The sequence below is a fragment of the Arvicola amphibius genome, chromosome 14, assembly GCF_903992535.2.
Source record: "Arvicola amphibius chromosome 14, mArvAmp1.2, whole genome shotgun sequence".
In the NCBI taxonomy this organism is placed as follows: Eukaryota; Metazoa; Chordata; class Mammalia; order Rodentia; family Cricetidae; genus Arvicola; species Arvicola amphibius.
The window spans coordinates 14151345-14295523 of record NC_052060.1 but is presented as its reverse complement, the minus strand read 5'-3'; the positions used below and the strand labels follow the sequence as shown (position 1 = coordinate 14295523).

General features: G+C 37.0%; 2 protein-coding genes and 1 non-coding gene across 6 annotated transcripts in view; all 3 read left to right on the top strand.

Moving 5' to 3' along the window:
* LOC119801380 (bile acid receptor-like) overlaps positions 1–19377 on the top strand; it is a 24573-nt gene extending 5196 nt beyond the window's left edge. Inside the window, exons 2-11 of one of the 4 annotated variants that reach the window (XM_038311948.2) lie at positions 1432–1558; positions 5626–5988; positions 7883–8023; positions 11409–11551; positions 11642–11746; positions 11882–11981; positions 12861–12974; positions 15098–15220; positions 15916–16029; positions 18617–19377. In XM_038311948.2, the coding sequence (XP_038167876.1) occupies positions 1495–1558; positions 5626–5988; positions 7883–8023; positions 11409–11551; positions 11642–11746; positions 11882–11981; positions 12861–12974; positions 15098–15220; positions 15916–16029; positions 18617–18864 (1515 nt within the window). In that variant the 5' untranslated portion in view covers positions 1432–1494 and the 3' untranslated portion in view covers positions 18865–19377. Of the gene's footprint in view, positions 1–1431; positions 1559–5625; positions 5989–7882; positions 8024–11408; positions 11747–11881; positions 11982–12860; positions 12975–15097; positions 16030–18616 lie in introns of all 4 variants that reach the window. The other 3 variants (XR_005283176.1, XM_038311947.2, XR_005283175.1) reach the window with 3 other exon arrangements.
* LOC119801537 lies at positions 8089–8248 on the top strand. Its single transcript, XR_005283224.1, has one exon. It is a non-coding gene; the product is annotated as a U1 spliceosomal RNA (small nuclear RNA).
* A 7980-nt stretch (positions 19378–27357) lies between the features above and the next one.
* Sycp1 (synaptonemal complex protein 1) lies at positions 27358–117858 on the top strand. Its single transcript, XM_038311747.1, has 32 exons — positions 27358–27465; positions 29154–29238; positions 29387–29430; positions 29747–29803; positions 31152–31316; positions 33167–33234; positions 34869–34942; positions 35718–35776; positions 43279–43348; positions 43914–43987; positions 47400–47508; positions 56684–56778; positions 57195–57379; positions 59005–59072; positions 63469–63530; positions 70834–70938; positions 72350–72453; positions 74435–74552; positions 75812–75882; positions 80680–80761; positions 82387–82449; positions 84599–84661; positions 84793–84855; positions 95437–95553; positions 95993–96103; positions 98179–98271; positions 99002–99076; positions 104358–104414; positions 109142–109321; positions 115137–115280; positions 117539–117625; positions 117721–117858. Exons 1-32 carry the CDS (start codon positions 27358–27360, stop codon positions 117856–117858), a joined length of 2994 nt encoding a protein of 997 aa, XP_038167675.1.
* The last annotated feature ends 26321 nt before the right edge of the window (positions 117859–144179 follow it).

The window sequence follows — 144179 nt, the reverse complement described above, 5'->3', positions numbered from 1 at the left end:
GCTCCGTAGACCAGGCTGACCTTGAACTCAGAGAAACACCTGCCTCTGCCTCCTGAGTGCTGGGATTATAGGCACGTGCCACTGCTACCCAACAGAATAATTTTTTTAAAAAAGATTTATTTATTTACTTTGAGACAAGGTCTTATTATGTTACCTTGGCTGGCCTGTAACTCTTTACTTGACTGTGCTGGCTTCAAAGTCAGAGCGATCCCTCTGCCCCCTGGCTCCTGAGTGTTAGGTTTAAAGACGTGTGCCACTATACCTGCCCAAACCACAACAAAAATCTCTCTCCTCTCTCTGTCTCTGTGTGTGCCTGCGTGTGGGCATGTGTGTCTGTGTGCATGTGTCTGTCTGTCTCTGTCTCTCTGTGTGTGTGTGTGTGTGTGTGTGTGTGTGCGTGTGTGCATGTGTGTGTGCGTGCACCTGTGGAGGCCAGGAAAAGATGCTGGAATGCATGGCGCTGGTGTTGCAGGTAGTTTTGAGACGGAAACCAAACTCTGCTCTATGAGAAAGCAGCAAGTGCTCTTAGCTGCTTAGCCGTCTCTTCAGTCTCCTAGAACAGTAGTTTTGGGGAATGAGTTTGTGTTAAAAGCTGTGTTTCACATGCACTAATCTGCTCCTTCCAATACCTTTTCTGGAAGAGTGTTGGTACTATAACTGATGAAGCCAAGGTTCAGTGAGGTATAATACATCGTCCATAAATAAGCGCTGGAACAGTGTTTGAGTTGTAACTTCAAATTTGGTATGCTTCGAATGATTATTGCCAAGTTTATTAAGTCATTTAAAGGCTAAGCAACAAGAAATTCGCAAAATTAAATAATTTGGTGTTTGAAAATATGTCTATGTGTATGTCTGAAGGCCAGAAGAGGGCACCAGAACTCATTACAGATGGTTGTGAGCCACCATGTGGTTGCCGGGAATTGAACTCAGGACCTTTGGAAGAGCAGGCAATGCTCTTAACCACTGAGCCATCTCTCCAGCCCCCTGTTTTTCTTTTCTAAAACATTGTGTGTGTGTGAGCCCATTCACGCACATGACGTATGTGGGGAATGCATGTGTCATTGAGCTCAGGTAGAGGGCTGAAGACAACTTTATGCAGTTGGTGCCCCTTTCTCACCTTTACATGAGTTCTAGGAATTGAACTTGCCACTTCTGTGGCAAGCTTCTCTACCCCCTGAGCAATCTAACCTGTTTAAAATTTTTATTTACAAAAGAAAATATTGCAACTTTTGGTTGTTTTCTTGGGACAGTCTTGATATATTGCTCAGGCTGGTCTTGAACTTATAATGTAGTCCTGGTTGTTAACGATGAAGATTGTCCTGCCTCAGTCTCTAGAGTGTTGAAATTACAGGCGTGCGCTACCACATCTGGCTTTATATTGTAATTTAATAAAAATCATAAGTAATCTGTTGCAATTCTCTCCCACCTCAGGTTTTATTCTGAAAGTGTCTAACGTTGCTGAAGTCAACAAAGCAGTAGAAACTGGATCAGAGAATGGCAAATACCTATGTCACTGCGTCTGATGGGTACTGTCTTGCTGAACCCGCACAGCATTTCGGTATGTAGTAAGAAACTGTAGTAGATCTGTTAAAACGTGTGTGTGTGTGTGTGTGTGTGTGTGACTGGAGAGATGGCTCAGCAGTTAAGCTAAGCTAAGCACTCAGACCAGACTCTGATTCCCAGCTCCCATAAGCTGTCTCGCAACCGTCTGTCCCAGTTCCAGAGGGTTCAGTCCCCTTCTCTGGCCTCCTCAGGCACCAGGCACACCAGAAGTGCACAGACATACATTAATGCAAAATTCTCTCACGCAAAATAAATAAATCTAAAAAATGTAGACGATTAAAAAAATTAACTTGGAGGAATTGGAGTTAGTTTTAAGGACAAATAGAGGTGAGCTTTTATGTAAAACTGAACCTGAACTAAAGGCTCAATAGCCTTTCCAGTCCTTGAAAAAATTGTAAAGATTCAGTTACTTATTCTCTAATTTACGTGTATGTCTCTGTGTGACTGAGTGGGTCTTCTGTGTACCGTGAGCACAAATGCCTGGGGAGGTGAGAAGAGGGTGTCAGGTCCCCTGCTCCTGGAATTACAGGCAGTTGTGAGCCACTAAGTGGATATTGGGAACTTAACCCCGGATTCTCTGCAAGAGCAGCAAGGGCTCTTAGTTACTGGGTCATCTCCCCAACACCCAAATATACCTGAAATTTTAATCTTAATGCAAGTCTTGGAAAACAAAAGGCAAGAGGCAGAGGCAGAGGCAGAGGCAGAGGCAGAGGCAGGAAGATCTCTGTGAGTTTGAGGCAAGCATGGGCTACAGAGCAAGTACCAGGATAGGCTCCAAAGCTACAAAGAGAAACTCTGTCTCAAAAAAAAAAAAAAAAAAAAACCAACCACCCAGTTTAACATAGTAAAATTACATATAACCAAACAGGTATCAAACAAGATTTATAGTTACAATAGCTATATTTACTTTATCTTTTATCATATTTAAGGAAAACTATAACTATAAATTCTTCAACTCCATCAAAGACTCCAGAAAGATATATAATATTACCTAAGTAAACAGGAAGTACATTGTGAACAACTTCCCAAACTCTAGAAATTACAGAGACATCTCACTGCATGGACAGTCACTTACAGTTCTTTTGTATCGTTGGGACAACCATCTTCAGCCTACAGACCCATAGTATCTAGCAGACTTTTCCATAATGCAGGAAATTTCAAGGCAATTCCACCTATTTTGGCAATTTGTCAGTCACTTTCTTCTGTGTGCTGTAGAATGTCAGGCAGACTCTTTCATGTAGCAGGAACCTTGAAGGACTTTCTCAGCTTCCTTAAACAAGTTCAGCAGTCATTTTTCTGTGGATCCTGCATGTCCAGTTCATCAAGCAGTCCAGGCAAGAGCAGTCTCCTGCCCAAATGGCTAACAAATTCCACAAGGAGCCTCTTCGATGCCCATCTTTCTCTTGAAGTAGATTGGTGCTGCCAGGAGCAGATGTGTCTCATTGTCATGAAAAGTTCTTTTTTTTTGTATTTTTTTTTTGAGACAGGGTTTCTTTGTAGCTTTGGAGCCTGTCCTGGAACTAGCTCTTGTAGACCATGCTGGCTTACTCACAGAGATCCGCCTGCCTCTGCCTCCCAAGTGCTGGGATTAAAGGCATGCGCCACCACTGCCCAGCTCTGAAAAGTCCTAACCTCTTAAACATTTTAAATGCCATATTCTGAAGGCCTCTGAATGATTTGAAAAATACCTATCTAACTGAAATATGTCTCTATATATCTAGAAAACCTAACTAACATGACTACAAGCTTGACTTATAGATGACTCTCTAACCTATATTTCTTAATTATACATTGCATTTTTAAAGAGTCGCACAAACATGATACCTTAATCAAGACCAAAAATATATATATACAGTATAACAAAATTGACCTTAAATTTGTATCAATAAACCAAGATCCATACCAATGCAAAGTATTCATCTCTATATCATATTTCCCCCTTAAATGTAAACAAACATTTATAGACAATATTTTGGAATATGGGTACAGTTCTTCTCCAAACTGCTTCCTGTGTTTATTTGGCAAAGTAATTTTTTGAGGGCTGTTCACAGAGACCTTTCAGGGTGCCTTAATCCATCAAACCACATTAGTCTAGAAGAAATCCATAGGTCCTCATCTTCTGTGGAAACAAAAGAAGAACCTCTTTTCCAAAGCAACATATCCTTAGACCCAAATTCTCAAGTCAAGATACCTTTATAATATCCATGCTGGTTTAGCTTAGCAGCCCATACAATAAAATATATATTTCTCTGTACTTAGCTCCTTCTTAGGCAAAAAATTCAATGAAAACACAATAATATGCATAATCCAGACTCTGTGCATATTTCATCTTCATGTGGCTTGTTTTTACTCTATTTTTATTTTTTATTATCTTTACTCCTTTAATATATGACTGTACTCCATCTTTTTCATTTTTAATAAACCATTTACTTCTTTTTATAACTCTCTTTATTCTTTATCTTCTCTCTCCTAAGCCTACATGCATTTTTTAAACACACTGTGTCTCATTTAGAGGTCTTTTTCATCTGAATTTGTCTTTATTGTGTATCTGTATTTATTTTTTGACCATAAGTGCTTCTTAAAATACTAAGCCCTTCTAATGAACTTAATCGGCACCATTGTTAGGGGAAATATGGCAGTGCCTGCTTGCCCTGCTCAGTTAAGCCTTTCAGAGCTGTTGGCTGCCATTGAGAACCATGCTCACAGTCCCATTTTTATGCACACAGCCAATCTATGTTGCCATTAAGCAAGGTATAGCATTCTGCTCACAAAAACCATTTAAATGCTCCATAGCTGGACCTTGTCAGAGTTTGTGCTGGCAGCACAGCCCAGAAAGCCAGCATTTCAAAATGGCAACTTTTTTCCTGCTACTACTGAATCAGGAAGACCTCTCTTAAAAGAGCCATGCCTCTGCTTGTTTCTAGTAAACAGGGCCCACCCAAGAAAATGCTGCTACCAAACCAAGCTTAACTCTGTTCTTTTATGTCTAGGATTTTAAGCTTTCTCAGGTTTTATATGGATTTAGTCTACCATGTTGGTGCGCCAGTTTATTTCAAGGAAGGCTGCTTGTTCTTTCCCAGCTGTGTGATTATTTCAAGGAAATAATCACACAGAAACTATATTATTGAAATCACTGCTTGGCCCATTAGCTCTAGCTTCTTTTTTACTAACTCTTACATATTAATTTAGCCCATTTCCATTAATCTGTGTATCACCATGTGTCAGTGGCTTAACAGGTAAAGTTCTGTCTGACTCCAGTGGGGCTACATGGCTTCTCCCTATCTCTGCCTTCTTCCTCCCAGCATTCAGTTTAGTCCATGTCCCCTTCCACCTCCCAACCCCTTGTCTAGCTCTGTTCTATCCTATCATGGGCTCAAGACAGTTTTTTTTTATTAACCAATAGTATACATAGAGAATGGAATCCCATATCAGGAAGTGGGTCCAAACTTGACATTACCAAATTATACCAAGAGGCACCTCTCTGTATGACTTAGATAGGCAGGTGTTTGCAAAGTACCAAGATCATTTCTAGATAAGGAGCTCAGGCAATGGCCTAGTTAACACAGGACTTATGGGGCATGGCTGTGGTCAGCCTGCCTCTGGGCCTGTGTGTGGGATTCTGAATGTATTTTTACTGTGCCAGTAGCCTTCTCTGCTTAGGGTTTTGCTTCCTAGAAGACTTGTTTCCAAGAGGGACAGATTTCCCACTTATGTGTTGAGGCAGTAACCATAACAAAGGAAATGCAAAAGGTAGGGGAAAAATCAATTAAAAATCTGGGTATATTCCCTTTTCCCTAAGGAGAGAGACTAGATTAGTGTATCCACCACTAGCAACTAATGCCCTTTCTTCTGGCTCCTGATCCACCTCTGTACTCTTCTGGGGTGATAGCATCTATTTGGTATTCTAGTTCCATATACTGTGCTCCTATTATGTTAGACAGGAAGCCCTAAGGTGCAGTGTTGAACTAACATTCTGTTGAACAAAAAACATTTTGAAGTTTGAAAACAATTATGAATATTTGATATTTATTTATTTATTCTTTTTTGTGTCAATAAAACTAGATATTTTGCCAGAACAAATCCATTACCAGCTGTGTGACACCGATTTCCAAGACCCACCCTATTGTCCGTATTCTACTGCTCAGTTCCCTCCAGCTCTACAGTCCCCATCTTTACAAAGCCATTTCAACACATATGGCTTGGATCCACACTTCGGTGGTGGCGGCTGGAGTGGACTTGATGCTCACGAATTGAGTCAGTCCACGTATATGGTTGTTCACAATGAGGAGGATGGATTCCCTGGCATACAAAGGTCCAGACCAACTTGCTCTTTCCCCTGGAAGGGGCAAGATGAGCTCTGCGTGGTCTGCGGTGACAAGGCCTCTGGATATCACTACAACGCACTTACTTGTGAAGGCTGCAAAGGTAAGGGCTAAGTCACAGCAAAACAGACAGCGCTGCACACTCCTGATGTGCACACACAAGCAGAACACCCACACACGTAGAAAACACTTTAGAAAACTTGAGCAATCATGGCTTCTCAGCCTTTGGGCTAAGATCAAGTGTAAGCCATGAGAAACAAAACCAGGGAGAAGCAGTTTTAAAGGGACCAGTCTGTATCAAAGGCAGGAGAATAAAATGTTAAGTTTAGGGTTATTTTCTCTCTTTCCTTCCTTTTCTTCCTTCTGTCCTTCCTTTATTCCTTCTTTTTTTTTTAATCAGGGTCTCAGTGTGTAGCCCTAGTTGACCTAGAACTCACTATGTAGACCAGGTTGGCCTTGAACCCTAAGAAATCTGCTTGCTTCTGCCTTCTAAGTGCTGGAATTAAAGGTGCTGGCATGTACCACCATGCCAGATACTAGGGTTAATTTCTTTCCTTCCCCTCTTCCTCCTCCTCTTCTTCTTCCTCTTCTTCTGTTTCTTCTCCTTTTTTGAGACCAGGTCTTTCTATGCAGTTCTGGCTGCCCTGGAACTCATTGTAAAGACCAGGCTCTCCTTGAACTCGCAGAAATCCACCTGCCTCTGTCTCCCAAGTGCTGATATTTAAGGACCTTCCCTACCAGATCTGCCTCTTCATTTTTGATGAGGAGTTTCACATTTCAGTATCAAACTCAATACATACAAGCGAAGGTTTTCCTTTTTCCTGGAAGAATTTAGTGCTGGAACAAAACATGACCTTTTATTAAGATCAGAAAGTTAATCATGACATCTTTTTATGTGGTTGAAATAATTTACACTCTTGGAGAAAATCTGATTCTAAGTCAAAAGATTTTTTTTCCTTTGTAAAGAAAGAGAAGCAATTGAAAGTCTGGACACAAAAGGCAGTGTTTGTGAGGAGTGAGAGTCTTCAATTCTAATGGTTATAAACCCTTCCTTAACCAATAAATGTAGGGATGGGAATGCAGGCAGGTGCCTGGGCACTTAGCACCTCATTTTGGATTTGATCCTAGCACCCTCAAAAACTAATCAATCCAAACAACAGAAAACAGTTAGGGCAATGTAACATAAACAAACATGTATGTTCAGGGTAAAATTTTACCTCTAAGTATTCTCAACATTTGCAAAGACTTGCCAAATGGAGACTACAGGAAATTTGAATTCAGCATCTCACTGTTGAAACTGAGCTGAACAACGAGGCACAGTTTTGAAAACCGAAGCTGAGCTTTTATTTTGTTGAATTGAAATCATGAAACAACTCTCTCAAGTGTCTACCGAAATGAATATGCAGCAGAACTTTAGAAGGGGCATTGACTAAGCTGGCAACCTCGCTGGAGCGAGCAGAGAATGGCAGGGATTCCCCTATAGAATTAGGAGAGCTGCTGGAGAGGGAAGAGAAGGGCTTTCTCCTCAGAAGGGGAAGTGCTCCACAAGGGGGCGGGACAGTCTGGAGGGGCACTCCTGCCTTTGTGGGCAGAAATCAAAATGTGGGGTCTTAGGAAAGAGAGGCTTTTCTGACATTTTTGTTTTAGATGATCACATATTCTATCAAAGGAACATTGAGCGATGCTTTGTGGGATCTTGATATTCTGTAAAATGTTTAAAAAATTCTTGCAGGTAATTTACCTATAGTAGAATAGAGTCATCTTAATGTGATAATCTCCAGATGTTATAGCGTAAGGGACAACCTCATGGAGGACTGAGTACACCGTTTGGAAAGAATTAGGTAACTTTCCAGATAAATGTATATTTAAGAAATACATATTTTATTTTATTGAAATAATCTAGTTAACTTGATTACTTTATTATGAAGGTAAAATGTTATTAAAATGAGCAGTAGCTAAAAATATCAATATTAAACTTTGAAAACTTTTGTCCTTAGGTTTTTTCCGCCGTAGCATCACCAAAAATGCAGTCTACAGTTGCAAGAATGGCGGCCACTGTGAAATGGATATGTACATGCGTAGAAAATGCCAAGAGTGCAGACTGAAGAAGTGCAAGGCAGTGGGGATGTTGGCAGAATGTAAGTGCCGTTGTGTTTGTGGCTTGGTTTTGTTTTTCTGAGGGGAATTCAGCTTTTTTCCGACTTTAATTACCTGGCAAGGAAGTCATGCTAATGCAGGTGGGTTCCCGGGGCAAGGCTCACCCATTGTACCGGGATGTGCTGACCCCTATGATTTCCACAAATGTGGGAAGCTCAGCTGCATAATTTGTATTAGTGTGTGGGGGGGGGCTGCTTTCATACTCCCCTTTGTACAATAACATTGAATTTAAAAATAATAAAATAACCAGGTGGTGATGGCTCATGCTTTTAATTCCAGCACTCGGGAGGCAGAGCCAGGTGGATCTCTGTGAGTTTGAGGCCAGCCTGGTCTACAGAGGGAATTCTAGGATAGCCAGGGCTGTTACACAGAGAAACCCCATCTTGAAAAACCAAAAAATAAAAATAAAATAAAAAATTCCAACCTTATTGAGAACAAAGCATTCTTTAAGAGTTATTTTGAATATTGTCATGTTTGTTTACAAATGGACACATGCACACCACACACATATGCACATTGTTTGCTCAGTATGGATGGCATTTTAAATTTAAGTAGTGATTTCCATAAACTTTGCTCTGTACTATTTTGCTCTAGTTTTGGAATCAGTCAAAGATTCATCTTCATTAGAAGTTCTTTTGGGGCTGGAGAGTTAGCTCAGCAGTTAACGGCACTTAGTGCTCTTGCCCAGTTCCTAGTCTACATGGCAATTATTCACAGCCCCAGTTACAGAGGATCCAGTACCCTCTTCTAACCTCTGCAGGAACCATGTGTGCAAGCAACACACACACACACACACACATAAAATAAAATAAAATACATAATAAGTTTAATGATCTTGTATTTTTATGTTACTTAACCTAAAGTTATATACCAAGTAGAAAAAGTGCAAAATTTAAAGGTAGTAGTTCTCAAAAGCTTTCCTGATATCCAGGTATCCACAGCCCACTAGCAGTTAACACATGGCTATAGGGACTTGTCTCCAAATACCCTTAGAGATTAGCACGTTAACATATGAGGTTTGGGAGACACAATTCTGTCCGAAGAAACCCTGGAAAAAATTGTCTTTTATTTATTAACTTATTTTATAGACAGGATCTCATTATGTAGCTGGCCTGGAACTTGAGAAATCTGCCAGGCTGGCCTCAAACTCATCGAGATCCCCCTGCCTCTGCCCTCCAAGTGCTGGGATTAATAACGTCTGCCACCGTACCTGGACCAAAAGTTGCCTTTTAACCTGTGTCAGAAAATGCTTGTGAAAGGAACGCAGAGTCTTCTGAGGGACTCTCTAAGCAAAATGAAGCACCCTTTGCTGTAACTTTAAGGAATTACTGTAAGCAGAGGCTGTACTTTATTTCCTGGCCACCCAGACCCAAATAATCACACGGAAACTATATTACTTACAACATTATTTGGCTGATGGCTCAGGCACATTTCTAGCTAGTTCTTACATCTTAAATTATCCCACTTCTTATTTTATATTTTACCATGAGGCTCGTGGCTTGTTACCTCTTTCTTCTTGGGTGGCTACATGACATTTTTCTCCTTCGGCAGCAAACGGTGTCTCTTTGTGATGGTGTAAATCACAAACAATCCCACACCAGTTTGGAATTATGATTAATAGAATGGTTATTTATTTAAAGGGGAAAAAACTTACAGATCACCGTTCCAGACAACAGCCCTCTGCGCAATCAGGAAGGGAGCCTAGTCGTCAGAAGCTCGTCAGAAGCGGAGCCGGAAGCCAGAGAGCGAGCAGAGGGAAGTGGCCGCATTTTTAAAAAGAGAGACCACGCCCCAATGGGCTGGTATCTCAGCGGCTATTGGCTGAAGGAGCAGAAGGAGCTCCCACAACATCTTTGATTCCACCTACTCTCTCTATATATATTTCTGTTCAGATTTCCCACCTGGCTTTATTCTGCCCTGCCATAGACCAAAAAAAGCTTCTTTATTAATCAATGGTAATAAAACATATTCATAGCATATAGAGGGGATTACCACATTGAATTGTGGCAAGATGAAACAAAGAATTGATGAGCACAATTATTGTGACTGGTGAACATAAGCCTTATTCACATTTTCTTGTCATCCGTATCCCGCCGCCATTGCTGTAGCTCTTCATACCACGTTTACCCAGTTGTCCTAATATCGTCATGTGTCTAGTGCATTGAGCATCACTTCCTCCTCCTTCTCCTTCTTTTCTCCTTTCTTCCCCCTCATCCTTCTTCTCTTCCTTCTCCTCCTTTTCCCTTCCTTCTCCTTTTACTCTTCTTCCTCTTTAGTTTTCCTTCTTGCGGCCTTGAAGGTTGAGCTCACGTTTCCCATATATTTTAGCTACACCCATAGACTCCTTTTCTACTTAAAAAAAAAATTGAAGACAGGTTCTGCCCAGGTTTCCAAGGCTGGATTCAGTGTGTGATCACCTTGCTATAGTCTCTTGAGTAGTTGGGTTACCGGTATATAACTACCATATCCAATACTTGATAGGTTTAAAATGATTACCTATTTTTGGGTATTCTTGTTCTCTGACAAATAATAATATAGAAGGATTTTAATGTGTTTGTTTTGTGGTATATTTCAGTTCCTCATTTATTTTTATTTAATAGGTGTGTTTTAAATATTTATGAATATGACAGGTATATTGACACTTGCATAATTTTGAGTAGTGACTTATGGTAGCTGTTGCTGGTCCAGTAAAGGCACCAATGGACAATTAAACATTCTATAAAAGCAATAATTGTCAGGCTGGGGAAACAGCTCAGCAATTAAAAACATGCACTGATCTTGCAGAAGATCTGAGTTCAGGTCCTAGCACCCATATTGTGAGTCTCACAACCAAGAATAATTCCAGCTCAAGGGGATGTGACACCTCTCGCATTTGTGGGCACCTGCAGTCATGGGTGCATAACCACACCCAAACTCATTAAAAGTAAATCTTTAAAAATAAACAAACAAAAACAGTCCCCAAATAAATATTATTCATGCTTGAAAAATAACTAAATGCTTTGTCTGGCATGTAGGAAAAATTGACTTAGCTTATTTCGAAAATCCTAAGAGAGTCTTTTTTAGTAAAGTCAGAAAGTAAGAGCTAATTTTTCATTTCCAAATTATGTTTAGATTTTTACACAAAATATTTACATATTAATTGCACCTTGGAAATGAGTTTTTCTGTAAAATAACTTTTTGTCTGGTATGGCCATATTTCAAGGAAACAAGATAGCCTGACGGGAAAGTAATACCGGACAGCTAGTTAAAGCACACACGCACAAGAGACGCCTATGCTTGTTTATTCCTTTAAGACCATTTTCATCAAATCCTACAGTGTTATTTTTTGAGACAAGAACGCTTTGTGTGAATTTTGTAACATCACAGGTTTGCTCACAGAGATCCAGTGTAAGTCAAAGAGACTACGCAAGAACTTCAAGCAGCAGAGTGCCCTTTACTCGGATGTCCAAGGGGAAGACGACGGAGCAGACAGCAAGCTTGTATCATCCACCACCAGATCTGGAAAAGGGGCAAGATTTTGCTTCCATACCATCTGCTGTTTCTTGATTGACAATGGGTGTGCTAGGCACACCTTACAGGTGCCCTCTGTTTCCTTACAGGTTCAGGAAAGCATGACACTAACTCAAGATGAACATCATCTTATGAATACCATAGTGACTGCTCACCAACAATTCACGGTCCCTCTAGGGGAAACAAGTATGCTTGTATGTGTCCACCACTGGAAAAAAATAACTTGTAATGACTGTTATTAAGAAATGATAGCAAAAATGGTTAAAACATCAGTAATTATCTGAAAGAAAATACCATTTATCAATTTGATTTCTTTTTTTATGGATTAGCTGCAGGAGTATTCCAACCCTGAACTAAGTTTTCTGCGACTCTCCGAGGCAGCAGTCCTACACATACATATGCTGGTGAATTTTACCAAGGGACTCCCAGGTAAAACTCTGTTTCATTATTTTTTAAAGATTTATTTATTTATTTATTTATTTATTTATTTATTTATTGTGTTATGCACGTTTTGCCTGCAACTATGCATTCATACCATGTACACACCATATCATGGAGGTCAGAAGAGAATGTGGGATCCCATGGAACTGGAGTTACTGACGGTTGTGAGTCATCATGTGGGTGCTGGAAACCAAACCCAGGTCCTCTGCAAGAATAACAAACACTTAACAACCACTGAGCCATCTCTCCAGCCCCCAGTTCTCTGTTTTAAAGGGAAAGGGGTAGCACAGCAAAACAAAACCTCCAGTGTGAGACACAGCTCAGTGGCAGGGCACTCGTCTAATGTGTGGGAGGCCCTGGCTTCAGTAGAAAACTTTATTTTTCCAGTAATGCTACTTCTAACTTTAAAAAAAAGCTTATTTTATCTACTTCAATTAATCAGGTGGGTGTTAATATAAATATTTACAAAATTTATTATAATGATGTAGTTTTTTTTTCAGATGAATCAGGAAACAAAGAAATTCCCTGCAGTACTAGAACAAGTCACAGTTGACTAAAACCTAATTATATATAACTCAGTTTCTTTATATTTGTAGGTACAGTAGCTCATTATAAAATTACATTCTTCAAGGCTAAAGCAGCTATATTTGATCTGTTATTTCTGGAAGAGAAGTGTCCCCTAGTTCTGATAAAAGTCTAAAATATTACCACATAGAATCAACAATTTTATTCAGATTTGAATTTATGTATTGTGATTATTCCCAAGAAGCATTTAGGGATGATAGGTAAAGAAATATTTTTTAAACATTGAATTCATGAATATTATCTTTTGATTTTCTTGTTTCTTCACGCTTTGTATTTTTTAAGGATTTGAAAATTTAACCAGTGAGGATCAGAGCGCATTACAGAAGGAATCAAAGACTGAAGTGATGTTCCTTCACGCAGCCCAGCTTTACAGTGGGAAAGAATCAACCTCTGAAAGTAAAAAGAAAAAAAAAGATTTTCGTTTAACTTTCACATAGTCATGTTAAACTTAGCAACAAATTATGTGATATTAAGTATTTACATACACAAACACATTTTTAAGCACTGGTTTTTGGAAATAGACTCTCATGTACCTCAGGCATCCTAGAACTCACTATATAGCCAAGGAGCATCTTGAACTCCTGATGCTTCTGCTCCCGCCTGCCAGCTGATGAGACGACGTATGCATATCTCCATGCCTGGTGTATGTGGTGCTGGGGATGGGGCCCAGGGCCTTGTGCATGTTAAGCAAGAACTCTACTCATTGAGTGACATCACCAGCCTCTTTATTTTTTCATTTTATTTTACCAATTAGTGTAGAAACAAACGCCTCATGATAGCTGTTTATAGTTTTCTAATATATTAATCTAGTTAGCATTTTTTCTCTCACCAAAGTCATTCTTTTTAAAGTTGATTTTTTAAAATTCTTGTTAGACTTTTTGTAAACAAAGACTGTTCTTTCATTCCCAAGCACCCAGACCTAAATATTCACACAGAAAATATATTAATTACAACATTGTTCGGCCAATGGCTCAGTCGTATTTCTAGCTAGCTCTTATATCTTAACCCATTTCTATTGATCTATGCATTGCCACAAGCTGTGGCTTACCGACAAGGTTCTGGCATCCTTCTCCGTCACCAGCTGCATGGCATCTCCTTGACACCATCTTCTTTCCCCCTCTATTTCTGCTTGGATTTTCAGTCTTGCTGTATTCTGCTCTGTTATAGGCCAAAGTAGCTTCATTATTAGCCATTGGTAATATTCATACCATACAGAGGGGAATCCCACATTAGAATTTCTTACATGTATACAAATTTTTTTCAATCACACTCACCCCACTTCCTCTCCCTCCAACTCCCCAGGACTCCCCACACTTCTTTCTCCTAATTTCATGTCCTTCCCTACCCTTCTTAAAAATAACCCAGTGACTCTAATTGGTGCTACTCATATGTACATGGGTGTGGGCTTATCCGCTGGAGGTTGTCAACTTTGAGGGACCAAGCCTCTAAAGAAAGAAACTGTATTCTCCCCCCACAGCAGCTGTCAACAGCCAACAGCTCCTTGGCTTGGGTGGGTGGGGGCTTCTGTGCTCTTAAGCCAGGCTCTTCTAATGGGGAGGACTTTTACAGGTTTTTAAACATTAAGGCAATAATGATTCTAAGACACAGTGGAGCTCTGGGTGAAGGCTGTATGCTTGCTTTGAAACTCACAACTATAGGCTACTTATCTGTAGAGCACCTCTGTGGTGGAGTAAAGTAGGCTAGTGTTGAACCTACTATCCAGTACCCACTTCCACAAAAATCAGATTTCTTTTATTTATGATTTTTTGAAACTGGGTTCTCTGTGGCTTTGGAGCCTGTCCTGGAACTAGCTCTTGTAGTCCAGGCTGGCCTCGAACTCACAGCGATCTGCCTGCCCTTGCCTCCCAAGTCCTGGGATTAAAGGTGTGTGCCATCACTGCCCAGCAGAAATACGTTTTTTTTTTAAATCAATCAACCTTTTGAATAGAGCAGGAAACCCATCATTGTTCTAGTGTGTGCATGCAATAATTCAAAAGTTCTATGTTGGTTGAGGATAAGGGAAGAAGCAAAATGACAAAAACAACAAAAACAACAAAACGTTTTGCCAGCAATGTCAGCTGCCTTCACTAGCTGCACTTGCTACAGGGCTAACCTTTTTAAATTTACTTGTTTATTGGTTGTTCTTCCTGTATACACTAAACCATAAGGTTGCTAATGGGAGACTCCTGATATCCTCGTCGGTGATTGTTTGAATAGTGTTTGCTTTAGAGTCACTGCAGCCTCTGATGCACTAAAGAAATGCTTGGAGGGTGTGGGTGTTTAAGAAAGACATTCTTTATAGTATCATGGAAAACTCATTTTGGAGGGTCTTCTGTACACTCTACAAAATATGAGCTATTAATCTGGTTTTACGTTCCAGTAACAAAAATGCTAAAGATATTACCTTAGGGGATTGTTTTTCACACGATAGTTATGTTGGATTCTGAAAAGATAGTGAATTTACTCTCTATATAATGATTAGGGGAAAAATTAGAGTTTGTATTTTTCTCTTTTGCTAGGTACTATGAGACCATCAAAGCCCTCAGCTCGTACACGGAAAGCACATAATCAGGGCAGTGATGAAAATGTTTATTCTTTGGAAAACCTTTTCAAGGAAGGCCGTCCTTCTGCTACCCTAACTGGTAACATCGTGCAATGCAAAGTATCATACTGGGTGGCCTTGCTTTCTTTTCTCCCTTCTTTTAATTTTATTACAAGGAGAGTGTCATGGGCTCTTCTCACAGTTCCTGGTTTGTCTGCCAAGAGTGTTTCAGTGGTGAAACCCTTTGTAGACACAGCGACTACATTTATTAATGTTAGACAGGTCACCAGTGAGCCTTCTGTTTGTAACCATCTTTTTTTGGCTACAACACTGCAATTCTTTCCATCCATAGGTGGGACGCTTCTGAATTATTCTTTCAGGTGCTTTTCAAAGTTTCCTAGGATGCTGATGTCATATACAGCCAGCATCACAGTATCAACCACTTTTATGGGTAGAAGAGTAAGCCTTACTGTGGATAATACAGAAGCTCCCAGAGAGGGGCTTCTGCAGGCTAAAGGCTCTCAGTCCCACAGCCTCCTATTTGGTCCACATGGTGACCCCCTGCCATTGTTCTGGTTTTTCTCAACTGCCCACCTAATGAGCCCACTACTGAGGTTCAGGCATGGCCTTCAAGAGCACAGCAAAGGGAATTGTTCTTGCTGGCAGTCACAGAGGCAGCCATCCTGAGTCCCGCCCTTACTTCATTTTTCTTAGATTTGAGAGAAAGAAAGATAATCACAATGTGTTTGCATCTGTTACATTCTGATGAAAATACACTTCTATTGATCTTTTTAGGTATTACTAAAGAATTCATTGCCTCACTGTCCTACTTCTACAGAAGAATGAGAGAACTTAATGTAACAGATACTGAATATGCTCTGCTTACAGCAACAACAGTGCTCTTCTCAGGTAAAAACTGCCAGCTTTAAGGCACTGGGTGACATCTGCGCGGGATCACGAAGTTGCTGGTTATGAGTCTGCTCACTGAAGTCGAATGCACTGATCATTCCATCAGAGTGTGTTCCATGAGACTCCTTTAAGCTCTCTGTGGTGTTGTAGTTTCCTGCATCTCAAAATGGCTTTCCTGCCCTTATGCCCTCTTGGATACACTCTCCCATGCTCCTGAGAGACAAAGTTTCTTTAGGGAGTTAGCTGTAATCTAATCTCCATTTTACTCCTCTTACTCTTGAACCCTCCACAGTCAGATTTCACTCCATCCCGTCCAGTTCACCACAACCTGTCAATAGCTTCAGGTTCTTGGCATTGCTGATCCTACGGGTCAGTTCTCCTGGGTCTTCATCTTACTCAACCCATTAGTTATGTTTGGTAGAGAAGCTCATAAGCACTTAAAAGAAAGCAATAGGACTTCCTGTTTCCTGTGAGCTTTCAGGTGGCGTTTTGTAGCCATGATGAAGAGCTCTGGTGTGTTGGGAGGACTCCTCATGCTTTTTGTGTCAATTCATCATCGTCTCTAAATGATGTAGTCTGCTTTACACACTGGCTCCAGGTTAAAGTGAGGCAGTCGCTCAACATGGGTACCACACTGTTTCAGGCCATGGAAGTCTTCCCAGGGTACCCCTGCCCCGTCTTGATTGATCAGGCAGGACAGATTTGTGATCTTTTTTTTATTCTGACTTTCTGTGGCATCAGGGTTCAAGAAGGCTCACTAGGTACGCTCATTGAAAGGGCAATCGTGTAGGCTCCAATGCAGCCAGATTTCATTATCCACTTTCCAGTATTGGATAGCAGTGTTTACAGTTACCTGAGCTTGAATATTTGGAAAACCAGCTAAGAGTGTTACCTAGGAAAAGTTCACCCTGGCTTGACCATAAAAGTCTTCTTTCTTTCAGTTCAGTTTAGGAATTCAGCTACAAATTCTGCATGGAGCAGTAGCTTAGAGCTCATGTGACTATTGAACAGGTATTTTAAATTTAAAATGCCGAAAGCTGAACTTCAGAGAATTTTCAACCTCATCCTTTTATATTTCCCCTCAACTTGTACTAAACCATATCTCCATCTTCCAAATTGCAGGTGCGAATTAAAAAAATCCTTAACATCTTTTCTTTCTCCTATCCTAATAACACATATGCATCAAATCTGTTGGCTCAATTCTAAAGTATATCTCTAGCACTTAATCCTATCTTTCCTTCCTTCCTTTCCTCCTTCCTTCCTTCTTTCTGTCTGTCTTTCTTTTATTTATTTATTTTTTGTGTAGTCCTGGCTGTTCTGGAACTCACTCTGTAGACCAGGCTGGCTTCGAACTCAGAGATCCAACTGCCCCTGAATCCTGAATGCTGGGATTAAAGGTGTGCACCACCACTGCCTGGCTTACTTCTTACTGTTTCTAGCCTAAGCAGTGTACTTGAATCCACTTATCTAACTGAATTTTCTGATTCTATGCTCTTTGACTTTCTCTCCATTAGTACTGAGAGGGACTCTCTGAAAATGTAAGTCAGATCATGTCATTCATTCCTCTGTTTGTACCCGTTGGTGGTTTCCTATTTTGTACAAATTGAAGCTAAAAGTCTTTCTATTATTCTCTATTGTTCTTTTTCCTTTTTCATCCTCTACCTGGCCACATTGCTTTTGACATAGAGATTCACTGAGCATGGCAAGCGCTTGTGCAGAGGCCACTGTTATTGATTCATCTTTTGCCTCTTTTTGCTCAGAGTCCTATCTGTTGCTGTTTACTTCTCTCTATAGCACATTCTCATTTTATTTTTGCTTTGTAACATTTTTTATTCGTATATTTTTGTTGATGTGTATGTCTTCCTTGTCTGCATGTGCTCCCCATGTGCACAGTGCCTGTGAGTCCAGGCGAGGGCGTCAGATCTCCTAGAACTGGAGTTACAGATGGTCGTGAATCACCATGTAGGTGTGGGAATTGAACCCCAGTATTGGGGAAGAGTGGCTAGTGTTCTTAACTGCTGAGTGCTCTCTCCAGCCCTCTATTTTTGCTTCTTAAGATGTATTTGTCTCTCCTCCCCCACCCACTGCATATTAAGAATATAGGTACAATAAAGGGAGCCTGTAGGGTTCATTGCTGCATAGTTAGTGACCCCATGGATGAGGCTGCTGAAGCCTTCAGAATTTCCCGGTTGGCTCATATCTCAGGGTAGGAAGCCACAACGTCTTACCCTTTGCTTCCTGTTGGCTGTAGAGACATTACTTGCTATTTTAAAGATCCAGGCAAGCCTCTCACGGCTGTTCTCTTCCCACCATTACTCACTGATTCTCTCCTTCCCCTGGGACTGTGTGGAAATTAATGCTCTATGTTTTGGGGAGCTGATCTGAAAAGTGTGATAAAAGTAGAGCATAGTGCAATGGAATATAGTGAGATTAAATAAAATGAGGAACAAAGACAATTATCAAGTCTAATGTGAATTAGGGATCTTTAAGTAATTGTGACTTGTATTATTTAATAGCTGCATCATCTTAAATGAACTCATTATTTCTACCACTTTAAGTCAACATTTAAGATAAACATGTTTTTCAGATCGTCCATGTCTTAAAAATAAGCAGCACGTAGAAAATTTACAAGAACCGGTCCTCCAGCTTTTGTTTAAATATTCAAAACTGTACCATCGGGAAGAGCCCCAGCATTTTGCCCGCCTCATAGGGCGGCTTACTGAACTGAGAACTCTGAGTCACAGGCACTCAGAAGTCCTCAGTGCCTGGGAAGCAAAGGACCCCAGACTGCTTGTGTTACTCTCTGAGAAATGGAATTTGCATTCAATTTACTGAAATGGAGAACCTTGAGGTTTGTCTTAAAATTTCAAAATCAAAAGTAGATGACTGACTGGAAAACCGTAAGCCACTGTGCTACCATCCTTCACTATAAAATGGAGGTCCTACGGGCTCATCAGGTTTTGTGGAATTTCGGACTCTCAGTAAAGGAACACTCTAGATTCTTCTCGATGGAGCCATGTGATGGCACATTCCCTGTACTTGGGAGATGGAGGCAAGATCCTGAGTTTAAGGCCATCCTGGGTTGGATAGTAAGACCTCATCTCAGAAGAAGAAAGAGAAGAACTGATGGCCATTATTTCTTCATGAGTCCTTTACCTAAAGAAACTAGTTGTTTTCATCTAGCTGAAAATATCCAATGTATACATGTGAACAGAGGTTAGTTGTATAGTTGTATAAGGCAGTGTGTCTGCCTCACTGATTAAGGACACGCTGATAGAATAAGAAGCTGATGCTTAAACCTCTTCTTGTGATGGCATTTCATGGATGATTAAAGAGGAAAAGATCTTTTCAAATTGTGTCTTTGTATTTTTGAAGAAGCATATGCTAATTATACAAAATAGTGAGTTCTGTTGTGAAAATTTCATATATATATGAGTATGTATATATTCATATATATGTATATGAATATTTCAGTTGTATTTGCCACCACTGTGTACTCACCACACAGTGCTGATGCCCTTCTTGTCCCCCCATTGTCCCCTTCTACTTCCATGTCTTAAAACAATAGATTCATACATGCAAGAAAACATCTGACTCTAGTCTGAGTCTGGTTCATTTCCCTGCACATGAAGATGTCCATCTGTTTTTCTGCAAATGACATAGTTTTATTCCTCTTAAGGACTGAATTGTGCATGTATATCTGTGTATATCACATTTTATTTATCCACCCATTTGCTCATGGCACCTAGTTTGATTCCATATCTTGGCTGAAATGGATTTGCTGCAAGCTGCCGAGGTCCCAAAAGCAGCCAGTCCCAAGTGGGGATGGCGCACGACCACTCGGCAGAAAGGTGGCTGGTCCCCAGCAAGCCATGTGGGTAGGTGGTGGGTGGGAGACAGACAGATAGGCACACCATACAGAGTGGAGTTGGACATTTATTTAGTGGTTATGGAAGGGAAGGGAGAAGGGCAGAAAGGGGGAGAAGCAGGGCGAGGGAGACAAGGGGGAAAAGGGGAGACGTGGGGAGAGGCAGAAGCTGCTTCTTCCCCAGAGAGGGACAGGAAGAGAGGCTAAGTCTGCAAGCAGGAAGGGAATGGGCATGGCTTATCTCTTACAGAGACAGAACATTACATTGGCTACTGTGAATAGTGCTGTAATAAACATAACTATGTAGGTGTTACAATTTTATGTGGCTCTTGATTTAGGTGTTTTCCCAGAAATGGTATAGATTATATAGTAGGTCTACTTTTAGATTTGAAGGAAATGAAATAGTGATTTCCACAGTGACTACTTCTCAAGGGTGTATAAAGATTCCTTTTCCTTCAAAATTCTTACCAACAGTTAATTTTCCTTTTCTTTTTTTAATTAAAAAAAAGTGTGTGTGTGTGTGTGTGTGTGTACCAAACACATTTGTGGACATCAGAGGGCAGCTCTGCAGAATGTGTTCTCTCCTTTCACTTTTATGTGTGTTCCATGATTGTCAGGCTTAGACACAAGAAGGAGCCTTTATCTGCAGAACCGTCTCACCCCACCCCTATCCTGCCTTACCCTGTGTGGCTTGGTGTGGTGGCTGAAAAATGCAGGCCCATTTCCACCTTGTCTGCTGGTCAGAGAGTTTGGAGACTGACAAGTGTAGTTGCACATCCCAACTCAGGATGTGATTGCCAGATTCTTTTGAAATTAAGATAGCTCATTCTGGTAAGTCCTTGCCATTCTGACAGGTGGTCAGGATATGCAAATGTACTTTTGCTCCTTCTTTTGTAACTATGAGGTCACCTGGGGAGGGGCAGTCTTCAGAATATCTGACCTAGAGCACCTTTGCAACCTAGGAAACAGAATGCTAATGATTTGGTGTCTCAGAGTGACTAAACGATTGACTGTGTGAGTTATCCTTTGTATCATGTTAATTAAATCTTTTGATACCCATCCCTACTTCCCCCCTCCCCTCCCCCCCCCCCCCCCCGTTTATGTTGGGTATAAAAGCTGTGGAAAAATAAACATGGGTGAATTTCAGGATTTCAGTCACTGGAATGCCCTCCCGATACTTTCTATGGTTTCTGTTCTGTTATTTTTTATGTGTCTTCATATTCCTTATTCATATTTCTTCAATGTCTGCACCCCGACCCTGGCAAGAGGTGATTCTGTCGAGACCGGTCCTCCCCAGCTTGGTTCTGGGAGCCTGACCGGGGTGACGAGCGAATGAGAGAAACAACACAAAGGCAGAAAAACTGGGATTGCTCGTTGTCTCAGTTACTTTTCTATTTTTGTGAAGAGACACTATGACCAAGGCAATTAATGAAAGAAAACATTTAATTGGGGGCTTGCTTAAAGTTTCAAAGAATGAGTCCATGATGATCATGGCCAGAACCATGGCACCAGGCAGGTAGGCGTGGCACTAGAGAAGTAGCTGAGAGGTTACATCTTGAAAGACCCCCAGAGTTGGGAGACTCTCATTCAAGTCTCGGGATAACACGACCCCCCAGGAACTCACGAGAGACCATTCTTGCTGTAATCACATGGGGTTTATGGACAGGAACCAGCGCGCTGGAGCCCAAGACTCATATCCCATGCGGGGGTAGAGGAGTTTGACCCCGAGTAGCTGGGAGAAGGGGTATTTAAGGGAAGAAACCACAACCCAAAGGGGGTAGGGAGGGCGTCATTGGAAGATTCTGGAAATACCAGTGATAATCACAAGGGGGTAACTCCCTGTTTCTCAAGATTGTTCTCAAGATTATAATCTAACTTTGTGGTCAGGCAGTTCCTGGAACAAAGTCACGGAATTGGCTAACCTAGATTTTTGGCTCTACTTTTCCTGCTAGGGGGTCTGGATTTATCCTGGTCTTTCAATCAAATCTGTAAGTTGGGGCAGGGGACATAAGAGGGGGGCTGACTGGGCCTGGTATAGGCTTTGGAAATCTCAAAGCCCATCCTCAGTGACACACAGCTAATCTTCAAACAGTCCCCTAAGTAGGGGTCAAGGAGTTAAATATAGGAGAGAGTTGGGTCCATGCTCATTCAAACCACCACAAGTAGGCCTCTGATGGAGGGTACCAACTAGACAACAACCTAGAAGCGTAGCATATTTATTGTGCATCACATATAGAGTCGGGTTAGCTGGTCTTGGTTGAAGGTCTTCGTAGCCAGGAAGTCTAAAGTTGTAGTCATTCTGAGGAGGAATAGTTCTGCAGGTGACAGTTTTTGCACACATGGTCAATATCTATGTATGGACCAGAGGAAGGCTTTGCTATTATCATGAGTCTGAGGCACTGGTCCTTGGCATGGCTGTACTCCTGTCAATAATCCACATTCCACTCAGTACTTCCTCTGACTTATACTTCTAAATTTATTCCAAAGATAATATCAGCTAAAGATAAAGAAACCCATTTTAATACTCTGTAATGTTGTAAAACTCCGAGATGGTCCTGTACTACCTGCTATATGGTACTACGCCTGTAGCGCCCGTGCCACTACAGGTCAGTACATGAGCTGGGAACTGGGCTGAGAGACTTAAAAACAGACAAACATAGAGATAGAGATGTGGGTCACTCTTGATACAAGAGTGCCAAGTTTACTGTGCTCAGAAGAAGCTTATGTAGGGCTCTGGCCACACCCCAGCTCTCGGAATCTTTTAGCAGCAGCCTGCCAGCCTGCTCAGAGTAGAGGAAAACAAATTGTTTTGCTCAGAGCAGCTACAAGCATAGGAAAAACAAGCTGCTCACAGGGAATTCAGGGTCCGGGGGTCCACAGCCCCCAATAGCTCCCAACATAATGTCACATATACAAATACCCTGAGAATACTCAGTACAGCTTGACTTCATTAGCTAAATTTTTTTTTAATCAGAGGTGTGCACCACCACACCCTTTTTTTTCATTTATTTATTTATTCTGTATACAATATTCTGTCTGTGTGTATGACTGCAGGCCAGAAGAGGGCACCAGACCCCATTACAGATGGTTGTGAGCCACCATGTGGTTGCTGGGAATTGAACTCAGGACCTTTGGAAGAGCAGGCAAAGCTCTTAACCTCTGAGCCATCTCTCCAGCCCATTAGCTAAATTTTTAAATGAAGGTCTGAAAAAATGCTAATGAGTTCTTTGATGAAACTACCAGGCTTGGTGAATTTGCCAAAATTAATATAAAACTGAGGAGGCAAAGATGAAACGCTTTGGAAAGCAGTGTTTTTAAATAGCTTCATTTCTCTTCCCTTTTTGAACAGACACAGATTAAATAGTCTCTATGTGGATGCACAACGATATCCTCTTCAACTGTTTTTTAAATTCAAGACTGCGGGTTTAAACAGCAGGCTTACATTTATAGCATACACATATGCGTGGGATATAAAAAGTAGCACTTAAACCCTATGAACACTATTTATAGAGTGCATTGCTATTATAAGGCCACTGTTTGGGAACGAGGAAGGGGAGAAGGAAAGAAGGGAAAAAGGAAAGAAAGAGAAAAAAAAGCAACTAAAAATAGCCATCTAGGTACCTCGGGGACCTTTAGATTGTGGATGCAATGGGATCCACAGGCGCCACTTCCTCAAGCTCCTGCTTCCAGATTTCTCACCATGATGGACTGTGAGTCCAAGTTGCTATTGTTATTTGATCACAAGAACAAGAGATGAAAATTGGTTCTGAGAAGTGGGATACATAAACACAACAAATCTGACCTTGTGATTAGTGCGTTTTTGCAAGGAATTTATGAGAGAAATTTGGAGAAGCGTGGAGTTGTTGCTAGAGGAACCCTCAACTGCCCTAAGCAGAGCTTAAGTGCAAAGGCCACAGTTCCAACAGTGTCAACAGAGCCATCCTGGCTCATGAGGTTCCAGAAGGAAACAAAGACTCTATCAGAAATTGCACTAGAGACCACTTCTGTTAAATTCTGGCAAAGAACCTGGCCACATTATTCCCATATCCTGAGAAATTGAGGTTTAAATTAAAAGAAAAAGGATTAATTTGGTAGAAGTTATTTCAAGTTAGCATGTATTGGACTGTGGCATAGTTTTTTCCTACTGCTTTTAGCAATGTTTGCAACAATTGAGCCGAAGGATATGAAAAATGTGCAGTTTTGTGGGGAAAAGCATAATGGATTAATTAAAAATGCTGCAGGATACCTGAGTTGCTGCAGCAGGCAGCGGGGACATGAGACCACGCCACAGGTCCCCTAGTGGGGACAGGCAGCAGGCCCCAGGGCAGCCCGCAGGCCCCAGAGCAGCCAGTCCCAGGAAGGGACGGCACACGAGACCGTGTCACAGGTCCCCGAGGCAGCTGGTCCCAGGCATCGGGCAAGAAACAGATGGATAGGCACGCCATGCAGAGTGAGGTTGGATATTTATTTAGTGGGTTATGGAGGGGGAGTGGAGAAGGAGAGAAGAGCAGAGAGGCAGAGAGAGAGAGAGACAGAAGCAGGGAGTGGTGGTGGAAGGGAGACAAAAAAGGGAAGAGACTCAGGCTGCAAGCAGAAAAGAAGACCTGGGGGCTGGAGGGATGGTTCAGAGGTTAAGAGCACTGGCTGTTCTTCCAGAGGTCCTGAGTTCAATTCCCAGCAACCACATGGTGGCTCACAACCATCTGTACTGAGATCTGGCACCCTCCTCTGGCGTGCGGGCATACATCAAGGCAGAATGTTGTGTACATAATAAATAAATAAATCTTTTAAAAAAATTAAAAAAAAAAAGAAAAGAAGACCTGCCTGCCTCAGAGCATGGGGGAGGGAGTGGGTGTGGCTTGTCTCTTAAAGAGACCGAATGATCATTACAAAAGGATCTTCATCAAGCTTAGAGTTGCAGATGGGAGCATATAATTGTTAAAAATATTACTGCCATTTAGAAGCCTTTGGCTTCTCATTGGGACAGTAGGAGAGGTGCCTTGGGAACAATGACTCATTTATTGAAGGCTCTAGCTTGCAAAAAAAGAAAAAAAAAAAAAAACAAACCTAGATTCATTTGGAAAGGAGAGCATGTGCTAGGAATGTATCTGAAGGGGTTCTCTGCAGGGGTCCCTGCCTGAAAAATTCTCCTAAAGCAGTGTTCCTCCAGATTTGGCCTTGAAGATATGGCTGCTGGAGTTGTGGTCCAAGAGGCCAGCCTCTGTCTCCAATGGCAACAGAAGGTGGAGAGCGGTGCTGCCTTCGTGGGCAGACTAGATGCAAGAGTGAGGGGTCATGACTGTTCACACTGACCACCTAGGCCAGGCAATGTGTGGTGGGGTCTTATTATTGGCAAAGAGGCCCACACAAGGCCATTGCATGAAGTTTGAAGGCGAAGCCTATTTTATGATGGAGACTCCAGCATGTGGGAGATGATGTGGCATCTGCTGAGGAAAACTGCCAGCATGAAATGGAGCCAGCCCAAGAGAAAGGCTACCTTTCTCTCTCCTTTGGGAGAGTTGGATCTCAGTGTAATAATGTTACATGGAGCTATCCAAGGCTGTCCCTCTAATTTCCCTCCCTTATACTTAAGTTAAAACACACTGCTTTGATCTGCTAAATGTGTTTTCCAGGTGCTTCCTCATCTCCATGACCCCTGTGAGCATTCGTCCGTGCATCTTTTCCAAGCAATCAAAACTGTTTACACTCCATAAACTTGAAGCATTCTTTTTTTTTTTTTTTTTTTTTTTTTTTTGTTTTGTTTTGTTTTGTTTTTCGAGACAGGGTTTCCCTGCAGTTTGTAGAGCCTGTCCTGGAACTAGCTCTTGTAGACCAGGCTGGTCTCGAACTCACAGAGATCCGCCTGCCTCTGCCTCCCGAGTGCTGGGATTAAAGGCGTGCGCCACCACCGCCCGGTGAAGCATTCTTCATACTGTGAATTTTCTTCCCAATCTGATCTTCCCAGCCTTGCTGCTCAAAATTTCTTCATTGGCCTCCTCTGTAAAGTCTAAAACATACACACCCCTCCTGTCCCCGGCTTTGAGCCTTTGTCTCTTCTTTCTTTTTCTCTTCTTCTTCTTCTTCTTCTTCTTCTTCTTCTTCTTCTTCTTCTTCTTCTTCTTCTTCTTCTTCTTCTTCTTCTCCTTCTCCTTCTCCTTCTCCCTCCCTCCCTCCCTCCCTCCTCTCTCTCTCTCTCTCTCTCTCTCTCTCTCTCTCTCTCTCTCTGTCTTTCTTTCTTTCTTTCTTTCTTTCTTTCTTTCTTTTTTGAGACAGGGTTTTTCTGTGGCTTTGGAGCCTGTCCTGGAACTAGATTTTTGTAGACCAGGCTGGCCTCGAACTCATCTCTCCTTTTTATCTTCAATCTCAGTTCTTGAACGTTGCTCCTCAGTCCTCACACACCTGCGTTCTGCTTCTTGGACGCATAAGCCTAGCAGACAGCTCCATTGCTTTGGCCCACTTTGTGCTTAGTTAGTGGTACCGACCTTGTAGCCAAGGCAGAAGCAGTGACAAGCACATACACCTACTCCCCAAGCCAGCTTTAGCACCACTTCCGGTGTCCTCCTCTTTATGGGTCTGGAGAGTCCTGATTGCTCTAGCAGAGGACCCATATTGGTTTCCAGCACCCACACGGTGGCTAACAACCGTCTGTAACTCCAGTTGCAAGGGACCCTACGCCCTCTCATGGCCATCCAGGACACCGCATGCACGTGCCGCACATGCGTACATACATCCACGCGCATAAACCATTCTTACCCACTAACCAGAAAGTAATACATCCTTTAAAAAAAGAAAAGAAATGACAGGGCAATGTGATTGTTGGCACGCTTAGGGTGTGAGCGCCTCAGCTCGTTTGTTTTAGGACCCGGAGAGCTTCCCCAGTGTTCTCTGACAGCAGTAGCAGTCACAGAATGCAGAACGGAGGAAAATCAGAACGCGGGGCCCTTGGAGAGGGAAGTCTCGCGAGACGTGAGCGCGAGATCCTGGCCAGCTGCGGAGCCCGACCAACCGTTATATTTAACCGTCCAGTCCTGCGCCCGCATTCTCCGGCTTCTAGGAGGTTCTGAGGCCGAGGCTCGCGCGGCTCTATTCGATGTTTTCGTAGAGAAGCCGTCGCTCGAGGCGTGGAGCCCGCAAAGGGTAGGGTGTGGACGGCTGCCTGGGCTGGGGGCCGCACGCGCCGCTCCGTCACGCGTGCCAGGACCCGCGCGCGCGCGAGGGTCTTTGAGGCCTAGGGTAGCGGGGTGGGCCTCGGGGTGTCCTGGCTGGGCCTGAGGCCGCGTGACGGCCTGGGTGGGTACATGGGGGGACCCGGTGGGCTTCTACTGTCGGGCACGGGGCGACACGGAGGCGCGGGGAAGGGGGCTCCCACCGAGGGACCTAGCTCACAGGCGGCGGCCTTACTCACGACGCCTCGTGACCTCTTCCCCGCCCCCGCCCCCCGCCGACGCCTAGTAGACGCCATGGAGAAGCAGAAGCCTTTCACGTTATTCGTCCCGCCGTTGCTGAGCAGCAGTCAGGTGTCCGCAGTGAAACCGCAGACGGTGACAGGAGACTCCGCCTACTTCAAGGTCAGTGAGCTAAGGCGCCCTAGACGGCAGGGGGTGGGGGAGGGAGGTGGGGGTGGGAGGAGGGGCAGGGCGGCCAAGCCTCAAGATAGAGTTGCAGTCCTCGAACCCACGTGGCCGGGAGATCCAGATCCTGCTAGTCGGTTTCGGTCGTCCCCACCCGCAGGAATCCCGCGCACCGTAAAGAAAAGCTAATAAAGAAAGCGTGCTTCCCACTTTGTGTGTTGTCTTAATAGCGGACGTCCCCAAGGATTGGGACTAGCTTTACCTCCCCGGGATGACGGGCCTGAGCGCACGTCGACCAGACTCAGCCAAAGAATCCCTGCTGGGCTGCAGAGACTGTTCGACTGGGCGCCAAGAGCAAGCCCAGTTCCCAGCGTGACCAACCCTAAGGGGACTTGATGTCACCTCTGCAGGCATTAAAGCACACGCGCACACATGCATACACACATGCACACTTAAAATCGAAGAGAGTTGCTGCCGTACAACTTTGCATGAATAGTATTTGCTTATTTAAATTATCTTTGTGGCTAAATGGTTTGAAACTATTTTTTAATGTTTAATTAACATTAATTGTAGGTAATGGTTTCATTATGACATTTTTGTGTATGTATAATTTCAACACTGCTTGTAGTTGAAAGGATTTATACTCAGAGTGGCTTTAAGCAGATACAGATGCATATATCTAATGGATTTGTTTATTAGCGCTGTTGAATATCAGAGGGTTATTGAACCGTGTATTTAAGAACCTCCTATTAACCTCATTTATCCCACTCCCACTAATCCCCTTCTAGTCCCCTTCTACTCTGTTTCTTTTGTGTGTCCGTGTCCCAGTGTGTTTTGTCAGTGTGCATATAGTACCACTGATGAAAATGGCCCTCAGGATTTGAGTCAATTTATAAGGAAAAATTACAAGAAAATTAGGAATTTTACCAAGGAAAATTAAGACTATTTGGACAAATGACTATATGTGGGTAGTGATTGAGCTTCCTGATAGATAGGATAAGGAGAAATTCATTTATTAATAAAATTCTAATTGAAAAGCAGTACTTCAGATTTCTCAGGTGAAACAGCTTTTTATATTATTTAAATTTCTCAAGTGGAATATGGAAGTGAGGATGATGCAGCTAATATTTTAATTTTACATGCTGCAGAAAATTTCCACTCTAGTCCAGACACATTATTAAAACTGGATTCAGTGAAGATAAATCTCAATTTGATTGAAGAGAGATTAAAGAAAACTATATACTGTTAAAATTCCAAATGTTAATGCAAAATATCTACAAAGCTTTTATTATGTAATTTATTGCTTAGGTACGTCTTACTAGGAGAAATACAGAATTAAAATTTTGCTTTGTTTGCATAGCAGAAACATTTGATATTTTTAAAACACTGTATACATCAAGGGGTTTATAATTACAGTGGCTTTTTTTTTTTTTCAAGACAGGGTTTCTCTGTGTAACAGTACTGGTTGTCCTGGAACTAGCTCTTGTAGACCAGGCTGGCCTTGAACTTACAGAGATCCGTCTGCCTCTGCCTCCTGTGTGCTGGGATTAAAGGTGTGCGCCACCACCACCCTGTTTACAGTGGCTTCTTTAAGTAGATATGGATACTATATATTTGTGTATTATGCTGCTAGGTATCAAAGTGGTATTGAACAAAATACTTAAGGAACCTCTTTGTATTTCTAGACTGTCAACAAATGTACAGAAAGTGATTTTGGTATTTCATTTGCAATGTCCAGTCTCTCAAAAAATCGGGAAGACATCAATACAGGTAGGTTTAGACAAACAATATATAAAATTTCATAAAAACATAGTTACATACATACATAACTATTACATTGATATTCTTGACATTCAACTAGGTAAAATAATATAAAACATGTTCTTGTATTTAAACCAGTTTTACTTATTTTTTGCAGATCCTGCGTTACAAAAGCTTAGCATTTTGCCAATACTTGAACAGGTTAGTGAAAGTGTGTACATACAATCTGTTAGATTATTTGAAGAAGAAAAAAATTGGTATTTGTGGCATTAGTAGTCTTGTGTTTTTAATTTTTATTACATTTATTTATGTGTATATATGCTCATATGTATTTGTGTGTGCGTATGCATATAATATGTGTGTGGGTCAGAAAACAACTTGCAGACCTAGGGCTCAAATCAGGTTATCATTGGTCAGTACCATTACTCATAGATCCAACTTACTGGCCATGTGGTCTTGTGTGTTTAACTGTCATTAGCTCTAAAAATATAATCTTAAGTAAACATTAATCTTTTAGGTTGCTAATTCTGGCAGTTGCCACTATCAGGAAGGACCAAATGACTCTGATTTTGAGGTCAGATATTTCCTTCTTATTATTGGAATTTCATTTATCATTTGAATATACCCTTTAAGTATTAATATTTGGTTAATATTTTAAACTATATTCTTTGAAATCTTTCTTTTGGTGGTTCTGGGTACTAAATCAGCCTCATACATTTTAGGCAACTGCACTGCATCCCCATTCCAGATATTTTTTTCTTCTTAAAGTATGAAATTGTTATCTGGATGCTTTGTTGTATTAAGAAATTTATTTGTAGGATATAGCATAGTTTTTATATTATTTATAAAATCATTCTTATAGCATATCTTCTAAATTTATAGAAATTAAATGGCCTGATAAGTGTCTATTGCTAAGCTTCATAGTGTCATAGAATAATAAAATGGAATTCAGTTTATATTTTGATAACAGGTTATCAATAAGCAAATATCAGTTTATTTTTTTAAATGAAGCTTGAGGATAACTTCATGTTAGAGCTATGTTATTTGCTTAGCATGTGAGATGCCCTGAGTTAGATCCCCAGCTCCTAAATGAAAAACAAACCCAAATCCTCTGGCATTTATAATATGATGTGGATAAAAAAGGCAAGAAATCTAAATAAAGCTTTAGGCTCACTGAAAATTACATATCAAATAATTCTTTCTATTTTTGTAATATTTTAAACATCACACTCTTTATTTTTAACTTATGTGCACATTTGTCTCTGTGAAGATGTCAGATGCTCTGGAACTGAGATTTTAGACAATTGTGAGCTTCCATGTGAGTGCTGGGAATTGAACCCAGGTCCTCTGGAAGAACAGCCAGTGCTCTTAACTTCTAATCCATCTCTCCAGCTCCTAAACACCACACTCTTAATTCTTAAATTATTTCTCTAATCAAAATGCCTTAAGACAGTTAACATTTATATGTTTCTTTTGGAGTGATATATTTTAGCTTTTATCCAATCAAATTCTTTTATTGATTAAATTGTTTTTAACTTTAGCATTTTTTTAAAATTTATTTATTATGTATACAATATTCTGTCTGTGTGTATGCCTGCCCACACCAGAAGAGGGCACCAGATCTCATAGATGGTTGTGAGCCACCATGTGGTTGCTGGGAATTGAACTCAGGACCTCTGGAAGAGCAGCCAATGCTCTTAACCTCTGAACCCTCTCTCCAGCCCAACTTTAGCATTTTTTAATTTTAATCAGTAATTTTGTGAAGTATCATATGCTGTCCTGATAGTATGAAAGAACTAATCCTGTTAGATTATAAAGTTGAGTACACGGTTTGTTGCGATTAATATATATGAATTTGTGGTAGGTAATTGTAGTTGATTATATTAAAATCTTAATTAATTTTTGTAAATTCACTTAAGTAGAATTCAGAGCCAATGAGCAGACTGTATTCAAAGCTGTATAAAGAGGCTGAAAAGATCAAAAAGTGGAAAGTAAGCATAGACTCTGAACTGAAGCAGAAAGAAAATAAATTGCAAGAAAACAGAAAGATAATTGAAGCCCAGCGAAAAGCCATTCAGGAACTACAGGTATAATAAAGTTTTGAATTGTAAATATTGTAAATAAATATTATTTAAATCAAAAGAAGAAGATAAAAATATGGCACAAGTAAATATTAGCACAATATTGTTGGAAATAGAATATTAATTCAAAGCAAACTGGGTTAATTTTATGTGGCAGATTTTTTTTGTTTTTTGTTTTTTGTTTTTTTTGGTTTTTTTTCGCGACAGGGTTTCCCTGTAGTTTCTAGAGCCTGTCCTGGAACTAGCTCTTGTAGACCAGGCTGGCCTCGACCTCAGAGATCCGCCTGCCTCTGCCTCCTGAGTGCTGGGATTAAAGGCGTGCGCCACCACCACCTGGCGAGGCAGATTATTTTTGAGAACAAGACTTTGAAACTTCATTAATAAAAGTTGTGGTTCAGCTTTAGGAATGAATATGGGACAAATTCCACAAAATATAATGAAGATGATTAAGGGAATAATTATTTTAGATAATTACCAGTTTAATGACATTAATACAAAGAGTTTAAAAATCTTAAGTACTATTATTGATGTTAATTTGATGTGATATATATCAGAATGTATTTACACACAAAACTTTGAAACTTTTTGGTTTTGATATGCCATAGAATGAGAAAAAAGGTCAAGGTAGAAGCAGATAATATCAAAGTTATTAGAGATAATATTGTGCTAAATATTATTGAATGCTTTTACTGGTCATTCAGCAAATTTTAAGGTGATGAGAGTGAAAGGTTCCTTCCTCCCCTTCTTACACTTATTAGGGTGTGAATATGTGTCTGTGTGTAGGTCCGAGGGCAACTTGTGGGAGTTAGTCTTCCTCCTGTATCATGTAGGTTCTGAGGATTGAACTCAGATTGCCAGGTATGGTGGCATGTGTCCTAACTGGTTAAACCAACATCTTGTATTCCCCTTTTATTTTTTTTAACTTTTACCTTTTATTTTATATGCATTGACATCAGACCCCCTGGACCTGGAGTTAAAGATAGTTATGAGCTGCCATGTGTGTGTTGGGAATTGAACCCAGGTCCTCTAGAAGAGCAGTCAACACTTAACCGCTGGGCCAACTCGCCAACCCCCCTTCCTTTTTCCTTGACATAGCATTTAGTTTTGTTTAGCTCAGACTGGCTTCAGATCCACTGTATACATTGAAGCTGGCCCTGAACTCCTGATCCTTATACTTCTATTGTAGTTGGTCATTTTTTATTCTTTGATTCTTTACACAGAGACACTTAACTATTTTTTTTTATGAATGCCTAGCTTTAGCTTGACTTGTTTCTTTCCAGCTTTTCTTAAATTACTCCGTCTATCTTTTGCCTCTGGACTTCTATCTTTCGCTATTTCTGTGTAACTTCCTTTACTTCTTACTCCATGACTTTGCTGTATAGCTGGGTGGCTGGTCCCTGGAGTCCTCCCTCTTGTCCTCCTCCTTCCTGATCCCTCTTTTTGTCTGTTTTCTCTGCCCGCCAGCCCAGCCTATCCTTTCTCCTGCCTTGCTATTGGCCATTCAGCTCTTTATTAGACCAATTAGGTTTTTTAGACAGGCATAGTAACACAGCTTCACAGAGCGAAACAAATGCAACATAAAAGAATGCAGCAATCTTTGCATCATTAAACAAATGTGCCACAGCATAAACAAATTAACACATCCCAACTAATATTCCATAACATTCCACCTTTTAAAGAAACTCATATTTTTATGGAAAATTCATAAGATGTAATAAAGATTTCCTTTTATGTGGAAAGAAAAGAACCTTATAGAACTTACATAGAGTGATAGTAAAGAAAACCTGATTAATGATTACACTAAATGATTTTTTTTAAAGGGAAATGTAATTAACTTTTTCTATTTTGTAAATTAGTTTGAAAACGAAAAAGTAAGCTTGAAATTAGAAGAAGAAATTCAAGAAAATAAAGATTTAATAAAGGAGTAAGTATTAATTTAATGATTTTACTTCCAAATTTATTATTAAAATAGTTTTTATTTGTTGAGTACTTTCTTTGTGTATGTAGCATAACAATAATTTCTGCCTGAGTTTGTGGGGAGCCAAGAAAGCCCCAAGTGGTTGTGGAACAAATAGATAAAATCCTGAGTGAATGTATATTGTTTGACATGTGCACAACCTCAGACCCTTGGGAGTGGCAAAGCCTTCCCAGGGTGAAGTTTTCCTCTGGTCTGAAAGAGAACATTGACTGTGTGCAAGTAAGAGTGTCTGTGAATGATTGATCAGTGTTAAAACACTAGTAACTATAGCTTCTTCCTCCTGGATGATCAAAACCTGAGACTGCTCCTTCTCAGAGTCCTCCTAGCTAGCTCCTCTTGCGTTATACGCAATAAACTCGTGGAGGTTCTCAATTGTTGCATAGTTGGTATCGCTCCATCAGAGTGAGCACAGTCTACCTGATGGTAGCTTTTCTGTTTATGTGTCTGTGTCCTTACAGGACCTCAGGTTTCCAGGACTAAAACATGAGGTCATGGCATGAGTACTGTGGAAAAAGGAAATATACCCATTCTACCTTTTTTAGATTTAGCAAGCTTGCTAATGATGAATAACTTCTCATTCTGTCAAATGTCAGGTGTCAGGAGGAATCATTTCCTGGAATCAAAAAAAGTTCCTAAAATTTGTTATCTAAAACTACATTTGCATATTGTTCATCTTCCTGTGTCACTGTTGCCTTAGGTGCAACACTTGTAAAATAGAGTAAGTCCAATTTGGAACTGCTTTTCCTTGTCAAATGTCTTTTTTTTTGTCAGTATAATAATTCATTTGTACCAAAAAACTCTATGTTGGAAAATTAATTCAAATTGTTTTTTATATTAGTAAATTAATACAAATAGAGATCTTATTAACACAGTGGATAGCTGCTGAGAAAATTACTTTTGTTTGTGAAAAAAGTTAGAGGAATTACCTCTATCAAATTAGACTGTGGGAAAGTCTGTGGTACATTTTCCTGATTGATTATTGATGTGGGAGGGCCTTGCCACTATGGGCAGTGCCCTTCTGGGCAGATGCTTGGGCCTGTATAAAAAAAGCAGGCTGAGCAAGTCATGAGGAGCAAGCCAATAATCAGTATTGCTTCATTGTTCCTGCCTTTGCTCTTGCTTGGCTTCTTGATCAGATTTCCCTCAGTGATTGTATGATAAGAACATGTAAGTCAAACCTTTTTCCAAATTGCTTTTAGTCAGTGTAGTACTGCAATAGAATTCAGAATACGCATCAATAACAGTTTAGGAATAATTAATAAATGAAAAGTTTAACCCTGTCTTATTATTTCTCCTAGACAAATCTGGAATCTTTTCTCTGAGAGGGTATTAATAGTAATAGTAACTTGCTAGAGACTGGGTAGCAGTTGTCACTTAGAGTGAAGAAGTTATTAAATGATTTTGGCAATAGTAGTCTCTATTTTTTTTATTGATATAAATGCTACTATGATATACAGTATATACAAAATACATTGTTTTAAAAATTTCTCTAAAATTGTAACTATATGTCTGTAATGTTCATGTATTATTTTGCTTTGAGATCAGATTATAGTTAGGAAAACCCTTTTTCCTCCCCCCAGGAATAATGCTACAAGACATTTGTGTAATCTGCTTAAGGAAACCTGTGCTAGATCTGCAGAAAAGACAAATAAATGTAGGTATCTTTCTTATTTTAAGGGATGTATCAATTTATTACTCATTTAATGGTGGAAACAGGAGGAGAAATTGCCTTTTAAGTTTTTCAAATTAATTTGTATCATTGAATTATGTTTTTCAGATGTTCTTTATTTAAGTAGTAGCTAATTTTTCTGTTTTTGAAAGGTAATATCAATAAGTATATATATTTGCAGGTAATATTCATTTCAAGTGTGATTTTAAGACTAACCTTTTATGTCTGGAACTACCATGGTATTGAATCAAGAATTAGACACAAATCTATGTCCATAATAGGAAATAATAATAATGCTGTGGGGTAGGCTAGTATAGTGATACAATTTATGATTCTATTTAAGGCCAGTAGTAGAGTGTACACAGGACATTGGTACCATAAGAATATAGAAGAATTAAAAAATTCCATGTAGTAGTGGAACTTTTGTAACACTGTAGTGTACAATAATTTGTAGCAATGCTGCTGTGAACAAGAATTTTAAATGTTTTTTTTTTTTTTTTTTTTTTTTTGTCTTTCGAGACAGGGTTTCTCTGCAGCTTTTTTTAGAGCCTGGCCTGGAACTAGCTCTTGTAGACCAGGCTGGCCTCGAACTCACAGAGATCCGCCTGCCTCTGCCTCCCGAGTGCTGGGATTAAAGGCGTGCGCCACCAACGCCCGGCGAATTTTAAATGTTTTAATGTTTTTCTAAGGTATTATAAGTATTGTCTTGTTGATGTTACGTTTTAAAATTTAATTTTGAAGTTTTTAATGATAATTACAGATGAATATGAACGGGAAGAAACAAGACAAGTTTATGTGGATCTAAATAATAACATTGAGGTAAGTGTTAATAAAAATATGATTATTTTAAGTAGAAGAATTTCTGAGCAGAGTGATAGCTACAGAGGTCTTTTTAGTAATATTTCATTTGTATTTTAATAGATAAAACTTGCCTAAGGTTCAGAGAGTAAAACAGCCGCCCTGTTCAGCCTTACAGGCCAGGCAGAGGTGACACACACTAGTTTGCCATAGTATGCACATTTTTTGTCATACTTAATATAAAATTTCTAGTACAGTGGGTTTTGTGTATATCCTAAGTGCCTAAAATAGTTCCAGGTACATAATAGGCACTCAGTAAATATTTAGTGGACGAGTGAATGAATAAAATAATTTGATTTCTGTAAAGCAAAATTTATTGAATATTGAGTAAATGTATATTGTCAGGTGATGTAAATATAATTTTGAATTCTTTTTTTTTTTTTTTTTTTTGGTTTTTCGAGACAGGGCTTCTTTGTAGCTTTGGAGCCTGTCCTGGAACTAGCTCTTGTAGACCAGGTTGGCCTTGAACTCACATAGATCCTCCTGTCTCTGCCTCCCGAGTGCTGGGATTAAAGGTGTGCACCCCGCCTGGCCAGTTTTGAATTCTTATGAGGCTGCCTCACGTTAGTGGGGAAGAAAGACACTTAAATGTATAGGCAGGTCTTTAGTGATAGTTTTGATTCTCTTATTTGTTTTTGTAAGCCCCTTAAAACCTTATGGATTATTGTATGTTAAAATGTGTTAAGATAATAAAGTGGTAATTTCACTTTGCTGATGTTCATTGTTATGTGACATTAGGAATTCTATAATATTTTTACATGCATACACATATAATTATAGAGAAAATGTTAAATACATATAAGTTGTATTATTAAGCCCACCAGGTAAGACTAAGACCACCACCACAATTTTAAGCTAAATTTGAAGCAAGCTTTAATTACATATTGGGCAGGTTGATGGAATGCCAGGTTCAATTCAGGGTTCCCAGGAACTGGTGACTAGTTATGTTTTGCAGAGGCTTAAAAAGGTGAACCTATAAGGCCACTGTACTTCTCACCAGGTCCAATTAGGGACAAGCACACATCCTGATGTGTGCCTGTATACTTCTTGCTTATATCCAATTAGGGGCAAGCATACATCCTGACATATTTCCTGCCCATGTGCCTCCTCCTACCTACAGGTGATCAAGCAGTCCAGGGCAGATGAGTTAAACAAAAGCAGGTAGCTTGTTATCTCCCATAAACAATAGCCTCCAGCATTTCAGGAAGTATCTGTCCTTGGGCAAGGGTTGGAGGCCCTTGGCTCTCAGATTACACCCTCCTGAGTCAAATCCTTGATTCTGCATGGGCACCTTTTTATATTGGGATTAAATAACTGTCAGCATAATGATACCCAGACAGAAATTATAATTTAGTTAGATATTAGTGATGTAAGAGCCAACAGGAATTAGAAACAGGGTCGAAGGCTCTGAAATGGCTGACATCAGAGTCACTATCTAGGAAGAGCCTGGAAATGAGAATGGTCGCCAGTGATTTATTTCATTTCAGGTCCTCCTGTTATATAATATTTCAGTCAGATTTCCCGTAATTAATCCCAAATTAGTTTGTGTAGAAACAACAATTTTCTGTTAAAGTATATAATGACTGCTCTGTTTTACATAGTGCAGGTCAAGTGTCCTATAATATTGTAGAAATACTCCAATGAATGAATCTATCTGTTGATAGATTTGGGCCCATTTTTCTAGTATGCCAATTGGCACTTCTATAGGTAGCTATTTTGTCCCCTATGCCAGGGAGTTTCCTTTAGACTTAGTATTTTAACCTGCTGGGGACAAGGGGAAACATATTCTCTTCTGTAACTGCTTCTGATTGAAGCTAGGATATTGTTGTCAGGGCTCAGGAAGGCTGAAATCCTAGTCAGAAACTGGGAGTGGGATCAGGAAATGGGGTGTTTATCAGAAGATTCTGGTTAACTGCCCAGCTGAAGAGACGGAACAGTCACATTGACTGAACTGGTTCACATTAGCTTTCAGCAAATTCAGAACTCAGCAGTTAGCAGCCTGCAGTTGATTCCTGGATGGTGTCTGTCAGCTAAGTGAAAATCTGCTGAGATAGATATAGATTAGGGACAGAAGTTAAAATTTAGGAACTTAAAGAAAAATCTTACATTTGGAACTTTCAGGCCCATGGTCTTAGTTATTTGGGGAGGAGAGGAGTCCTAAGATCAGGAAAGAGATCCCATTCTCAGGAATAGGCAGATGGGGAAACTTAGGCTGTACTTATCTGGAATCCATTTGACCTGTGAGAGGTGGATTCAAGTCTTACAACTCCCTTGATTCTCTGAAGCTTACATACATGAACTTTTTAGTTTACCAAAAGGTAAAAGTTTTAGATATATTAGCATTAATATGTACTGGAATCCACATTGTAGAAAAAGTAGCTAACAGGTATCTATATAACAGCTGGAGTAGACTCATGCCTTGCGTCCTAGCAAAGCTATAGCTTTGGGTTAAAAAGTATGAACATTTTTTCCCACTATCCAGAGAGCCTGATACATAGATTGGACAGAAATGTTTTTGGCTTGATAAGAAGCACTCTTAGGTCTATATTTATGAAACAAAGAAATTTAGAATCTTGAGTTTCTGACTGATAATAGTAATTAGCGTTCTACCATTTTATCAGATCAGTGTTAAAACTTTAAACTTTTGAAATCTTAGTATAAAAATAGTATAGAAGGGGAAAAGAAATCTGAAACATTTCTTTTTTTCACATACTTTAACTCACTTTCGTATAACTTTACAACTTATATTTACATATCTTAAATCATTTTCTTAGACCTTCAGAACATGTTTCCATATCCTTAGAATACTTTCTTAGACCCTCAGAATTTGCATAGACTTTAACCTTTTTCTTTCCACCTAATCATTTACCAGAGGGTAGTTATTACTGAGAATAGTCATTGCAAAGCAAGTTCTTTTATTTATTTTTTATTTTTACATCCTGACCACAGTTTCCCCTCCCTTCTCTTAGTCTCTCCCCTTTACTCCTCCTCCTCTGTTTCTCTTCATAAAAGGGCAGGCCTCATGGGGTGGTAGTGGCACACGCTGCCTTTAATTCCAGCACTCAGGAGGCAGAGACAGGCGAATCTCTGTGAGTTCTGGGCCAGCCTGGTGTACAAGAGCTAGTTCCAGGACATGCTCCAAAGCTATAGAGAAACCTGGTCTTGGAAAAAAAAAGTGTGGGGGGGAGGCCTCCCATGGATATCAGCCAGCTAGGGTATATCAAGTTGAGGTGAGACTAGGCACCTCCTCTCCTTTTAAGGCTGGAGGAAGCAACCTGGTGGGAGGAAAGGGTCCCAAAAGTAGGCAACAGAGTCAGACAACCCCTTCCCCTACTGTTAGATACAAGAAGAAGTTACAGGAGAAGACCAAGTTACACAACTGTAACATATATGCTGAGGGCCTTGGTTCTCTCAGAGAGGCATCACCCAGCAACTGACAGAAACATATGCAGAGAACCACAGCCAAACATTACACAGAGCTCCGGGAATCCTGTGAAAGAATGGGGAATAAGGATTGCAAGGACACTACAAGAAAACCCACAGAACCAACTAGCTCATAGGGGCTTAGAGATGGACTGACAACCAGAAAGCCTGCAGTGGGACTGACCATTAACTTGCATGTCTTAATTGTCTTTAACAGCTTACAAATAAGTTAATAGCTTTTATAAGATTAGAATTTTATAGCCTTATTCCTGTTAAGTTTAGCCTTAAAAAGTAAGTTTCTGAATTGAAGCTTTTTTTTTTAATATCAAGATAAGATTTTAACTCATAAATACAGCTTACAGAAAGACTGGGAACTTTCCTGATCCTTTTATAAGTACACCATTACAGAATATAACAGTTTTTTATATTACTCAGTTTATTAAAATAGTTAAGACATAATAAAGTTAGCAATGACAAGGAAGCTAGACATACATACATTCTTAAGTCTGAATGGACCTTAGGTAAGGAGAGAAACATTCTTTATGCCAATGGTTTGCAACCTTCCTAATGCTGTGACCCTTTGACACAGTTCACTATGTTGTGGTGACCCCACCTCTACCATAAAATCACTCTTGCTGCTATTTCACAGCTACAATTTTGCCATTGTTTATCAATTGCAATGTAAACATTAGACATGCAGTTAGTCTAGACTACCCCAATGGAAGGTTCTTTCGACCCTCAAGTGTCATAGCCTGTAAGTTGAGTATAAATTTAAATTTAAAAGCTGCTTCTTAAAAGTATCGTTTTTTAAATTTAATTTTTCTGTAAAACTCCAAAATTTCTTTTTAAAAAAGTTTAAAATTTCTCAAATGTGTGTGTGTTCCTACAATACCAAAAAATAAAGTACCTTTTTTATCTCAAGAGGGAAGATATACAAGAGGGAAGAGCACAACCACAATCTGCACAGGGTAAAATCAAGCTCCAACAGTACAAATAATTCAATGCTAAACAAATATCTGGGATTAATTTACAATCTTTTGGGCTTTCCCAAGGAGCTTGGGTCATCTCTATGGCCCCACTTTTGTCAGCATACATAGCCTACCTTCTTGTCCCAGCTGACTCCATTTCATTGTGACTGGTGTTTCTATTAAATGGTACTGGCATCTCCAAAACTGATAGGGTCCCCAATTGCGGTTGGACTTTCTTTAGGATCTCCAGCCCTGCTACATACTGGCAAGCCTCGGATGTTCTCCAAGATCCCTTTATGTCTTTAAAACAAATACTACCTGGGTGATTATTGTGTTACAAAGTTTGGTTGCCAGTGCAAGATATGTTCTTGTATATGAATGCATGGAGGTACAGCTTTAATACCTTATTAAACAAACATTGTTTTAAAGTCCTGTCTGTCATCAACCTTGTTTTCAGGATGGGACAGGAATTGCATGTCCTAATCCTAACCCAAATCCTAATCCAAAGTATCGAGGAGACTTTTTGCTATCTCCTTGGTTGGGTTATACCATATGGGTTACCTTTAATCAAGATGGCATTGAAGTCACATGCCATCTGCCCTCTCCAACCCTAGCAAAGGTGGTTGCTTATAGATGGTAGCAGGCCATGTGTTCCTTATCTCCCAAAATGGAATCATGACTTATTGTTCCTTTAAGATTACCTATGTATAGATTTTTAACTGTCAACCCCATGTTATGAGTTTTAAGTTAAATCTGTATTACAGATATTATAGATTTTCAATCATACCCAATAAACTTAGAAATCTTGAGATACAGAAAGATCATATAATGGTTTTAGGCAATTAAATGAAACCAGTAATCCTTTTAGCTGCTCTTTTTGCTCTTTTCTCCCTATCACAGCTCTTGACCTAGACATAGAGACTTTAAAAGCATGCCTCTGTCCGAGAAAGGGAGAGCTATAATCCAATTCCAGAGCCAGATTCTCAATAAGATAGAACAGCATAAAACATTATTAATATTATGCATATCTAGAAGACATTTGAATCCCTAATAGATACAAAGGCCAGAAAGCTTAGAGATAAATTATGTGCCTGGGTGGATAGCAGCAAGAAAAACAGCAGAGTAAGCTCACATATTCAAAGAAAACAAGTCAGAATGTGGTGGCCACAACACATTCATAATTCTGAGTTCCATGTTTACAACAAAACTTACGTATACACCAGAAAATACATACCCATCCACATACAAAACTTTCTAACCAACCAGAATCATGCAGGTGAGTAACATTATTTGCATTGACCAGAAGAATATTGGGGTTCCAAATCCGGATCCCACAGACCAGACCAGACTGACTCACCAGGAGTCTTTTCATAGATGCTGCATTCTAAGCACAATAGTTCATATTGATAGTCAGTTAACTGAATGCAGCCTTGAAGCCTTGGAATGTCTCAAGGCACTTGCCTCCTGAAGCTGATAAAAAGGTGAACCCGTAAGGCCACTGTATTTCCTACCAGGTCCAATCAGGGTAAGCACACATGTAGATATACTTCCTGCCTGTGTACCTCCTGCCTACATCAAATCAGGGGCAAGCATATATCCTGACATTTTCCTGCCCATGTTCTCCCTCCTGTCAGTGTTCTTTGTCACTCAGTTCGATTTAGGAGAGTCACTCCAGCATGTTTAAAGGCTTAGCAGCACCACCACCAGCAGCAGCAACAACAACAGAGGAGTCAGCCTCTGATGGAGTGACTGCCTCATGGCTTCACTAAAGCCTCTTTATTGTTACACAAGAGACACCTTTAGCAAGTCAGTTTCTGCATAGTAAAACTTATGAGATCATTACTCTAGACAGAAATTTCTGTCCTGCCCGATTCCGCAGCCATTCAGTCCCAAGGAAATACACAGTGGCTTATTTTATAAACTGTTTGGCCTGTTAGCTCAGGTTTATTATTAACTAGCTTTTAAAACTTAAATTAACCCATAATTCTTGTCTATGGTTAGCCATGTGGCTCAGTGCCTTTTCTCAGTGGGGCATTCTTACCTTGCTTTCTCTGTCTGGCTGGTGACTAGCCTCTCTGCCTTTCTTCTTCCCAGACTTCTCTTAGTTGTGTTGTCCCACTTATACTTCCTGTCTGACTATTGGCCAATCAGTGTTTTATTAAACTAATATGAGTGGCAAATCTTTACAGTGTATAAGAGCATTGTCTGTAGCACATTACCTAAGCAATTCTCAGCCATACTAAACTTCCTGGTTTTCCAGGTATGTCTTTTTTTTTTTCCTTTTTTTTTTCTTTCTTTTTTTTGTTTTTTTGAGACAGGGTTTCTCTGTGGCTTTGGAGCCTGTCCTGGAACTAGCTCTTGTAGATCAGGCTGGCCTCAAACTCACAGAGTTCGCCTGTCTCTGCCTCCCAAGTGCTGGGATTAAAGGCGTGTACCACCACTACCCGGCCAGGTATCAACTCATATAAAAATCATTATTTACAAAAGATTACTCAAAGCCCAGGTGCCATCACTCTGGAATTCAAGCCAGATATAATGGATCTGTTGAATCTTTCACTATACCTGCCTGCATGTGATCAACAAGCATATCTGGTGCAGATGAGTCAAACTTGTTTAGGGGAGCAAAAACATGGCTAATTATGTCTCATAAATAACATTTCAGAAAGTATCTGTCTTTGGGTAAGGGGCTTACAGGTTGGAGGCATTTTTATTCTATGGATCTCTCAGGCATGGTTATTAAACCTTAAAATAGTATGTATATGTGTGTAGGTATGCCTACCACAGGATGCATGTAGAGGTTGGAGTTGGTTTTTTCTTACTACCACATGAATTCTAAGGATCAAACTCTGGCTGAAAGGTTTGTTAGCAGATACCTTTGTTAGCTAAGGTATCAATCACACTGGCTTCATTATCGACATAAATCTTTTTAGTAAATTATTATATTACAGTGTTTGCAGTTTCCAAAGTTGAATTTGTATCCAGTGATTATAGGGTAAAATTTATTAATATTTTCAAAGTTTTAAAAAAGTATTTAAAAAGTCTCTTATTTAAAAGTTAAATTTTGTATTCTAGAAAATGATACTGGCTTTTGAGGAACTTCGTGTGCAAGCTGAGAATGCCAGACTGGAAATGCATTTTAAGTGTAGGATTCCTATTTAACTTTTCATGTTGCTTTTCTGCTATTTATGTTTTATTATATTTTGTTAGTATCTGTATCCCTTTAATTTGATGCCCTCAACTAGTTTATATTTCTTGTTATCTTTGCTTTTGTAACCCTCCCTCAAAATCTTGTTGATTGTGGCAGGAAATATATATATGTTAACATTTCTTTGGTTTTAAAACCATCTTTTCTATGAAATATTTATTATGGTCTATATTTAGTATTTTAGAGTCATAATTTTGCCTTACGTATTTTTGGTAAATTATTATATATACATATTTATTTTACATAAGTATAAAGAATACAATTTTTATGTAAGTGCTTTTATAAGAACTATAGGACTTTAAGCTATAACTTTGAAGCTGTATACAGTCATTATTTTACTAAATAGAATTGGCAGAAGAAAATACCAGTTTTAATACACTAGAAACTTTTGAGGTTTAGTGCAATTTTGAGATGAACAAGGTAAGGTAATCTTTAAATTTTGTTGGCAATGGAAAAGTTATGCAATTCTGTTAAGACAGGTTTATTTATTCTATTTTTAAAGTAAAGGAAGATCATGAAAAAATCCAACACCTTGAAGAAGAATATAAGAAGGAAGTAAACAACAAGGAAAATGAGGTTTTACAAAATAGCCAACTACTTGTATTCTTTTAAAAAAATCAGTTCATAATTTTTGATCCGTACATAATGTTTATACTCATTTGTGACATACAGTATGATGTTTTGGTTTATGTCCATATTGAGTAGTGATAATATTAGGTTAATTAGCATACTTATCATTTAAATGGTATAAGTACATTTAAATTGTAACTACTCTGAGATTAATGCTATATTTTAATATTAACTTTATAAAAACCTACAATATTAAAAACATTGTTGACATATAAGATTTGTATGATATAATTTTAATATATTCAAATATTTAGCCTTTTGCTTAAATCAATTTTCATGATTTAATTATGCATTTATTGGAAGGTCAGCCTTCAGTAATTTTGAATTAATGAATCTAAATTGTTTGTCAGTTTACATTGCTGCAAAAATATGAGAAATTTTTTTAGCCAAAAATCCTAATGATCATTGCATTTTGCAATTTTTTTGAAATGTACTCCCTATAACACCAGTGAAAGGAAACTAAAACATTCTGTTGCTTCTTTCTATTAATATCACATAGTAGAAGACTTGAAATGGTAAGTCTGTATTCTCTAATATTTGCAAGAATGTCAGTTTTAGGTTTGTATTGTTGTTTTTCATGCCCTGTGCTTTCTAAATAGAAAGTGATATATTATAAGGGATTCTGGCTGGGCATAGTGGTGCCCTACTTTAATCCTGGTACTTAGGAAGCAAAAGCAGGCAGATTTGTGAATTCAAGGCCAGCCTGATCTACTCAGTGAGTTCTAGTACAGCCAGGACTTCTTAGAGAGATCTTGTCTTTAAAAGGGAGAAGGGATCCTCTTTTATTTCCTCCCGTATTCTCTGGCTTTACAAAGATATCTTATAATCACAGTTAAGGAGGGTATATAGTTAGACAATAATAAAAAAAATTAGAAGTACAGAAAGGATGCACAGAGATTTATACTGTGATTAAAAGATATTTCAGTTTGTAAGCTATGCTTATGTTGTGTGAAAGTTTTTAAACAGTCTTTTTGTATTTTAGTTTCATTTTAAACCAGAATTCCAGAAGAGAGAATTTTTTTCTCTCTTCTTTTTTTTTTTTTGTTTTTTTCCTTTTATTTTTCCTTTTTTTTTTTTTTGGTTTTTTGAGACAGGGTTTCTCTGCAGCGTTTTTAGAGCCTGTCCTGGAACTAGCTCTTGTAGACCAGGCTGGCCTCGAACTCACAGAGATCCGTCTGCCTCTGCCTCCCGAGTGCTGGGATTAAAGGCGTGCGCCACCACTGCCCGGCTGTTTTTTTTCCTTTTTATTAAAAATTTCCACTTCCTCCTCTCCTCCCATTTCCCTCTCCCTCCCCCCACTCCCCTTCGCTCTCCCTCTCCAGTCCAAGAGCAGTCAGGTTTCCTGCCCAGTGGGAAGTCCAAGGTCCTCCCCCTCCATCTAGGAAGGTGAGCTTCCAAACAGACTAGGCTCCCACAAAGCCAGTACATGCAGTAGAATCAAAACCCAGTGTCATTGTCCTTAGCTTCTCAGTCAGCCCTCATTGTCAGCCACGTTCAGAGAGTCCGGTTTGATCATATGCTATATCAGACTCAGTCCAGCTGGCCTTGGTGAGCTCCCATTAGATCAGCCCCACCGTCTCAGTGGGTGGGCTCACCCTTCGTGGTCCTGACTTCCTTGCTCATGTTCTCCCTCCTTCTGCTCCTCATTTGGACCTTGGGAGCTCAGTCCAGTGCTCCAATGTGGGGCTCTGTCTCTATCTCCATCCATCGCCAGATGAAGGTTCTATGATGATATGCAAGATATTCATCAGTATGGCTATAGGATGAGAACTCTTCTTAAAAATTAAAATTATGCTTATTTCACAAAATATCAAAATAGAATAAGATGTGAAAAGCATCATTTTGGAATTCTTGGTGCCATATTTGAGCCGTTAGATTGTTGGTCCATCTTGCTAAGTCATTGGCCTGCTAGTATTTTTTCCTATGTAAATATCATTGTAAGAAATTTTCAGACATTCTAAATTTTAAATTTAAAATTGTACATATCTTCCTGGGGATAGAAATGTGACAGATGACATTATGGAGCAGAGTTTGACAGGGTAGGGAAGGTCAGCTGAATGGACTATTTTTATGCTGATTTTTCCAATCTATCTTTTGTACCCTTTCCTTACTTACAATATCCATTTTAGAGATGATCTTTTTGTTTTGAGGTACTGGGACTTGAACTCAGGGTCTTGGGTATGCTAGTTAAGTGGTCTGCTACTTGGCTCTACCACAAACCTATCTTTTGAAGTTTGTATGCCTGTGGCATTTGCAAAGCAGGGTTAGTTATCTGATGGCATTGGCCATTTTCCATTCCATCCAACTGCTTTCCTTCTTTTTATATTGTGCTTTGGTTTATAGTTGTCTTGTGGCTTTGTATAGGTAATTTATCTTTGTTATTTCTCTGGCTAAATTTTATGTGATTTAGAGATAAAAGTAGGGAGGTGGTTTTTTAAAAAATTATTTATTTCTGCTAAATTGTATCTTTAACTTCTGCTGTTTCTTTACATCAATTGTAGCCATCTGAATACTTTTGGGTATCTAAAGATTTCTCAATAGTTTTCTTCCTAAATCTCCATATTTGTCTGATTGTTTTTTTCTTTCTTCCTTTCTTTTGAGACAGGGTTTTTCTATGTACTGCTAGCTGTTCTGGAGCTTGCTGTGTAGATTGGGCTGGCTTTGAACTTACAGAGATCCTTCTTCTGTCTCCCAAATGCTGGGATTAAATGTGTGTGTTACTATTCCTGTCTTGCCTGATTAATTTCTATATATAAAAACTCATTTTAAAGCCTGACTGATTTAGATGTTCCTTTCTTTGCCGGGCTTGGTAGCACATGCCTTTAGTCCCAGCATGTGTGAGGCAGAGAGAAGTAGATCTCTATGAGTTAGAGGCTATAGAGTTTCAGTACTTTAAAGGCCATGTAGTGATAACTCTTGTCTCAAAGACAAAACAAAAAAACCTTAATATCAATACTGATAGGAGATAGATTCTTTTCTAATTTTGAAAACATTTTTGTTCTGCTACTGATAATGCCCAGGTGTAGTTGTTTCTGTACTGAGTTTTTTAAAGGTGAGGTCTCTCATTTCTATGTACTTAATATTTACAATTTCTGGTATTCAGTAATATTTATTGAGTGAATGAATTGTATTTCATTATATAACTTTCTCTAAAAGTTTGAAATGAGTAGTTTAATATTGATTATTTTATACAAGTTTACTCATTCATTCAATAAATATTTATTTTTAGGCATGTATTAAATGACATGTATAGCTATAATGGCATATAAAATGACATAAAATAATTATGTGATAATAAATGCTAAGGTGATAATTTTAACTTTTTACATCTGCAATGTTTTTTAAAAAATTATTTTAGGTATCACTACTGTTGATCCAGAGTACTGAGAAAGAAAATAAAATGAAAGAGTTAACATTTCTGCTAGAAGAATCCAGAGACAAAGTTAATCAGTTAGAGGAAAAAACAAGTAAGAATTTATATAAAAATATAGAAGTGTGTTTTGTATTTCTTTTGTTCTAAATTTTTGGGTTTTTCACAAAATTTTTAATGGTATTTTTCTAGTGCTGTAATCTTCAGCTTGGTTTGGAACATTTGAAGGAGGGCATAATTGAATCACTTGGGGATCCCCAGCTAATACATCTTATATTCTTTTTCATCCTGTACTTTTGATTGTTTCTTCTACTCAGAAACTGTGCCTCCCATTTTAAATTTGTTGGTTAAATTCTTCTATATCCATCTTTGCTTTTAATAAAGATCTTTATTGCAATTCATTGGAAAGAGTGGATCCTCTGATTGAGACAGATTCTGAGATAGGATCTTTGACTTAAACTGGAGCTGATTTCACTGGATAGAATTGCCAGCAAACCCTAGGGATTCTCCTAGTTCTGCCTCCCCAACACTAAGGTTACAGGCATATGCCATCTCACCCAGCTTTGATATGTGTGTTCCGGGGGATCAAGCTCAAATTTTCATGTTTGCACAGCAAATACTTTCCTGATTGAGTCATCTTCCCAAGTCCCTGTCATGACTCAATGAGAATGACGCCCATAGGTCCTATGTTTGAATACTTGTTTCCCATTTGGTGGAACTGTTTGGGAAGGATTGGGGTGTATGGCCTTGTTGGAGGAGGTGTGCCACTTGGGGTAGACTTTGAGGTTTCAAAAGCCTGTGGCATTCCCAGTTTGCTCTTTGTGTCTCTGTGCCTTGTGCTTGTGGATCAAGTAATGGGAACCAAGTATTCAAATATATAATTTATAGTGGTCATTCTCATTTAAGCCACCACAGTGAGCTAGGAAGATAAAGTACTGACCCAGTCAGTAAAGTACTCATAACTATTGCTCAGCCTGATGCCATGCTTCCCTTCATGTTGGTAATGGACAACAGTTCTCTGCCACTGTAGGCCCCAAATTAAATACTTTCTTTTATAAGTTGCCTTAGCCATGGTGTTCTATCATGACAATTGAAAAGTAAGACATTTGGTTTTTTTAAAGAAGTAAGTTTTCAGGGCTGGAGAGATGACTCAGTGGTTAAGAGCAGTTTTTGCTTTTCCAGAAGACAAGGATTCATTTTCCAGCACAAAAATCTTTGATTTTTGGATGTTATATTATGATATTTTAAGATACCGAGACAGTTTTATTGTTTCTGGAATTTATAAATTAACACCCTATATTATTTACTTCTTAAAGATTCTTAGCAGTAATGTTTTTAGATATTAAGCTGCTTCATTATGTTTACTATAGGAAAGATCTTTCTGTGTAGCCAAGTTTGACTATTGCTTTGCTATGTCAGCTTAGGCTGGGCCTTGAACTTGTGATCTTGCTCCCTTAGTTCTGTGTGAACTGAGGTGTTTTATAGGCATAGACCACTGTCTTGAGCCTTATTTGCATTGGTCTGGTTTCCTTTTCTTAATAAAAAGAATGTTTAGCAAAAAACCCCAACACAAAACAAAACAAAAAACTTTGGTCATCTAAAAATTCTACCTCTACCATACTCATTTATATTAAAAATAGGTTTGCTTTAATATTCCTCATTTTGCTTAATATCTTTTGATCTACCTTGTAATTCACTTTTTATTTTAAGTTACTGAATGGTAGGTTTCATTTTAGTGTTTAAATATCTTTATTTCATTATACTTTGTTCTTATTCATTTTGCATATTCATTGCCCTTCTTTATCTTTCCTTCCCCTCTCTTGCTTATTTCTTTTCTCTGTATCAAATAGTTTTTTGCTTTCATGTAATAAAAATCCCATTACATTTCTTCTTTTCCTCCAAGGTCTTTTGTTCTCTCTGAATGACCCATATTTCTCTTTCTCTTTATCTCTCTCACACAAATATATACTTATCTAGATTCTATATATGATACAAAACTTATGAATTTGTCTTTCTGAGTCTGACTCTTAAGTTGTTGGTTATTTTTTACTCTTTGATTTTTGGGGGCCCACTATCCAGCTCCCAGATAAATATGTGGAGACTTATTCTTTCATATGAATGCCCTGCCTTAGCTTGGCTTGTTGCCTTGGTTTGTGTTTTTTTTTTCCTTTTTCTACTTCTGCATATATTTTCTTTCCTTCTTAATCCATGTCTTGCTATGCTGCTGGGTGGCTGACCCTTTGCTTCATCCTCTCCTTCTCCTTTCTCGCTCCTTTTTGTTTCTGCTATCCTCTATTCTCTCGGCCTGCCAGCTCCGTCTCTCCTGCCTAGCTATGGGTAGTTCAGCTCTTTATTAGAACAGTCAGGTGTTTCAGACAGGCAAAGTAACATGCTTTACAGAGTTAAATAAATGCAACATAAAAGAATGCAACATGTCTTTGCATCATTAAACAAATATTCCATAGCATAAATGAATGTAACACATCTTCAATTAATATTTCACAATAGACTTATTTCACTTAACATGGATTAAGTGAAGGATTTCCAGTTTCATTTTCCTGAGAATATTATTTTATTTTTCTTTATGGCTGAAAAACATTTTATTGTGCTCATGTACTATATCTTTCTTAAAAAATGGATTTGCCTATTGAACATCTAGGCTAGTTCTATTTCTTAGCAATTATGAATTATGTATGTGTCTTAGAGTCCCTTGAGTATACCTAGTTGTGTATACAAAGTTGTGTCGCTGGATCATACAGTAGTTCTGTTTTTAACATGTAAGGAACCTCCATAGTGGTAGCATTAGTTTACTTTTCTACCAGCAGTGTATGAATTGTTTCTTTCCCCACATCTTCACCACCATTTTTTGGCATCTGCTTTCCTCTTTCCCTTCCTCCCTTCCTTCCTTCTCTCCAGTTTCCCTCCCCTCATTTTGAGAAGGTCTTGTATATTGCATTCTGGCTTAAACTTGCTGTGTAGTGAAAATTGACCTTCAACTCCTAATCCTACTACTTCCATCTCCCAAGTGCGTGGATTACAGGCTTGTACCACCAGGTCTGGCATATTTTTCTGTTTTTTTGTATATGATATAAAATGAATAATTTTTAATACTATGTTAATTATTTTAGCAAGCAAAGTAGCAGTTTTCTTTATGGCAAAACCTTTTAGGCTTTGGTTGATCTCTTCTATCTCTCTTCTCTTTTTCCTGCCCTATTATCAACTATACTCTTCCACCTGAGTTTTCCCCTTTTCATTTTTATATCATATATGTTCTTTAACCATTCCTATGTGCTTTTCTTTAAGGCCTCTTTTACTCCATGTCTTGGGACTCTTTGTAGTTTCTTGACATCTGTTTTCTTGCTGATAGTCACTCTCTTGTGTTTTGTTTCTCTATTATGATATCCCTCCATTTTAGTTACCAAATTATTGTACAAAAGTTTACTTCTTTTATAGTTTTGGGGTTTTATATTTTTGTCCTCATTTTCATATTGGAATTTTACTTTGTCAGGATCTACAAATGCTCTCAGGTTAAAAATAGACTTTATGATTAACTCACTTCTTTAGATTCCCATTTTTTCTTCATTTTTGCCTTGGTAAATTCTTATTACTTTTATCAGGAGTTGAATAGACAATATAACTGAGTTGAATAGACAATATCACAGGCTGGCCTTAAGTTCTATATCTTCTTTTGAAGCTCACAAAATCTGGGATTACAGGTATATAACATGCCTGACTTCTTTTATTATTAGGTCATGTAACTTCATTTTAGAATTTAAGAAAGATTAATGTATTTTATTTTATGCATGTAAGTATTTTGCTGGTATATATATCTGTGTACCATATGTACCTGGTACTCATGGAGGTCAGAAGAGGGCATTGGATCACCTGGAACTGGAGTTATGGATGGTTGTGAGCCACTAGGTGAATGCTGGGAATTGTACTCAGGTCCCCTGGATGAACAACATCCAGTGGATGCTTAACTGTTGAGCCATCTCTCTAGCCCCTCATTTGTAGAAGTTTTAAAATAAAAAGAAAGGATGTACTTACCTATCTATCTACCTACCTATCTACCTAATTTTGTTTTGTGATACAGTCTTGCCATGTAGCCATGGATGTCTTGGAACTTACTATATAGAACAGACTGGCTTTGACTTTGTGGCAGTCTTGTCTTTGCTTCTGGAGATTAGAGGTGTTTGTTACCACATCTGACTTAATTTGAAGTATATTTTTTTATTTATTTTTTTCGAGACAAATTATCTTTGTAGTATTTGGTGCCTGTCCTGGAACTAGCTCTTGTAGACCAGGCTGGCCTCAAACTCACGGAGATCCTCCTGCCTCTCCCTTCTGAGTGCTGGGATTAAAGGTGTGCACCACCACCGCCTGGCTTGAAGTATATTTTTTTATAAAAAATTTATTTGCATCTTCTGAGAGTTTCAGAGAATTTAAGAGTAGTTTTGGCTTAGAATAGAATAGTATACATTTAGTTTTGATGCATGCCTAAAGGCAGACTTATGATTATGACAATTTGGAATATCATAGTATCTATTTTTAAATAATCTGGTAAAGAAGTTTTATCTATAATGATTTTAATGCTATAGTCATTAGTCATCATACTCTTATTCTTCAGTTCTTTTTTCCTTCACAGTTCTTGGAGAAATTGTAGTTTGGAGTTACTAGTTCTAAGTTAACTTTTGTTAACTTAGATTTTTAAACATACCTGATTTCTTAACATTTTTTCTTTATAATAACATAGAACAGCATAAAATAACTTTCTCTGTCATCACATCATATTCAGTAGAGTCCAGAGGCAAATTCTGAGTCCAGGCAGTTAGTTGTTATCAAGACACACAGAACATGTAAACTCAGACACCCAAGACCAGTCAGAAACAAGCATGGCACCACTGCCTCCACCACATACAGGAAATGCCTTTTGTTCTAATGGTTTCTTACATGCTACTTTATACTGTAAACTCATATTTCAGGGTTTTTAAGCTGGTCATCTGACATGGTTTCCCCTGGAAAAGTTCTGTTCGCCTTTTGTTTAAAACTTTCATCTATTTTGTGTGTATGGATGAAAATGTGTGTGGCCACATGCTTGTTTCTGACTGATCTTGGGTGTCTGAGTTTACATGTTCTGTTATTTTATGCTGTTCTATATATTGGGACATGCTTCATAACTGGATCTATTTGTCCCACAAGGACTGTGAACACTTAAAAGTCTGCCTTATTCTTTTGCTTAGACTAACTGTACACAATTAGCTCACTTTCAGTCAGGCAAATTCAATCTAGGCTAAAGGCTTTTTGTTAATAGATCATAAGTTTAAAACTTTACAGCTGTGCACAAGGTCCGGGCTGCAGATGTCCAACCAAGGTTGGACACAAAGCACCCTAAGAAAAATATGCCAATACTTTGCTTGCCAAATCTGTTAACCAAAGACTCATGTCTCAAAGCTTATCTCAAATGTTACTCCATTCTCTCATCATGGTCTCACTCCTGTAACCTTGGATCCTTGTGTTGCCATGGCAATGGCTCAGCTCTTAATTGCTACCCTAGGAATGTGCTTTTGACCAATGAGAGGTAACTCTTCTAAAATTTTTATTGCTTCAAGGTTTCTGTAATGAGCAGAGTTTTTAGAATAGAGGAGAAGAAGCTAGAAGGAGAAGCCAGGAGGAATTAGATATAGGACAGGAGAATGGACAGGAGAATTATAATTAAGACAGAACAATAAGAAACTGATTTAAAAAAGCACAGAGTGAGAGATTCTTTGGCTCTTAGATATCCCAAGTTCTTCTCTGGCTGCTGTTTCCTTCTGAACCTTGAGAGGACTTTAGGGCTGGACCCCTAAAGGACCTTGTCAACTGTATCTTGTGTTATAATAAGAAAAAAATCCTTTCCTTCAAAACCTTGAAGACTTCAAACTATATCTGAGCTTGGATTTTTGCATGCTCCCTATTAGTTGTGATATTTATGAACTCATAAAGCTTTAGTATCTTCCACAAAAGACAAAATGCTTTTCATTTTCAAACCTTTTTTTTTTGAGAAGGATCATGGGATAACTGAGTTACTCAGTTTTTTTTAAATATTTATTTATTTATTTATTATGTATACAATATTCTGTCTGTGTATATGCCTGCAAGCCAGAAGAGGGCACCATACCCCATTACAGATGGTTGTGAGCCACCATGTGGTTGCTGGGAATTGAACTCAGGACCTTTGGAAGAACAGGCAATGCTCTTAACCTCTGAGCCATCTCTCCAGCCCCTACTCAGTTTTTTTTTCTCATTTTTTTATTCAAGATTTCCATCTCATCCCCTTCTCCTCCCCCCTCCCTCCCCTCCCCTCCACCCACACCCCCACTCCACCCCTCTCCAAAGACAAAGAGCCATCAGGGTTCCCTTCACCATGTTCAGTCCAAGGTCCTCCCAGCTCCCCCTAAGTCCAGGAAGGTGAGCAACCAAACTGACAAGGCTCACAGTGAGCCCGTCCATGCTGTAGAGTTCATGTTCATTGCCATTGTCCTTGGTTTCTCAGTCCTCCTCCACCGTCAGCCACATTCAGAGAGTCCGGTTTGGTCCCCTGTTCCATCAGTCCCACTCCGACTGGACTTGGTGGTCTCCCGTTAGATCTGTCCCACCGTCTCAATGGGTAAAAGCACTCCTCGTGGTCCTGGCTTCCTTGCTCATGATCTCCCTCCTTTTGCTCCTCATCAGGACCTTGAGAGCTCAGTCTGGTGCTTCTATGTGGGGCTCTGTCATTTTCTCCATCCAATGCCAGGTGAAGGTTCTATGGTGATATGCAAGATATTCATGAGTATGACAATAGGATCTGGACATTTCTGGCACCCTCTCCTCAGCTGCCCAAGGAACTAGCTGGGGGCGTCTTCCTGGACACCTGGGAACCCCTCTAGAGTCAAGTCTCTGCCAACCCTAGAATGGCTCCCTTAACTAAGATATATAATTCCTTGTTCCCATATCCACCCTTCCTATATCCTATTCCCCCAAGCTCTTCCCATCCTCCACTTCACACTTTTCTCTCCCCATCCCCCCATCCCTCCATCCCCCCACCCCCATATTCCCATTTTTTGTCCGGCAAACTTGTCTACTTCCAATATCCAGGAGGATAACTATATGTTTTTCTTTGGGTTCACCTTCTTATATAGCTTCTCTAGGATTTTTTATGAATTATAGGCTCGATGTCCTTTATTTATGGCTAGAAACCAATTATGAGTGAGTACATCCCATGTTCATCTTTTTGGGCCTGGGTTACCTCGCTCAGGATGGTGTTTTCTATTTCCATCCATTTGCATGCAAACATGATCATCTCATTAGATGCAGAAAAAGCATTTGACAAAATTCAGCACCCCTTTATGATAAAGGTCTTGGAGAGATTAGAGATACGGGGGTCATTCCTAAATATAATAAAGGCTATTTACAGCAAGCCGACAGCTAACATCAAATTAAATGGAGAGAAACTCAAGGCCATACCACTAAATTCAGGAACGCGACAAGGCTGTCCACTCTCTCCTTATCTCTTCAATATAGTACTTGAAGTTCTAGCAATAGCAATAAGACAAAACAAGGGGATCAAGGGGATTCGAATTGGAAAGGAAGAAGTTAAACTTTCATTATTTGCTGATGATATGATAGTGTACATAAGCGACCCGAAAAACTCCACCAAAGAACTCCTACAGCTGATAAACTCCTTTAGTAGTGTGGCAGGATACAAGATCAACTCCAAAAAATCAGTCGCCCTCCTATATACAAAGGATAAGGAAGCAGAGAAAGAAATCAGAGAAGCGTCACCATTCACGATAGCCACAAATAGCATAAAATATCTTGGGGTAACTCTAACCAAGGAAGTGAAAGACCTATTTGACAAGAACTTTAAGTCTTTGAAGAAAGAAATTGAAGAGGACACCAGAAAATGGAAGGATCTCCCTTGCTCTTGGATTGGGAGGATCAACATATTAAAAATGGCAATACTACCAAAGGCAATCTATAGATTTAATGCACTCCCCTTAAAGATCCCATCAAAATTCTTCACAGATCTTGAGAAGACAATAATCAACTTTATATGGAAGAACAAGAAACCCAGGATAGCCAAAACAATCTTATACAATAAAGGAACTTCTGGAGGCATTACCATCCCTGACTTCAAACTCTATTACAGAGCTACAGTATTGAAAACAGCTTGGTATTGGCATAAAAATAGAGAAGTCGACCAATGAAATCGAATAGAAGACCCAGATCTTAACCCACAAATCTATGAACACCTGATTTTTGATAAAGGAGCTAAAAGCACACAATGGAAGAAAGAAAGCATCTTCAACAAATGGTGCTGGCATAACTGGATGTCAACTTGTAGAACAATGAAAGTAGATCCGTGTCTATCATCATGCACAAAACTCAAGTCCAAATGGATTAAAGACCTCAATATCAATCTGAACACACTGAACCTGTTAGAGGAGAAAGTGGGAAGTACTCTACAACATCTGGGCACAGGAGACCGCTTCCTACGTATAGCCCCAGCAGCACAGACATTAAGGGCAACATTGAATAAATGGGACCTCCTGAAGCTGAGCAGCTTCTGTAAAGCAAAGGACACTGTCACTAAGACAAAAAGGCAGCCTACTGACTGGGAAAAGATCTTCACCAACCCCGCAACAGACAAAGGCCTGATCTCCAAAATATATAAGGAACTCAAGAGACTAGACTTTAAAATGTTAATTAACCCAATTAAAAAATGGGGCACTGAACTGAACAGAGAATTCTCAACAGAAGAAGTTCAAATGGCCTACTCAGTTTTTTTAATTAAAATATTTTTAGATATGATCTTGCCAAATTTTCCAGGTTTTCCTCCAATTTCTAATCCTTCTGCCTCAGCCTCCCAAGTACCTGGTATTATAGACTTGCATTCATTATACCAGACTCTAAAACATCTTTGTAATAACAAATGAAATAGGACATGATCTGTATAAGTCACTTGACTCCTTGACAGTAGTGTACAAACAAAAACAATAGTCTATTAATCTTCCTATTAATACTGGGTTATATGTCTTTTTTTATTCTATTGTAATTGTAAATGTGGATACTGAAAAAAGGTTAAAAATGTTCATTTTTGAGGTTTTGAGGAAAATAACAAATTTAGTGTGTATATTGTTTTTATTTTGTACTATTTTCTAGTAGAGGAAAAGGAAGAATTGCTATAGCAATTAGTTTCCTTGAAAGCCATTTTCTGTCAAATAATGCCTATCTATAATTTTATCTCTTAGAATTACAAGATGAAAACTTAAAAGAATTAAATGAAAAGAAGAGTCATTTAACATCAGAACTCGAAGATATTAAAATGTCATTGCAAAGAAGTATGGTATGATTTAAAAACTAACTAGTGTATGTCACACAATCATTTAACAAATTTTTATTGGATATGACTAAAATGTATAACCACTCAGAGATTTAAATAGAAAAGACACATTCCTACCCTATAAATGCTTCTAATAAAAGGCATTGGATAAAAATACCTAAGTACCAATAGAATGACTCAGGCTAATAAATTGTCACAACAGTTCTAAAAATGGGGAGTGTGGGCTAACCTGTCTGGGAAAACTCTGTGGAGGGATCAGAACTATTGATAATGGTGAGTAAAATACAGTGGGTGGGTTATTCCAAGGAGGGACAATGGAAAGGAGGGCAAGAGGGCAAACCAATTTATAGAAGCAGATAACTTAAAGCCTTTTTAGGCCTTTGCATTATTCTTTCTGTTTTGTACTTTATTTCACTTAGAACACTCAGAAGTCTTTAGAAGAAGATTTGCAGATAGCAACAAAAACGATTTGTCAGTTCACTGAAGAAAAAGAAGCTCAAATGGAAGAATTTAACAAAGCTAAAACTGATCATTCATTTGTGGTTACTGAACTTAAAGCTACTATATGCAACTTGGAGGAATTATTGAGAACAGAACAGCAAAGGTAAAATATTTCTTATTTTAAACAAATAAGTAAAGACATAAAAGTGATTTAATATTAAGTGCCATCTAAAGTCAGGCATTTTTTGGAATAGTTCCGATGCATGCTTTGCAGTGGGGTCAAGTATAGATAAGTCCCTAAGTGTTGATACAATGATATGACATATTTACTAATACTATGGATCAGTGGTTCTCAACCTTCCTAATGCTATGACCCTTTAATACAGTTCAGCATGTTGTGGTGACCTCAACCATAAATTTATTTTTGTTGCTATTTTATAACTATAATTTTGCTACTGTTATGAATTGTAATAATAATTATTTTGGAGTTAGAGGGTTTTCAAAGTGGTTGTGACTCACAGGTTGAGAACCCCTGCGTGTAGATTAGCTTCATAGGAATAATGTCCAGGTTGAAAATTTTCTTTTTACTGAGGGTGTAACCTTACTTACAATGTATAAATTTAGTAACTGTCTTTGGATAGAGCAAATATTATTTCATATGATATAAATTACTAATTTGTTTTTAACACTAAATAGTATTTTATTTAAAATTAGAATATTAGCAACTCTTTTTTTCTTCATTTTATGCAATTTTTATATAAAAGTATGTTGAGCCTAGGTAATTATTTTTGTTCTTTTAGCACAATGCTTAGACGTGGCACAATAGAGGGATGAATTTCTCTACCAATTTATATCTTAAGTCTACTGAAATTTTCTTTGCTACTGTACATAATGAAGAGAAAATGTAGCTTTTTTTAACTCTTCTGTTATATATTTCTGATTAATCTTCAAGGCAATTTTCAAATAGTAAAATTGTGAGTTGCTATAGACTTATCTGTTCCAATTACTTTAGTAAATTTCTTTATTTACTACATTAATTAAAAAAAAATCGTATGTATGTGGTTGATTTGCCTGCATGTATGTTACAAGCAGTTCTGAACTCATATGAGGGTACAGAGAATCAAACTCTAGTTCAGAGGACAACATGTAGGGGTAGGTGCTCTCCTAGGCGATTGAATGTAGGTTGTTAGGCTTGGTAGAAAGCCCACTTATCTGTTGAGTCATCTCACTGACCTAGCAGTTACCTTAGTTTTGTTGTTAGAGAAACAGAAGACCAGAGAAACCAATAAACAATACATGTTGTATTTTTAAGGGAAGAATTTATTACAGTAAATATGCATTTAATATAATTACATATCCACTAATGCATAAGTTTGATTATCATCAATAGTTAAGATAACTTTTAAAAATTTTGTTTTTGTTTTTTGAGTCAGATTTTCTCTGTGTAGCCCTGGCTGTCCTGGAACTCTAGACTAAGCTGGCCTTGAACTCACAGAGATCCACCTGTCTCTGCCTCCCAAGTGCTGGGATTAAAAACATGTGCCACCACCAGTCTAAAGTTAAGATACAAATTATCATCCTTAAGGTTTTGGATAGATATACTTCTTAGACAGTTAAGAATTTATTATAATTTTTATTTTAAGTTGTCTTATGCAGATTAATACTCAATAATTTCCTAACTGATTAAATCTATGTTAGATGTATCAGTTGTTGCATTGTGCCAGTTTTGTTATTAGATGAGTTCTGACTAAATAATAATTTGTTCTTTAAAATAATATATCTCATAAGATTGGAAAAAAATGAAGATCAACTGAAACTACTTATCACGGAGCTTCAGAAGAAATCAAGTAAACTGGGTAAGATTTAGACAATATTGTACTTTGATAACATATTAATAACTAATTATAAAAACAAAATTAAGGTTTTTTGTTAAATTTGTTAAGCTGTTAACAAACAGCTGAAAACACTTAACTGCTCTTTCAGAGGACCTGGATATGCTTGCCCCATATTATGTTCATAATTGTAAGACAAAATATTCCTGCATATAAAATAAAATAAATATAAAAATTAGGAGAAAATTATAATTAGGGGAAAATTATAATTGAATATAGGATATTTAAATTTTAAGAAAACTTAAATTTATGTAGTTTATCTATGTCTAGAAACCTGAGATATTTGTATTCTCCTTATTTTAGGATTCAAAGGCCTGAATACTCCTTAGGGAAATGTCTTACATTTCAATTGAAGAAAAAGCTTTTGAGGCAGGATCATACTTCATAGTTCAAACTCTTCTTGCATTCTTGATCTTTTTGCCCAGCCTCATGAATGCTAGGGGTTACAGGAATGTACCACTGCCTGGATTTGTTTATTTATTTGTTTGTTTTTTGAGAGTCTTGCTATGTAGCTCCAACTGGCCTAGCATTCTCTATGTAGACCGGCTAGTCTTGAACTTGCAGAAGTCTTCTTGCCTCTGCCTCTCGAATGCTGGGATTACAAGTCTGCATAATCACACCTGGATCATGTCTGGATTTTGTAGACCTCATTGCTTAGCAGTATTTGATTGTGAAAATAGTTTTAGGAAAACAATTCTATATTATTATATAGTATCATTAATATTCAACAACTTACACTGACAAAGCAATTCTATAATTTTGTGAACTTAGGTAGTTATAAGTCTGTTTCATATTTTTTAGCTCCTCTGCAACTGTAGACAGTTAAAAGAAAAAAAACAAGTTTTTTCAATTTCAATTAAAAAGTGTTTTTAATAGATTAATATTCCTGAATTGATAAATATTTGTCTAGATTATTTTTATAATTTTCTATAAACCTTACTATTAGTTTGAATGTTTGTATTAGTTGAATTACTTCTACAATTAAAATAATTACAAGTAATATTGCATAGTATTTGAAATAGTGGACATTTCATAAGTAGTTCATTTCTTTGGTTGAGTCCCTTTCTAAACAGTATTTTTATAAGCATGTATTAATTATACATAACCAGCATGATATTTTCATATGTTGTATGTTTTAATCATATTTACCTTTGCTGTGCCCCTCCTGTTCTTGATAATCTTTTTACTCTTCCCAACTAGCCCTGTTTCTAGTTTCATGGTTTTGTGTGTGTGTGTGTGTGTGTGTGTGTGTGAGAGAGAGAGAGAGAGACAGAGAGAGAGAGAGATAGTTTCACTGTAGTGTTCATAGGAGTGTAGGTGTGACAGTGTGTTTACTAGAGCATGAGTACCTTTTCAGTGTTTACACCACTGACAAAAATAACTATCCTATCCTATCAGGTTTGGTTGAAAATTTTAACCATATTTATGCTTTTACTTTGCAATGCTTAATTTTCCACTGTAGATTATTACTTGATTATCCAACATTGTAATGTCCAAATAATTTTATTCATAATTTTGCTTCATAGCAAAATTGTTAGAAACAGCCAGGGATGGTGGCACATACCTTTAAATCCCCAGCACTTGAGAGGCAGGGGCAGGTGAACCTCTGTAAGTTTAGAAGCAGCCTGATATACATTGTAAGTTCCAGGACAGCTAGAGCTATGTAGAGAGAGACCCTGTCAAAAAAGACCAACCAACTAACCAACCAATCAAAACCAAAATATAAAGGTTAAAGACAATTTTTTATATAGTTCAAAAATTCCTTCAGAACATGAAATTATTTTTAAATCATTGCACTTATCTACTTGCCTTAGAATTGTTGAATGTTGTAGATTAAGGAATAATTTTAGTACTTAAAGTATCTTTAATGCTTATTTATTGTGATTCAGTTTACCAGTAAGTGACTATCACATTATAATTTCAATATTTCTCATACCAGAGTATTATGAGAAGTTTGGATAAGGAATTTGAGAACTGTGAAACAGCACTTTGTGTTTTGTGGGAATTGAAAGTAAAACACCATGTTCTTGAGAAATCTTGAGAGAAAGGTTAAACACATAAAACCTTTAGGGTAATAGTATCCAGAACTAAGGGTGAGCAAAATTATGTTAGAGTAAGAAGTGAAAATATAAGAACTATTTTTGTTATATTTATGGTGAACAATATAATACATACTTAAATTACAGCTTTGTATATTTTTACATAGCTAAATATTTGAGGTAAATGTTCAGATTTCTTAATACCAAAAGGAAGCAACAGAGTTAGGAAAGTTATTATTGAAGAGTTAGATGTTAAGAATAAAATTTAAAGTATAGAGAGGTTTTGGATAGTTGTAAAAGATGATAGATTGTTGAAAGTACTATGTATAGGAGTGAAAATTAAAAATTACTTAAGAACCTCACATTATTCTATTTTGGGGTTAATAATATAGTCTTAAAAGCCAGAAATCTTTGCAAATAGTCTGTACTTTTCTTCTTTCGTTAGTTCATTTTTTTTGGTAAACTTCATTTTATATATATAATTTTTTTATTTCTTCTTGTCTCTTTTTTCTAATTATATGAAATTGAGGTAAGATAGTAGAGTCATGTTCAGATCACTGTCTTAAACTAGTCCTCAAATTAAAAAATAAGATATATCTTATCTAAAATGAAACTTTCTGGTTAAATAAGCTTTGCATGTGACAAGTTTCTGCTTTAGCATCTATATTGACATTTCATGTTTTATTGATCTTTGGGAAGCTATTACAAGTGTTTATTTTCTAAACAAAGAGAAATCTGAAACATTCAGTAGCTCTATTATATTTTCAACAATTAAAACTCTTTAACAATGAGCAAAAATAATATGTCAGATACAGTTTTTGTGACAGCTGGAAATTACTAGGAGACTGTAGGAAGTTAAAAATGTAAAACTTTTCTCCTCTAGTCCTCCACTTAATTCCACTATGGTATGCAGTACTCTAAAATCCTTGCCTATAGCAAAAGGACCAGTACAGATCATATAAAAGTAATATGATTTCAGCTGGGCAGTGGTGGTGCACACCTTTAATCCCAGCACTCGTGAGACAAAGGCAGGCAGATCTCTGTGAATTCAAGGCAAGCCTGGTCTACAGAGCAAGTTCCAGGACTGGCTTGGCTCCATAGATACAGAGAAATCCTGTCTCCAAAAAGAAAGAAAGAGAGAGAGAGAGAGAGAGAGAGAGAGAGAGAGAGAGAGAGAGAGAGAGAGAGAGAGAGAGAGAGAGAGAGAGAAAATTAAAGAAAAAAATGTAAAAAAAAAGTGGGAAGGTTGTGCTGAAAGGTTGTTTTAAGTCCAGGACAGGCTCCAAAGCCACAGAGAAACCCTGTCTCGAAAAACAAAAAAAACAAAAAACAAAAAAACAAAAAAAAACAAACAAAAAAATTAATATTGTATTCAAAGAAGTAGAGGCAAGCACTGTAAAGCAGTATTTTTCTGGTAGCACGATTGTAAAAGCAACAAAATAGTAGGAATTAAAAGGAAATATAAATAATTCAAGGTCTTAGTAATTGAAGGGGGAAAAACGGTAGAGAGTATTTCATAGTATCAAATATGACCCAGCCACACAATGAATAAGACTGAGAATGGCATCACAAAGGGCTTATTGTTGGCTTTCAAGACCATAATTTTATTAACATCATGGAAAGAAGTTATTAGTTTTACATAGTGTCAAAGGAATATGTAGTTAGCAAGCAGGAATTTGAAAGATAACATGAATAATCAGTAGCTTGAGACAATAGAAAGGTTAATCAGATATCTTTGTTTTTATATTCATATGGAATGCTTGTGGGATAGGAGAAAATAAGGATTTCTCTGCTCTGACTTGGTATGTTTTGGAGCAGATAAAGTCACAGAACAAGTGGATATGTTGAGGTTCAAAGAACAATGATCAGAACTAGCTTGAGAGAAGAACAGTTCTTATAAATTTGAAGAGAAGCCAGACAGATTCAGGGAGTAATGAGTTGAAAGTAAAGGTACACACTGGCACCAATCCAAGTTATTTTATGTAGATACATTGCTTATTTTACTTCATTAACGTTGGATTCATTTGGCTATAAATTAACCTAGAAACATGACTGTTAGCATTTATTCATTATTACTTTTACATAGTTGGTTTAGACTCCCTGTAACTTTCATTAACCTACCTCTTTTTAAGGGGTGTGTGTGTTCATTTAGCAGTATAGTAGTTTCTCTCTAGGTCCTATATTCTATCTGTTATTGGTTCTTGGCCCAATAATGTTGCCATATATAGATTGAATCTTCTTTTCAAATGGCATTATTCTTCTTTCTTCTCTTTCCTACCTTCTCATCCAGTGATTAACACATTTTATTTTCTTTATTTTAGATGAGATGACCAAATCTAAAAATGACAAAGAAATGGAACTGGAAGAATTGAAAAAAATATTGGTAGGTATATATTCTTTCTTATTAATATCTAGCAATTACTTTAAAAGTAATTTTGAAATTGCTGGCCTGGATTTTAAAACTAAATATTTCATATCAAATTTTCAGCTAAAATATAAAAGTTTTGTATTTGCTTTTGAATAAAGCTTCAATCTTATCTGTATCTATTTTTATAGGTTTGTGTTAACTATCATGACCAGAGTGTTTGTATTATTTAAACATGTTGCTATCACACTTAAAATAAGAGCAAATATGCATATTATGCTATGCTATAAAGACTTAGTGAATAGTGGACACTCATGTCTTATTCTAGATCTTACTGAGATTGTTTTCAGTTTTTCTTTTTTCAGTGTGATACTAGCTGTGGGTTTGTTAAATATAGGTTTGCTTCTCTAAGGTATTATTTTTCTATATCTTTATTCAGGGATGTTATCATGAAAGGATGTTTAATTTTATCAAAGGCCTTTTCTGTCTATTGAAATGATCATGTGATTTTTATCCTTGAGTCTTTTTATTTGCTATATTTTATTGATTTGCATATATTGAACCATTCTTGCATTCCTGGAATGAAACCAACTTGATCATGGTGAACGATCTTCTTACTATGGTATGAATTTGATTTGCCAGTATTTTATTGAAGTTTTAAACTTATTAAATATATTGGTCTATAGTATCTTTTTGTTTTCTCCTTTTCTCATCTTGGTAATAGGATAATATTGGATTTATAAAATGATCTATTTTAGATAAGAGTTTAGACTGTTTAGAAGAATGTATATTTAATAGCCATTGGGTCGGATATTCTGTAAATGTATATTAGCAATTGTTGGGGGAGGATGCTTATGCATTTTTCAGCCTCCTGAAATAATCACACAGAAATCTGTATTAATTGCAATACTGTTTGGCCAATAGCTTAAGCAAATTTCTGGCTAATTTTTATATCTTAAGTTAACCCATTTCTATTAATTTGTGTGTCACCATGAGGTTGTGGCCTACTGGCAAAGTCTCACGGGGCTTCAGCGAAGGTGTCTGTCCCCAGTGGCAGCTATGTGGCTTCTCACTCACTCTACCTTCTTTCTCCCAGCATTCAGTTTGGTTTTCCGACCTATCTCTATTCTGCTAAGCCACTGGCTGAAACAGATTTATTCATTCACCAATAAAAGCAACATATAGACAGAAGAACTTCCCATACCATTTTCCCCTTTCTGTTTAAATAAAAAGGAAGGTTTTAACTTTAACATAGTAAAATTATATATAACAAAATAGGTATCAAACAAGAATTACAGTTACAATATTTATATCTACTTTATCTTTTATTATAGCTAAGGAAAACTATAACTATTTTTCAACTGCATCATAGACTCCAAAAGGAAATATTATCTAAGTAAACAGGAAGTGCATTATAAGCAACTTCCAAAACTCAAGAATTGACAGAGACATCTCACTGCCTGGACAGTCACCCAAAGTTCTTTTGTAACATTGGGGCATCCATCTTCAGCCTACAGGCCCATAGTATCTGACAGACTTTTCCATGAAGCAGGAACTTTCAAAGATAGTTCCATCTATATTGGCAATTTGTCAGTCACAGTCTTCTGTGTCCTGCAGAATGTCTGGCAGACTCTTTCATGAATCAGGAACCCTGAAGGACTGTCTCATCTTCTTTAGACAAGTTCAGTAGTCATTTTCCTGTGGGTCCTGAATGTCCAGTTTATACAGCATAACATCAAACAGTCCAGGCAAGAACAGTTTCTTGCCCAAATGGCTAATAAATTCCATAAGGAGCTTTTTCAATGCCTATCATCCTCTTGAAGTAGATTGGTGCTGCCAGAAACAGATGTGTCTCATTGTCATAAAAAGTCTTAAACTTTTAAAACATTTTAAATGCCATATTCTGTAAGTCTTTTAAAGGTTTGAAGAGTATCTAACTGAAATATATCTCTATATATCTAGAAAACCTAACATGACTACAAGCTTAATTATTATAGATGACTATCTATTAACCTGTATTTCTTAATTATATATTACATTTTAAAATGTGTTTCACAAACACAATACCTCAATCAAAAGCAGAAATACATATACACAGTAAAACAAAATTGACCTTAAATTTGTATCAAAAGACCAGGATCCATACCAGTGCAAAGTATTCCTCTTTATAGCATAGCCTTCTTTAAATGTAAACAAACATAAACAATATTTGAGAATTTGGGTGTAGTTCTTTCCAAACTGCCTTCTGCTTTTTGTTGGGCAAAATCATTTTTGGGGTGTTCACGGCAACCTTTGGGGGAGGTCTTGGTCCGTAAAACCACATTAGTCTGGAAGGATTCCGCAGGTTCTCATGCTCTGTGGAAACAAAAGAAGAACCCTTTTTCCAAAGCAACACATCCTTAGACCCAAATTTTGAAGTCAAGATACCTCTAAAACATACATGTTGGTTTAGCTTAGTAGTCTGCAAAGTCTCTCTGTACTTAGCTTATTCACAGTCAAAAAATTCAAAGAAAACAATAATATACATAATCCAGACTGTGTATTTTCCATTTTTACGTGGCTTATTCTTCTTTACTCCTTTTAATTGATGACTGTCTGTACTGTCTCTTTAAAGACCTTGTTTTATTTTTTATAACGATTTACTTTTTTATAACTCTTTATATTCTTCTTTTCTCCAAGCTTATGTACATTTATTCAACACTGTGACCCATTTAGAGGTCTTTTTTAAAAAAAATCAGAATCTGTCTTTATTGTATATCTGTAATTATTTTCTGAAAAGAAACGCTCTTTCTTTTTTTTTTTTAAATCTTAAGTGGGCATGACTAGGACCAAGATGGCCCTGCCTGGTTGCTCTGCCCAGTTCAACATGGCAGAGGCATGTTCACTGCCTCTGGGAGCCGTTCTTTGTGCCCCAGATCCAGGGTCGGGTGACAGCAAGTCTGTGTTACCATTAAGCAAGTTGTAGCACTCTGTTCACAGACCCCATTTAAATGCTCCATAGCCAGACCTCCTGAAAGTGTCAGAGCCATTCATGCTGATTAGCCAGGAAGCCTTCTTAAAGGAGCCATGCAGTTTTTGCTGCTATCACTGAGTCAGGAAGCCTTCTCTTCAAAGAATCATGCCTCTGCTCGCTTCCAGCAAACAGAGCCCAAGAAAATGCTGCTACCAAAAAGCCATGCTTACCTCTGTTTTATTGTGTGTGTGTGTGTGTGTGTGTTTGTGTCTGTGTCTAGGATTCCTTTCCAAGCTTTTTCAGGTTTTACGTGAATTACTCAGCCCCACCCATGTTGGGTGCCAATTTGTTGGGGGAGACCACGTGCTTGTTCCCAGCTTCTCAGACCTCGAAATAATCCCATAGAAATTTGTATTAATTGCAATACTGTTTGGCCAATAGCTAAAGTGTATTTATGGTTAGTTTTTATATCTTAAATTAACCCATTTCTACTAATCTGTGTATCACCATGAGGTCGTGGCCTACTGGCAAAGCCTCGGCAGGCTCCAGCAAAGGTGTCCATCCCTGGCATCAGCTACATGGCTTCTTACTCATTCCGCCTTTTTTTCTCCCAGCATTTAGTTTAGTTTTCCCACATAGCCTTTTATTCTGCTAAGTCACTGGCTGAAACAGATTTATTCATTAACCAATAAAAAGCCACACATAGAAGGACTTCCTATACCAAACATTTGATCTATAATGTAGTTAATTATGAAGTTCTGTTTCTTTTTTTGGTCTGGATAATATATTTACTCATGGAATTTAGTGTTACATTCACCTATTATTTATTTTGGCCTGGCTGTCCATTTGTGTTCAGTAGATTTTGTTTTATGAAATTGGGCATTGCAGTGTTTGCTGCATATTAATTTCTAATCATTATATCTTGTTGGATTGTCAGCTTTTTTAATTTTAAAAGATCTTTTTTAAAAACAATATTTATTTATTTATTATGTATACAATGTTCTGTCTGTGTGTATGCCTGAAGGCCAGAAGAGGGCACCAGACCTCATTACAGATGGCTGTGAGCCATCATGTGGTTGTTGGGAATTGAACTCAGGACCTTTGGAAGAGCAGGCAATGCTCTTAACCACTGAGCCATCTCTCCAGCCCCTCGGATTGTCACCTTTATTTGTAGATTTAGTTCTTCTGATTTGTTTTGGCTTAATGTCTGCTTTTTCAGATACTAATATAGTTCTCCTGGCTTGTTTTCAATTTCTACTTGCTTACTATGTCAACTTATGCTTTTTCACATTTACCTTTTCCAGTTAAGTATGCTTCTTGCAGAGAACAAACAATTGGAAATTATTTTTTAATTCAATTTTTAAGTCCAAGTTTTTCCACAAAATGGCTATAAACATAAGACATTTTGATAGCAAAAAAATAGTAACTTCTCTATTTGGGCCAATGATATCCTTAGTCATGGACTTTTCTTTATATTTATTTTATTTTGGTTTGTTGAGGCAGGGTTTCTCTGTATAGTTTTGGTGCCTGTCCTGGAACTCGCTCTTGTAGACCAGGCTGGCCTTGAACTCACAGAGATCTTGCCTGCCTCTGCCTCCCGAGTGCTGGGATTAAAGGCATGTGCCACCACTGCCCAATTTAGTCATGGGTTTTTCATGAGGTTTACTTATTAGGCATGAAATCCTTCCTTGGAGCAGGCCTCCTACTCAACCAGAAAGCGGTTTGTTATCCCCATAACAGTTGTGCCACACTATTGTACTTGTAGACACATTTTGGTAGGCAAGTCAGTATTTTAGTAAACAGGATTCAGCACTGGGAGAGATTATTAATCTCTTTTTTAACACAGGAACTGTTTAACACATTTTGGCACTAAAATATTAGTCAGCAGTGAGAGAATTTCCTGATGACTTAAGTTTGATTTTTCTATGTTCTGCATCCAAAGTGAATGTTATCTTCAGCAATAGGATCTTACCATCTGTGTATGTTGAACAGTAAAGAGCAGTTACAATAGTCTGTGTTGTTTTGGGTACATCAGAACCTCCCTGGCCAGCAACTCTTGAGGAGGTAACACATGCTTGGCACTGAGATTTTCATTTAGTAACCCACATTGGGCGTTTTATTGTTTGTCTGTGCAGGATGTTTATGTTCAAACTCCTGTATTTTATATAGTATTTAAAAATCAGCGTACAAACTAATGAATTTATATAAGACTTCTTCACACATGTTTAGTTTTGGCTAATGTATCTCCTAACTTTGCATTTTCCCAGTTTCCCTATTCTCACTTAAGCCTTTAACCTTGAGAATTCCCCTGATCTCCTTTTATATCACCTGCACTTTTCTATTCCTTTTAATTAAAATTGGTCTCTTTATTTGTAAGATTGTAGGCTTTCCTATAGCTTTTCATGTGCTATTTATTTTGGTTAAGCCTTTTGTCACTCCATTTCCTCAAGCTCTACTCCCCATTCATGACTTATTTATAGTCTTTTCAGTCTGAAATATTCCTTCCAGTATCCTCTGTAGAGATAGTTCAGTGGTAATAATTACTTATTTGTTTTTATCATGATAAAATATATTTCTCCTTCAATTTTTAAAAATACTTATTTTTATCTATCTGTATGTGTGAATATTTGCATGAATGTATGTGTACCCACATGCATGCTTAGTGCCTGTAGAGGCCAAGAGAAGGGACTGAATTCTCTGAAACTGGAGTTTGTGAGCCTCCATGTAGGTGCAGTAAACTAGTCTACACTATTTCATGTTGCTTGTGTCCTCTTTGAGCTTTAGAGTTCTTAGTCCTGTAATAGTTCACCACTTAGTAGATAGGTGGCCATCCACTAACTTCAGACTCAAGCCATTAATCTCCACAGCCACTCTTAAGTAATAGGATCCATTTTTTTGTTGTTTTTATTTTTTTACTATGGAAAGTTTGGCTACAGACAACTGAATTCTTCATTCCTTGACCCCCATCCCCCTGCCAGCTCTCCTGAACTTCTTAAAATGTCTGAACTGTTTAAAATGCTTTTTTTCCCAGCCTGGTGGTGGTGGTGCACACATTTAATTCCAGCACTCGGGAGGCAGAGGCAGGAGGATCTCTGTGAGTTCGAGACCAGCCTGGTCTACAGAGCTAGTTCCAGGACAGGCTTCAAAGCTACAGAGAAATCCTGTCTCAAAATAACAACCCTGTCTCAAATAAATAAAAATGGTTTTTTCCTTCATGATTGCTGTTTAACACCTAAGTAGCTTTGGGCAGGCTATTATTGCCTAACTTTCGGGATTGTGTTTATGCCTTTTTTTTTCAGACCCTTAGAGTAGCTCAGTCTCAACCAATAATCTCAAAATGGCACCCAGTGAAAGCCATCTCAGATAAGAGGAATGCCAAAATGGATCTCTTCTCCATTCATCATCAGATTTAAAACTGGATCCATGTCTTAGCAAACATTGTAGACTGACTTGCTCTGTGAGACTGGCAGTTTTGTTTCTCTAGGGCCATCTGGCTTATCTTTTGGATGAAGCTTTTGTTTCTTCTTTCACTGCTCAAGCCTCAGCTGGAACAGTGCATTGCCCATTTCTGTTCGCTGCTTAACCTTTCTGCTTGATTTCCAATGCTCTCCCAATTATCCCTTCCTTGGAATAGAGCCTGACTTTTGTTATCCTCGCCTTTCTCATTAACCCTATCACATGAAGGCGATTTCTAACTGTTTACCATAAAAATACCAATTTTAAAATAAAGTTTATGTTGTGGTATTCCCCTCTGTATGCTATGAATATGTTTTATTATCATTGGTTACTAAAGAAGCTGTTTTGACCAATGACTTAGTAGAGTAAACCCAGGCAGGAAATCTGAACAGAGATATAGAAAGTAGGCAGAGTAAGGGAGATGCCATGTAGCCACTGACAGAGAAAGATGCTAACTGCCAGCCAGAACCTAACTGGTAGGCTACAATCTCGTGGTGATTCACAGATTAATAGAAATATGTTAATATAAGATTTAAGAGTTAGCTAGAAGTACGCATAAGTTATTGACCAAGTAATGTTAGAACTAATATTTCTGTGTAATTATTTTGGGTCTAGAAAATGAATGATCAGTCTCTTGCTACAAATTTATTTATTTTTTTAGACAAAGTTTCTCTGTGCAACAGCCCTTGCTGTCCTGGAACTCACTTTGTAGACCAGGCTGGCCTTAATCTGCCTGCCTCTGTCTCTCAAATGCTGGGATTAAAGGCATGGCCACCACGCCCATCTTTGTTTTCTCTGCTTAAGCAATTTAACCAAGGAAATATACTATAGTTACTTCTATTGGGCACTTCAGTAATTTTCAGTATGTTTATAGTTTAACAGTCATACTTTTTTCCTACTTTTTTTAAACAGGTAGAAGACCAAAACCTTTTAGATGAAAAGAAACAAGTTGAGAAGCTTGCTGAAGAATTACAAGGGAAAGTACAAGAACTAACTCTCCTTTTGCAAACCAGAGAGGTTTGTTAAGGATGTTTGTTTCCAATATTTTGTTAAGAAAATAGAGATTTATAAAGTAGATTATAACATAGCTATTTGCTTTGTAAAGGATTTCTTCACAAATTTCTTTTTAAAAGTATGTGTTCTTGTTATATTTAACATGCTAATGACAGTTTTAAAATAGGGAACCTTCATATTGTAATGTGGGAGAAAAAAGGTCAATACCAGCTTATGCATGGTATGGCTTATGATAATTCTGTTTCTTAATGTCTTTAGTATTTCTTGATACATTTAATTTATAGCCCTTATTAAATGCTTGATTCTTATAATATTTTTATAATGCTTATATTTATACTTATCTTTAAATTTACAGTATATTTGTAGACCTGTAAGAGAATTGGAACTTCTTTTTATAATAGTAAGAACACCTTAGTCTATAAGACACTTCCTGACTTCACTACTATATTTCCCTTACTAATATAAAATTTTAGGCTAGGTGTAGTGTCACATTCCTTTATTCCTAGCGTTCCATAGGTAGAGGCAGGCAGATCTCTGTGAGTTTGAGACTAACTAGCCTGGTATGAATAGAGAGTTCCAGGCTAGCCAGGTATATATGGTGAGAGTCTTCTCTGAAAAACAAATAGGCAAATTAACAATAAGCTAAACTAATAAAATTTTAAATGGAATTAATTACTTAGTAGATTAAAATGAATAAAATTTTCTTAGTTTTAGGCTATCACAGAGTTTACTTGTATTGAATTTGTTACTGCTAATTTAAAAAAACTAAAATGATTATCACATTATATGCTTAAATTTAAAATATTTAGCTGAACATGGTATTTGTATCTATCTATAACCCTAATACTTTGGAAGAAGAGGTAGGAGAACCAAGAATTCAAGGTCTCTGGGCAGTGGTAGGCGTACACATTTAATCCCAGCACATTGGTGGCAGAGGCAGGTGAATCTCTGATTTGGAGGCCAGTCTGGTCTACAAAGTGAGTTTCAGGACACTAGGTTCAGGACCTAGGGCTATACAGAGAAGCCCCGTCTCAAAAAACAAAAACAAACAAACAAAAATTTAAGGTCAACCTCATTCATAGATTGAGTTCAAGGCCAGCCTGCACTGAATAAGACTGTATCATAAATATTTTTTTAATATCCTGACAATTATTTTCTAAATGTATTACTTGATTACTTTGAGCAACCATATCTGTTTTGATTATTTATTTATTTATTTATTTATTTATTTACTTAGAGACAGTGCCTTACTTTGTATCTCTGGCTCTTCTGGAATTCACAACGTAGACCAGGTCTCTGCCTCTAAGTGCTGGGATTGTATCACCATGCCCAGCCTAATTATATCTTTTATATGGAAAAAATCTTGTAGAACATTTGTCATAAATGTATATATATATATATATTTATTTTGCAGAAAGAGGTCCATGATTTGGAGGTAGAATTAACTGTCACTAAAACAAGTGATCAGTATTATTCAAAACAGGTTGAAGAACTAAAAACTAAGCTGGAAGAAGAGAAGTATGTTTTTCACATATCTATATACAATTTAATTCCTAAGCTTTATGATAAAAATAGTTTCCTATTTATATCAATGATTTTGAAATTGAGTTTTATTCCTAAAGATAAAAATGAAAGCCAGGCATGGCGGTGCACAAATGTAATCTTAGCACTCTGGAAACTAAAGCAAGAAAATTATGAATTCAAAGTCTGGGCTTTGTCGTGAGCTCTTGTGTCAGAAAAGAAATGGTTTACTTATTTTATTGCTAAAGGAAGTTTGTATCGGGGGCTGGAGAGATGGCTCAGCAGTTGGGAGCATTGCCTGCTCTTGCAAAGGTCCTGGGTTCAATTCCCAGCGGCTACATGGTGGCTCACAGCCATCTGTGGTAGGGTCTAGTGCCCTCTTCTGGCCTCTGGGCATGCAGGCAGACAGAATGTTGTATGCATAATAAATAAATAAATATTTTTTAAAAAAGAAAGTTTGTATAATTATATAAAAGACTAATAACAAAGTTAAATCACTTTATATAAGCATTTAGTTATCTCTTGGTATTTATAAGCTTTGGTTTCAGAAACCCCAAAGATACACAAATCTGAAGCTAGTCAAATCCTATATGCAATCAACAGAATATTTGCATATAAACTAAGTATAACCTCTTACAGGGGAAGTTTTAACTCTTCTCTATACTACTTGCAGTACTGAATATAATGTAAATGCTATATAAACGTTTGTTTTACTGTATTCAGAAAATAATGGCAAGGAAGAAGTTTATATGCTCAATCCAGACATTTTCCTGAATAGTTTCAATTTTGAGTTGGATAAGTCAATGAATGTGGAATTTCTAGATAGACAGGGTCCAACATTAATTTGGGAGAGGTATTTGTTATATAAAGGAAATTATTTGTGTTTTTTTAATTTGTAAAACTGTTTTTCATAAGTTCTTGTTGATAAAATTAAATATATAAATTTATTTCTAATATTGTATAAATAAAGTATCTAATGGAATGATTTCAGCAAATTTAGTTTGTTAATAATTATCACCAAGAAGTAAATTCAAGTGCCTGTTGGTGGTAAACACTATTTTTCCTTTTTGATTGCTTCTCAGGTATAGATGAAAATGGTAAGTAAAGTGTTAGCTGTGATGCCTCATGCATAGAATTCTAACCCTTGGGAGGCTGAAGAAGGAGGATTGTTGTACGTTTGAGACCAGCCTGGGTTACATCATAATTCCCAGGCTAACATATAGCCTAGACCTTTACTTGTAGTCCCATTCCCTTTTTCTGATATTCTTTTAACAGTGTTTTCTTTTTCCAGGAGATCTAGGTAATATTTTATTAAAAATCCCCTTAAGAATTGAGTGGTTATTTATATTTTAGTATTAATTTATGTTATTCTTAGTATATTTGCCCATTAATCTCTCGGTACTTAGGGAAAAACTCTTAATTTTATCTTTTGAATTTCCAATAATATTAAATAAGAGGAAGTGGCAGATGCTCCCAAAATCATTTGGTGGTACCAGACACTACACTGAATTTTTTTAAAATTGGTACTGACTTCAGCCAATAGCAGTAATAATTTCTCTTTCAAATTTCAAATTTTCAAATGGAAAATTTGAGACCTTGTAAGAATAATTGATTACAAATAGTTCATGATTCAAGGACTGTTCTAATTAAAATTTCAGAAGTTTGAAATAGACTATTGGAAGTAAAGCAATTATGTGAAGAAAATGACGTGTCCTTTATATTTCAGAAAAATGTATGTAGGGAATATACAAGGATATATAATGTGTGACGTAATGAAATGTTAATACAGAAACAATTTAAATATATTTGAATAAACAAATTTAAAGAAGTAGAATAAGACTGTAATCTTGCTTCAGGACTTAATTGCCAGTATTATCTTATTTATATCCTGCCTTTTCTTTCCCTTAAGATTATTTTGAATCATATCATATATCATCATATTTCATATTGTTTCTCTATGACATGTTTTTAAAAATAGAGTTAAGAATGCTGAATTAACTGAAAGCAGTGATAAACTTTCCCTTGAGAACAAAAAATTGGCACAAGAAGCCAGTGAGATGGCGCTAGAACTCAAGAAAAATCAAGAAGATATTAATGTGAGTTGACAAAGTTATCAGTGATTTTGCTTTCTTACCTTCAAAATTAGAAGGACTTAAAATAGATGATCTTTGAGTACCCTTTTAGCTTAAAAAGTTGGATTATCTTAGAGATGGTAGTTTTTGGAGGAAAAGCTACATATTATTATTTGATATGGTGATAATGTAAAACAGAAAATAGAGTCTACCAATATATGACTACCAGTATATAAAATTAATCTAATTTTAAGCCTTATTACTTTTGTATTTAGTAACATTCTATTTAGTCATAGATTTCTATGGCAGGTGTAATATTGAACCATCTTATTTTTATTCAAGAACATATGAATTAATATAAATAGTAAGTGTTCAAATATCCTAACTAAAATAGTATGTCATATATATATGTCATATACTATTTTAGTATGTATATATATTTTTAGTATATATATTGGCATTGAGATAAAGTGTTGTTGGAGTTCACAAGTTTACTTGTGCCTTTATGGAAGAGAAGCTATCAGAGAAAAACATTAATTTTGTCCTCGAAAGATGAATTATGAGTTTAGTAGGTAATGATTAATTAAACATTATGAATAAAGGCACAAACCTACAAGTAACACTGGGAAATCAAAATTATTTTATTAGCTGCTATATATTATTAGAGTTGTTATTAATATAAGTCCATAAAACAGAACTGTACAAATTAAATAGCTCACTGTATTAGTTTGCTTTCTATTGCTGTGATAATACTTTATGACTAAAAGCAGTTTGGGGTGGGGGTAAGGAACTTTGTTATGCTTACATATCTTAAGCACAGTCCATCATGAAGTGAAGTCTAGGCAGGAACTCAAGGCAGGAACCTTGAGGCAGAAACTAAAAGCAGAGGCCATGGAAGAGAGCTGATTATTGGGTTGCTCCTTGGCGGCTGTACAACCTGCTTTCTTTATAGAACCTAGGACTACCTGCCTAGGGGTGGCTCCATCAGGCTGAGCCCTCCCATATCAATCATCTGTGAAGAAAATGCCTCACAGAGTTCCCTGAAGGTCAGTGTTATAGAGCCAGTTTATTGAGTTTCCTTCTTCCCAGATACTCTTAATTTGTGTCAAGTTGACCAAAAGAAAAAAAAAAAACCAACCAACCAAACAAACAAACAAAAAACAACCCAGCAAAAACCCTCCCCCAAACCTGGCATATGGCATACTTGTGAAAGTTTCAAATATTAATTTCAGTTACATTTTTGTTGAAGCAAAATGATTAAACATTGTTTATTATCTTCTTAGAATAGCAAAAAGCAAGAAGAACGGATGCTGAAACAAATAGAAAATTTGGAAGAAAAAGAAACACATTTAAGGCAAGAGTAATGAGTTTGTCTTTGTCTCAAGGATTTTAGGATTTCTTTTCTATTGTTAAATATTGTATAAAGTGAGAATAATATATATAGGTTAAGGTTTTAAAATCCTGTCTAAAATGAAATTACAATAATTTTATATTTAAGTAATTAAAAAATTATTTTATATTTACTTTTTAAGCAGTAAAATTATATGAAAGTTAAAGTATCATAAACCTAATTCTTTAAAGTCTAAAAATTATGCTAACTGTATCTAGAAAAGTTAGAATAAAATTTTTTAAAATATTTTTGAGAGTATCAACTATTATATAATATTAGAATATTTGTGTTCACTGTTTTAAGAATATATTTAACTATTAATCATAATGTAATTTTATATTATTTAAATGAAATTTTTTCCATTAGTATTTTAAGCGTTTTCTTGATATTTTTCACAATAATTTATTTGTATTTGTAACTTTATTTTTAGATATTTACTTTTTCCAGGTTTTCGCAATTATAGATAATACTGAAGTAAATAAGGAGCACATGTCTTGAATTTATTAATATGATCTTAGAACTAATGATTCCAGTGACTTGGTAATTACCTGGTCCTTAGTAGTTTTTATTAATTGTAAATTATAAAATACAATGAAGATCATATTGAAAGCTCTGATTTCAAATGTTTCAGTTGTTGCTTGGTATCATCACTAATTTAGCAATAATTTTAAATTTAAGCCACTTTTTATGATTTGCAGTTACCTTTTGTATAAGCTTTGGAATTTTTCAAAACTTGCCTATAGGAATTTTTGTTGTAAAATTATATAGAAATAGCTATACTCTTTAATCTTTTAAGGGCTTTATTATTTACTATTGACTTAAGCACCAGTGTAGCAATCCTTTATCCATTTTATTTATAGCATTTTTATAACTTGTTTTCTTTTAATTTGTGGCAATTATTTTAATATAAGTTTTAAAAATTTCTATTAGTTTTGTTTTTTGCTTTGTGTATTTATACCATTGCTTTTATATTTAAAATACTTTAGCCTCCCTGAATTCAAATGCTAGTCTTTTTTCAAAATCTATGTAGTGATGTTTAGCTTTTCTATTTCTTTTAAAAATATAAGAAAATTTCAGAAAGCAAAGAAAAAAAGTAAAAAAATAAAAAAAAAATAAAAAAATTTCAATCCTTCAGATTACTTGCAGTCACATCTATGAATTTATGACTTGGCATTTTTATTTTTTACTTTTGAAATGGCATTTTTAAATGTATTTTTATTAGTTCTTTGAAATTTTTGTATATTTTGATCATATTCACCTCCTTCCTTCTATTCCTAGATCCATCCCCATCTTCTTACCTCTACATGTTAATGAGTTATAGGGGTCTCTGTGTTAACTGCCATCTACTACGAAGAGAGCTTCACTTAACTGTGGGTTTAGTAATAAGTAGTAGGAGTCAGTTTAATAATCTATTTAGCAGAGTAAGAAGCTGCAGAGTGCTCAGTTCTAAATAAAACATCTGTATCACACACCTTCTCCCAAAGCTCAACAATCATTGTGGAAGGAGTAGAAAGATAGTGAGAGCCAGAGATGATGGTGCTCATTAACTGATGAATGAATAATGAAAATATGATATGTTTACACAATAGAATATTACTCAGTTTAAGAAAAAGGAAACTATGAAATTCATAGGTAAATGAATGGAACTGTAAACAATCATCCTGCGTGAGGTAAACCATACCCAGGAATATAAATATAACATGCTCTCTCCCATATGTGGCTTATAGTTTTGAATCTTTAAATATGTGTGTTTGAATACTCATAGTAATCAGGAAACTAGTAAAGGGCCATGGATTAGGGGATTTTCTGGGGCAGGGAGATAGGATGAAGTGATAAAGAAAGGGGAATAAAGGGACAGAAAGGATTAAGTAGGATAAGGATGAGAGGACAGGGTAGAGGAGGGAGCAATAGGAAGAGTAACTAATATTAAAAACCTTTAATAATGCCATATGGAAACCTTTTACTATAGAAGCTTCCTAAATTACATACACATCTAAAAAGAGTTTAAATAGAATTACCCCATAGTGGAGAGGACAGTGCCATACTAGACACTACAGGCTAGCAAATAAAAAGCTACTGCCAAGAATGGGGTACTTCTTTTGAAGATGTTGGCCAGTGGGATTCCATAGTCTCCATCTCCCAACATAGACTATTTTCTTTGCCTTTGGTTATTCTCCAGAAGTTGATGGTAAGACACTATTTTCTGAGGACAACACATACTTGAGTCATAGAACATGGAGAAATCAAGCTGGTAGACCTGGAAGCTTTATCCCTATTGGCTAGATTTCATAGTGCAAGAAAATGCTATGCACACTACAGGAGGATAAAAGACATCAACAGTCTTACACATCTGTGAACTCTGTGAGCTATGGTAATGACTAGTGTGGCATTATATACCATTATATGGTATAATAGTGGTATGAATGTTATAGGAGTAACCAACCACATTTTGATTGGATTTAAGGATTTCTCCACAAGATAGAACCCATATGTGGCACCATTACCAAGAATCCATAGCGAGATAGTTCATAGGTTTTAGGGGAAGGACCTGTGTAAATCAGGCTGGACTTGAACTTGTAGTGATCTTCCTTGTCTCTGCCTCCTGGTTGCTGGGAATATAACTCCGTACCTGACTTGATATGCAGTTTTACTATTATTTTTTTAAATCTTTGTGTGTGTGTGTGTGTGTTTGTATATGTGTATTTTAAGTTTTCTTTTTAAATCATTGGTAACTTGAATGATTTCGAAATACTGTGTGTATATTCTTATTTACATTGAAATTTTGGGTTTCTTATGTTTGGTTAAAGAATGCTCTTTTGAAAACTTCTATTTTAAATCTTTACAATTAAAAATTTGAAATCTTTAGACCTAATACAGCTCTTCATATACTTGTTAGGAGATTGATTATATGTGGTATTGCAAGTAGTGTTGAATATAGTGATTGATACAGTCAGTGCTTAATAATAGCTGTTTACTATTTTCAAGATTTAGAAAAATCATCCTTTGCCATACCCATAATGATTGATTCTGCCTTTTTTTTTTTATATCAACTTTCTTCTTCAGAAGCAGCTGTTACCTACAGATATCTATGACTAAACCACTATACTTTTTTGGTTAAAATATGAAAACAAATTTTAAAGAGAAGCTGTTTGATTTTTTTCAATGTTTTTTTAAAAGTTTAAATTAATTCGCTTAGTTTTTGAGAAAAGGTCTTAATTGTATAGCCCAGGATGGCATTTAGCTGGTATTCCTGTCTTAGACTCTCAAATGTTGGGATCAAATGTTGGGATTAGAGGTATTTGCTACTACACCTACATCAAGAGCCTCTGTTAGTGCATATGTATGTATACTATATGAGTGTGTGGAGGCCAGAGAACAGCCTCAGATGTCATTCTACAACTATTGTATGTATCTTTTCCCTTTAAAAAAAGACATGGTATTTCACCAGTCTGTATCTCAGCAAGTAGGTTAGGCTGTCCAACAAGCAATGCTTAGGGTTCTGCCTGTCTCTCCCTCCATGGGACTGGGATTACAAGCATGCCTCAACAACTCCTGCTCTTTAATGTAGTTTCTGGGGGATCAAACTCAGGTCCTTTTGCTTGCAAGGAAATACCTTATCTGTTAAGCTTTCTCTAGCTCAAGAAACTGTTTTAAAAATAACATTCATATTATCTGAGTAATATAGTCTGAATATCTACTTATAGTATCGGCTAGGAGGACTTTTAAATTATCTATGAAAAGTGAACATACTGATCATAATTTATACTCATTTAAAGAATAAAGCTGGCAAATAAACTTGCTGCTAAACCTGATATTTTGCATTCTATCCCTGTAATCCACATGGTAGAAGGAAAAAAATGACCTGAGAAGTTGTCTTTTGACCTCCATACATGTATTATTGAAAACACACATCCTGGGCTGGAGAGATGGCTCAGAGGTTAAGAGCATTGCCTGCTCTTCCAAAGGTCCTGAGTTCAATTCCCAGCAACCACATGGTGGCTCACAATCATCTGTAATAGGGTCTGGTGCCCTCCTCTGGCCTGCAGGCTTACACACAGACAGAATATTGTATACATAATAAATAAATATTTTTTTAAAAAAGAAAACACATCCTTTTTCTCTGTCTTATTCTCTAAATAAATAAACAAATGTGAAAAATTTTAAGAATTTTTTTTTCCTGAATTCGGTTTTTGAAAGGTCAGATCACAGATTATATTGCCAATACAGTAGTGGTACAAAGGGAAACTACAATTAGAAAAGTATCTTTAAGTTCATTATGAGACAACCACCAATATTTTCATATGTAATATACAATATTTTAATAAAAACATTTTTTTAAAGAGTAACACATGATTATAATACAAAATTTAAAGGAACAAAGGAGCACATTGGGGAAGGATGGTATCTTTTGCCTTTGGAGAGTCTCTGAGCATGAACAATGATGTATGCATATGTAGATATCATTAAAATAAATTGTACTTATGTTTTTAAAATTTGTATAGCATTTTATATGTTAGAATGATGAAAAGAAAAAATATTTCTATTTTTTTAAAAGTAAGAAAATGATGCATATAATTTAAGGATAAATATGTACAGTAATTTAAATGTGGGAATAGAAATGTGCTTGTTAATAGCCATGCATGAAAAGTTAGTAGTCAAAATGAGAACTCAAACCTAAAAGATTAATAAGAAATAATTAAAAAATCTTTGGAGATGAAAATATGGTTTGGAGTATGAAGCTATTCTTGTATTTCCTTTTAGGAATGAACTGGGATCACTAAAAAAAAAGTTTATACAGCAAGAAGATGAAGTTAAATGTAAATTGGACAAGAGTGAAGAGAATGTATGTATTTAATAATAGATTGGATTAAAAAATTTAAATAATAAAAAACACAGACAATAAAGTGACACGCATAGTATAAATAGCTAGCGATCAAGATATTTAGTCATTAACATTTAAAATATGAGTTAAGGTAGGCTAGAGAGATGACACAGCCATTAAAAGTACTTGCTGTCGCCGGGCGGTGGTGGCGCACGCCTTTAATCCCAGCACTCGGGAGGCAGAGGCAGGCGGATCTCTGTGAGTTCGAGACCAGCCTGGTCTACAAGAGCTAGTTCCAGGACAGGCTCCAAAGCCACAGAGAAACCCTGTCTCGAAAAACCAAAAAAAAAAAAAAAAAAAAAAAAAAAAAAAGTACTTGCTGTCTTGCCAAAACCCACCAATTTCAGTTCTTAGTGCCCACATAACTGTCTGAAACTCCAGTTTTGTGAGATTTGATACCATCTTCTGGATTCTTTGGATACTGAACTCATTTGGTATGTATACATACAAGCAAAACAAATAAAATCTTAAATGATATGGTTTGAGTTGGGTGGTTTTGAGTATGATACATATTTGTAAGAAATAGTCATATAATTCTAAAGATAATTGTAAAATTTTCATATAAGTTTTTTTTCTATTACTTTATTTGAATGTCTTTGCACCCTGTACATGTTTGGTGCCCATGGAGGCCAGAAATCCATTGGAACTGAACAGATGGTTGTGAGATGCCAGTAGGTGCTGAGAAATGAACCCAGGTCCTCTGGAAGAGCAACCAGGACTCTTAACTACTAAGGCACCTCTCTAGTCCCAAATGTTCAGTATTTAATTTTGACTTATATTTCTAGGCTAAATTAAAGGCTCATGGCGATAATATGTAATGTACTGAAAAGATTGTATTGTACCTTGAGTATGGTTTCAACAAATGTCACAAAACTATGAAAGTACAAAGTATGTCATAAGTATGAGTAGGGTATAGAGTGGGTGAAAATTGTGCCAAAGTTGAAATACCATGCATGATTATGAAGGCTCCTTCAGTCATTCAGCAAATGTTACCTTATCACCAAAAGTGTCCCAGGTATTGTTCTAGATACTGATTTTAGATATCATTTACTTTGGTGGGCAGAAGTGGTCTGAAGTTTTATTGGGGCAGTAAAATCTTTTACTGATAATAAAATACTTGAGGATTGAATGAGGAGAGATGAAAAACACTAGAATCATTTGCGAGGTTACTAAAAAGTGTCTTCAGAGCACTTAAAAACTGTGGTCTTGATCAGTTTATTTACTTATTTATAAGCTTGTCATTGTGGCTAGTGGATAATCTCAACAGAATTACTATGAAATTTACAATATCAAATTGAGGATAGCCTTGTCTACAGAGCAAGTTCCAGGACAGTCAGGGCTACATAGAGGAATGTTGTCTTAAACAATTAATGTATATATAAAATTTATGCAGATATATTATAAAACATTAAATTAAGGCAGTTAACATATTACATAAAGGTATATTCTTTTTTTAAAGGCGTGAAATAAACTGGATGAGCTAAGTATTTTGTAAATATATAAAACTAATTTTACTTCTAAAGTGCATAAGAAAATGAAATTCTAATAACATTTTAAATGATTTCAAATCATATATATTTTTTAAGGCTCGAAGCATTGAATGTGAAGTTTTAAAGAAAGAAAAGCAAATGAAGATACTAGAAAATAAGGTATTATCAAATTATAAAAAATGTTTGGGAATAAGAACCTTGTTAAAATATATGACTAGATTTTGAAGGACCGGCCTTTCTATTATATTCCTCTAGAAGACTTTGAGGAAGAATACAGTGTTTTACTGGTATTTCTTTGAAGAGATTCTGCATTCACCAATGTTGAATAGGCCCTTTTAGAGACCAAAATTTTGTTAAACTCCCTACTTTCACTTTCTTCCTAAATTCATGCTCATAAATAGTTATATTTATTGCAAAGTCTTAAAATGACAAGATGCTTTTAGAAATTATTCAGCTCTTTTGCTCATTTCTAAAATCGAGCTGCAAAAAAATTCCTGCCCTCTTTATTTGAAATGTCTTTTATTTACCTGGGTTTCCTTTCTCTCATTTTACTATACATCTTGTCCTATACTTAATCTATTTCCATAAAATGAACAGTTCTCTGGAAAGTGTAGTTTACTGTCTGAAGTTCTGACTTATAATGAATACTTATATAATTTGATTTTCAGCCAGAGGGGAAAAATATTTCGACTGGTAAATAAAATAGTTATAGCTTTATTAAAAACCAAATCATGAAAATCTAAGTAGCATTTCTGGCAAAATAAAAATGATTGATTTCTTTTAATAAATAAAATAGTCATGTAAAGATAATTTCATCTGTTACTATGGTTTTTGTTTGCTTATTTATTTTTATTGAGACAGAATCTTATAATGTAGCCTTGGCTGGCCTGGAGTTCACTATGTAACAGCCTTGCCTCGAAATTCTGGGCAGTGGTAGCACAGGCCTTTGATCCCAGCACTTGTGAGTTTGAGGCAAGCCTGGTCTACAAGAGCTAGTTCCAGGGCAGTCTCCAAAGTTGCAGAGAAGTCCTGTCTCAAAAAACCAAACCCTGCCCCGTTCCCCATTATAAAGATGGGCCTGACTCTCCCTTCCTAGTGCGATTATTAAATGTGCCAAGTCTGATGCCAATTTATCAAATCAGTGTGAAAATCAGAGAAATGCTTTTTGTTTTTTTCTCTAGTTGTGTTTTCCTAACTTTCTTTTAAAATTGTTCTTAATTAGGCTTGTGATATGCAAAATTTTAGAAAACCACTTGTAGCCAGGCATGGTGGTATATCTCTGTAATCCCAGTTTTTGAAGACTAAGATAGGAAGATTATGGTTTGAAGTAAGCTTGGGTACACAATGATACACTAATTAAAAAGTAAAATCACGCGAAAGAGATGGCTCAGTGATTAAGAGCACTGGCTGCTCTTCCAGAGGACCCAGGTTCAATTCCCAGGACCCACATGGCAGCTCACAACTATCTGCAATTCCAGCTTAAGGGGCCCAACACCTATGGCAAAACCCCAATGTACATAAAATAAAAACAAAAAAATAAAATCACATGCTGAGTGGTGGTGACGTATACTTTTAATTCCAGTACTTGGTAGGCAGAGGCAGGGACATTTCTGTAGTTTGAGGTCTGGTCTACAGAGCAAGTTTCAGGTCAGCTAGGACTACACAGAGAAACCTTGTCTTAAAAAACAAACCAAAACAATCACTTGTAAACAAAAAAAGCAATGCTATATAAAGTTCATTTATATGCAAAATATTAAAACTAACTATAGCCATGTATGAGTATTACAAGAAAAATATCCAAAAACATTTGGTGCTAATGAAGGAGACTGATTTATTTTTTCTTGTGAGAATTTTTACTCTAATGGGAATTAGAACAATTTATATATCTGGTAGTTTAGGAATCTCTTAGAAATCTGTGCCTCTTTTATGGTACTTAAGATGTTCCTTGGACTAATACATTTTAATTCAGTTCTGCATGTACTCAGATGAAATAACCCCACCAAGTAATATATTAAAAAAGTGGCTTAGTTGGTATTTTAGTAAGAAGAAATGGAATTTTGTCAGAATATTTGATATTTGATAGAATATCATATTAATATTTATCAGATTTAATAACATTAGAATCTCAGAAATGAGAATGAGAGAATAACCAGTAATGAAGAAGACATATCATATTTATATTTTTACATTAACAGAATGACTTTTAGTGAGCCTTATGTTATATCATGCAGTATTTTATTAGTTTGAAATTGCTTATTTTGATCAGAATATTGAATAAAATTATATAATTTTAAAAATAATTTTACAGTGTAACAATTTAAGAAAACAAGTTGAAAATAAAAGCAAGTATATTGAAGAACTTCATCAGGAGGTAGGTTTTATTAATAATATAAATTTTCTTAAAATTATCCCAATATTTGCACTATAGTTTTAGAGAGCAATGCTTCATTTCATTTCATTGTTTTAATTACCATAGTACTAACCATAATTAATTTTCCATAGAGTAAGACCTTGAAAAAAAAGAGTTCAACAGATAACAAACAGCTGAATGCATATGAGATAAAGGTATGTGACATTTTTATTTTTGTTTTCTTAAATACTAGTGGATACATGAATGTTTATTTTTTTTTTTTTTTTTTTTTTTTTTTTTTTTTTTTTTTTGGGTTTTCGAGACAGGGTTTCTCTGCAGCTTTAGAGCCTGTCCTGGAGCTAGCTCTTATAGACCAGGCTGGTCTCGAACTCACAGAGATCCGCCTGCCTCTGCCTCCCGAGTGCTGGGATTAAAGGCGTGCGCCACCACCGCCCGGCATACATGAATGTTTAAAAATACTATATTATCCTTTTATAATTTAATGATTACCTTCAGATGCTGTTATATTTTTGGATTGAAGAGATTAATTTTTATAGGGGTGATAGAATGTTCATTGTGATTTAGCTGGGTCAGAATTATGTGAACCACTTAAAAATACATGTGTGCATGCTCTATGTATATATACATGTGTTTTATTTTCTTTACTCATATATTATATAGCAATAATCTATATTATTTTTTTCCTTAAATTTTTTTTCCTATAATACATTTTGATCATGTTTATACTCTCCAATTCTTTATAGATCTTAACTACTTTTCTACTGACCCAACTTTATGTTCTTTTTCTCTCTCTTTTTAAAAAAGCAAACAGGAAAAGAAACACACAAACTCTACAAAACTGAAATCAAAATATATAAGCAGAAGATCAATAAGACAAAAAATGCCCAAACAATGCAGAGTGTCATAAAAAGCTTACAGAAACCTGACTGAGTTCATTTTGTATAACTACAAAATTATAATTTTGACTAACTACTCCTGGGCATGGGGCCTGACCTAGTGGGTGTTAATAAACCCAGTGATACTCCATTGGAGAAAACTGATTTCTTTTCTTCTTCAGTGAGTATCATTTTAGGATAATTTCTTGGTTGGGGTGGAAACCTGTGTCCACTTCTCCCTCTCAGTTCTGGGACCCTGTCTGGCTCGAACATGTGTAGGCCTTGCGTGACTGTTCCACAATCTCTGTGAGTTCATATTTTCATTATTCCTATTGAGACTGGAATACTCTTTCCTTCATCTATCATTTCTGATTCTTAAAATCTTTCTGCCTCCTCTTCCTCAGAGATCCCTGAGTCTTGTTGGGGAGGACTTTGATAAAGACATCTCATTCAAGACTGGGTGCTCCAGAAACTCCGATTCTGCATATTTACAGTTGTGGGTCTCTGTGTTAGTTTTCATCTAGTGCAAGAAGCTTCTTCTCTGATGAGGGCTGAGCAAGGCATTGATCTAGCAGAATGTCATTAAGAGTCATTTATTGCTATGTCCCTTTAGCAGAATAATAATAGTATTAGGTTTTCCCCTAGGCCTAGGTCTTAGGTTCTTGGTTTCTTTAGCAGAGTCAGATGTGGAGTCAAGCTCCTGCAGTATGTCTTAAATCCAATCAGTAACTGGTTGGTTACTTCTTTAACATATATGCCACTGTTGGCACCAGTATATCTTGGAGACAGCTTACTGTAAGATATGGTTATCTTGTTGTACAAACGGTTTGAGACCCATCAACTCTGAGGCATATAAAGTCCTAGAGTATAAGCCTATGATGTCAGGACTAAATTTTGTCACCTTTCTCTTTAGGCAATGATTGATAATTAGTAAGTATTCAATAAATATTTTTGAATCTTTAGTGGAGAGCAGTAATAGTCAACATATTAAATGAATACTTTGAAAATAAAGTTTTTGGTTTTTCAAGACAGGGTTTCTATGTGTAGCCTTGGAGCCTTGAACTCACAGAGATCTGCCTGCCTTTGCCTCCCAAGGGCTATGATTAAAGGTGTGAACTACCACTGCCCAGTGAAAATAAAGTACTTTATAATATCTTGAAATAGTACTTGAAACAAGAAATGCAAATATTGCCATTAAAAATAAAGACAAGTGAGAATTATCACAAATCTCTGAAAATTACATAGAAAAGTAGTCATAATTATCTTCTGTAATTATACACTTGAATTCCTTGAGATAGAAACTACCAAAAATATTCATAGCAGTATTATATATACATATTTTTATTTTGTTTTTTCGAGACAGTGTTTCTTTGTGGCGTTGCAGCCTGTTCTGAAACTAACTCTTATAGACCAGATTGGCCTTGAACTCACAGAGATCCACCTGCCTCTGCCTCCCCAGTGCTGGGATTAAAACCACCACTGCCCAGCTCTAATAATATATTTTTAAAATGAATGAAGCATTAGTAAAATTAAAGTATTAGTAAAATTAAAGCTATATAGGTAGAAATCATTTATTTCAAGGATTACAGAAAAATTTTTTTGAAAAGAGAATAGTACTTCACAGGCCTGTAGAATAGCACCAAGTGATTTAAAATATGTAATTATAATCTCTGAGGAAGAAAGGAGAAAAAAATGGCAAGAGGAAATTATTTGAGAAAATTACTAAAATTTTCTTCTTTTGTTTTAAAATAAATTTAGGCTTTGACAATTTTGTACGTGGTTGTAATACATTTTGGTCACATACTCATCCCCTTGCTTCTTATTCTATGCCCCTCCGTACCCAATAATTGTCACTTCTTCCACCTAGTACCAATCTCTTTTCATATCTTTTTGTTTTGTTTTTGCCTTGTGACCCACTGTGTTTAACCAGGTTAGATGTATATGATTAGGAAGATTTTCACTGGGGCATCTGTAACTTGCCAGTGACTATATTACAAAGCTTTTGGTTTTGATTATGTTTGTTTGTTCTTTCTTAAACTTGGCTATCAGTAAGCCCCAAACAGAATAAATAGAATGAAAACTATATCTAGGCAGGCATACATTAGTCAAAGTGCTAAACCAAGGATAAAGAGGAACTTAAAATCACACAGAGGAAATGTCACACTATAGAACTGTGACACAAATGATGATGACTGATCTTATATAAGATGCAAAGACACAACACAACAAAGGAATGGCATATATAAAATGCTGGAAGAAATAAGCTGTCTTCATAGGATTTTGTACACAGAAAAAATAACAATAAGATCTATGCTACAAGGAATGTTGAAAGAATTTCTTGAGGCTGAAGAAAATGATATTAAACAGAAATGTAGATTAGTTAGAAGAATGAAAAGCATCAGAAATGGTAAATATTAAATATTTCATCTTCAAGAATTTCAAACATTCTCTTTAAGTTATTTTTTAGGTCATTTTCTTCTGGTTCATCCATGTTTGGTTGTTCAGGTCTTGCTGTTGTAGGGTGTTTACGTTTTACTGGTATTGGGTTGCTCTTTGTGGTGTAGCGTGTGACCTTACTTTTCTACTCATCTTTTCCTCTAATAGGTGTGGTTGGGGCTGTCTGAGATTCTGTTGAACAATTTTCTAGGTGCCAGTGAATCCAAAGCTCAGATGGTGTTCCTCGTGGTACAGTCAGTGTCACAGTTCTAGTTACCCTGTTGGTTACTCCTGTTCCTGGAGATAGCTCAGTGCTCTGTGCTTTGCTGTGCTCTCTTGGAGTTTGCTGTCTCAGGCCTACTTTGGCCTAGACTGCTGGCTTTGATCTGTTTCTGTAAATTCTGGTCTGGATCTCTTCCTGCAGAAGTCCCTGGCTTGGAGTTGGACCTGTTCTGGTGGAGATCGCTGACTCTGGATCTGGTCGCTGTCTCAGTCCTGATCTGCCAGTGTTCTGGGACTGGTTTGGCTCCCTGGGCTGAATTTGCTCCTGGCTTCTGCTCCAGGTGGAGCTTGTTTCCTCAGGCCCTCTCTGTCCTAGGTGTCTTGTTCAGTTCCACTACTGTGGAATTTTTGCCTAAGGTGGAGTTCCTCAGGGCAACTTTGGTTTAGGTTACCAGCTTTGACCTGTATCTGTAAATCATGGTCTGGATTCCCTCCTGCAGAAGTCCCTGGGTTGGAGTTGGACCTGGAAAGGTTTCTGGTTCCAGTCTACTGCCTTGGGGGTCCCAGGCTCAGGTGCACCAGGACCCGCTCGCAGAGGACCTGCTTACTTCCTCAGAGGTCCCAGATCCAAGCTTGTACCTGCAGGGGTCCCAGGATCCTGCCTATTCCCTTTGATGTCCCAGACCAATGCCTGAACCCACAAAGGCCCTGGCTCAGGCCTACTCTCTCTGAGGTCCCAGACTCACGCCTGGCCCCACCAAGATCTCTAGTTCCTGCCTATTCCCTCGAGGACCCAGGTTCATTCACACCCAGACTGGCAGAGGTCCTGGCTCAGGCCTAGTTCCTGGGAGGTCCTAGACTCATGCCCAGACCCACCAGGGTGTTGGCTTAGGTCTACTCCCTTGAAGGTCCCAGATTCACGTCCGTACCCTCAGCAGGCCCTCTCTACTATTATCTAGGTTGAGCAAGGTATACATCCTAAGAGAATAGGATACTAAAAGCCAGTACATGCAGTTTAGACAAATCCCAGTGCTACTGTCAGTGGCCCCTCAGTCTGCCCCAACTGTCAACCACATTCAGAGGGACTAGTTTGATCCCATGCTTGTTTACTTTCAGTCCAGTTGGAGTTGGTGAGCTCCCATTAGTTCAGGCAAACTGTCTCAGTGGTGAACCCCCCATGGTGCTGACTTCCTTGCTCATACTCTCACTCCTTCCACTCTTCAACTGGACTTGGGGAGATTAGTCCAGTGCTCCGATATGGGTCTCTGCCTCTGTTTCCATCTGTTAGGATGAAGGTTCTATGGTGATATTTAAGATACTCATCAGTCTGGCTACAGGACAAGGCCAGATCAGACACCCTCTTCTTTATTGCTTAGGGTCATCCTTGTGGATTCCTGGGAATTTTTCTAGAGCCAGGTTTCTTCCTAACCCCCAAATGGCTCCCTCAATAAAGATATGAGAGCAAGGAAAGAGAGATTCATTTATTTTTAAAATTTTTAAAAGTTGTGTGTGTGTGTGGTGTGCATACATGTGTGGCACAGAAAACAATTTTGTGGTATGCATACATGTGTGGCACAATCAGAAAACAATTTTGTGGAGCTGGTTCTCTTCACTTTTATGTTGGTTGTAGCACAAATTCTAATTGTTTTTAATAATAAAAACCTGGAGTCAGATATCGGGGTAAAAACTGAGATACCAGAGAAGCAGTGCAATCAGCCACTAGAGACACCTTTTACCTTTACCAAATCTTCAGACTGAAGGGGTGATCCTGTCTCTACGAATCCTCATATTGTATCTTCAGACTGCATCCATCTCTATGAATTCTCAGACTGCCTGAGCTCCTGTTTCCTCCTGTCTTACATTCCTCTCTCCGCTCAGCCATATCACTCCTCTCTAGTGCTGGGATTAAAGGCGTGGGATCCCAAGTGCTGTGATTACTTTGTGTAAATTCTGTTTCTTTTTTAGACAGATTCAATCTTGTGTAGCTCAGGGTGACCCTGAACTCACAACGATCAACGTGCCTCTGTCTCCTGAGTACTGGGATTCAAGGTGTGTGCCACCACTGCCCGATCCCTGTGGCTAACTAGTAGTTTAGCTGTGTACTCTTACCCTCAGGCAAGCATTATTTGTTAGATTACAAAATATCACTACAGTTGGTTCTGGGGATTAAACACTATTTGCCATGCTTGCACAGTAAGTTCCTTTACCCACTGAGCCATTTCTAGGGGCCCTGATGTTGGTAATTTAGATTGTTGAATGCTTAGGAAGATGATGATATCTAATAGGCTGAACATGCAACATGCCCATGATCCAGCCATTTCAATTTTGGGTATCTATCATAGGAAATTACTATATATTTGTACCACAAGATTTTCATAAGAACATAGAATTAGTTAAGGATCTAAGAATAATTAAAAACATAAGCAATCTGTGTTACATTCATGTAATGGAATATTACCAGAGAAATTGACAAACAAAATATTTATATACATAACTATTTGGTACAGGCTTTAAATGAAGAGAAAGAATACATATACCATAAAAATATTGGATAAATTTCAAAACCAAATAGTATTTGAGGAAACATATAAAATGGAAGAAAATAGAAGAAAAGTATTAAATAATATTTACTGGGCTGGCAAGATGGCTCAGTAGCTAAAGACTACCACCACTAAACCTGACAACCTACATTAGATCCTTGGGTCCACTTGGTACAAAGAGAAAACTAACTCAATGCAAGTTGTCCTCTGACCTTCACATGCATGTAGTTGCATACTTCTGCCCCCTCTATCCAAATAGATAAGTATAATAAGTTTTAAAAGCACTGAAACAATCTTACTTGTAAATATTAAGAATATTTATAACATTTTGAGGGGGCTTAGGGGAAACCAAAGAAGATGAACAGAAACTGTTACTGATATTGGTAATATCTTACCTTAAAGTTGACAGTTGATTTATGGATATTGAATACATTCTGGTTCACTGTTACACTACCTATGCCTTCTTTGTGAAACTCTTGTCTCCTGCTTTGACACATTTCCTTAGTTACAATTTAACTCTCAGGTAAAGTGAATCTGGGCAGTAGGTGCTAATTTAGGGTTCTTTGTATCTCCTGAAATTACTATATTTGAGATATAGCTATGTAATATATACACTATGAGAAAGCAAAAAATTAAAAATATTCTTTATGAAAAACATTAAATATATTTTTATTTGAAAGTATGGGGTTTCAGTTAGAGTTATGGATTATCATAAAATGAATTAAAACTTACCAACTTAAATATTAAGAAAATTTTCAGTTTCTTTCTTCAAAGACTTAAAGTTCTTGTCATACAGGTCTCTTACTTATTTGGTTAGAATTGCCCCAAGATAATTTATATTATTTGTGGCTATTGTAAAGGGTGATGTTTCTCAGATTTCTTTCTTAGCCTGTTTATCATCTGTATATAGGAGGGCTACTGATTTTTTTGAGTTAATTAATCTTGTATCCTGTCACATTATTGAAGGTGTTTATTATCTGTGGGAGTTCCTGGTAGAGTTTTTGGGGTCGCTGATATATTCTGTCATATCATCTGCAAACAGCAAAAGTTTGACTTATTTTCCAGTTTGTATCCCCTTGATCTCCTTTTGTTGCCTTACTGCTCTAGCTAGAACTTTGAATACTATATTGAATAGATATGGAGAGAGTGGACAGACTTATCTTGTTCCTGATTTTAGTGGAATCACTTTTTCTTTCCATTTAGTTTGATGTTAGCTGTTGGCTTGCTGTATATTGCCTTTATTATGTTTAGGTATGTTCCTTGTACCCTTGATCTCTTCAAACCTTTCTTTATCATGAAGGAGTGTTGAATTTTGTTGAAGTCTTTTCCAACAATTAATACGATGATCATGTGGCCTTTTTTTCTTTCAGTTTGTTTATATGGTGGATTACATTGACAGATTTTCATATGTTGAACCATCCCTGTATCTCTGATATGAAGCCCATTTGATCATGGTAGATGCTTTTTTTTATTGATTTTTATTAAGCTCTACGTTTTTTCTGCTCCCCTCTCTGCCTCTCCCCTCCCCATTTCAACTCTACCCCAAGGTCCCCATGCTCCCAATTTACTCAGGAGATCTTGTCTTTTTCTACTTTCTACTTCCCATGTAGATTAGATCTATGTAAGTCTCTCTTAGTGTCTGCATTGTTGTCTAAGTTCTCTGGGATTGTGATTTGTGGGCTGGTTTTCTTTGCTTTATATTTAAAAACCATCTATGAGTGAGTACATGTGATAATTGTCTTTCTGTGTCTGGGTTACCTCACTCAAAATAATGTTTTCTAGTTCCATCCATTTTCCTGCAAAATTCAAGCTGCCGTTAATTTTTTCTGCTGTGTAGTACTCCATTGTGTAAATGTACCACATTTTCCTTAACCATTCTTCGATTGAGGGACATTTAGGTTGTTTCCAGGTTCTGGCTCTGACAAACAAAGCTGCTATGAACATAGTTGAGCACATGTCCTTATGGCACGATTGAGCATTCTTTGGATATATACCCAAAAGGTTGTTTCCTAATTTTTTGAGAAATCGCCACACTGACATTCAAAGGGTTTATACCAGCTTGCATTCCCACCAGCAATGCAGAAGTGTTCCCTTTTCCCTACAACCTTCAAGCTTAAGTTGTCATCAGTGTTTTTGATCTTGGCCATTCTTACAGATGTAAGATGGAATCTCAGAGCTGTTTTGATTTGCATTTCTCTGATGACTAAGGATGTTGAACATTTCCTTAAGTGTCTTTCAGCCATTTTAGATTCCTCTGTTGAGAGTTCTTTGATAAGTTCTGTACTCCATTTTTTTTATTGGATTATGTGTTCTTTTGGTGAAAATTTTCTTTAGTTCTTTGTATACTTTGGAGATCAGACCTCTGTCTGATGTGGGGTTAGTGAAGATCTTTTCTTACTCTGTTGGCTGTTATTTTGTCTTGTTGACTGTGTCCTTTGCTTTACAGAAGCTTTTCAGTTTCAGGAGGTCCCATTTGTTAATTGTTTTTCTCAGTGTTTGTGCTGCTGGAATTATATTTAGGAAGTAGTCTCCAGTGCCAACGCGTTCAAGCGTATTTCCTACTTTCTGTTCTATAATGTTCAGTGTGGCTGGCTCTATGTTGAGGGGTAGATGATTTTCTTTGATGTCTTCTTGGATTCAGTTTGCCAGTATTTTATTGAGTATTTTTGTATCAATGTTCATGAAGGAGATTGTTCTATAATTTTCTTTCTTACTACTCTTTGTATGGTTTGGATATCAGGGTAGGAATCCACAAGGATGATTCTAGCTAAAAGTCCTAAAAAATAGTGGAGAGGGCACCTGCACTGGTCTTCTCCTGTAATTGGATTGGTGACTAACCTAATTGCCATCATAGAACCTTCATACAGGAACTGATGGAAGCAGATATAGAGATCCACTGCCAACACTAGGCCGAGCTCCGAGAGGGAGGAGGGATCATATGAGCAAGTGGTAGTGGTGGAGGGGGGCAAGATCATGATGGGGAAATCCCCAGAGAGAGCTGATCTGAGCTAGGGAAGCTCACGGACTCTGGACTAACAGCTGGAGAACCTGCATGGGACCCAACTAGGCCCTCTGAATGTGGGTGACAGTTGTCTGACTTGGTCATTTTTTGAGACCCCTGGCAGTGGGACCAGGATTTATCCCTGGTACATGAGCTGGGTTTTTGGAACCCATTCCCTCATTTGGGATACCTTGCTCAGCCTTGATGCAGTGGGGAGGGACTTGGTCCTGCCTCAACTTGATGTGCAAGGCTTAGTTTACTTCCCATGGGAGGCCTGAGGAGTGAATGGGGGGTAGAGTGGGGAACAAGAGGAAGGGAGAGAGGGGGAAGTGTAGTTGGTATGTAAAAATGACTTTTAAAAAGAAAAAAAAAAGAAAAGTAAAAAGAGAATAAAATTGCATTAAAAAAAAAAAGAATTCTTTTAAAGGTCCATGTTGGGACGTCTCTTTATTCCCAGCACTCGTTAGTCAGAGATAGAGGCAGAGACAAGTATATCTTCTGTAAGTCAAGGATGGTATGATCTATCTAGCAAGTTTCCAGTGCAGCCAGAGCTATATGAAGAGACGTTGTCTAAAAAACAAAAATGTAGGAAAAAATGGAAAAAAAAACCTCATTAATAAATAAGTGTGCTGGGTGGTGACGGCACACACTTTTAATCCTGGCACTCTGGAGGCAGAAACAGGCAGATCTCTGTGAGTTCAAGGTTTACAGAGTTCCAGGACAGGTTCCAAAGCTATGGAGGGAAACCCTGTCTCGAAAAACAAAACAAAACAAAACAAATGAAAACCAAAATCAAAAACGTGCAATATCCTGTAAACAAAGACATCAGGGCAAGAACCCTCATCTGTGAGAAAGCTTCCTCCCCTTACTAATGATAAACCACGTACATGTACGGTGGATGTACTTGTGGATGTTGGTGGAAAGGAGTCTTTGATTAGAAATAGACTCATAACAGATGCTAAAAAGCTGTCGTAAGACCACCTGCCAATGGTGAAAATTTTTCCTAGGTATTTCTTCCCCCTGGTTTGATTTCATGAAAAGAGGTTGCACCTTAGCTGATATTAACCAAATGAATTATCTTGATTTAGATCCATGTGTAAGGAACCTGGGGGCACTGCAAGGTTTACTCTGTAAATTCCAAGACATTCTCAAAGGAATGCATTGTTGCTTATGAGATCATTTCTAGGTGGGTTAGCTGCAGTGAATTTTACTCTACTAGTCTTGCTTCCAACAGCCACTCCTTATCACCTTATGTTACATGGTGAACCATTTTTTCCTGTGCCCCAGTATTTGTAAGTTCATGTATATAGTATGTTTTCATGTTTCCCTTTAAGGAAAGGCTGAAAGCTACTCAAAGTTGGACTTCAAGTTTGATTCAAGTTGATAGAATTTGATAGAACATTAGTGGAAGCTTATATGTATTTTTTTATGGAGCATTAGTTGTAATTTTTAAGTAAAATGGTTTGAAACAAAATATGTAACTGTTTATATTATATTGCTCGGCATATATACATATATTAAGAGTCAAGATAGACCGTGAAAGATGAAACACATCTCACTCAGCATATGAAAAATGTAAACAAATGATTCACTCATAATTTCATGAATATTTTAGGCTTTACAAAACTACCAATTAGTATGAAATATTTTTGAGTAATCTATATAATTTATTAAAATTAATGTTACTTTCTTTACTTACAGGTCAGCAAATTAGAGTTGGAACTAGAAAGTGCCAAACAAAAATTTCAAGAAATGACTAACAACTATCAGAAAGAAATTGAGGTCAAAAAGATGTCAGAAGAAAAGCTTTTGGGAGAGGTAGAAAAACCTAAATATGTTCAGAACTTAACTATGCTAAAAATGTTAGTTGATTAGCTTTTTAAAAAAATAAGTACTTTTGCTGGGCAGTGGTGGCACATGCCTTTAATTCCAGCACTTTTGGAGGTAGAGTCAGGGATTTCTGAGTTCAAGGCCAGCCTGGTCTACAGATCAAGTTCCAGGACAGCCAGAGCTACACAGAGAAACCTTGTCTCAATTTATATATATAGTCATTTTACTTTTTAAAACTTGCTAAAATTAACCAAACAAGTGATACATTTTTTACTTACTTTGTTTCTAATTTTCTGCTGTTTGAGTTTTGTATTTTATGTAAGTAGAATATATGCTTCTTAAAGGAAAATTGAATTTTTTGGAAATTGGTATAGGGTCCAGCAACAATAAATAAAAAGAAACTCTTTTTTTTAAAAAAATTTTATAGATTGAGAAGGCCAAAGCAACAGTTGATGAAGAGGTAAAGTTACAGAAAGAAATTGATTTACGATGTCAACATAAAATAGCTGAAATGGTAGCACTTATGGAAAAGCATAAGGTAATTTGTTATAATAAAATTATTACTTAAACTGTTTCATATTTGCAAATAAGTATATAAGCTCTTAGCTACTGATCTACTGTCATACTTGCCTACTGCCATGTTCTTCATTATTATGGAATAGATGCTAACGATCTGCGATTGTAAGCCCCAATTTTATATATATATATATATATATATATATATATTTTTTTTTTTTTAGAGAATAGATCTATTAAAATGATGAACTCAAGGAAGTCTTATTTATTAAAGAAGTTATTTTCTATACAACAGTACCTAATTATGGCTTAACTACTATTGATCCTCTATTTCTCTAAGTTCAGATCCTAACCATTCAAGGTTGAGCTGAGGTGCCTCTTCCTCTAGTAAATATCTTGTTATCATTTATAATTAATGGAAATAGTCATGCTTTCTGAATTCCTCTAGTAGTCTCATAGCACTATCTTTTATTAACTACATACCCAGGATATTTCTTACTAATATTCATATGTTGAATGTTAGTATTCTACATGTATTGAACATTTATTATGTTGAATAAATTCTTAACAAAGGAGTAAATGGATGAAAGACTTATATTTATGGTTGTGAGCCTACCCTTTAATGGCTGATCTATATTTCCAGCCTGGGGAAATAGTTAATATTTGTTGTGAGTACCTTTTATTTTTCTATTGTTTGAGTAATTCTTCTTTTAGGTAAACTTAATTTTCCTTCAGATTTGGAGAGGAAATAGTTTGTCCTTACCTATTAATTTTTAAAAATTGGGACCATGCTGGGCGGTGGTGGTGCACGCCTTAAATCCCAGCACTCCGGAGGCAGAGGCAGGTGGATCTCTGTGAGTTCGAGGCCAGCCTGGTCTACAAGAGCTAGTTCCAGTACAGGCTTCAAAAAGCTACAGAGAAAACCTGTCTTGAAAAGCAAAAACAACAATAACAAAAATTGGAACCAGGCTCTAACATTACTATGAAGTAATTTATCATTAAGAATTTCCAGGACAGGCTCCAAAGCTACAGAGAAACCCTGTCTCAAAAAACCAATAAAAAGGGGGCTGGAGAGATGGCTCAGAGGTTAAGAGCATTGCCTGCTCTTCCAAAGGTCCTGAGTTCAATTCCCAGCAACCACATGGTGGCTCACAACCATCTGTAATGAGGTCTGGTTCCCTCTTCTGGCCTGCAGGCATATACACAGACAGAATATTGTATACATAATAAATAAATAAATAAATAAATATTTTTTTTTAAAAAAAAACCAATAAAAAAACCCAAAAAAGAATTTGAATGCAGAATTTAAATAATATTATGTTATAAACTAATAGATTAGATTCAGAATGTTTCAATCTAGTGCAGTTTATAATCCATACTGAAAAGTTGTATTGACTTGTTGTCTAGGTCCTTTTGACCTGACTTGAATAGTCTTTGATAGCTTTTATTTTTGTTACTACAATAAATTTCAAGGCTTGTATTGTGTTTCCTGTTTTAGATTTGGAGTCAGTCACTTTTCTTTTTTAAAAGATTTATTTATTGTATATACAGTGTTCTGTTGGCATGTATGCCTGCAGGTCAGAAGAGGGCATCAGATTTCGTTATAGATGGTTGTAAGCTATAGTTGTTGGAAATTGAACTCAGGACCACTGGAAGAACAGCCAGTGCTCTTAACTGAGTCATCTATCAGCCCCTAGAGTCAGTCACTTTTCTGAGTCATCTTGGTGTTATATTCATATTGAAGAAGACTCTCACTTTGTAGCTCAGGTTGATTTTGAACTTGTGGTAGTCAGTTCCCAGCTTCCTGAGTGATAGATTTGTGGACATGGTAGCTTACCCAACTCAGCTATACTTCTTAAATTATGAAATTTAATGTTTCTACCAAAATAACTATTTCTTGTTATTGTGTTGGATTATGTTCAAAATTTGTCTACGTTTCACTGTTTAGGTTGTTAGAATATATACGAAAACTTAAATACATATTCGCTCAAATTTATAATAGTTTTCTTCAAATATTTAATATGTAGTTTATCAATCTTATAAATTATAATCTATTTCGTTTTAATATACCTAAAATGCTTTCTTTGCTTAATACAGCACCAATATGATAAGATTGTTGAGGAAAGAGACTCCGAATTAGGACTTTATAAAAGCAGAGAACAAGAACAGTCATCGGTGAAGGCTGCTTTGGTAAGACAGAACAAATAGCAATAAAAGGCAACTCTTAAAATACCAACATTTAGAAAAAAGAATAATACTAAGTAGAGTCATAAGATTTGACCTGTAGAATCAGTCTTATATCTAAAATGATTTTACCTATTTTCTAGTAGAATGCTTTCCCATTTTTTTTTTTTACTATAACATAAGTGTCTTTTCAGCAGAAGTGTAAAAAAGTCCCCTAAACTAAATTTAAAGTTTTGATATTTGGACAGGAGAGTGGGGTGGAGTAAGAGAATATGAGTATATGTATGTATGTGAATTTGTTATATTAATTATAACAAATAATTAATAATTATATATATATATATTACATATGCAATTTTAGTCCTTGGGAAAACTATGAAAAACTTGAAACTTGTTCACATAGAGTCTAATTATATTCCATTACCTAAGCCTTCATATGTATGGTTTTTTTTTGTTTTTTTGTGATTTGAGACAGAGTTTCTCTGTGTAGCTCTGGCTGTGCTGTAGACTACTAGGCTGGCCTCAAACTCACAGAGATCTACCTGCCTCTGCCTTCTAAGTACTAGGATTAAAGGAATGTGCCATCACTACCTGGCCACATGTATGAATTTTAAAAGGACATTTTCTGAGTTAATTTTTTTCTAGAGCTGAATTTATTTGAAGCATTAGATTACAGTTTCATTGTCTTGAGAAATATGGAAAAGCACTTACACACTTCATTTTTCTTTTTCTTTAGGAGACTGAATTATCTAATATCAGAAGTGAACTTGTGTCTCTGAAGAAGCAACTTGAAATAGAAAGGGAAGAAAAAGTAGGTTTTGTGGCATTACATGTAATATAATTGCAAGATTTTGGTACAGTGGTGTGTTTTATAAATGTCAAAATAATTTTACAAATTTGGGTAATTAATAGTAAGAAAATGCTGCTGTTCTTTTTCCTACAAACATCTTAACACATTTCATTTAATAATTATATATGCACTTTCAAGAATAGAAATATTTTCTAATATGATGTATTTAAGAAATATTATCTTGAGGGTTGATGAGATGACTCTCAAGTTAAGAGCATGCACTTGCTTGCAGAATATCCAAGTTCAGTTTCCACACCCACTCTAGGCAGCTCACAGTTGCTTATAACTGCAGATCTAGAGGGAAATCCTCTAGTCTCTGTGGGCACCTGCACTCTAGTGCACATACTCAATTTGGAGAGGTACAGATAATTTAAAATAATTCTTAAAAAAAGAAAATACTATTCTTAGAGGGACTAGATCAGTTCCATTCAGACTCCCTAGCTGTTAGTCCAGAGTTTGAGCTCCTGTGGACCCAGATTAGTTGTTTCTGTGGGTTCCCTTGTGGTGACCTTGATCCCCTTGGCTCACACAATCCTTTCTCTCTTCAACAAGATCCCTGGAACTCAGCCCACTGCTTGACTGTGGCTGTCTCTATATGTGTGGAAATTAGTTTTGTAGCTTGGTCTATTTGTGGGACCCCTATCAGTGGGATCAGGGTACGTCCCTAATGCTTGAGCTACCATTTGGAAACATATTCCTCATACTAAGTTGCTTTGCCTGGTCTTAATACAAAGGGATGAACTTAGTTCCACCTCAACTTGATATGCCATGCTTTGTTGACACCCAGGGGAAGCCTGCCTCTTTTTTTTTTTTTCTTTTTTGGTTTTTCGAGACAGGGTTTCTCTGCAGCTTTTTTAGAGCCTGTCCTGGAACTAGCTCTTGTAGACCAGGCTGGCCTCGAACTCACAGAGATCCGTCTGCCTCTGCCTCCCGAGTGCTGGGATTAAAGGCGTGTGCCACCACTGCCCGGCTAAGCCTGCCTCTTTCTGAACAGAAACAGAGGAGTGGATGGGGTGGGGCAGAGGGAAGGTGGGGGAGGGAACAGAAGTAGAAGGGGGAGGGGAAACTGAGATCAGGATGTAAAATAAATGATAAAATTTAACCAATAAAAAAAAAAAAGAAAAAAAGGAGTGGGAACAAACATACCACAAAAGGAAATACTATTTCATAGCAAATGCTTGTATATTTAATATGATTTTTAAAAAAAAACTATTTAAAGTTATAGAAATACATATTATATCCTTATTTTGAAGGTTGCAGGGTGCTATTACTCACACTTAAAATACCAAATTTTAAACTTTTTGTATGGCAGATACTCTTTATATCTAGCTTAATAATTATTAACATCTGAAATATTCACTGTCTTCTTTTTGTAATAGTTAGGTTATTTATTCAAGATTTCATAAGAAAGTAGAATAGTTAAAATTAAAATCTGGTTATATTTTGCATGGTTTCAAAACCTGTTCTATTAACTCTGCAACAGCCTGGTAAAGTATAGTTTCAACTTGAAGTCTCAGTGAGTTTAACTTTGTTCCATATTTAAGTCCTTTATCCTTTTCATTCTGTGAAAAATTTCACACAAATGTCAGTTTATTTGTTTTCTCACACACACATACATATTCGTTCAATTATATCATGTGTTTTTAAGGCTAGGATTATATCTTATCTCTGTTTTTTAAAAATTGTATTATTTCTAATATTAGTTAAATAGATGAATAGATTGATTTTATTTCACCTATAATAACAACATTTATCTTATAGTTTCAATAGAAAAATCCTTCTGTGTCTTTTCATTTTCCTGATTAAACCTGAGCTTTCTTAAAGTTTGATGTTTATGTTTTGAGATGCTGGAGATTGAATCAGTTTTTCTTCTTTAATAAACACAAATAAAACCTCACTGTACTAAAATCTTAGTAGTTTTTCTTACTATTAAAATTTCTAGTTTTATTGTATTTTCATGATGGGATACAAAAAAAATCATTTCATTATTATATTTTTTGAAAGAGTTATTTGTGGCCTAGATTGTGATTCATTTTAAGAAGGTTCAGTTGGCTCCCAAGGAATGCATGTTATGTATTTGTTGGTTGCACTATTTTGTATCAGCTTAAGTGTATTTGATATAGTGTGTCATTTAACTCTGAAAATTTTTCTGATTTTTACTTTGGATGGTCCATGTAATGGAAAAAGTAGTGAAATCACTCTTGTTATGTTAAGATGTGTTGACTTTTTATAATTTTGTTTGTTTTTTTGAAATTGGATACTTCAATATTTGGTGGCTATATAATTATAACAATATAATTTTGATGATTTGTTCCTTTTATTAACATATAATGGCCCTATCATCTTTTTTGACTTTCATTTGATTATAGTTTACCAGGTATCAAAATAGTTATACCAGTTAGCTTTTGGCTTCTTGTTTATTTGTTATATTGTTTTTCAATCTTTGATTCTTAGAAAGTGTCTTTACTAATCATATATATGTGTCTTAGAGACAATACATATGTGTATCTAGTTTTTTAGATCCAGTTAGCAAGTTTGTATCTATTTATTGGTGTATTTAGGCTATTCACATTTAAAGAAAATAATGTGAGTTTTTTTTTCTTTCACTAATTCCAGTGACTTACATGTTGTTTTTTCTGGTTGGTTAGAGTTTTGTTTGTTCTTTTCTTTTTTCTATTAGTATTAGTGCTTGTTGGTTTACTGTGATGAGCATGGTGGATTCCTTCCTAGTTCTCATTTGCTCATCTTTTTCTCTCATATGATTTATTCTTTCCTGTGATTTCTTGATTGATTTGAGATAGCCTTTTCCCCATGTGTGTAGTGTTCTTTGACCTACTGTACTTTGGTGGTCATAAACTGCATTAGTTTATGCTTATCTTGACACATGCTTTATATGTCAGGTTGCTTTTTTGTTTTTGCTTTTTGAAACATGGTTTCCCTGTGTAGCTGTGGCTGTCCTGGAACTTGCTGTGTAGACCAAGCTGGTCTTGAACTCACAGAGACCTGCCTGCTTCTGCCTACCTATTGTTGGGATTTAAGGCGTGTACCAACACCTTCTGACTATGTCAGTTTTAAAAGGCACCTTTGCTGGATATAATGATCTTGAATTGAACTGTTGGCAAGTGGATTAGACAAAAGTCTGAAGTTCATCAAAGCTATCTTCACTGTGGTAGTTTTTCTTCTTTCTATGTGAGGTGCCTCATTGGGCCATACTTAACTTTGCAGTCTGTGGTCCAGGCAGGTTGTTTTAGCCTCCTAAGAGCCCTCAGGTCAAGGTCCTTGTAGTGGTTAATGTTTCTGATGGCAGGTGTTTCTTAAGTGATTGGGAGGGGTGGGAAGCAGCTAGAGCATTGAGAGTTGTATAGGAGAAGGACTTGATTTGCTTTCAATGCTTTCAAAAGAAGCAACCGTGAGGGGATCCTCCTGGCACGTCAGAATTTTCAAACTCTTTAGTAGTGAATAGAATGGCTCTGGAGTGTAATCTGTCTGCTGGCCGCCTAGAATAATCAAACTCAAGATCTGTTCACCACCAGAAATATTGGGGCTATCTCTATGTACTTTCAGCACAAGCTGAGCCTCTTCTCACTGTATTCTTTGACTTGTCAATGTCTGACTTTCTTGCTCTCCACAGCTGTCACTCTGAACCTTCTCTTACCTGGGTCCTGTAATTGTGGCTTCTTGACTTGTGGTTATTCCCTGATTTCAGGTCTTCAGAGTAGCTAGGCTTTAGTAGACTTTCTCAAGATTAGAACTGGCCACTGCCTTATGAATCATGTAGGTGACAAGATGAGATATCTTTCTCCTTCACCAGCTCACACAGAAACAATCTCTAGTTTATCATCTTACTCAGAACTTCTAATTTTTTTTAAAATATCTTGATATAAACAGAGAGTTTCAAGATCTTCAGTTGATATTTTCTTATTCTGTGGCTAGAACTAATACAGAGAATATGACAGTTTATTCAAAGTGTGTACTTAGGATTTAAAGAATTGATTATAGTTCAGGTTTGTGGTCCTTTGTGCTCATGAAATAGACTCAGTTCAATTCTTTTAATCTCTCAACCCTGGTATACTTTCATTCCCCACTGGTAAGAAAGTTTCAATATTATATGTTCTAAGAAAGTGTTAGCTAAGAGTTCTGTGTTTAAGCCGGTTGGTGGTGGCACACATCTTTAATCCCAATACTTGGGAGGCAGAGGCAGGCGGATCTCTTTGAGTTCAAGGTTTGCAAGAGCTAGTTCCAGGGAGAAGCCCTTTCTCGAAAAACAAAAACAAAAACAAAAAATCAAAATGCAAATAGTAGGTTATATATTTGTGATATTATTGCGGATATTGCAGAATGCTTCCATAAGACAGCCTTCCTTCTTTGTAAGTTGATGTTTAAAATTTGGACACAGGGCTGTTCTTTTCTACTTTTGTATCTCAAGTTAGTCTTGTTTACCAAGACATATTTTAGGCACATTTTACTTATCATAGTAGACAGGGACATTATTAGGCACTTTGCTACTAAGGAGCCATGATCTGTTATCCACCACCAGGCTTTCCTACAGTAGGGGCATTTTCTCAGTTGAGGTTTCCTGTTTTCTAAAAGGACTCTAGCTGTGTCATGTTAACATAAAAACTAGCCAGCAGCACAATCCATTTTCATTTCTGTAAGCAAGACTTAGGTTTTTTTTAACTACTGAATAAATCCTATAGTCTAACTCATTACACTTTTATCATAGTCTCTTCATTTTTTTCTTGGCTGTTTATATACATACACCCTCTTCATCCAAAGTCAGATATTGTTTGTTAAGTTTGTAAGCTTTTTGGAACTTAATAATATGTTTTTGCTTCTCAGCATATTTATTTTGTGTTAAAAGTTAGTTCATCATTCAGGGTACCATTGAAATGTATTTTGTTAACATCTAGGGGAAAAGATTATTGTATCTCTCAAGACAGACCATGATTTGGATTTTTTTCAACTCTTTGTTTAGTTATTTTTCTGTATCTCTTACTCTGTACTTTTGTTCATTTCATTTTACGAGTAAGAAAGTTGAGATTAAGCACTTAAAGAAACTCACTAATGATTCCACAGATATGCAAGAGAGAGGGAATAGAATCAAAAGATAAAAACAAATAGCGACACTCTAGGAATGAGTTTTATTCTTTAATAGTTGTTAGAAAATATTTTGACAAGTTTGTTTTAATTTGTATTAGTAGTACTTGATTGTTTTATATACTTTGCTATTTATTTTTAATAGGAAAAACTAAAACTGGCAAAAGAAAACACAGCTATTCTCAAAGATAAAAAAGACAAGGTAAGAGTTTTTTGTTGTTCTGTTTTTCATTATAACCAGTTTATTTTCAGTCCAAGATGTTGGACCTAGGGCGTTGCATGTGTTAGGCAAATGTTCTGCCATTGGGGTATATCTCAACACAAACTCATTTCTGAACATTTATTTAGAAATAATTCTTGTTGCTCATAAATAGGAAAATAACTTAAAAATGTCATACAATTCCAAAGTTTTTGCTATATTAATTTAAAGGCATTCTCTCCCCCCCCCCCCTCTCTCTCTCTCTCGTGTGTGTGTGTGTGTGTGTGTATGCAAGCCATAGTGCCTATGTAGAGGTCAGAGGATAACTTGTGGGAGCTGGTTCTTCTTCTATCATATGTGTCTTTTGGATTAGATGAAGGTTGGCAGGTTATTTGCTGAGCCATCTTGCCATATACACGAAAAAAATAATAAAATAATATAATAAAATAAATAAATATAATATATTAATTAAATATATATTTAATATAATCAATCAATATAAACATTATAATTAATTAATATATTAATTAAATATAATAAAATAAAAATAATAATTAAAACAAAATGTTATATTAGTACAGCTCCCTACAGTGGAAGTTACAGTGTATGGAAGAGTTAATCCAGAGCCTCTAACTTACCAGTTTTGAGGTTAAACTGTTATTTTCTTTATGATAATTTGTCTTCTAGCAGATACTGGTATGATTATAGTTACATTGAAGTAAGAAACAGAGTAGTCTGGAAATAACTCACTTGTTAGGCATAGATGATACCACACCTTTGTGATCTTGGAGTTAAAGACAAGAAGGAAGTATTGAATTTGTTTGAGAATACTTAGTGCTTTATTTTCTGGCTGCACCAGACACTTGAAGAGATTATCATCATAATAAAATTAACCAGCACTATCTGATAAAGATGAAAAATAGTTAATCACCGATATTCCTTTGTAAATATAGTATGTTCATATAATTAAATTATATCACATGTTTTCCTAGAAATGATGCTGATTGGTGTTAAATTTTGTAATATACACTTAATTATATCTGTTACCAGATAGATTAGTTTGTGCTGTACCTTTTATCTGGGAAGCCTGCATGTTATGTCTGCTGCAAAAATTAAAAAAGTCATTAAAGGATTGAAAAAATTTAACAGACCTTTGAGAATTATATTTCTGTAACCATGCTAGAATATCATAGATCTAATATCGTTAAATTGATGAAATGTTTTTGATTTTGTGTAAGTTACTTAAATTCTTCGTGCCTTAATTTTCTTATCTCTAAAGAGATAATCTTACCTATATCTTCAATTTGTTAGGAGGATTAAGTGGTATTTATGAACTATTTAAAATAATCTTTGGCAGCCAGGCGGTGGTGGTGCATGCCTTTAATCCCAGCACTCTGGAGGCTGAGGCAGCCAGATCTCTGTGAGTTCGAGGCCAACCTAATCTACATAGAGAGTTCCAGGACAGGCTCCAAAGCTATAGAGAAACCCTGTCTAGAAAAAACAAAACCAAAAACCAAAAACAAAAACAAAAAAAAATTTTGGCATAGAGTAAATACCATATAAGGTAAATACAACAGAGAGAATCAGTGTGTGTTCTGCATCATTTGAAACATTTGAAATATAATATTCAGAAAAATTATGGTGTTTACAGAAATACGTATTTCTATGATTATTTTCTTTATTGTGAAGAAATATGTACTCTCCAAGGGATATCTGTGTGAAAAGCCAGGGTTGTCATTTCTTTTAGGCTATCAGATAAATGGCATTTCCCTGACATGGCCACAAGGTGGTGGAACAGTGATTTTAAATTGCTACTCAGATTTAGTTGAGGAAAATTTGTCCTGGAAAAGCTACAATCTGGAGATTCCAAGTATTTCCTCTGATGAATTCAATCTAGAGAGCAGAAAAAACATGAACTTTCAGTTATGGTATAGTAACATGTATGAAAAGGATACAGAAATGCAATTAAAAAAAACACATGCTAGGCCTTTACTTTTCATTTTGAGAGGCTAAGATTGCTGTAAGTTCAACAACAACTTAATATACACAGGAATCCCAGACCAATTCTCAAAAAAGAAGTTCAGAAAAATTAAAAATTTCTACCTGCTGGAAAAATGGTTATGAAGTGATAGATCATTAGCATGAAGCAATAACAGAATCATTTTCATTTAGTAGGTTCTAGATAGGCAAATTTAAGCCCAGAGATATGCTGGCAAGACAGTAATATACCCAGAGAAGAGAATATTATATGTTCCTACTTTAATTTTTTAAATACTACCCATAGTCATTTAAATTTAAATTTTCATTTAACATAATTTCTTTGCTGATTCTTTGGGAATTTTACATCTTGTACCTCAATTCTACTCACCTCCCAGTTTTCTCATATCTGCCCCTTACCCTTACAGTATTTCCCCCAAAAGATATGTAAAAAAATAAAATTAAAAAATTAAAAGAATTCAAACCAAACCAACTAACCAACCAAACAAACAAACAAAAACTTCAAAAATAACAACAAAATAAAATAAAACAAACAAAAAACCCCTTCCTTCCTCCATCTTTCCTGCCTCTGTCCTAGTGGCATAGGTAGCAATGGTGTGTCACACAATGTACTCTTTTCTCCAATTAGCTTTACTTGGAAAATGTTCATTGCAGTGAGTCACTGGTCTGGCTCAAAGCCTCTGGTTTCTGGTACACCATCATCACTGGATCCTCACTGAAAATCCTCTCGTATATATTGTGGCTGCCTTGAGTCATGGAGTTCCTGCTGGCATTCTTCCACAGGACCAGTTCCTTCACAAGCTCTAGCAGGTCCTAGATCGGATAGATATTAGGGTGGTCTAACCCAAGGCCTGACTGTGGGCCTGGGTGGTAGCTGAGCTGGTCAGTCCAGGTCACTTGGGACTACCCCCTCAGGTGAGAGGCAGAGCCAGCTATTCTATGCCCATACCATCAGGGCCAATTCTCCATTGCCTGTGGTGAGGGGTGGGTCCATCTCTCTTGAATGTGGAGCCAGCTCTCTTGCTGCAGTGTCTTGTGAGAGTCATGGCCAACTTTCCCAGGGACATCAAAGGGTGAGGGCGGTTTAGCATGGCCCTCTGATTTCATCATACATGGTTCCTATGGCTCCATGTGGTAACATGGGCCACAGACATTAACATGGACCCCAGTTGGAGCAGGACCACAGACTCAAACCTGGCCCTCAGCAGCAGCTCAGGCCTGGACAACATGGTGGCTCTGGGTGGCAGCACAAGCCACTCAGATCAGAATGGTTCTTGTGACAGCACATCCCCCCAGGCACCAACAAGGCCACAGCTTGTGGCTCAGACCCTGGGCATCCATATGACCTTTGATGGTAACATGAGCCTTAGACATCAACATAGACCCTGACTGCAGTAGGCCCATAGACCCAGACATGACCCTCAGCTGCTGCTCTGGCCTGGTCTGGTTATCACCATGGCATCAGGTAACAGCACAGGCCACTCAGATCTGTTTGACCCCATCTTTATATATGTGTATGGGTAAATGTTTTACCTTCATTCATGTTGCTACAGTATGTACTTCTAGTTCCCAAGAAGGCTAGAAGAGGGCATCAGCTCCCCTGATACTGGAGTTAAAATTGGTTGTGAGCTACCATGTGTGTGCTGGGAATGGAATTGGGGTACTCTGGAAGAACATCCAGTGCTCTTAATCACTGAACAAACTCTCCAACCTTTCACAATCACCTTTTGATTGTGCACCTTATGCCCTTTAATTTAAACTCATTCTCCAAGTTCAAATACCAAACTTTTGAAGTTGTACCTTAGTCATGTGTATGTGGTGTGCATATATGCATATATCTGTGTGTATTTCATTCTGTCAGTTGAGTGTTTTTCATAATTGTATTCATGGAGATGATGATGATCAAAGAAAGAGATAAAATAGAATATGATGTACTTGGAATTCATATGATAATTCTACTATAGCAATTATTATACCTTTGAGGGCTTAGGATGTAACTCAGTCATAGGGGACTGCCTAGCATATATAAGACTGGATTTGAGAGCCAGGTGGTGGTGGCGCACACCTTTAATCCCAGTACAGGCAGAGGCAGGCAGATCTCTGTGAGTTCGAGGCCAGCCTGGGCTACAAAAGCTAGTTCCAGGACAGGCTCCAAAGCTACAGAGAAATCCTGTCTCGAGAAACCAAAAACAAACAAACAAACAAACAAAATAAACAAGAGAGAGAGACTGGATTTGATCCTAGTATACTCTCTGTCTCTTTCGTGTGTGTGTGTGTGTGTGTGTGTGTGTGTGTATTTTACTAGGATATATATATATATATATACACACACACACACACACATACATACACATACATATATACAATGTATATGGAAAGAAATTACTACATGAATTGCTAAAGGAAGCTGCATACAAAGACAGAGTTGAGAAAATCATTGGGTTGAAATAATGCCAAAGGGGAGGGGAGAGGCAGAGAGAGGAGCCAAAGTATTTATTTGAGAGTAAATTTGTAACATATTTACTCTCAAAATTGGAGCAAATGCCCATTTTTTTTCTTCAGTTTTTTTCCTGAAAATTCCCTGTTGGCATTTTTTTCTTCCCTTTAAGAGAGGAATGAGATTGCAAAACTAAAGTACTTTGGAGTTTGAGACCAACATTGGCTTCAGAATGACACATTATTTTTTTTAAAAAAAAATCTAATATGGTTTTATTCACTTTTGTCCAATGTAGAAAATACAGACATCTTTATCAGAGTCACCTGAAACCACCTGTCAGAAATTTGATTCTAAAGCAACTCCTTCACAAAAAATATCTCGGATTTTCTCATCAATGGATAGTGGCAAATGCAAAGATAACAGAGATTGTTTTCGGACATCTGCCAAAAACATTTTATCTACAGCAGTTGTAAAGGTTGGTTGATAAATTTCCAAGATAGCAGTAATTTTTAATAGAAAAAGTTTTGGTATGATATGTCATAAATTATACATATATAAAACTAATTTTTCTTTTGCAAAGATCATTTTTTTGGTGGCATAAGTATGAAATAGTTTCATTTTTTAAAAATCTTTTATTTTGTCATTTGTCCAAACTTAATGGTATCTTGGGCAGATTCCATAACTTGTTGGTTATTTGCCAATGCAAAGTCTTGCATGTGCAAGGTCTGGTTCTGATTTGATGCTTTACAGGATTGCTATAGTTACCATCTGCATTGCTATTTGTTCTACATCATTTTTCTGTGTTTTATTTAACAGTCATCTTGGAGTAATTGTCATGAGCAAGATGATGCAATTTTAACTGCCTTCTACATGTTTATTTATTTTGGTTTTTTGGGACAGGGCCTCTCTTTGTAGTCTTGGCTATCCTCAAGCTTTCTCACATCAATCAATAAATTGCTGCATAGACTTGCCTATAGTCCAGTCTAATGGAGGCATTTTCTCAACTGAGGCTCCCTTTCTCTAGATGACTCTCCCTTTCTCAAGTTGACAATAAACCAGAACCAGCATGACTATATAGCTTTGAAAAGCCTTCATATCGTTCATAACCACATTGTTTAAAATTAAAACAGTATTAAAGAGAATAACTTCACTTTCAAAACTTAATTGAAATATTTCTAAGAAAAAATAACATATCTTCATTATTCAAAAAAGCTCTAATCACTAGTTTTTCTTCCAAGATCAGTTACTAATTTCAATACCTTATGTAGCACATACTCTTTTTATCTGGATTTCTTTTATTAAATATTATGTTTATTAGGTTCATCTATGTTGTAGCTTAAAGTGTGTGATTGTTATGATTTTTTGATCAGTGGATATTTGGATAGTTTTCAGGTTAAACTTTTATGAAAAGTACTGTTATAAAAATTCTAGTACTTGACATACACACTTTAATTATGTATGTACAAAGTAATGAAATTGCCAGATTTTAGATATGTATTTTAGTATATACTGCCACTCATATTTTAGTAATTAAATCAATTTAAAGAATTTGCATTATACTTAGAGTCAATGAATATTCTAATGACTGTATATTCTTAGCCTTTTCATTTTAGTCATTCTAGTGAGTGTGGTTATCTGATTTATTTTTTTAAATTAAGTGCAATTGATTCTGTAGTTTTAGAAACTTGCTGTGGTAATATGTAGAAACTTGTGTATCTTTCATCCAAGTTTTCCCACACCGTGACACATTTATTAAGACCAAAAAGCTTATAGTGGTATATTACTTATTAATTAAACTTGAGTTTTTACATAGATTTTACAGTTTTTTTTCATCTTTTTCTGTTAAAGATACAAAAAAGTACCAATTGCATTATATTGTCATTTTTGCCTTGTTTCTTTGAGACAGAGTTTTGTACTGTAGCTAAGACTAACCTGATACTTGATATGTAACCTGTGCTGGTCTTAAATTCCTGGGTACTGGGAGTATAGTTGTAACCCAACATGCCTGGCTTCTTGATCTTAATTTTTTTTTCTTTTTGGTTTTTCGAGGCACGGATTCTCTGTAGCTTTGGATCCTATTCTGGAACTAGCTCTTGTAGACCAGGCTGGCCTTGAACTCACAGAGATCCACTTGCCTCTGCCTCCTGAGTTCTGGGATTAAAAGCATGTGCCAGCACCGCTTGGCTTGATCGTGATTTTTTTTTATTGAAAATTTCCGCCTCCTCCCCGCCTCCCATTTACCTCCCCCTCCCCCCTCCACTCTCCCTCCCTCTCCTATCTGAAGAGCAGTAAGGGTTCCCTGCCCTGTGGGAAGTCCAAGTTCCTCCCCACTCCATCCAGGTCTAGGAAGGTGAGCATCCAAACAGGCTAGGCCTCCCCCCCCCCCCAAAGCCAGTATATGTAGTAGGATCAAAATCCAGTGCCATTGTCCTTGGCTTCTCAGCAGCCCTCATTGTCCGCCATGTTCAGGGAGTCCGGTTTTATCCTGTGCTTTTTCAGTCCCAGTCCAGCTGGCCTTGGTGAGCTCCCATTAGATCAGCCCCACCATCTCGGTCACCCCTCGTGGTCCTGACTTCCTTGCTCATGTTCTCCCTCCTTCTGCTCCTCATTTGGACCTTGGGAGCTCAGTCCAGTGCTCCAATGTGGGACTCTGTCTCTATCTCCATCCATCGCCAGATGAAGGTTCTATGGTGATATGCAAGATATTCATCAGTATGACTATATTGATCATGATTTTTAATGGAGGCATTTGTAGCTAAAGTTTTTTTTCCAAGCATGGATTTTACTATATACTATAGAATTTCATATGTTATGTTTTCAAGCTTCCTTTTACTCGTCTTTTCTAATTTTAATTCTGGTGGGTTTTTTTGTTTTTTGTTTTGTTTTTTGTTTTTTTTTTTTTTTTTGGAGACAGGGTTTCTCCATATAGCCCTGGCTGTCCTGGGACTTATTCCATAGACCAGGTTAGCTTCAAATTCAGATATGCCTACTTCTGCTTTCTGAGTGCTGGTGTTGAAAGTGTGTAACCTGGCTCTTGTAACTCTTCTTAGAAATTTCCCTAATATCCATTTGATTGCATTATAGAATCTTGGAACCATTGTATTTCATTAGTGTCTGTTTAGTTGTTCTACTAATTAGTAAAATTGGAGTTTTCAATTCATTATTTCTCCTGCTTATGAACTCATGTGTTTTGGGGTTCTGCTTGTTTGCTTATTTTGATAGGCCTAAAGTTTGTCTTTTGGAACAGCATATAATCCACATCTTTTCCACATAATTTATTATGCTAGTCTTTGTCCTTTGATTAGAGTGATAGATACACTGAATTAATTACTGAGATGGTAGAATGTACTTCCTTCATTTTGTTGCTAATGCTAAATATTATATCTATTTTATCTATTTTTTCTTGTATCTCTTTTCCTTTTAAGGTAAGTAGATACTTTTAGAGTAAGTGAAAATATTCTCTATGGTTTTTTTTTTTCAAGACAGAGTGTCTCTGTAGCTTTGGAACCTGCCCTGGAACTAGCTCTTGTAGACCAGGCTGGCCTCGAACTCACAGAGATCCTCCTGCTTCTGCCTCCCGAGTGCTGGGTTTAAAGGCATGCACCACTGCCACCTGGCTATGTTTTTTTTTTTATTTTTTGGTTTAGAGTAAATTCTTAATTTTGAGGTTTTTATTGTTTTTAGTCATTGTTTGATGGTATTTTGACACCTTAAATTGAAATTATTTAATTTGAATTAGTATTAATGTAGTTTTAACAGTGTTGACAAATATTTGCTTCTATATAGTTTTATTCCTTTTCTCCTCTTTCATTATGTCAAAATTTTTGGTAAATCATGTGTTAATATATTGTAGGCATTATATAGCATTACAATTATTACTTTATATATTGTTTACAATCAGGAATAGAAATAAGTTACAAATAAAATTATGCTATCTTTTACAGTTTCCTATGCATTTATCTTGATATCAGTGCCTTGAATTTCTTCTTGTGGATTTGAAGCAAGCATTCTTTCATTTTAGACTGAAGGGTCTCACTTTAGTATTTCTTATATGAAAAGTCTATGAATGACAAGTTCTTTATCTGGAAATTATATATTTATCATTATATTTTAGTTATTAATATATTGAATTAATACATTATATATTAAGTTCTCTTTCATTTGTGAAGGATATTGTTACTGGTGTTTGGGGTCTGGGTCAGGTGTTTCCAGGTTTTTGGCCTCTTACCTAAAGAATTTAAAATAAGGTCTTGTACAGATTTACTAAACAAGCAAGTTAATTCTATTTGGAGAAAAGTGCTTTTGCAAATTTTAAAGGGATCTATTGTTGAGACTGACAGTGGGCCACATGAGTGAAAGCAGTCAAGAGTCCAATTATTGTTAAGGTTACTCCCTCGTGTAACTATTTAACAAGTGTAAACTATTTTTCAGGTTCTTTGAACAATCATCATTTCATCCTGAAGAGAAGAATTCATTTAATAATTAACAAAATACCATGTCAAAAATATTATAAGGCAGTAAAGTACATATAATATTGCATTGTCTATGTATGGGAACATTATGAAGTGTACTGGATGAGTCATGATAAATTAGGATTATTTTGATACTTTTGTTAGAAATCATCTTAAGACAATCCTCTCTGTTGATGCAAATAATTGCAATCAAACTAAATTAGATCAAATCAATGCCCATGTTTACTGCAGAGCTCCCGGGTGACTCGGAAAGCATGACGGTGAAAGAGGGGGAGCAGCATGCAAAACCCAAAGACCAGGTGTTCTTTTTCTAGGCGACAGCCTAAATAGCCTGTGGGAGTGGTCCTGACCCTCCCTGGGGGAGAGAGAGGTCAGCACTTGGCAGGCTTTCTGGAGGTGGAGTCTGGACCAAGGCAACTCCCAGGGGGAGGCGACTTGAGATGGAGCTTTCTGCTCCATTGGTGCCCCAAGGATGAATGCTTCCAACCATCCCAGACTCCTTGGATATAGGAGTGTCAGAGAGCTGGGGTCTCACTTTCAATCAAACAACTTTGATACTTTGTAGTGTTATATCCAGCAAATTAGGATGTGTACCCTCAGATATGTATGCCTTTATTGTGTTCTTGTCTGTAAAAAATTAACTGATGACAGTGAAACAATGACTTGGATCAAATTACATTCTCTTCTAAGATGTTTGCTTATTTTAAGTTTTGCTTTTCTCTGACAATTCTTCCAAAGTCAACTAGTAGTAAACATAAGCAACTTTACAACTTTTTTTTTTTCCCCAGACAGGGTTTCTCTGTGTAGCTTTGAAGTCTTTCCTTTTACTAGCTCCATAGATCTGGCTGGTCTTGAACTTACAGAGATTTACCTGCCTCTGCCTCCTGAGGGCCGGGATTGAAGGCATGTGCTACCACTGCCTGGCAACTTTTGAACTCTCAGTAAAACACTTTATCAGAAGATTAACTTTTAGAACTTTAAGAACATTATTTACACTAATGATTGTTTTCACGGGAAAAAATTCAAGTTCTTGCCGATGAGCTCTGCTGGAACTTCTCTCTGTCATATACTGTTGGAGCCTGCTCCAACAAAGTCAGCCAGGGTATCTGGAAGGGGGCACGGAAGCTAACGAAATGTTAGATTGAGAGACATTGAGGCAGAAATCACAGGATAGATCTGTGTTACCTGCTTACTGTGGACAGCCCCAAGTTGATTTCAAAGCCTGCTTATATACAAAAGCAGAACAAAGCACAGCGCACATCAATATCTAACCAAATGACCATTCCTATCCTTTAGGAAGCAGTTTCTACTTCTATCTAGATGTGCCTTTGGCTGGCTTACATCAGCCTGTGTCTTAGTAGATAATGTGTTCTTTTCTATGGGCGAAAATGCTCTTTTCCATGGATTTAATCAACTTTTTTTTTTTTTTCAGCCCTCAAGGATAAGCAGAGCAGGCAAGCTTGAACACAAATGACTTTTAAGCCAGAACATACTCCAGATGGAAACTGAGTCACTTGTGGGCTACCACAATATACTCTACATGACACATAAGAAACCCCTTGAGCTGGGCGGTGGTGGCGCACGCCTTTAATCCCAGCACTCTGGGAGGCAGAGGCAGGCGGATCTCTGAGTTCGAGGCCAGCCTGGTCTACAAGAGCTGGACAGGCTCTAGAAACTACAGGGAAACCCTATCTCGAAAAACCAAAAAAAAAAAAAAAAAAGAAAAAAGAAAAAAAAAAGAAACCCCTTGAAGGGATAATAGGTGTATTCTACCACATTCAGCACTTATTTATGATTTTTTTTTTTATTTTTGCACAGGAGTATACAGTGAAGACACCAACTAAAATGAAAACATTTCAAAGAGAAAACAAGTATATACCCACTGGAGGAAGTAATAAAAAGAGAAAAGCAGTCTTTGAATTTGATGTTAATTCAGACAGTTCGGAAACTACTGATCTCCTGGTAAAAATGTTATGAATAACTAGCATTTATTTGTTACTTGTTCATATCATTATTGTTTTACTTTTTACTTGTTCATATCATTATTGTGGTATCCTTGATATATATGTATATAGCATTGTGATAATGAAATACAACAAAATTGTCACAATACAGAGTTATATGTTTTCATGTCATTTGACAGAAATTAAGGTTCAAACAATTTCCTTCTAAATTTCCAAAAACATGATACGTAAAAAAAAAAAAAAAAAAACCAAAACACCATTTCACATACTTGGCATATGAGATGACTAGTGATTGTCTTGTTTACCAGAAAAATATTATGAAGTTTTTCTCCATTTGAAAACATAAAAGTGGGATTAATATTTTAATAGTTCCACAGGCAAATCTGTTAATAAGGGTCTCATCTTTTTTTATATTTGTTGCTTTATTTTATAGCACTACTGATTGACATTTATATGTATTGAATGACAGCTCTAACATCTGTTACTCCTAAGGAGTAATGTAATGTTAGCATGTTTAAGGAAACTACTTCCCCTACTGCTTTATAGGAATGTTTACTTCAATTAAACACACCAGTACTTTCTTAAAGGATAATAAAGCTTAAATAGTTAAACATAGGATAATTTAAGAGTACTACACTAAATTGAACAACAAACCTTATTTATCATTAATGACAAAATTCTACTTAAAGTCAGTTGTTCCATTATTTAATTTCTTTTCTTTCCCTTTTCTTCTTTCTTCTTTCTTTTCTTTTTTGAGACAGGATCTCTCTACATAGTCATAGCTCTAAAGCTGTCCTGGAACTCACTGTGTAGATTAGGCTGGCCTTGAACTCACAGAGATCCACCTGCCTCTGCCTCCCTGTTTCATTATGACCACTTAAAACTGCAAGGTTTTTTTTTTTTCGAGACAGGGTTTCTCTGTGACTTTGGAGCCTTTCCTGGAACTAGCTCTTATAAACCAGGCTGGCCTCAAACTCACAGACATCTGCCTGCCTCTGCCTCCCAAGTGCTGGGATTAAAGGTGTGTGCCACCACTGCCCAGAAAAATTATAAGATATTTAAAGCTTTTTATTACTTAGGAGCCTCTAATTTGTCATTGTATTGAAATACTGAGTAGTTGAATGTTAGAAGCCTGTTATTAAACTTAACACATGGAGTCCCTACTCCAAAATTCCATAGATAATGATTAACATCTCAATAATTAAAGTGTAAACAAGGGGCTATTTAAAATGTTTTCCATAGATTAGTTGAATTATTTATTATAACAGTTTGATTCTATAAAAGCATAGAAGCCAGATATGGTGGTGATGCATGCCGTTAAACCATGTCTCAAAAAATCAAAAAAAAAAATCCAGAAAAAAGAAAGAAAAGAAAGAAAACCATAGAGAATATTGTCATTTTCGTTTTACAGTTGAGGAAACTAAGGTAAACAAAGATTATATGGTAAGGCATGAAGCTAAAATTTGAATATAGACTGGTACAATAGCTGTGGAAGTCATTGTATGTAATAGCTTCCAGTGGAAAATGCAGTCCAGATACATACAGATGTAATAAGAATGTCTAGAAATGGCCTGGACTTTGGAGGTAAACATTCCAATGTTTTAATCTATGCTGTATTTCTAGCAGAGTGATCTTGGTCAATTTCTTAGTTACTGTGATACTCAAAATAACTTTATTTCATTTTGATTTTTTAAAAGAATTGTATGGGTAAGGTTATAGCTCAGTGGTAGTATTTGTCTAGTACTTATCCTTTGGCTTTAATCCCCAGCATTGCAAAACTATGCAAAATTAAAATAAATAAAATTATTTTGCATGATCCTGAGAACATTGTAAAGTGGGATATACCTCTCTGTCTCTTATGCAACAATTATTCTGGCAGAAATGAAATGAAATAATTGTTTTGGAATTCTAGAATCTTATTTCAATTCCTATGTTTTCCAATGGAGATATTGACTGGTAATTGTTTTTCTGCCAAATTCAGTCTTAGATGGTAGTGGCTAATGTTATACCCCAACCAACCCACAGACCTGTAGCAGACTTGTATTTCTGGTATAGCTTTCTAGAGTTTTGTGCACAATTAAGTATTTTGCTTTCAAATCTCAGAGTGCAAGTGTTAAAAGCCCTATTTCCCTTTTTTTTGTCTTTCTCCCTTTTGCTCTACTTTTCATTCTCCTTATAGGTGATATATTGATCAAATTTTAATAACATATATATTGATGATAACTGTAACATTGTATTTTTGTATTTTTCTTCAAGAGCATGGTTTCAGAAGAAGAGACATCACACAGATTTTACAATAATAATTCACCAAATACTCATGTATGTGTCAAAACACCAAAACAGGTAGCCTTTAAATTTTATTTCAGAAAGGAAAATTTAAAAACTGATTTCCTTTTTTAAAAATATTAAGATACTGTTTGACTTTATCTTATATTTAGACTCCTATATCTCTGTCAACTCCTGTGTCTTCTGTGAAGTTTGAAGGTGTGAGAAAAATGAGAGAGGACCGTTGGGCAACAATTGCTAAAGTTGATAGGAAAAGAAGACTAAAGGAAGCAGAAAAGTTATTTGCTTAATTTCAGGAAATCAATGTTGATTATAGAGACTAATAATATAAATGGTTAATTTTATTATTATTTCCCAGAGAACCAAACTTTACCCAGGAACTTAGACTTTAAAATTACTTTGCATAAATATTATGTGTTCATGTTATCATCATATTTTTGGCCTAAATGTAAAATAAGTTTATATTATCTGAATTTTTAAATTATATTCAGATAATTACATTTTGTTGCTTTTACTTGTAATGGATATTAAAGTTCCAAGTTTTTTAACTTGAGCTCTTGACTGTTATAAAAGCATTATTGAGATTTATGATTCATTCTTTACTATTAAAATATTTTGTATGCAAATAAATATTTATCATTGATTTTTTGAGGGTCTTTGATGATTATAATTTTGAGAGAAGGGAATGATAAATTATATTAAGTAATGTTTCTCAAAGATATAATGAAATTGATGGGTGATTATTGGTAATTTTTTTCAGTAATTTTAGTGATTGGAAGAATTTGAGGAGAGGGTGATAGAAAAGAAATGGAGGCAGCATTTGCTATTAAGTATAAAAAACTCAAGAGGTCCTACTTTAAAGGAAGAAGATAAGGGGGTAGTTACTAGAGAGGGTTGTGGGTTAACAAAGGCAAACATTTCTATAGAATGTTTTACAGTATGCAATGGGTAAAATTTATTGGGTAAATAGTTTAACATTGGGAAGAATAGACATTTCTACAATAGTAACAGGTAAGAGGAAGTAATGTATGACACAAAGTGATGGTAAATGAATGGAATTTTGTAGGATTTTTAGTTTTACATCTTGTTTCTGTAATGATTGTCCTGGTTAGTTTTTTGCCTACTTGACACAAGCTAGAGGCATCTGGGAAAAGGAATATCAGTTGAGAGAGTGCTTCCATTAAATTGCTTGTAGGCAAGTCTGTGGGGTATTTTCTTTTTTAGGGTTTATTTTTGAGACCGGGTTTCTCTGTAGCTTTGGAGCCTGTCCTAAAACTAGCTCTTGTAGACCAAGTTGGCCTCGAATTTACAGAGATCCGCCTGCCTCTGCCTCCCGAGTGCTGGGATTAAAGGTGTGAGCCACCACAGCCTGGGTTAAAACCAAATTTATTGCCGGGCGGTGGTGGCGCACGCCTTTAATCCCAGCACTTGGGAGGCAGAGGCAGGCGGATCTCTGTGAGTTCGAGACCAGCCTGGTCTACAAGAGTTAGTTCCAGGACAGGCTCCAAAGCCACAGAGAAACCCTGTCTCGAAAAACCAAAAAAAAAAAAACAAAAAGAAAAACAAAAAAAACCAAATTTATTTATTTTTCTTTTATGGTGCATTGGTGTTTTGCCTGCGTGTTTGTTTGATCTTGGAGTTACAGACAGTTGTGAGCTGCCGTGTAGATGCTGGGAATTGAACCCAGGTCCTCTGGAAGAACAGTCAGTGCTCTTAACTGCTGAGCCACCTCTCTAGCCCTGGGTATTTTTTTTTTTTTTGATTAATGATTGATCTGAGATGGTTCAGCTCCCTGGGTACGATGCCATCCCCTGGCATCTTGGATGGTATAAGATAGCAGGATGAGTGAAGCACGACTAATGAAAAACTCAGAGAAATTGGGATTCAACCTGAAGGTCACAAAAGCAAAACAGCCAGCCACTGGCTCTTACCTCTATCTCCGTCTGAAATGACGATCCTGCCTCCAAGAATCTCAGAATGATACTCTGTCTGAGAGCAGTCTCCTCCTGTTTTATAGTCCTCTCTAGGGCTGGGATTAAAGGAGTGCACCACTGGGATTACATGCACCACCCAGTTTCTATGATAATGAATGTGACTACTGGGATTAAAATTGCATGTTACCACTGCCTTGTTTGTAAGGCTGACCAGTGGGGCTGTTTTACTTTCTAATCTTCAGGCAAGCTTTATTTATTAAAATACAAATGAAATATCACTACAGCTGACCAAGCAATGGAGAGCAAGCCAGTAAGCAGCACTCTTCCATGGTCTCTACTTCAGTTCCTTTCTCCAGATTTCTACCTTGAGTTGCCACCTCAATTTCCTTTCATGATGGACTACAAACTGTATGGTGAAATAAATCTTTTTCCTTCCAAAGTTGCTTTTGGTCATGGCCTTTATCACAGCAATAGAAATAAAATTAAGAGGACTTAAGACCATTTACGATGACTAAGTACAAGGGTGAAAAATGTTGAAGATTGGGAGAAGAATAGATTATAAGAATTTAAAGGAGGAAAGGAAATGGGCTTTATGTAAAAAATGAACATAAATTAGTTTTGGAGCTGTGTGCAAATAATTATGGTTTGATGGAATACACAGTCTCCTTATGGGAATGACTTTTTTTGGTAGGAAAGGCTAGATAAGAGAAAAATTTAGAAATTCTGTAATGTTATAGAAGTTATATTCCTTCAAGTAACTATGTATATACTCATATAATTTATCTATGATGTTAGAATGTCTAATCTTTTTGATTGAAACTTCATAATTAGTCCTCCACACAACCATTTATTGAAGATTTATTAAGTCTTTAAAACATGTTATTTAGTTTAACTTAAAATTTTTATTGTTTTGAGAAATTTATACCCGTATATGGGTACTTTATTTACATTATTGCCACTCCTCTTTTCCCCCCAACTCATCCCACGTCCCCTTCCCTCCCTCTAAAATTCATGGCATCTTCTTTAATTACTACTGTTATATACCCACATATGCTGAATTCATTTAGTGTTGCTCATATGTATTGTGTTTAAGACTGACCATTTTTAATTGGATAACATATTAGGCGGATTCTTCCTTTCTCAGCAGCCATTGGTTTTCCTGTAGCTCTGTATTTAGGTGTGGGACCCTGTGAATTTTTTCCCATGCATATTAGGATGTCACCTAGTGTCATGCCAGTATTGTTTAGGCAACCATGTTGTTTGAATTTTATTGGGTGTGGGTTTCTTGTCATGTCTAGATAAAATGACAAGAGTTGAGATCATGATTCTGTGGCTCTTAAAATGTTTTAGCTGGACATTACAGTGTTTCTGCTCCCTCTTCTACTATTTCCTCTCATCCCTGTTTGTAATGGCTAATCTTGGTTGTCATCTTGACTATATCTGAGATCATCTGGGACTCGAGATGCTGTGGGTGATTTTCTTAATCAGATTATTTGAAACAGCAAGATCTACCTTAAATCTGGGCTATACCCTCTGGTGGCTAAAAACACATGGAAGAAAGAAACTTTGCATTTTGCATGCTAGCCCTCAATCTCACTGGCAAGTTCATTTATTCTGTTGCTGCCAACTTCTTTAGAGTCTCAACTTAGACTGAAGACATCATCTTCATGAACTAATTTACTTTCAGATTCTCTGCAATTCCCTTATTGCTGGACTACCTAGGCCACATAGTATATTGGATTTTGTCAAAGGCCTTTTTGACGTCAGCTAAAATGATCATGTGATTTCTGTCCTTGAATGGATTGTGTTGAACCATCTCTGCATCCCTAGAATACTTAGAATGAAGCCAACTTGATTGTAGTGAATGATTTTTTTGGGTATGTGCAACAAATTGGCATGCCAATGTGGTCAACTAGATCCACTTAAAACCTGAGAGAGCCTGAAGAGGAATTCTAGACACAAAAGAACATAGTTTAGCACAATTTCTTGGTAGCCAAATTTTTTTTTCTAGATGGGCTCGTGGTGAGCAGGGGCACCACAGTTACTTTAAGACAGATGCAGTAAAAACTGCGCGGCATCTTAAAAAATTAAAAAAGCAGCATTGCTGGTGGGAATGCAAGCTGGTATAACCCCTTTGGATGTCAGTGTGGCAATTTCTCAGAGAACTAGGAAACAATCTTCATCAAGACCCAATAATACCACTTTTGGGTATATATCCAAAGGATGCTCAATCGTGCCATAAGGACATGTGCTCAGCTATGTTCATAGCAGCTTTGCTTGTTATAGTCAGAATCTGGAAATAACCTAAATGCCCCTCGACCGAAGAATGATTTAGGAAAATGTGGTATATTTACACAATGGAGTACTACACAGAAGAAAAAAAATAACGGCAGCTTGAATTTTGCAGGAAAATGGATGGAGCTAGAAAACATTATTTTGAGTGAGGTAACCCAGACACAGAAAGACAATTATCACATGTACTCACTCATAGGTGGTTTTTAAACATAAAGCAAAGAAGCCAGCTTAAAAACCACAATCCCAGAGGATTTAGACAACAATGAGGACACTAAGAGAGACTTACATAGATCTAATCTACATGGGAAATAGTAGAAAAAGACATGATCTCCTGAGTAATTGGGACCATGGGGACTTTGGGGGAGGGCTGAAGGGGGGAGGGGAAAGGCAGGGAGGGGAGCTGAGAAAAATGTAGAGCTCAATAAATATGAATAAAAATAATATTAAGAGAAAAAAAGCAGGAGCTTCCTGGTTTACCAGCACAAACAGCTCTAACTCTTTCTCAGGAGTTCTGGCTACAGAATATTTAAATTGGGTTTGTGAGTAGAGTACTACAACTTGCTTAATGGCAACATAGATTCACTGTATGACTAAAAATGGGGCGATGTACATGGCTCTCAGAGGTGATGAACATGCCTCCGCCATGCTGGGCCAAGCAGGGCCATGTTAGCCCCAGCCACACCTACTTAGCATTAAAAATAAAAGGGTACTTCAGTCAGATGGTAATTACAGATACACAATAAAGACAGATTCAGATAAAAAAAAAAGACCTCTAAATGGGTCACAGTGTGTAGTGTGAAGCGGCGGGGCTGCGTCCCGCCACCCGGCCACCGGCTAGCTTTACACCCGAAATAATTACACGGAAACTGTATTCTTTTAAAACACTGCCTGGCCCATAGTTTTAGCCTCTTATTGGCTAATACTCATATCTTGCTTTAACCCATATTTAGTAATTTATATAGCACCACGAGGGGTGCCTTACCAGGAGAGATCTTAACCTGCGTCCATCTCAGAGAGGAGAAGCATGGAGACTCCCTATGGAGACTGCCTGAAGCGTCTCCCCCACTCTACTTCCTTGTTCCCACCATTCTGTTCTGTCTACTCCACCTACCTAATTTTCTGTCTCTTAAAGGGCCAAGGCAGTTTTCTTTATTAATTAACCAATGAAAGAAACATAGACAGATAACTCTCCTCCATCAACAGTGTTTTAAATATGCGTAAGCTTAGGAGAGAGAAGAAAAAAGTATAGAGACTTATAAAAAGAAGTTAATAGTTTAAAAAAGGTAAAGTCTTTAAAGAGACAGAGGACAGTCATATATTAAAAGGAGTAAAGAAAAATAAGCTACAAAGATGGAGAATACACAGAGTCTGGATTATGTATATTATTTTCTTTGAATTTTTGAGCTAAATACAGACATTTCATTGTACAGGCTGCCAAGCTAAACCAACGTATAAATCTTAAAAGTGTCGTGACTTCAAAATATGGATCTAAGGATATGTTGCTTTGGAAAAGAGGTTCTTCTTTTGTTTCCATAAAAGATGAGAACCTATAGATTCCTTCCAGACTAATGTGATTTGTTGGAGCAAGAAACCTGCTGAAAGGTCGTTGTGAACAACCCCCAAAATTACTTCACCCAACAGAAAGCAGGAAGCATTTTGGAGAGAACTGTGCCCAAATTCTCAAATATTGTTTATAAATGTTTGTTTACATTTAAAGAGGGATATGTTATAGAAATGGACACTTTGCATTGGTATGGATCTTGACTTACTGATACATTTTTTTTTAATATTTATTGAGCTCTACATTTTTCTCAGCTCCCCCCTCCCCACTTCAGTTCTCCCTCATGGTCCCCATGCTCCCAATTTACTCAGGAGATCTTGTCTTTTTCTACTTTCTACTTCCTATATAGATTATATCTCTGTAAGTCTCTCTTAGTGTCTACATTGTTGTCTAAGTTCTCTGGGATTGTGGTTTGTAGGTTGGCTTTCTTTGTTTTATGTTTAAAAACCACCTATGAGTGAGTACATGTGATAATTGTCTTTCTGTGTCTGGGTTACCTCACTCAAAATAATGTTTTCTAGCTCCATCCATTTTCCTGCAAAATTCAAGCTGTTGTTATTTTTTCTGCTGTGTAGTACTCCATTGTGTAAATGTACCACATTTTCCTTAATCATTCTTCGGTCGAGGGGCTTTTAGGTTGTTTCCAGGTTCTGGCTATAGCAAACAAAGCTGCTATGAACATAGCTGAGCACATGTCCTTATGGCACGATTGAGCATCCTTTGGAAATATACCCAAAAGTGGTATTATTGGGTCTTGAAGAAGGTTGTTTCCTAATTTTCTGAGAAATTGCCATACTGACATTCAAAGGGCTTATACCAGCTTGCATTCCTACCAGCAATACAGAGTGTTCCCTTTTCCCCACTGCAACATGAGGGGCCTGTTTGTTGGGGTTTCTGCCCAGTTCCAACAGCCAGCAAGTCCCAAAGAAAATCACACAGAGATCTTCATAGGTTAAAAAACTGATTGGCCCATTAGCTCAGGCTTCTTGTTAACTTTTGTTGCTTATATTAACCCATTGTTTTTATCTATGTTAGCCACATGGCTCAGTACCTTTTTCAGCAGGGTAGGTCACATCCTGCTTCTTCCGTGATCTGGGCAGGAGTGCAGAGGGAGCTTCCTGCTTCCCAGAATACTCCTGTTCTCTTTGCTCCACCTCTGCTTCCTGTATGGTTTTCCTGCCTATACTTCCTGCCTGGCCAATCAGCATTTATGTAAAACATGATTGACAGAATACAGACAGTTATCTTGCACCACCCCACAACCACTCCAGCATAAGTTGTCATAGTGTTTTCGAACTTGGCCATTCTTAAAAGTGTAAAATGGAATCTCAGAGTTGTTTTGATTTGCATTTCTCTGATGACTAAAGATGTTGAACATTTCCTTAAGTGTTTTTCAGCCATTTTAGATTCCTCTGTTGAGAGTTCTCTGTTTAGGTCTGTAATCCATTTTTTTATTGGATTATGTGATCTTTTGGTGTCCAATTTCTTGAGTTCTTTGTATATTTTGGAGATCAGACCTCTGTCTGATGTGGGGTTAGTGAAGATTTTTTCCCATTCTGTAGGCTGTTGTTTTGTCTTGTTGACCATGTCCTTTGCTTTACAGAAGCTTTTCAGTTTCAGGAGGTCCCATTAATTGTTTCTCTCAGTGTCTGTGCTGCTGGGTTTACATTTAGGAAGTGGTCTCCTGTGCCAATGCTTTCAAGTGTACTTCCCACTTTCTCTTCTATAAGGTTCATTGTGGCTGGCTTTATGTTGATGTCTTTGATCCATTTGGACTTGAGTTTTGTGCATGGTGATAGATATGGGTTTATTTTCGTTCTTCTATATGTTGATATTCAGTTATACCAGCACCACTTATTAAATATGCTTGTTTATATGGTGGATTATGTTGACAGATTTTTGTATGTTGAACCATCCCTGCTTCTGTGGGACGAAGCAGACTTGGTCATGGTGGATGATAGTTCTAACGTGTTCTTGGATTCGATTTGCTAGTATTTTATTTAGTATTTTTGCATCAATGTTCATGAGTGAGATTGGTCTGTAATTCTCTGTCTTAGTAATGTCTTTTTGTGGTTTGGGTATCAGGGTAATTGTAGCCTCATAAAAAGAGTTTGGCAATGTTTCCTCTGTTTCTATTGTGTGGAATAATTTGAGGAGTATTGGTATGAGTTCTTTGAAAGTCTTGTAGAATTCTGAGCTGAAGCCATCTGGTCCTGGGCTTTTTTGGTTGGGAGACTTGATGACTGTTTCTATTTCTTCAGCAGTTATAGGTCTGTTCAATTTGCTTATCTGGTCTTGATTTAATTTTGGTAAGTGGTATTTATCCAGAAAGTTGTCCATTTCCTTTAAGTTTTCCAATTTTGTGAAGTACAGGTTTTCAAAATATGACTGATGATCCTCTATATTTCCTCCATGTCTGTTTTTATGTCCCCCTTTTCATTCCTGATTTTGTTAATTTGGATATTCTTTCTCTACCTTTTGGTTAGTTTGGATAAAGGTTTGTCTATTTTGTTGATTTTCTCAAACCATCTCTTTGTCCCATTGATTCTTTGTATTGTTTTCTTTGTTTGTATTTTGTTGATCTCAGCTCTCAATTTGATTATTTCCTGCCATCTAGTTCTCTTAGGTGAGTTTGCTTCTTTTTGTTCTAAAGTTTTCAAATGTTCTGTTAATTAACTTGTGTGAGGTTTTTCCAGCTTCTTTATGTAGGCATTTAGTGCTATGAACTTGCCTCTTAATACTGCTTTCATTGTGTCCCATAAATTTGGGTATGTTGTGTGGTCATTTTCATTGAATTTTAGGAAGTCTTTAATTTTCCCCTTTATTTCTTCCTTGATCCATTGATGATTCAGTTGAGCATTGTTTAATTTCCATGTGTTTGTGGGTTTTCTGGAATTAGTAATGCTGTTGACTTCTAGTTTTAGACCATGGTATTTGATAAGGTACATTGGGTTATTCCATTTTTTTGTATTTGTTGAGGTTTTTTTTGTTACTGAGTATGTGGTCAATTTTTGAGAAGGTTTTATGAGCTGCTGAGAAGGTATATTCTTTTCTGTTTAGATGGAATATTCTATAGATGTCTGTTCAGTCCATTTGAGTCATAACATCTCTTAGTTCTCTTATTTCTCTGTTAATTTTTTTTGTCTGATTGACTTGTCCAGTGGTGGGTGAGAGGAGAGTGTTGAAGTCTCCCACTATTAGTGTGTGGGGTTTAATATATGATTTCAGCTTTAAAGTGTTTCTTTGACATATGAGGGTGCCCTTGTATTTGGGGCATAGATGTTCAGTATTGAAATTTCCTCTTGGTGAATTTTTCCTGTGACTAATATGAAATGACCTTCTTTGTCTCTTTTGACTGATTTTAGCTTGAAGTCTATTTTGTTTGATATTAGGATAGCTACATGCGCTTGTTTCGATTGGTATATTTTTCCCAACCCTTTACTCTGAGATGATGTCTGTCTTTGAGGTTGAGATGCATTTCTTGTATGCAGAAGAAGGAAGGATTCTGTTTTCGTATCCAGTCTGTTAGCCTGTGCCTTTTTTATAGGTGAGTTGAGTCCATTTACATTAAGGGATATTTCTGACCAGTGGTTGCTAGCTTCTGTTAATTTAGTTTTCATTCTTGGTGTTGTTAATTTGTGCATATTTTTCTTCTTCTTCAAGATTTGCTGTAATGAGATCATCAATTGTCTGTGTTTTTGTTGGTGTAGCCATCTTCCTTGGGTTAGAGTTTTCCTTCTAGTATTTTGTGTAGGGCTGGGTTTGTGGCTAGGTATTGGTAAAATCTAGATTTTTTTTCATGGAATATCTTGTTTTGTCCTATGGCGATTGACAGTTTTGCTGGGTATAGTAGTCTGGACTGGCATCTGGGGCCTCTTAATGTCTGCATAATGCTTGACCATGACCTTCTGGCTTTCATTGTCTCCAATGAGAAGTCAGGTATAATTCTGATAGGTCTACCTTTATATGTTACTTGGCCTTTTTACTTTGTAGCTCTTAATATTCTTTTTTTACTCTGTATAGTGTTTTTTGATTGGTATGTGGCGAGAGGACTTTTTTTTTTGGATCCAGTCTATTTGGTGTTCTATTAGCTTCTTGTATCTTCATAGGCATATCTTTCTTTAGGTAGGGAGAGTTTTCTTCTATGATTTTGTTAAATAAATGTTCTGTGCCTTTGAGTTGAACTTCTCCTTCTTCTATACCTATTATTCTAAGATTTGGCCTTTTCATGGTGTCTCATATTTCATGGATATTTTGGGTTAAGCTTTTGTTAGATTTAATGTTTTCTCTAACTGATGAGTCTATTTCCTCTATTGTATCTTCAGCGCTTGAGATTCTCTCTTCCATTTCTTATATTCTGCTGTTCATGCTTTTATTTGTGGTTTCTGATCTTTTTCTCATGATTTCTGTTTCTATAATTCCTCCAGCTTGTGTTTTCTTTATTGTTTCTATTTCAGTTTTCAAGTCCTGGATAGTTTCTTTTATATGTTTAATTGCATACTCTGGTTTCTCTTCAGACTGTATAAATCTTTTGCTTTTTATATGTTTGGTTTTTTTTGGTTTTCTTTAAGTGATTTGCTGATATCTTCCATTTTTTTGTTTTTTCCTCCATTTCTTTTAAGGAATTTCTCATTTCATCTTTAAGAATTTCAAACATTCTCTTAATTTTTTGTTTTTTTTTTTTTTAGATTATTGTCTTCTGGTTCATCCATATTTGGTTGTTCAGGTCTTGCTGTTGTAGGGTGTTTACGTTTTACTGGTATTGGGTTGCTCTTTGTGGTGTAGCGTGTGACCTTACTTTTCTACTCATCTTTCCCTCTAATAGGTGTGGTTGGGGCTGTCTGAGATTCTGTTGAATAATCTTCTAGGTGCCAGTGAATCCAAAGCTCACATGGTTGTTTCTCATGGTACAGTCATTGTTCCTCGTGGTACAGTCAGTGTCACAGTTCTAGTTACCCCGTTGGTTATTCCTGTTCCTGGAGATAGCTCAGTGCTCCTTTGCTTTGGTCTGCTCCCTTGGAGTTTGCTGTCTCAGGCCTACTTTGGCCTAGGCTGCTGGCTTTGATCTGTTTCTATAAATCCTGGCCTAGATCTCCTCCTGCAGAAGTCCCTGGGTTGGAGTTGGACCTGGAAAGGTTTATGGTTCTGGTCTACTGCCTTGGGGGTCCCAGGCTTGGGTGCCCCCGGACCATAGAGGACCTGCTTACTTCCTCAGAGGTCCTAGACCCACACTCGTACCTGCAGGGGTTCCAGGTTCCTGCTTATTCCCTTTGATGTCTCAGACCAATCCCTGAACCCACAGAGGTCCTGGCTCAGGCCTACTCTCTCAGAGGTCCCAGACTCATGCCTGGCAAGATCTCTAGTTCCTGCCTATTCCCTCGGATCACCCAGGTTCACTCTGGTTGTAATTCTTATAGGTCTGGCTTTACATATTACTTGATTTTTTTCCCTTTACAACTTTTAATATTCTTTCTTTGTTCTGTATGTTTAGTATTTTGATTATTATGTGACAGGGGGACTTTTCTGATCCAATCTATTTGTTGTCTTGTAAGCTTCTTGTATTTTTATAGGCATGCTCTTCTTAAGGTTAGGGAAATTTTCTTCTATTATATTTTTAGATGTAATTTTTTTTTATTTGGAACTGGAATTCTTCTCCTTCTTCCATTCCTATTTTATTTAGGTTTGGTCTTTTCATGGTGTCCCAGATTTTCTGGGTGTTTTGTGTTAGGAGTTTTTAGACTTAACGTTTTCTTTGATGAATCTATTTTTTCTATTGTATCTTCAGTTCCTGAAATTCTCTCTTCCATCTCATGTATTCTGTTGGTGGTGCTCGTATCTGTCATTCCTGTTTGTTTACCTAGAGTATCCATTTCCTGAATTTTCTGAGTTTGTTTTCTTTTTGCTTCTATTTTGGTTTTCATGTTATGAATAGTTTCCTTTGCCTGTTTTTTTTCCTTGTTTTCCTCCTACTCTTTTTGGTTGTTTTTTCCTTGATTTCTTTGGGGGAGCTTTTCATTTCCTCCTTAAGGACATCTGTCTTCATAAAGTATCTTTTAATGTATATTTCTTGTGCATGAGCTGTGTTGGAATATTCAGGTCTTGCTATCATAGGATAGCTGGGCTCTGATGATGCAATGTTGACCTGGTTGTTTGTATTTTCACACTGGTCTTTAGGATGATTTATGCATTTGTCTTTGTTAGATGGGTGTTTTGTTTCTTTTCCTTTCTTTCTTTCTTTCCTTCCTTCCTTCCTTCCTTCCTTCCTTCCTTCCTTCCTTCCTTCCTTCCTTCCTTCCTTCTTTTTTTTGTCTTTGGTTTTTTAGTCTTTTTGCCCTGGATTTCTGGCAGCTGGCATGATCTCTGTTCAACTTGGGAGCTGGTGTATTGGTGATTAGCTTGGCCTTTGGTGTAGCAGGAGCTCTTTGTTCTTCTGATTGGTGTGGCTTGAACCTGAGCAACTAGTTAGGAAAATCAGTCTTCATTTCTTTATGTAGGACTATGAGAGTCAACCATTGTGTTGCAGTTTTTTTTTTTGAAAATGGAATAGAGTTTAAGCAGAGAAAGACTTTACTGTTTAAGATGCCATCTTTCAAAATTTAAATTTTCAAAGATTATGAAATATAAAGTCTTATAATCCTATCATTCATCTTCTCAGCAGAGTAAAGGACTTGTTTTAGGAAGACCACAAAGGATAACAGGCAGGATAAGGCTATTGTCATCATCAAAGTGTTTTTGTAAAAGTTGAAAAATTCTTAGATTAAAAATTTAAGGTCTGGGCTTTTGGATTAGGCCTAATGCCTGTCCTAAGACAAATATCTATAACTTCATCACTCTGTTTGATAATAAAATGTCTTTTACTTAATAAATATAATTTAATGATGTCAAAAAGCAAGTTGCTTTGGTTGATGCAAAGGTTAGAGATGTATTATTCATAATTTAGTCAACCTGAATTCAAACTGTACATTAAGAACATGAGTGTTGGTGTTCACACATGAACAGGCATATGGTACCGGTATTTAGTCAGTGGAGGCCACTCCATGTTCTATAAGGCACAGGACAGCCTACCGGCAAGAATCACTTAGCCCCAAAGGTCAAAAATGTCACAGTCGAGGATTTTGCCTCCAAAGGGTAAACTGTGAAATTTGTGAAAGTCAAAATCTGCCTCGCCAGTGCAGCCTGGATGCTAAGTAAGTCTCAGCGAAGGATGTCAGGATTAATGAAACCCCGCACTCTGGATGTTGCAGAATCAGAAGCCCTTTATTGTACATCACCAAGGGGGTTTTATACCTAACCCAGACAGGTGGGTCAACAGGATGGAGACCTCACTGCCAGTTCCTCGGGTTACGGCCAAGGCAATGTGTACTCAGGAAGCAGGGTTGGTAAACAACTCTGAGAGTATGGAACTTGCAAGTTTCTCAGAAACCCAGAACGACAAGGACAAGAAAGGACACCAACAGGGGAGGTTCCCATGAAGAGAAATCTGGGGCGGCCCAGATAGCAAATATATAGTGTTGCTTGCAGCAGAAGCCTGGTGATCTGAATTTGATCCCTGGACCCAAATGAAGATGGAAGAAGACAAGGGACTCCACAAAGCTGTCCCCTGACCTCTACCTGCACACCTTGCTTCATCTGGAGATGGATGGAGTTAGAGACAGAGACCCACATTGGAGCACAGGACGGAGCTCCCAAGGCCCAAATGAGGAGCTGAAGGAGGGAGAACATGAGCAAGGAAATCAGGACCGCGAGAAGTGCACCCACCTACTGAGATGGTGGGGCTGGTCTAATGGGAGCTCACCAAGGCCAGCTCAAATGGGACTGAAAAAGCTTGGGATCAAACCAGACTCTCTGAACGTGGCAGACAATGAAGGCTGACTGAGAAGCCAAGAACAATGGCACTGGGTTTTGATCCTACCGCATGAACTGGCTTTGAGGCTGCCTAGTCTGTTTAGATGCTCACCTTCCTGGACCTGGATGGAGGGGGGAGGACCTTGGACTTCCTGCAGGGCAGGGAACCCTGACTGCTTCTTGGACTGGAAAGAGAGGGGGAGGGGAGTGAAGGGAGGGGAAAAGAAATGGGAGGTGGGGAGGAGGCGGAAATTTTTAATAATAATGATAATAAATTTTATTGTAGGTAAGCTAGAAAAAAAAAAAAAAAAAAAAAAAAAAAAAAAAAAAAAAAAAGAACATCAGTGACAGGTCAGCTGTGGGTTACAAATAAAAAACGGCAAAGAAGAAATATAAGGCTTAACAGCATTTCAGTTTTGAATATCTGAGTTTAGAACCAAAAGGAACAAAAAATTCATTTAATTTTGACACATCTTTAATATAAGGGCTATAAAAATAATTAAAGTTCGGAGACAGTATAAAATATTACCTTTAATCTATTTAGGCATATGCATAATTTACATAAATACATAAATATCACCATATCATCATCTTATAAATAGAAGTCAAAAATATATTTTTTGACTAAATGCATTTTGTTGACAAGCATGTTTTATAAAATTAACAAGCCAGGTGATGTCTTATCTTATAAATAGAAGTCAAAAATATATTTTTTGACTAAATGCATTTTGTTGACAAGCATGTTTTATAAAATTAACAAGCCAGGTGATGCATAATGTGGGACAATGGTCTTGTACCATGTAAAGATTTGTCACTTGTGTTAGTTTAATAAATTGCTGATTGACCAGTGGCCAGGCAGGAAGTATAAGTGGGACAACCAGACTTGGAGAATTCTGGGAAGAGGAAAGACAGAGATGCAGTTACAAGTCAGATGCAGAGGAAGTAAGATGAGACTGCCTTACTGAGAACAGGTACAATGTCATGGGGCTAAACGTAAGAATTATGGGTTAAGTTGTAAGAGATTGTTAGTAATAAGCCTGAGCAAAAGGCTAAATAATTTATAATCAATATAATCCTCTGTGTATTTAATTGGGACTGAACAGCTAATCCTCTGTGTATTTAATTGGGACCAGGTAGTACAGAAACTTCTGTCTACAAATGGTGCCCAACATTTGGCAACTATATTCACATAAAACCTAAGAGAGGTTGGAAAGGGATTCTAGACACGAACAGAGTCAAGCACGGCTTCTTGGCAGCAGTATTTTCTCTGGGGGGGGGGGGTTGTGTTTGCTACAGGCAAGCAAAGGCAGAACTCCTTTAACAGAGGCTTCCTGACTCAGTGTTAGCAGCAAAAGTTGCATGGCTCTTTTTTGAGGCCCTGCCACCAAATACTTTAATCCCCGTACTTGGGAGGCAGAGGCAGGTGGATCTCTGAGTTTGAGTACAGCCTGGTTGACATAATAAATTCCAGGACAGTCAGCACTACACAGAAAACTCTGTCTCGAAAAAACAACTCCCCCGCAAAAACAAACAAACAAACAAAACCAAAAAAACCCAAATCAACAAAGCAACCAAAAAAACAAACACAAAACTAGCATAATGTCAAAATCCAAAAACAAAACCAAAAACTAACAAATTGGTAAAATCCATAGAGTAAATTATCATTCTATCAATTTCTAATTACTTTTTAATTTTAAAAAGCTGTTATTTGCTTGGTACAGCTTTTTTTGTTTTGTTTAGTTTTTCGAGACAGGGTTTCTCTGTGGCTTTGGGGCCTGTCCTGGAACTAGCTCTGTAGACCAGGCTGGTCTCAAACTCACAGAGATCCGCCTGCCTCTGCCTCCCGAGTGCTGGGATTAAAGGTGTGCACCACCACCGCCCAGCTTTGGTACAGCTTTTTATGTAGTTAAAAGAAGCCTCAGTTTGAGCTATGACTGGGAAAAATAATCACTTTCCCCCAATTACTTTTCAAAGAATCAGTAGTATTTTCATAGCATACATTTAAATAAGTAGAGTTTTTTCACCAACGATATTGTTTACATTTCTGAATTTTCTCACTCTTTGCTAAATTAATAATGATTATATTAAAAAATTCTTTGTTCCTTATAATAGTATCTGATTTTTTTTATATATTAATTACTCACTAAAAACCAATACATGCTGGGTGGTGGTGGCACAAACCTTAAATCCTAGCACTTGGGAGACAGAGGCAGGTGGATCTCAGCCAGAGCTGTTACACCAAAAAAAACCCCTATCTTGAACAACAACAACAACAAACTCCAAATAACAACAAAAACCAAATAAAAACAGCACCTCCAAATCCCCAATATACTTTATATACACACAAACACACATACACACACACTCTAATTATACTTAATTAGAGGAACTATTTCAGTTTAGACTACAGGTGACATGAATGTGTTAATAGCATGAGATTTGATTAGCTGTCCCTAACTCTGCCTTTTAATTCCTAATAAACTTATCAGAGTGATATTATGCTTGTAAGTGTGACAGTTTTGAGTGGAAATGTATCCTGGCAGTCAGGAGCCAAGAAATACCATAAAGTCACACTACATAACAAACCTCATACAAGAGATTTACTAAGAGGGAATTCCTCAGTTTTCTGAATGCTGTGTTACAGTAATTCATCATGACACCTACATTTTAGTATACATTTTAAAAGATGTTTGCTTCAAAGCAACTGTTAACAAGTATCTCTAAAATCTTAAATATATTAATTTTTAGTTAATATAAAAATAGTAAGTTTCATTGTGCTACTATTGTGATATTATGATTGTGATACATATCATCTGTATATAACTGTTCTTTGCTAATATTTATCTTCCCATTGCCCTTTCTTGTCACCATCATGAACTTTTCCTTTAACTATGACTGGGTCAGACTGTCTTCTGGTTATGACAAGACCATTACTCATTCATATATGGTTAGATCTTGGAACACTGCCTACTAGTACAAGCTCCAGTGATGGGATGCCCTTTTCATATATATTCATATGTAACACAGTTTATCTATTATATACAAGTTATAAACACACACATATATTTAATTTTATATGTAAACTGTTGCTTATAGATAGCATTAGTATTTTATTTTACTTATTACATTTTAATTTATTTTATTTTGTATAATATATTGTGTATATATTTGGATAATGTGTGCCTTGACACATATGTGGTGCTTAGAGGACAACTTGCAGGAAATTACCTCTCTTGTTCCACCATGTAGGTTTGTTAAGCTTGGTGGCAGACACCTTTACACACTGAGCCATCTCACTGGCTCCTATAAAAGATACTTGAAAGTTTTTCTCTATCATCTTTTGCCATTAAGTGAAATCTCCAGTGTCAGGAATGGGTTATATCTAGTTTAGTCATTGGTCAAAGGGGACCCATGGAAACCTCAAAATGTCACAGGCTCTCCACAAAATAATGGTAAGGCCCTGTTGCTGAAGACAACACTCACATATCCCATTGAACATGGAGAGGTTGAGATGGTGCCTACATGGAGCCTTCCCCACTACATCATACTAGAAGGTACTCTGCATGTTACCAGAGGAGAAAGGTAACAACCAACCTGGCTGCAAACCCTGTGATCTACAATGATGATCTGCTTACACGACATGCTGGTATAACCACTCTCTGATTATATTTAAGGTTCAATCACAAGATAGAACCCATGCCTGACAACTGCTTGGATGGGCAAGAACCTAAGACTAGCTAGGCTCAGGGGAAAACCAAATACTATTGGTCTGCTAAAGGAACATAATAATCAAATGTCTCCTAGTGGCATTCTACTGTACCCTTAGATTAGCACCTCACTCACCATCAGAGCAGCTTCCTGTTGCAGCACATGGGAACTAAAGAGACACACACAACTGGACAATATGCTGAGAGTGAGGGATTTTGGAACACTTAGCTCTGGGTGGGCTGTCCTCATCATATTTCTCCCTCAGGACTCAGGGAGCTATGTGGAAGAGAATGCAAAAAGACTGTAAGGGCCAGAGGGCATGGATGACACTAAGGAAATAGTGTTTTCCGGACACAACAGGACTGAGGCACACAGGAACTCCAGACCATGGCAATGTGCATGGGGCCTGCACAGGATCAAACCAGACAGGACCCTCATGCTGGGAGTGGGAAGTGGACACAGCTCCTACCTCTAACCAAGAAGCTATCTGCAGCTGATACTCACTTGCGAAGAAAAGGTTCGCTTTCTCTGCTGGAGTCTCACTGAGTGTATTTATCACACTTAACCTCATACCCTGCAGTCCAATGCATGTCCAGTTCAAAACAAACTCAATATATAAATATAAATATATAAACTCAAAAATAAAGGATACTTTATAGACTTTTGTCTTATATTACTTTGTCTAGACATTTTTGTCTTACTGGATGTATATTGTAGTTTCTGAGTTTGTGTTTTTGTTTTTGTGTGAGTGGTATATGTGTCTGTGTTTCTTGTGTTTTTTCTTTTTCCTTTTTTTGCCTATTTTCTAAAGAGAGAAAGGGTGTAGAGTTGGGTGGGTGAGAAGGTGGAGAGGATCTGAGGGAGAGGAAACTTGTCTTTTAAACTCAACAAGACTGTCCGTCTTTGTTTGGTTTCTGCTCTCTGCTGTGGCCTAGAAACCACCTCTAGGCAGCAAGCTAGGAAAATCACAGGCTTAAGTCATGTTTCTTTTCCTTTTTGTATCAGCCTTGTGTCTGTTGTCAAATATCTGAACAGTTGGTTCATTATGCTTTACTCTTTTTTCTAATTCCTTGAAGTAGGAAAGCAATTCTGGGTTTAATATATAATGTGTGGAAGAACAAAAGGTATGTAGGGCTTTGGGGAAGAGTCGGCTGGTGTGGATAGTAAACAATGAGAATAATTGTTAATAGGCTTGATGCTGAGAAGCCTTCTCTTGTGCAGGGCATGGGGAGTCTTTTTGTGCCTTTGGTTTCATTGAGGAATAGTTTCTCTTGAATATATTTGGCCTTCTCCTTTTACTTCACATATGGGGAAGATCACTAAATCTGGTTGATTTGGGGCAAAATCAGCTGGCTTTGTTTTGTTCTCCTGCGTTTTCCTAGAAGCAAGACCAGAAGCATGCTGACCCAAGAAGTCATACAGTCCAGCTGGGGCATTTGGTGAGCACATTACGCTTGAGGCTCCTGCTCACTGTCTAGTTCGAGATGCCTAATATAGGCAGTTTGATATATGGGTCTGAAGCTCCAAAGTGTCCTGGGCTGTCATCTTAGTGGGTGTACTGGTTTCTTTTCTTGTTGCTGTGACAAAAGCAACTCAAGGAGGGAGATAGATGCCTATTTTGGCTCACAGTTCGAGGGTGCATTCCCTCATGGTGGAGAAGGCATGATGGCAGGACACAAGCAGTGGGTCCCATTGTGTCTGTAGTTAGGAAGCAGAGAGAGACACATGGTGCTGCTCATCTCACGGTCTCCTTTTTATTCAATTTGAAATCCCAGTCAAAGGGATAGTGCTGCCCATATTTAAAATGAGTCTTCCCCCCTCAGTGAGCTCAATGTAGAAATTTCCTCACGGATGTTCTCAGAGTTTGTTCTTCCTGTCAACACGAACCACCACAGTGGGGCTGGCAGATGATTGGTGAGAATGAACTCCTCCAGGGCAGTTTCTGCCATTATGTGGGACTTACAGAATTCCTGAATATCCATCACTCTCAATAAGTCAATTTTAAACACTGGGACAAATTCACACACATATAGTGAGGAAAGCTGATTGCATTATGAGTTGATTACTTGGTTACTATGATTAATTTCCTAGCTGAATCTTTTATTGATTTTTGAAAATAAAAATGCTGTTAACATTTTTTAAAGTAAAAATATGCAGAACAAAGGTAAGAAAAAGTTAATTTTTAGTAAGATCAATAGCACATTGTTGGTTACTGCTGAGAAAGCAGTTGCAGCCATTATGAGTACAATTAATTCTGCTCATATTATTCATCCAGAGAAATATCTAATTACAGAAGGGTTATATAAAGTAATATAAGTAGCACTGAAAAATATTATACTAAGGAACAGAGGAGCTGTGGTGACATACAGGAAACACTGATGCTGATCTGACTTTATAACACTGAATTTTATTACAGGAGATGCTAACGACTCTTATTAACATTTATATGTGACCTTAATTTTAAAAAACTGTTTTTGGGTAGAGCTTAGAGAGCTCATGTAAATTCATATAAATTTGATGTATTAGGGGCTTTCAACTGTTACTAAAAGAGAGAAGCAAATTGACATGTTCCATATTTAAATTAAATTTGTCATCCACTTAGGAGCTTTAGAGAAGAAAACGATCAATCACATTAGGGCCAGCTCTTCTTGATGAGTTTTATGTATTGGTTATGAAGCAAACATTAGAAGAAGTTAGGTAAACAAATGGCTTTGTTTTAAATGGCAGGTCATTCTAATGTGACTCTCACAGGTAACTGCTGATTTGAAAGAAAATCTGCTGCCTCCAAATTAGAATTTTATGGAAATAGAGCACATTAGAAGCTAGAAAAACATCTATTCTTTGGGGATGGGGAGTGATAACAAATCTGTTTCATATTATAATGATACTCCTATTTTAGCTACTTAGGATGGATGGGTAGGGCTCTTTTCCTTTGAAAATGAATTGATCTGTAAATGTAATATAAAAGATGTCAAAAAGCTTGTTTTAAGTTTGGCTTTACCTAAAGCTGTCTGTAGAATATCTGAGTGTTTAGTAATTTGGGAATGAATTTAATTATGTACTCTAATGTTTCCTTTTACTTACACAACCAACAAATATCTATTAAGTTCTAGTATGTGGTTTTGCTGATTTGAATTCTGAGAATGCAATGTGAGCGAGTGAAGCAAAGCCCTTCCCTTTTAAGTTGCTCACATTCAGTTTTGCAGGGGAAGACAAAGAATACATATCAGTGAAGGGTAAACAAGCTAATATCAGGAAATTATACATGTTGTGAAACGAGGGCCTAAGAGTAACAGAAAATGTGCCCTGTTAGATGTGGTGGCTAAGGAAGGCTTTCATCGAGCTGAGATGATAAAGAGGAAGTCATTCTAAATTATGATGAAAGGACTCTTTAGAAGGAACAAATAAGAAGTAAGATCCCTATTGCAAGAACAAGCTTGGAGTGCTCAGTGGAATATGGGAAGTCAAACAGTGCCCAGGAGCATGGTACGTGGTTTGGGGAACAGAGAAGTAGATCATTTGTACTATTGGACTTTAGAACAGCTTTGCTAGATATTATTAACAGTAAACTTTCTGTATTGGGTTCCTATCTCCTACTTCTTCTATGTCTTTAGTTTGTAGACTTGTTACTCTAACCGTCACATGATATTCTCCTGTTCATGTGTTTGTTTCTAAATTTCTCCCAAACATATCGAAAGGGGCCTGTTCTATTCCAATATGACTTAATCTTAATTGCAATCTGATATATTAGAAGTTATAATGTAACAGAAGAATTGTGGAGTTACACAACTTAACACTGCATGTATTTAAAGTGCACAATTTGATGAGTCATCTTAAATTAAGATAACACATTTCTCCTTTCTAATGGTCCTCTGTCCTGTTGATAATCTTTCTCCCTTTGTTAAACCTGAGAATTTGTAAGAGAAAAATAAGTTCCAAAATTTTTGAGCCAAATTTGGAGCAAGCTTTAATTAAATACTGGACAGGATGATGGACTTTGCCAAGACCATTTTGGGGTTCTCAGAAAATGGTGACAAGTCACATTTTGCAGAGGTTTAAAAAGGCAAAACCTCAAGGCCATGGTATTTCCCATCAGATCCAGTCAGGAACAAGCATACATCCTACTTCCTGCCTGTGTACCTCCTGCCAACATCCATCTGCTGCAACAACAATCTCTTCTGCTGCAGTTGGATCAAACAAACTTGTTTAGTGTAGCAAAAACATGTGACTTGTCATCTCCCAGTCAAGCACAACCCCCGACATTTCAAGAAGTTAGTCTGTCCTTGGGCCAGTGGGGCTTACAGGATAACTTAGCCCTTATACTGTATATACCTTTCTCCAACCCTAGGCAATCAATTTTCTTTCTGTTTGTTTTTATTATTATCAGAATCAGAAAGCATGTACTTGTTTTTTGGATTCACCTTTTCTCACAAACAATATTGCTGTGTCAATGATTCATTTCTATTTTTTATTGACAACTATTATTTTATATGTGACATGGCTTATTTGTCACTGTGGATGACCATTGGGTCATTTCTAATTCTAGTTCATTACAAAGACATTGTGAAAGTTTGTACACAAGTATGTGTATGGGCACATGCTTGTGTTTCTCCTGATTGAATCCCTAGGAGCAGAACAGCTGAGTTAGCATGTGTGTATGTGCTATCATGTTAAATATGATGCAGGAATAGTAAAGCAGCAAAGGACGGCATCTGTGAAGTGAGGAAATATAGAAGAAGCAAGATTAAATAGATGAAAAGAAGGAGATTGGAGAAGATTGTTATGGTAATAAAAAAAGATTAGAAATAATGGGGCAAAACCAAGAAATGACTCCCATAAACATAGAAAGGGGAATAAAATAACATTTCTTTAAACAGCAGCAATAATAAAAGCTACTAGCAATGTTGTGGAGGGGAAGGTGACAAGCATAGAAGGTTTCTATGAAAAAGAGAGAGAAATGAATGGAAAAGAATGAAGACTTCCCAATAATAAAAAGATAACATTGGATACATGTATGAAAAGGAATAAAATGTAATGATGTAGCCGGGCAGTGGTGGCGCATGCCTTTAATCCCAGCACTTGGGAGGCAGAGGCAGGCGGATCTCTTTGAGTTCGAGACCAGCCTGGTCTAAGAGCTAGAGCTAGTTCCAGGACAGGCTTCAAAGCCACAGAGAAACCCTGTTTCGGAAAACAAAAAAACAAAAAAATGTAATGATGTATAATTGAAAGGAAGCATAGTGCGTGAGTGCATGTGTGTGGTGTATGTAACCTAAGGTAGCTTTTTTCCTGTATCCTCACAAGTTGTAGACTGCTGGTTATTTGCAGGGAAATGGGGAGAGTCAGCTGAATTGCAGATACTTGTCTTCGCTATTGCCTATCCAGATGTTGAGCCTGTGTAAATAAGTGTTCATATCTACCACAGCTGTCTTCACTTTAGTTGTTTCTCTTCTTTGCCTAATAGGCCTCTGTTGGCTAGGCTTAGCTTTGCAGTCTGTGGGCTGGGCAGGTTCTTTCACCCTCCAAAGATCATACCCCCTGGGTGGCTGCTATTCTTGGGGGAGAGGGATTGATTAGCTTCCAACTGTAGGAGAGCATGAAAATCAGTCACAGCACTGAGATCTGTACAGGAGGAGGACCTGCTTTTGTATTTTCAAATCGTTGTGAGCGTCAGTCACCCTGCTAGAGAGATGCCATGGAGAGATACCAACCAAAAGCACCGGAACTTCAGCTCTGGGACTTCATAGTAGTGGGCAATGAGTAGATGAGAGGAAATGTCAGGGCCATGGGTTTGTCCTGGAGGCCTTTTCTTTAGGGCCACTGGCCTTTTGGAAAAGTTTTCTGCTTCTCTAAATAGTCAATTATCTGTTAAAGGTGTTTAAATAATAGTGTGAATATATTACTTATACTTACATGCATAATTACCATTTCTAGTGCATTTCAATCCTTAGTGTGGATCTTGATTTATGATCTAGTATAATTTCCTTCTGGACTAGCCTGCTAGCGATAAAGTCCCTTCAATGACTTTCACTGAAGAATTCTGGGTTGATAGAATTTTTCCCTTTAGCACAGATGAGCCACAATCTTTAAGCTTTATCATTCTTTTTAGAATTTGTCTCCTTATGTTTTCTACATTATCTGTAATTTTGTCTGTTCTTAAGGCGTTTCTCTTTATTATTGGTGTTGGTGATGACATGTTTTAGTTTGGGTTTCTTTATAATTTTATACATGAGTCATTGGGGCCTTTGGAGCTGACTTATTTTTATAAGGTCAGGTCTGTAAATCTTTAAGTTATTGCATCTTCAATTTTTTCTGTTCCTCTTCTTTGAGAATTTTGCTTTCTTATGTTTAGAATCATGGCATTTTTCTGAATTCATCAAACCTTAGTCATCTTTCAAATTGTTTTCACTGTGTATTTCATTTAGAATTGCTTATATTAAATATATTCAGCTTCATTAATCTTTTCCCTTGACGTATTTAATCTGTTACATATAATCTATCCATAACAGCATACTTTTTGTGAAAATATTGTTCTTTAGAAGTTAAATTTGGTCTTTTATGCCTCTACTTAGTGTTTCCCCTAGGTACTTGAATTTATGGAACTTGGTTATAATATAATGCCTAGTTTTTTGTTATATATTAATTCTGTTATGTATACCAGTTCTTGTTCAATTTCATCTTCATTATGAATTGTACTTTGCTGCTTCTTTGCATGCCTAGAGTTGTTTTTTAGTTAAATGCCACATACTACAGATTATACCTTGTTGGTTGCTAGATGTTTCTGCATTCCTATCCATATTCTTCATCTTTGTTTTGTAAGTTGTGCTTTTTGGAAATAGTAAATCCTCACAGGCATTGTTAGAAAAGGTCAGAACAGCATTTAGTTAAAGACTAATCTCCCTCATAATTGAAGCAAAACCCTCTGAGCAGCCAGCCTCATTCTCCATAAATTAGGAGATTGTCACTGCTGCAAGTTGGAAAGGGTGCTGTGCCTCATCCTGGATTTGTCTGGATAGTTCTCTTTCATCTTCTCCGGATTCTCCCCTGCCCTTCAGCCTCAACTAGTTTTTTCAAATGTATACATTAATCAGTTTTTATCTGAGTACAAAAAAGATCCTCGACACCCTCCAGAAGACTCTGCATCTCTGTTCTTTCTAGTATTCTTCTATGTGAACTCACAGTGCATTGGCTTCCATGGATACTCAGGTCTACTTTATCAATCTAGATGTACTTTTTCCTCTGCCTTACTGTCTTTCCCTGTACCATAATCAAGACACTGCCTTTATGGAGTAAAATTGATACCTTTTGTTTCCCTTCTCTTTGCTATCAGTTATGGCAAACTCCCTGATTATCTGGCTCTTAAAGTTTTTCTTCTGCCTTTTCTACAATGTTCTCTGAACCTCAGGTAAGAGAGTGTTTGTAGATGTACCTACTGGGACCAGGCTCTACAACTCTGCATTTTGATTGGGTGTGGTTTGCTCTCTGTTGAAAAGAGAAGTTTCCTTGATGAAGGGTGAAGATGATACTTATCTGGGGGTATAAGGACAGATGTTTAGATTGCTGTTAGGGATTGTGCTGGTTTAGGAGTTTAATGGTTATAGACTCCCCTCCAATAGCCGTGGTTTTATTAGCACTGAATAGTTCGCTATGTTTTTAGTAGAAGGCATGGATTATGATTATGGATTAGAGATTATGATGGTAGTATCTTGTATTCAGAATATGTGCAGACCTGGACCAGCTGTTCTTGTTTTATATCTGTCCAACTGTGTGTTGTCTGTGAACATCTCCAGACGGAGCGCCTGCATAATGAACTGCAACCAAATTTAGTATGTAAACTAGCTAAAGATGCAATGTAGTACAGTTGTGGCGAATAGCTGTCTTAGTCAATCATAGAAATCAAGCCTTATCCATCATGAGCAGTCAACTGATCAGAACACACTCCTGTGAGCCACACCCTGAACAGCATCCAGTCAGACTATTTCTGTACCTCCCTCAGCTTTCTGACCACAGATGCTGCCTGACTTGTGTTTTGAGTTCTTCTGTTTCTTTTCAGAGCCCTGTCTGATTTGCAAGTCTTTCTTTGTTCAGTTAACTCTGTTAAATGTATTTTCCTAAAGTTTTTCCTTAACTCTACCTTGACTTTGCCATCATCCTTTGGGGAGACTCACATATGCCAGAAATTATATTTTGTCTGTCACTTACATTAATAATAAAGGTTAAAGTAAGTGAAGACAAATGGGATTTTTAATAACCCCTAAGAATATCTAGGATTTTATCCAGTATCTACCATATGCCAGGGGTTCTATATATTTAATTCCCTTAAAACCCCTAATCATTAGAAAAGCCTTGGAGAATTAGAGAAGGGTTTGCAAGAGTGGTGTTTCTCAGATGAGCCATGAGAAATGAACAGGAGTTATCTGAGATGGGACAGGGGATGAAGTCCTGGGCAGGTGTTCCAGCAGAGGGAACAGAATATTCCCAATGGAAAGGGAAATAGAACTAACTTGAGAAACTCAGCTCAGCTTGTCTAAAGCCACAGGAAGCAGAGAAAGACTGTGGCTTGAGGATCAGGAGATGGTGTAGATAAAATCAGAGAGCCAGAATAGACCATGAGGGGCTTTAAAAGAGATACTAAGCCTGGATATTTTTTTTTTCTCCCGAGGGCCATTTGGAAATGCCAAGCGCAAGTTTGTGGCATGATACTTTAGTTACAGTGTGGAAAAAGTAGATTAAATGAGTAAAATTAATACATAGGTATAGAGATTGAGAAAAGGTATAGATTAGTTCCAAATGTTGAGTAATAACCTCACACTTGACTAACCATTTGCACATTCAATGACTATATTAACTAAATATTTATCAAACAACTATTTTTGTGTTATTATAAATTAAGTATTTCTTATGGAGTCCTTGCTATTTGTCACTTATATAAACAGTGATATTATTTTCTGAGACGTGATGATGCCTTCAGGCCTTGAAGTCTCTATCCCTTGCTTCCTGAGTTTTAGGATTACAAACACACACCAATGTACCTTTTGAAAGGTGAGGAACCTGAAATAAGCACAACTCATGAATGTAATGATATTTCTAGCTAATGACCACACCAGAATTTGATCTCAGGTCAGTTTGACATCCTGCCAGATCTAGCCATGTTACTCAAAGAAACCTTTCACATTGTAAGTTATATTAACATTCTGTAAAGTCCAGAAAAAACAAAACAAAACATTTTGAACTAAAATGTTTTTGTTGTCATATATGGGTCAATTGACCT

Bases quoted from the DNA above. Each gene is read 5' to 3' on its own strand.
- Sycp1 (XM_038311747.1), top strand. From the start codon at position 27,358: ATGGAGAAGCAGAAGCCTTTCACGTTATTCGTCCCGCCGTTGCTGAGC. The intron at 47,509-56,683 runs GTAAGAATTTAT...TTTATCTCTTAG, and splicing joins TCAGTTAGAGGAAAAAACAA to AATTACAAGATGAAAACTTA. The intron at 70,939-72,349 runs GTTTGTTAAGGA...TTTATTTTGCAG, and splicing joins TCCTTTTGCAAACCAGAGAG to AAAGAGGTCCATGATTTGGA.